Here is a 121,860-nt window from a genome sequence, read left to right as displayed (position 1 = left end):
TCATAACAAGGTACGTGACCAAAAGCCGAGGTTCATTACTAGTTTTAACAACAACTGGTCACAAATTAGAACTATTCTCCAAAGGCACTGGGGTATTCTAACCACTGACCTTTCTACCTCGAGGATAGTGGGCGACCTACCACAACTTACAGCCAGGAGAGCGCCTAATTTTAGGGATCTTTTGACAAACAGCCACTACAAACGACAGACTATTAGGCTATATTCACACTTAGCGGGTTTTACCGCGGAACCGCCGCGATTTTGATGCTGCGGGTCCGCAGCAGTTTCCATAGCGTTTACAGTAACATGTAAACCCTATGGAAACCGCAAACCGCTGTGCACATGCTGCGGGAAAAACCGCGCGGGAACGCAGCGGTTTACAACCCGCAGCATGTCACTTCTTTGTGCAGAATCGCTGCGATTCTGCACCCATAGGAATACATTGAACCGCTTACTTCCCGCATGTGGCTGTGCCCACGTTGCGGGAAGTAAGCGGCTAATGTGCGGTTCCTACCCGGGGTGGAGGAGAGGAGACTCTCCTCCAGGCCCTGGGAACCAGATTTGGGGTTAAAAAATAAAAAATCTGGTTATACTCACCCTCTGATGTCCGGATCTCCTGGGCGCTGCACCCGGCGGTCCGGTTCCAAAGATGCTGTGCGACCAGGACCTGCGGTGACGTCGCGGTCACATGACCGTGACGTCACGAAGGGTCCTTCTCGCACAGCATCTTTGGAACCGGACCGCCGGGTGCAGCGCCGAGGAGATCCGGACATCAGAGGGTGAGTATAACCAATTATTATTATTTTTAACATTACTATTGATGCTGCATATTGCTGCATATGCAGCATCAATAGTATAGGCGGAAACCCGCAGCGGAAACCGCGGAACAAACCGCGATAAATCTGCAGGGAGAACCGCAGTTGTTTTGCCCTGCAGATTTATCAAATCCGCTGCGGGAGAACCCGCAGGGACCCGACGCAAGGTGTGCACATAGCCTTAGGCTTAATCGGGGCATTGATCTTCATGAGTCTTTTGCCTGCGGTAGTTGTAGTGTCTGTTCATACATGTGTCCTACCAGAGACTATTTTGTGAACCCTATCAATCAGAGTAGACATAGGCTGGCTTCATACATTAATTGTAGGTCGACTCTGGTTGTATATGCTCTTATCTGCCCGTGCCAACGTGTTTACGTTGGCCATACCTCGCAAGAATTACGGCATAGAATACAAAAGCACTTCTCTACCATTAATTTGGCACATAAGGATCTCTTGAAGGGCAGAATACTCACTCCAGTGGCATCCCACTTTTTAGAACAACATGGGGGTCAGATCTCATGCACTAAGGTCATTGGGCTGGACAGAGTACGGACTTCTAATAGGGGTGGTAATTATAAACAATTGTTGCTGCGTATGGAGGCTAGATGGATCTTTAATCTTGGTTCCATTGCTCCCGCAGGCCTCAATGAAGAATTGTTATTCACCGGATATCTTGGATAATTAACCTTCCCTTTCGTGGCTCACTATGGATCCGCCTTGTGGACATGAGCCTTCTTCATCTCTTGGGTGATCATGAGAACTTGCCATTTTCTGCCCTCCATTTGGAATTGTATATGCATGTCATCGTCCCGCTGCAGTTTCCATGGACTTCATTGATGCTTTGCTTTCAGTATTGGTGGCTGGCTCACTACTTTTAACTGGCGTTGGAACTCTCCGAAATAAGACTTTGTTCATAGTATTCTCTGATTTTGTCTTGGCTCAAGCACAGAGTTATCTTCGTTATTGTCTATTTCCGTATTATTACCGCTACTATCGGTCTGGACAATAGAGAGTGGGGGGATCGTGTAACTTTTTGCTCTATACACATCACATATTGGCTCAAAGGGGTTGTTGCAATTTTACACAAAGAGAGTTTTCTGGCTCATGGGGGGTGCTGTTTTTCAGCATAGCGCATTATTGGCCGTAATGGTCTTTTTTCTTTGTGCTCCCCACCCACTTTGAATTTCCATTTTATTATGGGTCACGTGGCCATTAGTGTGTTTTGACTGGTTTATAACCATATTAAGTATTTATATTATGTCATGTATTTATGATGTTTATATTTCTATCTAATAAAATTATGTTTAGCTATCATGTAGCACGTTTTACTAGTCAACTCATGCTTTGGTATGAGAGCTCTTTTTGTGTGTGTATGTTTGTGCCCCAGGGGGATGCTTGGTTTTGAGTGATTGGCTGCATGGGTGTGTTTATCTGTATGGGATCCTTGACCTATACCTTTTTTTTTTTTTTTTAAGGTCGTACAGATACCTGTAGAATGCTTATTAAGCTTTTGTGGGATATAAGTTGTCATCTTGTCCCATGCGGCTATATTATTTCTTTTCTACCTTATGTGTTTGCAGTGGAGAGTGTTTTTACTCTTCAGTGCTCATATATATATATTTATATATTGTTATATTTTTATTATCACTCCTACCTTGCATTTACTCTTACTATATCTGCGATGTTTATTTTCTTGCAGATCATTTATACCTCGTAGTATTGCCATTTGTTCTCTATGTGATAAGCTGATATGCTTATGTTACGGCTCTTACTCTTGCCGCAATGATCCTCCCTCCTCCTGTCTATGTCTCTGTGTCCGGCTATGTTTTGAGTTCAGCGGCTGGGCTCTTTGACCTGTGCGCAGGCGCCTTTATTCCCTCATTGGGTCCCTGGGGAGCGTGCGCCAGGTATTGCTGCTCTCTGCGCAGGCGTGCGCTATTTGACGTCAACACCCCGGACCGGTTTGTGGTGCACACCTTCTGTTTCCGGCTGGCTGCTGCCTCTTGTGCCCCTGCGATTTCGCCATATCCCTATGGCGCATGTGTGCGCTTTATGGCTGTGACACTTCGCGCATATTAGCTCTTGGCACCTGTCTCTTCCGGATTGGCTGCTGCGCATCTGACTTGTGGGCATGCTCGCATCTCATAGCCGAGGTTTGTGGTAATTATTACTCCCCAGTGCCGGTCAACTGACTGCTCACACCGGTTTCTAATTAGCTATTGGGCTCTTAGTATTTAAGGCTGTATGACAGCTCAATACACACATCATCCCTGACGAAGCCTGGTTCGCCGGGCGATACGCGTGGGGCTTCACTCCACCAGGTTGTATTTGTTTGGGAGGTTTTTTCCCCTGTCTATTTTTTTTGTGACCCAGCGATATTATCATGTATAGGTGACCCATTAGCCCTTTTTTTTTTTTTTCCTTTGACTCACCGTGGTTCACCATTGTCTGGGACATTCTTTGTGCCTATCATCCATTATTATTATTTTTGTTTGCTTGGCACTGTGTGTGCGTTTTGGCAAACTAATCTTGGCACTGTCCCGCTATTTATATTCATATTTGTATTTATATATACATACTTTGTCGCTATACCCCATGAGCCATTGGGTTAATTTTGGGTCACTTTATTACACTGAGCTATGGTCCGTTTTTCCTGAGTGTCTTTCATGGTGCATATATGTTTTTAATTATGTTTTTATTGTTTGTGGTGTGTTTTCTTTTGAACTGTCAATAAAATCAGCTTGTATTTTACGTTTATTGCTGTTTATTATTGTAGGTGTGCGACTTTTTGCAGTAATGCTTTTCTTCTTTGGATTTTCAGTATAGTTTTTATTACTGTTATCGCACCCTCATGAATGTCTATATATTGTATATGGCTGTGCGCTCAAAAATCTAGTTTTGCTTTATCAATTTTACCAAACGCGGAACGGTATAAACGCCTCCCCCAAAAGAAATTCATGAATAGCTGGTTTTTGGTCATTCTGCCTCACAAAAATCGGAATAAAAAGCGATAAAAAAATGTCACGTGCCCGAAAATGTTACCAATAAAAACGTCAACTTGTCCCACAAAAAACAAGACCTCATATGACTCTGTGGACTCAAATATGGAAAAATGATAGCTCTCAAAATGTGGTAACGCAAAAAATATTTTTTGCAATAAAAAGCGTCTTTCAGTGAGTGACAGCTGCCAATCATAAAAATCCGCTAAAAATCCCGCTATAAAAGTAAATCAAACCCCCCTTCATCACCCACTTAGTTAGGGAAAAATAAAAAAATTAAAAAAATGTATTTATTTTCATTTTCCCATTAGGGTTAGGGTTAGGGCTAGGGTTAAGGTTAGGGCTTGGGTTAGGGCTAGGGTTAGGGTTAGTGTTAGTGTTAGGGCCTGGGTTAGGGCTAGGGTTAGGGTTAGTGTTAGGGCTAGGGTTAGGGTTAGGGCTAGGGTTAGGGCTATGGTTAGGGTTGGGGCTAGGGTTAAGGCTACAGTTAGGGTTGAGGCTAAAGTTAGGGTTAGGGTTGGGGCTAAAGTTAGGGTTAGGGTTAAGGTTAGGGCTTGGGTTAGGGCTAGGGTTAGTGTTAGGGCCTGGGTTAGGGCTAGGGTTAGTGTTAGGGTTAGGGCTAGGGTTAGGGTTAGGGCTAGGGTTAGGGCTATGGTTAGGGTTGGGGCTAGGGTTAAGGCTACAGTTAGGGTTGAGGCTAAAGTTAGGGTTAGGGTTGGGGCTAAAGTTAGGGTTAGGGTTTGGATTACATTTCCAGTTGGGAATAGGGTTGGGATTAGGGTTAAGGGTGTGTCTGGGTTAGAGGTGTGGTTAGGGTTACCGTTGGGATTAGGGTTAGGGGTGTGTTTGGATTAGGGTTTCAGTTATAATTGGGGGGTTTCCACTGTTTAGGCACATCAGGGGCTCTCCAAACGCGACACGGCGTCCGATCTCAATTCCAGCCAATTCTGCGTTGAAAAACGCTCCTTCCCTTCCGAGCTCTCCCGTGTGCCCAAACAGGGGTTTACCCCAACATATGGGGTATCAGCGTACTCAGGACAAATTGGACAACAACTTTTTGGGTCCAATTTCTCCTGTTACCCTTGGGAAAATACAAAACTGGGGGCTAAAAATAATTTTTGTGGGAAAAAAAAGATTTTTTATTTTCACGGCTCTGAGTTATAAAACTGTAGTGAAACACTTGGAGGCTCAAAGTTCTCACAACACATCTAGATAAGTTCCTTGGGGGGGTCTAGTTTCCAATATGGGGTCACTTGTGGGGGGTTTCTACTGTTTAGGTACATTAGGGGCTCTGCAAACGCAATGTGACACCTGCAGACCATTCCATCTAAGTCTGCATTCCAAATGGCGCTCCTTCCCTTCTGAGCCCTCCCATGCGCCCAAACGGTGGTTCCCCCCACATATGGGGTATCAACGTACTCAGAACAAATTGGACAACAACTTTTGGGGTCCAATTTCTTCTGTTACCCTCGGAAAAAATACAAAACTGGGGGCTAAAAAATAATTTTGGGGGGAAAATGTTTTTTTTTATTTTCACGGCTCTGTGTTATAAACTGTAGTGAAACACTTGGGGGTTCAAAGTTCTCACAACACATCTAGATAAGTTCCTTGGGTGGTCTAGTTTCCAATATGGGGTCACTTGTGGGGGGTTTCTACTGTTTAGGTACATTAGGGGCTCTGCAAACGCAATGTGACGCCTGCAGACCAATCCATCTAAGTCTGCATTCCAAATGATGCTCCTTCCCTTCCGAGCTCTGCCATGTGCTCAAACGGTGGTTCCCCCCCCCCCACATATTGGGTATCAGTATACTCAGGACAAATTGGACAACAATAGGGTCCAATTTCTCCTGTTACCCTTGAAAAAATACAAAACTGGGGGTTAAAAAATAATTTTTGTGGAAAAAAATATTTATTTGCACGGCTCTGCGTTATAAACTGTAGTGAAACACTTGGGGGTTCAAAGCTCTCACAACACATCTAGCTGAGTTCCATAGGGGGTCTACTTTCCAAAATGGTGTCACTTATGGGGGTTTCTACTGTTTAGGTACATTAGGGGCTCTGCAAACGCAATGTGACGCCTGCAGACCATTCCATCTAAGTCTGCATTCCAAATGGCACTCCTTCCCTTCCGAGCCCTCCCATGCGCCCAAACGGTGGTTCTCCCCCACATATGGGGTATCAGCGCACTCAGAACAAATTGGACAACAACTTTTGGGGTCCAATTTCTCTTGTTACCCTCGGGAAAGTACAAAACTGGGGGCTAAAAAATAATTATTGTGGGAAATTTTTTTTTTTTTTTTTACGGCGCTGCATTATAAACTTCTTGGTGGGTCAAAGTGCTCTCCACACATCTAGATAAGTTCTTTAGGGGGTCTACTTTCCAAAATGGTGTCACTTGTGGGGGGTTTCAATGTTTAGGCACATCAGTGGCTTTCCAAACGCAACATGGCGTCCCATCTCAATTCCTGTCAATTTTGCATTGAAAAGTCAAACGGCGCTCCTTCCCTTCCGAGCTCTCCCATGCACCCAAACAGTGGTTTACCCCCACATATGTGGTATCGGTGTACTCAGGACAAATTGTACAACAACTTTTGGGGTCCATTTTCTCCTGTTACCCTTGGTAAAATAAAACAAATTGGAGCTTAAGTAAATTTTTTGTGAAAAAAAGTTAAATGTTCATTTTTATTTAAACATTCCAAAAATTCCTGTGAAACACCTGAAGGGTTACTAAACTTCTTGAATGTGGTTTTGAGCACCTTGAGGGGTGCAGTTTTTAGAATGGTGTCACACTTGGGTATTTTCTATCATATAGACCCCTCAAAATGACTTCAAATGAGATGTGGTCCCTAAAAGAAAATGGTGTTGTAAAAATGCTGGTCAATTTTTAACCCTTATAACTCCCTAACAAAAAAAATTTTTGGTTCCAAAATTGTGCTGACGTAAAGTAGACATGTGGGAAATGTTACTTATTAAGTATTTTGTGTGACATATCTCTGTGATTTAATTGCATAAAAATTCAAAGTTGGAAAATTGCAAAATGTTCAAAATTTTCGCCCAATTTCTGTTTTTTTGTACAAATAAACGCAGGTAATATCAAATAAATTTTACCACTATCATGAAGTACAATATGTCACGGGAAAACAGTGTCAGAAACACTGGGATCCGTTGAAGCGTTCCAGAGTTATAACCTCATAAAGGGACAGTGGTCAGAATTGTAAAAATTGGCCTTGTCATTAACGTGCAAACCACCCTTGGGGGTAAAGGGGTTAAACATAAAAAAGTGCTATCACAGCAGACTAACAAATATCTGGTTAGTAACCAAAATTTGCAACAAAAGAACAAATTTCTTAAAGATTTCTTTAAGTTGGTGGAGGTGATGGCGGCAGCTCGGTTTCATGTTCTGGTGGCCTTTCTTGGGCCAATTGTCTTTCACCCTGTGTGGATGATCTCTGGCCCTGCTCAAAATACTGGGCTTGCTCATATTGGCCAGTTGTGGATTGGCCATAAGGGTTTTGACTATGGGCCTCATGAGGATGAAAATATTGCCGTGACACATACCTCCCCCAATATGGCCAAGTAGTCCAAACCCAGGTTGGGACCAGCCTCCAGCTCTGGGTCTGTATAAGTGGCCATATTGGGAAGGTTAATGGTAGGATGACATATGGTAATGTGCTGGCCTTGGTGGGTTTTGGGTGGGAAGGGGTAGAGGTGTAGGCACACGTGGAGGAGGTGCTTCAAATCCCTGTTGAGCATGCACCTGTTGAGTTGTTGGAAGTCGCAGGACGTTACGTGGTGACAGCTGCCAACTCTCAATGTATTCAAACAACTCATACGGGTCATTTGGGGGGTGCATGCATCAATAAGGATTTGAATACACCCTCTCACACGTAGCCTCACCTCACGGGCTAGAGGACGGAGGTACCAGGCCAGGCTCTGCGAATAAGCCTCCTCACCCTCATCCTGAGCAGCGCTGGCCAGATAATTAAGGACCTTAGTGTCCACATTCCTCCTACTTTCCTGAAGCTCTCTCCTTCTGCGGCCACGGCGTGAAGTCACAGCAAGCTGTGGGGAGGTCTCCAGTGGAACAGTAGGGCTGCTACTGTTTCCAGGATCATCCTGGCTTACTGGAACTGGTGCTGCTGTGTGTGGTGGTGCAGCATCTGGCCCAGTTGTTGATGGAGCTTGGGGTGCAGCAGATGTTCCAGGAGGGATGGACCTGGAATGATCCGAAGATGGACCAGCCGCCTCTTCTCCTTCCTCAACCGGATCAACGAGAACCTCTGAGCCGGTCTCCCTCTCAGTGAGGTTGGACTGTGTTCTGTTAGGAAAGTATGAGAACATTACAATAAAATGTAATATATAACCATTAAATACATATGTGTAATGTGTTGTGAGGTTTATACCTACGGTCTGAGATCCATACTGGGATCCAAAAAGGAAAGACGATCATAATAAACGTATTTCCTTCTTTTGGAAGGAGCTGCTGACCCACTCCTGGCCCGCTACTGCCTTTCCCTCCTGTATTGGTCCCTTATGCTGCGCCATCGTCTCATAACATCTTCCACTGCAATGACAGAGAAGAAAATAATGTATAAGGCCCATGTGCACAGTGGTACAACAAGGTGTCAGTGATTTAACATTTTAATGTGTCATAGTAAGCTGCATTTCTTACTAAACATCTTCAGTAATAAAATTAAAAACACAAATAGCACATTACGATATAAGGGGAACCCCATAGAATGTAAATCCGCAAGGGCAGGGTCCTCTCCCCTCTGTACCAGTCTGTCATGGTAATTTAGTTTACTGTAAGTGACATCTATAACTCTGTATGTAACCCCTTCACATGCACAGCACCATGGAAGTAATGGTGCTATATAAATAAATAATAATAAAAATAATAATAATCTGAAAATCTTGTAATTACTGCAGTTTACAATATTAATTGAGAAACATGAGTGTGAAGCGCCCCCATGGGGCCACGGGGTACTTGGTACCGGGTCCTGCGGTTCACAGGGGGATGTCACGGTGGCTGACCCGGTCCGTGGCCCTGGGACGTCCGTGTAAAAGGGAAGTTTGTGTTCGTGACGCCACCTGTGGTATTCGGTCAGGGTGACCGACGCTGCTTTAAGGGGTCCGCTGGGGTGATGTTATGGCAGATAGATGGTATACCTTCCCACAGGTGAAGTATGTCCCCAGGGCTTCCCGGTGTGTAGATGGTGGATGGTGAGAGGCGCAGAGAAGAACGAGGACACAAGGTTGCAGTCTCTTTACCTTTACTGAAGGCTTCAGCATCCACAGTCCAGGGCACCAGATCACAGGGCAGGCAGAGTCCGGCCGGTCTGAAGGCAAATCCAGAGTCCCCTTGTCAAGGTGGAACTCAGCAGCCTTCCCTTGCGCTGCAGTGTTGTAATTCCTTACTGCCTAAGGCTTCACATAAGGTCCTCACAGATGTAATGTCTTTCTCTCTGTCCCCCATATAGGATAGGACAAACCCGTATGACTGGTGACTTGAGGCTGTTTATAGGGACTCTAGCACGCCCCGGCCTCTGAGGGGTACCACTGTGCCTCCTGTGTGTAGGTGCGGACAGGTAACTTGCAATTAGCTGTCCTGCCGGTCTATGAAGTAAAGCAAAAAAGGTCCTTACTCCCTCGGTGTGCTGGCTACCGGGATTCTGCGCCTCAGAAGGAGGCAGCCTGTGCAGGGCTGGTCCCCTTCTGGTATCTTCTCCTTTGCTCTGACTTCCTTGCACGCTCTCTGCAATCTGTTCGGCTGTTTAATGTCTCTTCCCAGGAGCTGTAGCACTTCAGGCTACACGGCTCCTGTGCTTCCTTTCCCTTTATCTCCCTTGCAGGAACTGAACCCTTTCCCTCCAGATCAGGATGTTGTTATAGGGGAGTTCACCTTAAACAGGCTTAGAGCTCCCCCTTCCGGTCTGGAGTGTGAACATGTTGCATGCATTGTGTTACCTGACATAGAGTTCTCCTTCATTGCCTCCAAACGTAACATCACTCTCCCCGTGATGAAAGCAACATTACTGTGACGACCAGGACCCTGGGGCGCCACAAGTGTACTTATTTGCCTCTGGCCCTCACGTGGCCGCTGCTCATAATCAGGGAAAAGGATCCCACAGATGCTCCTCCAAGCAGCCTCTTTTTTGGCCCAGTTTGAGTAATTGGCATCCCGTTGGTCCCAGATTGCTGGCCTCTCTTGGACCAGGATCAGAAGCATATCCACGTTAATTATGGATGCCATGCTGCTTGAGCCTCCGTGGAGGCGTGCGGCAGACTTCCGGGATGTCTGTCTGGCTTTTTCAGCTAATTAGCATGTCTAAGCTTCCTGATTGAGGGCTTGGCACATTTCCTGTCACCTGCAAAACTTTTGCGCATTTCTCGCAAGTCACACGCATGGTCTGTGTGTAATCCGTATTTTTCTCGCCCTCATAGACGGATTTTTTGCGCAATATGCTGACAAACACAGCATGCTGCGATTTTCTACGCCCGTAAAATATGACTGCGAAATATACGGCAGATAGGAGCTGCCCCATAGAGAATCATTGGTCCGTGTGCAATGCGTTGTTTTTGCGCCTCTCATACGTCCGTAAAACTCTCTGGTGTGACCCCGACCTAACAGACATGGCCACGCACAGTGCACTATGCGGCTGTGTCTGCTAGTAATCACGCAGCTGGGGCGACAAACAAGCTAAATTAAAGGTGCAGTGCTGGTCCGGCCGCCTTACTTCTAGCTGCGCGCAGCCATGTCTGTTGAAGTGACAGCGATCAAGCAGCGCTGGCGGCCCTGCACCGCCACATGCCAGAGGAGCTGGACAGGAGACAGTCAGGGACAGGGGAGCGAGGCTTGCTCCCTGCTTCCCCATATTAAAAAATATTTCAAATGTGTTTGTCTGTGTATGTGCCTGTATGACGTGTGTCTGTCAGTGTGTATGACTGTGGATATAATGTGCTATACCTGTGTCAGAGATTCTCCGCACGCTCTGGTTTTGGTGACACAAGTTTCTTTATTTCGTACCAACAAACAAAATTGTGACTTTGAGGTAAGCGACAAAATAAGGACATTTCAACCCCACGGGGAGTTTATCACAATGCCGTTTGGCACTTGGAATGGAAGGGAAGTATTTGAAGGGGAAGAGTTGCAGTCGCTGCTGTGCGGTCTTGGTTTCCTTGCGGCTCCCGCACCTACGTTTATTGGATCTTTGCCATCCAGTAATCTGCTCAGAACTTGCTGAATCTTCTCATATTTTCCCTTTTTTTCTTCCTTGTTCTCACTTTGCCAATCATCAGGTGATCACCTGCAGCCGCCTCAGCGCCTCCCAGCACTTACACACGATCTTATTACTTTCTGTTTCCTTCTCTGCTCCTTCCTGGTAGCTCTTTATACTTTGTCTCACCCACAAAATGGAGATTATGCTCGTCATCCTCCTGACTGTGCCTGCTGTGCTTTCTGGTGAGTGTTTATGGAGAAGTCTTGCAGGTTCCTCTGTGATAACCAGACCCCAGCAATCAGGTGATGGCCACTGAGTCATTATTTTAAGGGTTGTCCTGGGCTGATAACTTTTCTAAGGCCGGAGTCACATACAGCGAGATACGGCCGAGTCTTGCAGGTTAAAAACAAGCTCTGGCACCGGCACTGCGGAGCGGAGCGTGCAGCTCCATGTATTGCTATGCGGCCGCACGCTCCGCAGTGCCGGTGCCAGAGCTTGGTTTTAACCTGCGAGACTCGGCCATATCTCGCTGTGTGTGATCCCGGCCTAACACTCAGTTGTGACCTTGATTCTTAGTAACAGGTGCAGTCAGTAGACGACCCTGCTGTTACACATCGGTCTCAAAAACTACTTATCCCTAATTTGTATTTTCTTCCTAATTGCAAAACTGACATTGTTATAAAAACTGCAGCAAAAAGCAAACAGAACAAAAACTTCCCTGCACATTTGTGTCTGACACCATGAGCACCGTGTAATACCCAATTTTTCTGCTTTGGTGCTAAAGGTAAATAAATCACTCCGTCGGATTGCTTGTAACATAGGGGCAGGGTGCGGCCCGCGACGCCACTTCCCCCGGCCACTGGGCAGCTTCCCGATGACAGGAATGCTTTGACCACCAGCCCTATTTTGCCAGTCACCAATGATCCCTGATGAAGCATTTGTGAAACACACGTCCGGTGATTGGTGTGTGAGCCTCTGTTTACTGCATGCACTTTGCACTTCATGAGATTCAACATGTGAGAATAATTTCACTTTCCGCTCCATCTGTATACTCTGTGTGAGAACGACTCTGTACTTCCACAGGAACTCCTCTGGGGTTTGCTTATATAAGCAGTTAGTGCCTTCTTACTATTGGGGCTCCCTCACTGGCTCAGCCCAACCCACCAATTTGTCCTTGTGTCTGTTCTTTTGGATATTTATACCTGCTTTTTAACCCCTCACCCTCTGCTAGCTTTTACTTTCCTGACCACTGTCACTTTAAATGGTAATAACTTTGGAACTCTTCAACAGATCCCACTGATTGTGAAACTGTTTTTTCGTGAGATATTGTACTTCAGTGTAAGGCCGGGATCATACAAATGCGTGATACGGCCAAGCCTCGCAGGTGGAATCCCTCCTCTGGCGCCAGCACTTGGGAGCAGAGCGTGTAGCTCCACGTGTTGCTGTGCGGCTGCACGCTCCGCTCCGGAGTGCCGGCGCCAGAGGAGGGATTTCATATCTCTCGTATGTGTGAACCCGGCCTTAGTGGTAAATTTAAGATGATATTTCTTGTGTTGATTTGTAAAAGTATCCGAAATTTTGCAAAAATTTTGCAATTTTCAAACTTTTCATGTTTATGAGTTCTGTGTTAGGACTGGCGGAACGCACCAAGAAAGGTGTTATAGATGCGTTCGCAGTCCGGGGTCCACCGTGCAGGTGAGAACCTGCTGCTAGTAAATACAGACAATATGGCGGTACACTAAAGTATATACACGTGGGTTCAACCTCACCCAGCGTGAAGGGAGCAATCCTGTTGAGTCACAGGATCGCGGTACCGCACCTAAAGCGCGAGCGAGTAGTCAGCGTACTTAACCCCAACTGGGATTGAAGTCCGATTAGACCCTCGCTGGCACTACACCGCAACTGGGTGTGAAGGGAACTAAATATAGAAATATAAATGCACAGGAGTGCGAGCAATGCCGCACTGACGGACGCCACCAACCACACTGGCTTGGGTATGGAAAGCGCAAGGCAAGCGCACGGCGCCGTACAGGCGGACACAGCAAGAGGATGCTGTAATGTGTGTATCATGCAGATGATTAGTCGGGCGCTAGATAGCTACCAACATCCGCGAGCAGACAACAACTCTAGGGAGGGATATTTAGGAGCTTTCATCCATCGACATACATTCATCTACACACACACATATAGCATTATGAGACAATACTAGCGCATGGCCGTGCGGTCATGCGCAGTTTATATAGTTGCAGCACAGGAAGTGGCCACAGAACTTTTGCCCTTCCAAGACCTGCCAAGAGGACCAATGGACTGTGCCACAGAGCCTGAGCACATGACCCTCGATCTCCAACGGGAGATCTTGCCCTGGCATGCTCAGTGTGTGCAGATAAGGACTTAGTCCCAGAGAAGTCCGCTCGCTGCAGACCAGTATTGGCTTTAAAGGCAGAAGCTGGAGAAGCAGCAGTAACTCTTCTCACAGAGTCAGACTGAGCGAGATGCTGGGATCGACGTCCCTGCTGAGCAGGCTCCACTGCGGCTGGAGGAGAATGGGAGACCGCAGCGGAGACGGATCGAGATTCCCCCTGTGCAGCAGAGGAAACTCGACTCCTAACATTACCCCCCCTCCTAGGACCCCCCCCTCCTTGGGCCTCGCTACGTTCGAAGGCAGCAATGAGCTGCGGAGCCTGAATGTGCTCAACAGGCTCCCAGGACCTGTCCTCGGGGCCATAACCCTTCCAGTCCACCAAATAAATTTTTTTACCACGCACCACCTTGCACCCCAAAATAGCGTTCACCTCATAATCGTCCGAAGACGAACCCGATGTCCCAGCAGATTACTCGGAGAACCGGGACATATACACGGGTTTCAAGAGGGACACATGAAAGGTGTCGGTGATACCCAGGCGTGGCGGAAGGGCCAAACGATAGACCACAGGATTAACCTGCTCGAGGACCTTGAATGGGCCCAAGTAGCGAGGAGCAAATTTAGTGGACTCAACTCGCAGCCTGATGTTACGGGCGGAGAGCCACACCAAGTCGCCAGGAGCAAAGGTCGGAGCGGGGCGCCGATGAGCATCAGCGGAGGACCTCATTCTCTCCTTAGAGGCCCGAATGGCATCCTGAGTGCGGTCCCGTGTGGTCCCGTGCGGTCCCGTATCCCGTGCCTCCACAGCCCAGTCTGCCACCCTGGAGTCGGCGGAAGACACGGGCATAGGCACAGGTGCCCGTGGATGCTGACCATAGTTGAGGAGGAATGGGGTTTGTCCAGTGGAGTCGGCTACGGCGTTGTTCAGTGCAAACTCTGCCCATGATAGCAAGGATGCCCAGTCATCCTGCCTGGCTGAAACAAAATGTTGCAGGTATGTGACCAAGGTCTGGTTGGCCCTCTCTACCAACCCATTCGTCTCGGGATGATAAGCGGAAGAGAGATTCAACTCAATACTGAGAAGACGACAGAGCTCTCTCCAGAACCGAGACGCAAACTGGGGACCCCGGTCACTGACAATTTTGTCTGGCATACCATGCAGGCGGAAGATATGTCTAATGAACAACGCTGCCAAGGCCCGTGCAGAAGGTAACCGTGGTAGCGGCACCAAATGCACCATTTTTGAGAAATGATCGGTGATGACCCAAATGATGGTACAGCCGCGAGACTTGGGCAAACCCACAACAAAGTCCATCCCGACCATCTCCCAGGGCCTATCTGCCACCGGCAAGGGATAGAGCAAACCAGCTGGCCTTTGACGCGGAGATTTATTTTTAGCGCAGGAGACACACGCCAGAACATAATCCCTGACATCCCGGACCATATGCGGCCACCAGTACGTCCTCGCCAGTAGCTCAGATGTCCTCTTTGTCCCAAAGTGTCCACCCACCCTGGACGAATGAGCCCAAGAGAGAACCTCCGGTCGCAAATTAATGGGCACAAAAGTCTTGCCCGGAGGCACAGACTCTAGCGAAACCGGCACCACGGTTCTCAGGCTCTCAGAAGGGACAATAAGCCGAGGCTCCTCTTCCTCCTCCTCAGTTGACATAAGGGAGCGAGAGAGAGCGTCAGCACGGATATTCTTCTCCCCGGCGAGATAATGAAGAGAAAAGTGGAACCGGGAGAAGAACAGGGACCATCTGGCCTGGCGAGAATTTAACCGCTGGGCTGTCTGCAAATAGACCAAATTTTTGTGGTCCGTGTAAACTTGGAAGGGAAACCGCGCACCTTCCAGAAGGTGTCTCCACTCCGAAAAGGCCAACTTCATTGCTAGCAACTCCCTGTCCCCGATGGAGTAGTTCCTCTCCGCTGGCGTGAAGGTCTTAGAGAAGAAGAAGCATGGATGCTTCCGACCTTGAGCATCCTTTTGGTAGAGGACTGCTCCAGCACCAACGGACGAGGCATCCACCTCCATTAGGAATGGCTTATCTACATCGGGACCATGTAAGATGGGAGCGCTAGCAAAGTGGGACTTAATAGAAGTGAAGGCCTTGGAGACCTCTTCCGACCACAATTTGGGATTCGCTCCCTTCTTGGTGAGGGCTACCAAGGGAGCTAACAGAGTTGAGAAGTATGGAATGAACTGACGGTAATAGTTTATGAACCCCATAAAGCGCTGCACCGCTTTAAGAGAATGGGGCTCTTGCCAGTCCATCACAGCCTGTAGTTTGGCAGGATCCATAGCCAATCCCTGGGCGGAGATGATATAGCCCAGGAAAGGTAAGGACTCCTGCTCGAACACACACTTCTCCAACTTTGCATAAAGAGAGTTTGCCCGTAGGAGATCGAAGACTCTGCCAACATCTCTCCGGTGGGAGTCAATATCTGGAGAAAAGATGAGAATATCATCCAGATAGACTACAACCGAGGTGGAAAGCATATCCCGGAAGATATCGTTGACAAAGTCTTGGAAAACGGCAGGTGCATTACAGAGCCCGAAGGGCATCACCAGATATTCATAGTGCCCATCTCTGGTTTTAAATGCCGTTTTCCACTCGTCCCCCTCACGGATGCGAATCAGGTTATAAGCACCCCGCAGATCTAGTTTAGTAAACACTCTAGCTCCCCGAAGCCTATCGAAAAGCTCAGATATCAACGGCAAAGGGTACTTGTTCTTAACTGTGATAGCATTAAGACCCCTGTAGTCTATGCATGGACGTAGTTCTCCATTCTTCTTCTGCACAAAAAAGAACCCTGCCCCAGCAGGTGACACTGACTTCCTGATGAACCCTCTTGCCAAATTCTCTTGTATGTACTGAGTCATTGCCTCCGTTTCCGGGAGAGATAATGGATAGACTCGACCCCGGGGAGGCTCAGCACCAGGCAAGAGATCAATAGGACAGTCACTGGGGCGATGGGGCGGAAGAGTCTCCGCTGCCTTTTTGGAGAACACGTCTGCATAAGGCCAATATTGCTTGGGGAGAGAGGAGAGATCTGCGGGTACCTCTGTAGTAGTAACCTGAACGCACTCTCGATGACACCTGTTCCCACAAGATTCACCCCATCCCAGAATTCTGCCTGAGGACCACTCGATGTGAGGAGAGTGGTACCGTAACCAAGGTATCCCCAAGAGAACCTCATCAATTCCCTCAGGAATGACGAGTAGAGATATAATCTCATGATGAGGTGGTGACATGGACAGAGTAAAAGGGATAGTTTGATGTGTAATCTGTGTGGGCAGTGTCGACCCATTCACCACTCGTACTGTTACAGGTTGAGATAGCATGACCAGAGGAATTGCGTGACGTTGGGCGAAGGCTGAAGACATAAAATTGCCCTCCGCCCCAGAATCCACGCAGAGTTCTACCGAGTGAGAGGATGAGCCCAATGTTATTGTCCCCTTAAAGGACAATTTGGAGGCAAACGTCGCCGTGTCTAGTGCACCTCCACCAACTACCACTAGACGCTGACGTTTCCTCGACCGCTGGGGACATCTGGAGGCAAGATGTCCAGACTGTTGGCAAAGATGACAAATCTGGAGTGCACGAGCGGTCCGGGACTTAGATCCTGCTCGAGACTCTACCACAGGCTCATGGGGCTCAGGAGCCTGGTCTGGAGATTCCAAAGGTTTGGCGAAGGTGGGAGCCAGCCGAAACCTCTGCCTACACTGGGCTCGCTCTAACCTCCGCTCGCGAAAACGGAGATCAATACGAGTGGATAGAGTTATTAACTCCTCCAGTGTGGCGGGAATCTCCCTAGTGGCCAGGGCGTCCTTAACGTGGTCAGCCAGCCCCCTCCAAAATATTGGAATGAGGGCTTTATCCGACCACTCCAGCTCAGATGCTAAGGTGCGGAAGTGGACGGCAAAATGACTGACCAAGGACGAGCCCTGAGTCAATGCCAACAATTGGAGCGCCGTATCATGGGTGACACGAGGTCCCAAAAAGACCTGTTTCAGAGTGCTCAGAAACAACGGAGCACTCTGCACCACATGATCGCTACGCTCCCATAGCGGCGTAGCCCATTGCAACGCTCTGTCCGACAGAAGAGACACTATAAATCCCACCTTAGCCCGCTCTGTAGGGAAACGAGAGGCCAGAAGCTCGAGATGGATAGAGCACTGACTCACGAAACCCCTACAAGACTTACAGTCACCAGAGAATTTCTCTGGAAGCGGGAGGCGAGTTAGAGTCGGGACAGGAGCGGCAGTGGACAAGGTGGCTGCAGCAACACTGGCAGCCTGAACAGCGACAGCAGTGACATCCACAGCTGAGGTTGAACGCTCAAGAGCCGCCAACCTTCCCTCCAGCTGCTGGATGTACCGCTGTGAACGCTGATCGTCCATCATTTACTAGCCAGACCCTGGCGCTAGTATTATGTTAGGACTGGCGGAACGCACCAAGAAAGGTGTTATAGATGCGTTCGCAGTCCGGGGTCCACCGTGCAGGTGAGAACCTGCTGCTAGTAAATACAGACAATATGGCGGTACACTAAAGTATATACACGTGGGTTCAACCTCACCCAGCATGAAGGGAGCAATCCTGTTGAGTCACAGGATCGCGGTACCGCACCTAAAGCGCGAGCGAGTAGTCAGCGTACTTAACCCCAACTGGGATTGAAGTCCGATTAGACCCTCGCTGGCACTACACCGCAACTGGGTGTGAAGGGAACTAAATATAGAAATATAAATGCACAGGAGTGCGAGCAATGCCGCACTGACGGACGCCACCAACCACACTGGCTTGGGTATGGAAAGCGCAAGGCAAGCGCACGGCGCCGTACAGGCGGACACAGCAAGAGGACGCTGTAATGTGTGTATCGTGCAGATGATTAGTCGGGCGCTAGATAGCTACCAACATCCACGAGCAGACAACAACTCTAGGGAGGGATATTTAGGAGCTTTCATCCATCGACATACATTCATCTACACACACACATATAGCATTATGAGACAATACTAGCGCATGGCCGTGCGGTCATGCGCAGTTTATATAGTTGCAGCACAGGAAGTGGCCACAGAACTTTTGCCCTTCCAAGACCTGCCAAGAGGACCAATGGAATGTGCCACAGAGCCTGAGCACATGACCCTCGATCTCCAACGGGAGATCTTGCCCTGGGCATGCTCAGTGTGTGCAGATAAGGACTTAGTCCCAGAGAAGTCCGCTCGCTGCAGACCAGTGTTGGCTTTAAAGGCAGAAGCTGGAGAAGCAGCAGTAACTCTTCTCACAGAGTCAGACTGAGCGAGATGCTGGGATCGACGTCCCTGCTGAGCAGGCTCCACTGCGGCTGGAGGAGAATGGGAGACCGCAGGGGAGACCGCAGCGGAGACGGATCGAGATTCCCCCTGTGCAGCAGAGGAAGCTCGACTCCTAACATTCTGTCCCATAAAATAGTTGATAAATAATATTTCCGACAGGTCTACTTTACATCAGCGCAATTTTTGAAACATAATTTTTTTTGTCAGAAGGATTAACAGTTTATCAGCAATTTCTTATTTACACAACCATTTTTTTACGGACTACATGACATTTGAAGTGACTTTGAGGGGTCTATATGACATAAAGTAAACAAAAGTGACACCATTCTAAAAACTGCACCCCTCAAACTGCTCAAAACCACATTCAAGAAGTTAATTAACCTTTCAGTTGCTTCACAGGAGCTAAAGCAATGTGGAGGGAAAAACGAAAATTTTACTTTTTCTCAAAAATCAAAAATGTTATTTTAGCCCCAAATTTTGCATTTTCACAAAAGTAACAGGAGAAAATGCACAATGCAATTTGTTGTGTAATTTCTCCTCAGTTCGCAGATACCCCATATTTGGTGGAAAACTATTGTTTGGGCGCACAGCAGAGCTCAGAAGGAAAGGATTGCCATTTGACTTTTTGAACACAAAATTGTCTGAAATCATTAGAGGATGCCATGTCCCATTTGGAAACTAGATCCCGCAAGGAATTCATCTAGATATGTGGTGAGCACCAGGTGCTTCACAGAATTTTATAACATTGAGCAGAAGAAATAAAAAAAATCATATTTTTCCCACAAAAATGTTGTTCTAGGATACATTTCACCATACAATTTGTTGCGTAATATCTCCAGAGTACACTTATACCCCATGTTTGGTGCAAAACTACTGTTTGAGTGCACGGCAGGGCTCAGAAGGGAAGGGGGACCAACTAAATTCTGGAGCTTAATTTTGCCTGGAATAGATTGTGGATGCCATGTCACAATTGATGAGCTCCTTACATGCCAAAATAGAAGAAACCTCAACAAATGACCCCATTTTGGAAACTGCACCTCTTAACCACTTTCTGACCTCGGACGGGATAGTACGTCCGAGGTCAGATCCCCCGCTTTGATGCAGGGCTCCGGCGGTGAGCTTGCATCAAAGCCAGGACATGTCAGCTGTTTTGAACAGCTGACATGTGCCCGCAATAGCGGCGGGTGAAATCGCGCTTCACCCGCCGCTATTAACTAGTTAAATGCCGCTGTCAAACGCTGACAGCGGCATTTAACCGGCGCATGCGGCCAGAATTGAGCACATCGCTGACCCCCGTCACATGATCGGGGGTCAGTGATGCATCAGAATGGTAACCATAGAGGTCCTTGAGACCTCTATGGTTACTGATCCCGGCTAGCTGTGAGCGCCACCCTGTGGTCGGCGCTCATAGCAAGCCTGTTATTAAGCTACATAGCAGCAATCTGATGATCGCTGCTATGTAGCAGAGCTGATCGAGTTGTGCCAGCTTCTAGCCTCCCATGGAGGCTATTGAAGCATGGCAAAAGTAAAAAAAAAAATGTGAAAAAAATAAAAAAAATATAAAAGTTTAACCCCTTCGCGCCAGCCGCCGTACTAGTACTGCGCTGCCGGCACTGCATTAGTGCCAGCAGCAGTACTAGTACGGCGCACCGATCACCGCGGTCTCGCGCTGAGCGCCGCGGTGATCGGGTGCGGGGGTCAGCTGTATATGACAGCTGACACCCCGCAGCAATGCCCACGATCGGCGGTAGCACCGATCGCGGGCATTTAACCCCTCTGATGCCGCTGTCAGTAGTGACAGCGGCATAGAGGGGGATCGCGCAGGGACGGGGGCTCCCTGCGCTCTCCCACCGGAGCAACGCAATGAGATCGCGTTGCTCCGGTGACCCGGAAGGAGTCCCCGGATCCAAGATGGCCGCCGGACTCCTTCCGGGTCATGAAGTGACCTGGCTAGCCGGCGCCTGCTGAGAGCAGGCGCTGGAAAGCCATGTAAACTGCCTGTCAGATCGTTGATCTGATAGTGTGTTATGCACAGTGTCAGATCAACGATCTGATCTAATACAGAGATGTCCCACCCTGGGACAATGTTAGAAAGTAAAAAAAAAAAAAATAGAATGTGTAAAAAAAAATTGTAAAAAATCCCCAAATTAAAAAAAAAAAAAACATTTCCCAATAAATACATTTATTTATGTAAAAAAAAAAAAAAACAATAAATGTACACATATTTGGTATCGCCGCGTCCGTAACGACCCGCTCTATAAAACTATCACACTAGTTAACCCCTTCAGTGAACACCGCAAAAAAAAAAAAAAAAAAACAAGGCAAAAAACAACGCTTTATTATCATACAGGCGAACAAAAAATGGAATAACACGCGATCAAAACGACGGATATAAATAACCATGGTACCGCTGAAAACGTCATCTTGTCCCGCAAAAAAAAAGCCGCCATACAGCATCATCAGCAGAAAAATAAAAAAGTTATAGCTCTCAGAATAATGCGATGCAAAAACAATTATTTTTTTATATAAAATAGTTTTTATTGTGTAAAAGCGCCAAAACATAAAAAAATTACATAAATGAGGTATCGCTGTAATCGTACTGACCCGAAGAATAAAACTGCTTTATCCATTTTACCACACGTGGAACGGTATAAACGCCCCCCCTAAAAGAAATTCAGGAATTGCTGGTTTTTGTTCATTCCGCCTCCCAAAAATCGGAATAAAAAGCGATCAAAAAATGTCATCTGCCCAAAAATGTTACCAATAAAAAACGTCAACTCGTCCTGCAAAAAACAAGACCTCATATGACTCTGTGGGCCAAAATATGGATAAATTATAGCTCTCAAAATGTGGTGATGCAAAAACTATTTTTTGCAATAAAAAGCGTCTTTTAGTGTGTGACAGCTGCCAATCATAAAAATCCGCCAAAAGAACGCTATAAAAGTAAATCAAACCCCCCTTCATCACCCCCTTAGGGAAAAATAATAAAATGTAAAAAAATGTATTTATTTCCATTTTCCCATTAGGGCTAGGGTTAGGGCTAGGGTTAGGGCTAGGGTTAGGGCTAGGGTTAGGGCTAGGGTTAGGGTTAGGGCTAGGGTTAGGGTTGGGGTTAGGGTTTCAGTTATAATTGGGGGTTTCCACTGTTTAGGCACATCAGGGGCTCTCCAAACGCGACATGGCGTCCGATCTCAATTCCAGCCAATTCTGCTTTGAATAAGTAAAACAGGGCTCCTTCCCTTCCGAGTTTTCCTGTGTGCCCAAACAGTGGTTCCCCCCAACATATGGGGTATCAGCGTTCTCAGGACAAGTTGGACAACAACTTTTGGGGTCCAATTTGTCCTGTTACCCTTGGGAAAATAAAAGCATAGGGGATAAAATATCATTTTCGTGGAAAAAATTTTATTTTTTATTTTCACCGCTCTGCGTTATAAACTGTAGTGAAACACTTGTTGGTTCAAAGCTCTCACAACACATCTAGATAAGTTCCTTGGGGGGTCTAGTTTCCAATATGGGGTCACTTGTGGGGGGTTTCTACTGTTTAGGTACATCAGGGGCTCTGCAAATGCAACATGACGCCTGCAGACCAATCCATCTAAGTCTGCATTTCAAATGGCGCTCCTTCCCTTCCGAGCTCTGCCGTGCACCCAAACAGTGGTTCCCCCCAACATATGGGGTATCAGCGTTCTCAGGACAAGTTGGACAACAACTTTTGGGGTCCAATTTGTCCTGTTACCCTTGGGAAAATAAAAACATAGGGGATAAAATATCATTTTCGTGGAAAAAAAAATATTTTTTATTTTCACGGCTCTGCGTTATAAACTGTAGTGAAACACTTGTTGGTTCAAAGCTCTCACAACACATCTAGATAAGTTCCTTGGGGGGTCTAGTTTCCAATATGGGGTCACTTGTGGTGGGTTTCTACTGTTTAGGTACATTAGGGGCTCTGCAAATGCAACATGACACCTGCAGTCCATTCCATCTAAGTCTGCATTTCAAACGGTGCTCCTTCCCTTCCGAGCTCTGCCACGCACTCAAACGGTGGTTCCCCCCCACATGTGGGGTATCAGCGTACTCAGGACAAATTGGACAATAACATTTGTGGTCCACTATCTCCTGTTACCCTTGGGAGAAAAAAAAATTGCGGGCTAAAACATCATTTTGTGGAAAGAAAAAATGATTTTTTAATTTTCACAATGCTACATTCTAAACTTTAGTGAAACAATTGGGGGTTAAAAGTGCTCACCACACATCTAGATAAGTTCCTTAGGGGGTCTTCTTTCCAAAATGGGGTCACTTGTGGGGGGTTTCCACTGTTAAGGCACGTCAGGGGCTCTCCAAATGCGACATGGCGTCCGATCTCAATTCCAGCCAATTTTGCATTGAAAAGTCAAATGGCGCTCCTTCCCTTCCGAGCTCTGCCATGCGCTCAAACAGTGGTTTATCCCCATATATGAAGTATCGACGTACTCAGGACAAATTGCAAAACAACTTTTGGGGTCCAATTTATCCTTTTACCCATGGGAAAATAAAAAATTTGGGGCAAAAAGATCATTTTTTGTGAAAATTAAATATAATTTTTTTTTTACGGCTCTACATTATAAACTTCTGTGAAGCACTTGGAGGTTCAAAGTGCTCACCACACATCTAGATTAGTTCCTTAGGGGGTCTACTTTCCAAAATGGTGTCACTTGTGGGGGTTTCCACTGTTTAGGCACATCAGGGGCTCTCCAATCGTGACATGGGCTCCGATCTCAATTCCAGCAAATCTCGCATTGAAAAGTCAAATGGCGCTCCTTCTCTTCCGAGCTCTGCCATGTGCCCAAACAGTGGTTTACCCCCACATATGGGGTATCAGCGTACTCAGGACAAATTGTACAACGACTTTTGTGGTCCAATTTCTCCTGTTACCCTTGGTAAAATGAAACAAATTGGACCTGAAGTAAAAATTTTGTGAAAAAAAAATTAAATGTTCAATTTTTTTAAACATTCAAAAAATTCCTGTGAAGCACCTGAAGGGTTAATAAACTTTTTGAATGTGGTTTTGAGTACCTTGAGGGGTGCAGTTTTTAGAATGGTGTCACTTTTGGGCATTTTCTGTCATATAGACCCCTCAAAGTCACTTCAAGTGTGAGGTGGTCCGTAAAAAAATGGTTTTGCAAATTTTGTTGCAAAAATGAGAAATCGCTGGTTAACTTTTAACCCTTATAACGTCCTAACAAAAAAAAATTATGTTTCCAAAATTGTGCTGATGTAAAGCAGACATGTGGGAAATGTTGTTTATTAACTATATTATGTGATATAACTCTCTAATTTAAGGGCATAAAAACTAAGAGTTTGAAAATTGCTAAATTTTCATAATTTCCGACAAATTTTTGTTTTTTTCACAAATAAATGCAAGTCGTATCGAAGAAGTTTTACCACTATCATGAAGTACAATATGTCACGAGAAAACAATGTCAGAATCACCAGGATCCGTTGAAGCGTTTCAGAGTTATGACCTCATAAAGTGACAGTGGTCAGAATTGTAAAAATTGGCCCTGTCACTTAGGTGAAAACAGGCTTTGGGGTGAAGGGGTTAAATCACCTCCCTTTTGCCCCATTCAAAATAAATCAATAAAAAAATCAAACCTACACATATTTGGTATCGCCGCGTTCAGAATCACCCGATCTATCAATAAAAAAAAGGATTAACCTGATTGCTAAACAGCGTAGCGATAAAAAAATTAGAAACGCCAGAATTATGTTTTTTGGTCTCCGCGACATTGAATTAAAATGCAATAACAGGCGATCAAAAGAACATATCTGCACCAAAATGGTATCATCAAAAACACCAGCTCGGCGCGCAAAAAATTAGCCCTCACCTGACCCCAGATCACGAAAAATGGAGATGCTACAGGTATCGGAAAATGGCGCAATTTTTTTTTTTTTAGCAAAGTTTGGAATTTTTTTTCACCCCTTAGATAAAAGAGAACCTAGACATGTTTGGTGTCTATGAACTCGTAATGACCTGTAGAATCATAATGGCAGGTCAGTTTTAGCATTTAGTGAACCTAGTAAAAAAGCCAATCAAAAAATCAAAAAACAAGTGTGGGACTGCACTTTTCTTGCAATTTCACTGCACTTGGAATTTGTTTCCCGTTTTCTAGTACACGACATGGTAAAACCAATGATGTAGTTCAAAAGTACAACTTGTTTCGCAAAAAATAAGCCCTCACATGGCCATAGTGACGGAAAAATAAAAAAGTTATGGCTCTGGGAAAGAGGGGAGTGAAAAACGAACATGGAAAAGCGGAAAATCCCAAGGTCATGAAGGGGTTAAAGAATTCATCTAGTGGGGTAGTGAGCTTTTTTAACCCTCAGATGATTCACAGAATTGTATAACATTAGGCTGAGTAAATAGAAAATTACAATTTAATTTTCAAAAGGGAATAAGATAAAATGAATGGTACAATTTGTTGCGCGATTACTCCTGAGTACGCCAATAACCCATATGTGGTCGAAAACCAATTTTTAGGCTCAGTGCAAAGCCCAGAAGGGTAGAAGTGCCGTATTGGAGTTTAGATTTTGATGGAATGGTTTGAGGGTGTCAAGTCACATTGGCAGAGCCATTTTACAGACTATACCCCCCAATGGATTCAAGTAGGGGTGCAGTGAACATATTGACTCCACTTGTGCTTCACAAATTGTTATAACATTTTTAACACTAAAATGTTGTTTTAGGAAAAGTGGACCTCTCAGTTTGTTGTACAAATTCTCCTGATTGCCAAATACCTTACATGTCATTGGGAACTACTTTTCATGCACAGTGCACAGCTCAGAAGGGAAGGAGCGCCATATTATGGTGAAGATTTTACTGTTATGGTTTGTAAGTACCATGACCCACTGGGAGAACCCCTGAGGTGCCAGAACGGGAGAACCCCCCCATTAGTGACCTCATTTTACAAAGTACACCTCTCAATGAATTTATCTAAGGGTGCAGTGATCACATTGACACCACGGGTGTGTCACAGAATTTTATACCATTGGGCAGTGAAGAAAAAATAATTACATTTTTACCAGAAATATAATTTAGACAAAAAATTAACATTTTACCACAGGGAAATGGGTAAAAATGGCACCAAAATGTGTCACTCAATTTCTGCTAAATGTGGAAATGCCCCTTGTGTGGCTGTGCAGTACTGCTTAGCCATACGGAGAGACTTGACAAATAGATAATGAGAATAGTTGGCGGATTCCATGAACAGAGCCAATAAAAGTGCCAGAAAAGCAGAATCCCCCTCAAGTGACCCCATTTTGGAAATGGTACCCCTTTGCGAAGTTATCTACAGGTGTAGTGACGATTTTGACACCATGGGTATTTTCCAGAAACAGGCAGAAGTGCATGTTGCAGAGAGAAAATTGCAAATCTGCTATTGTAGTGCCTGCACATTGTAGTACCCAGTATGTTGTATTGCCTAGTACATTTTGCCCAGCTCGTGCTTCTGGAGACATGCACCTGTAAATTGGCGGGCTCTAACCGCTACAGAAAGCCTCCTATATTTCCGTTAACAGATGATTGACCTCAGTGGGGACTTGCGTTTTTGTAGATTGATTACAAGCTTTTGTTGGGAACATTTTATATAACGTTTTGGATCACAGTTATCCGGCGCTCTACGCTGAGCACTTTCTTTGGGGTTTGCATCTAAATCTCCGAGTGATGTAATTAAGATGAAACCCCCAAGGGATCCATTCACTATAATGAGGCAACTGAGTTACTCTGGATTCAGTTTGGCCTCTGTTCAGTGTTGTCCTTTTCAGAAATGCACAAAACTGGTGGACTGCGATTTAAGCAGGCTTAAAAATACAGATACCCACAGATCATAGGCCAGATGGCATCTGCAGCGCCCCAGGGTCCTGGTCGTTGCAGTAATATCATTCTCCTCTAGGGGGAGTGATGTTACGTTTCAAGGCAATAAAGGAGATCTCTTTACCAGGTAACACCAACATACAACACATTTCATACTCCAGTCCACCAGGGGGAGCTATGCTCCTATTTATTTGGGCACTCTTCACGCATAGGTAAAACTGGTGGCCTGGAGAGGAAGTTAGGCAGTTGCTGTCTGAGCTTGGCTCAGGTAGTTGGTCCCTGACAGGGGTGGGAGCCTGTCAGAGGCCTAGACGGAAGGTGACAGAGCTGCGCCTGCCCTAAGTGCAGCAGTTCCTAAGAAAGGACACGAACAGAGAACTGTATTGTAGAGAGTGAGAAGTCATAGCAAAAGGAGAGGATGCCAGAAGGAGTTCTGCCCTATACAGGCTGCCTCCTTCTGAGGCGCAGGATTCGGTAGCCGGAACACCGAGGGAGCAACAGTCCTTTATGCCTTCCTCCAGAGACCGTCAGGACAGCTAATTTCACATTACTGATCCGCCCACACCCAGGAGGCAAGGTGGCACCCACAAGAGGCCGGGGCATGTTAGAGTCCCTGTAAAAAGCCTCATGCCACCGGTCATACGGGTTGTCCTATCCATCTGGGGGACAGAGAGAGAGAGACATAACATCAATAACATCTACAACATCTGTGAGGACCTTATGAGAAGCTTAGCAGTAAGGTACTACAACACCCAGGCGCTAGAGGAAGGCTACTGATTTCCACCTGGATAAGGGGGACTCTGGATTTGCCTTCGGACCGGCCGGACTCTGCCTGCCCTGTGATCTGGTGCTCTGGACTGTGGATGCTGAAGTCTTCAGTAGAAGGTAAAGAGACTGCAATCTTGTGTCCTCGTTCTTCACTGCGCCTCTCACCCTCCACCATCTACACACTGGGAAGCCCTGGGGATACACTTCACCTGTGGGAAGGTATACCATCTAGCCGCCATAACATCGCCCCAGCGGACCCCTTAGCAGCGTTGGTCACCCTGACCGAATACCACAGGTGGCATCATGAACATATCCCTTTAAAGACTTTTCCCTTTAACACGGACGTCCCAAGGCCAACGGACCGGGTCAGCCACCGTGACATTCCCCCTGAGAACCGAAGTACCCGGTACCGAGTACCCCACTGCCCACGGGGGCGCTCCACGTCCACAGTGCCTCCATCTGCCTCATTATTGGGAATCGCCCACCAGAGCTTCCATCTGAATCACATACTTCAGAGATTTACATGGAAACCCCGGTGTAAGTGCTCAGTGCAGGTCTTTGGGAGGCAGAACGGACAAACCAACAGCAGGTGAACAATTAGTTTTAATTACGGTATTTTTTTACGCCATTCCTTATGCGGTATCAGTGATTAGATGACTTTATTCTTCAGGTCGGTGTGATTACAGCGAAACCAGATTTCTGTCTTTTTTTACATCAGGTTTTATGTTTGGCTGCTGTCACACACTGAAAACATTTTTTCTTTGCAAAAATAATAGTTTGCATCGCCATATTTCAGAGCTATAATTTTTCCATATTTCTGCCATCAGTCATGTGACAACCTTTTTTTTTGTGGGACTAGTTCATGTTTTTATTGGTATAATTTTCTGTCACAACATTTTTTTGATCGCTTTCTATTCTGATTTTTGAGAGGTAGAATGTAAAAAAAACAGCAATCCAGGAATATTTCTTTTTTTGTGGGGGGGGGGGGGGGTTAGGGAGTTAAACAGCCGGGGGTGGTGCAGGCACTGTTCCTGGCAGTGACAACCGGGTCTCTGCTGTCATGTAAGCCAAACACCCTGCGAAGATTGCTCCTGCACAGCTCCTGTGCCCGCGTGATCACCAGGACTTACCCATACATCCAAGGTCATGATCCCCATTCCAAATAGAAAGAAGTCTAGCACTCAACTTAAGCGGCGAAAGATTTGATTTATTTGTAGCACTTGAAACGTTTCAGTCCATAAGGACTTTCATCAGTCACTACAAAGTCATAACAACATAAACAAAATAAAGAGTACAACCAGTACAAAACAACGAAAGTATATACAAATGACAAAAAAAAAAAAATCATATAAACATATGAAGCCGATAACAATGAGGTCATCATAAACAATCATATCAGACTATTATCGTTTATCTTTTTTGTGCACTAAAATACCAAGCAGCCAACACTGGATTGAAAGTGGTTGTTTGATCGGTATTGTTGCACCTGTGTTTTAGCCATCATTAATCGGGTCTGCTGCACCCTGCCAGTGCATTTGTTTTGGAGGCCTGAGCAGGTGGTCATCTCTGCTTCTTTTCTCTTTGACTTTCTGCAATTTTAATGCTATGAAATTTGTGATATTGCAATATTGAATATTACTAAAAACTCATTTGCTAACCCACCCTAGACGTGATCCGTGTCATAGTCTGCTCTTCCTCCTCAGACAGTCACTCTCTGCGATATTACTACACGGGGGTCTCAGCTCCGGGATACGGGATACCCGAGTTCTCCATCGTGGGATATCTGGATAGTGAGCAGACTGAGATCTACAATAGTGACATTGGCAAATCTGTTCCTGTGGCTCCGTGGCTGAAGAAGGAAAGACCCGAGCAATGGCTGAGAAAAACACTGACTTGTAAAGCAAATGAAGATATTTTCAGACATGAAGTGAAGATAGTAATGAAAAGGTTCAATCACACCGGAGGTCAGACACACAATATACTGTGTATTTATATATATATATATATATATAGTAAGCATTCTGCATGTTCACTGCTCATTACACATCGTGACACATTGGGCTATATGTTACCAATAGGATGAGGGCACCCAGTAGATCCATATTACATAGGGGTTGTATTAGTAGACGGTAAATGTATCTTAGGCCGGTTTCACACGTCCAGATAATTCCAGTACCGTACAAAAACGGCACTGGAGTTGTCCGTGTGTCCGTGTGCACACGTGGCACATCAGTGTGGCACACGTGCGGCACACGTGTGCCGCCCGTGTGCCCACTGGGTACCACATGGAGCGTGCCGGAGACAGTGCTGAAGCCCCATTCATATGTTCCCTGCAGCAGCGTTTGCTGCAGGGAAGATATGAATATTAGTGTTTAAAATGCAGATCCAGGTCATCAACCCCCTCCCACCCCCTGTGCGCCCCACCCCCCTCCGCTGTGATTAAAATACTCACCTAGCTTCCGGATCCCTTGCCGCAGCGTCCTCTTCTGGCCGCATCACCTCCTGTATGCGGTCACGTGGGGCCGTTCATTTACAGTACTGAATATGCGGCTCCGCCCCTTTGGGAGGCAGAGCCGCATATTCATGATTGTAATCGGCGGCCCCACGTGACCGCATACAGGAGAAGCTGCGGCCAGAAGAGGACGCTGCGGCGAGGGATCCGGAAGCTAGGTGAGTATTTTAATCACAGCGGGGGGGGGGGGGGGGAGGGACCTGGATCTGCATTTTACACACTAATATTCATATCTTCTCTACAGCAAACGCTGCTGGAGAGAACATATGAATCGCGGCTTCTGCACCAGTGGGGGGGCAGCGCTTACTGTAGCGCTGTCTCCTGCACGACACACGGACTGCACACGGACAATGTCCGTGTGCGGTACGTGTTTTACACGGACCCATTGACTTTAATGGGTCCGTGTAATCTGTGCGCTCCCACGAACACTGACATGTCTCCGTGTTTGGCACACGGAGACACGGTCCGCAAAAAAACAATGACATCTGCACAGATGCATTGATTTTTATGTGTCTACGTGTGTCAGTGGCTCCGGTACGTGAGGAAACTGTCACCTCACGTACCGGAGCCACTGACGTGTGAAACCAGCCTTACGTAGACTTCTCTACTTTATCTACAAAAGTGCTTTTTACAGCCAAGAACAGTTTATTTGCCTAATTGCTTCATCTTTTTTAGCAATCCACACCCAGTGGTGTACATAAAGTCCGATGGGCCCCGGTGTAGAATTTGAATCTGGGCCTCCACCTGCATGTTGATCAGATGTATGGGCCCTTGTAAGATTCTAGACCCTATAAAGACATAAATGTTCGCCCCCATGTAATAATGTCCCCAATCCTGGTATAATATCCCCATCCAAGTATTATGTCCTCATCCTGGTATAATGTTCCCCATTCTGTTATAATGTCTCCCATCCTGGTATAATGTCCTCCATCCTGGTATAATGTCCTCCATCCTGGTATAATATCCCCCATCCTGGTCTAATGTCCTCCTCCATCCTGGTATAATGTTCTCCATCCTAGTATAATGGCCCCCATCCTGGTATAATGTCCTCATCCTGGTATAATGTTCCCCATTCTGTTATAATGTCTCCCATCCTGGTATAATGTCCTCCATTCTGGTATAATGTCCTCCATCCTGGTATAATGTCCCCCACCCTGGTCTAATGTCCTCCTCCATCCTGGTATAATGTTCTCCATCCTAGTATAATGGCCCCCATCCTGGTATAATGTCCTCCATCCTGGTATAATGTCCTCCATCCTGGTACAATGACGCCATTCTAGTATATCGTCCCCCATTCTGCATCCTGGTACATTGTTCCGTTTTCTGCAGACGCGCAGGAGCCGGCAGTGAACTTCTACGTGCTGACACGGACAGCGCATGACATCACTACCGTGCACCACGTGTCACTTGCAGGCCGACGTCAGCTGCCGGCCTCTGATTGGTTGGCGGAGTGTATTGCAGCACAGGAAGCCGACGGGTCTCTGAGTTGCAATACACGTCACCTAAATGTATGTCCGAGGATGCACATCCAGGTGAAATTGTTGTCGGCAGGCTCCCATCCTGCATGGAGCCGCCATTACGTACCTGTCCCATCTCAAGCACAGGGCGAGCGCTGCTTCCTAGGAGATCCTGTGTTGCATCTTCAACATCTGGGAAATTTGCTAATTCTTCCAGGAATCTGGTAGATCTCCTCTATTATTTGAAGAGTTTCCCAGATATTCCTGGAGCGTTGGCAAGTATGATAAACTAGTGCCTCAGAAGTATATACAAGAAATCTGCAATAAAATATTGTGCCGACGTTCATGTAACCCGCCGTCCCAGACGTCTGCTGAGTGATTTGTCCCCCTCTCGTGTGCAGGTTTCCATTTGGCGCAGTTGATGCACAGCTGCGAGCTGAGAGATGACGGCAGCATCATAAGTTATGAGCAGTTCAGGTACGACGGGGAAGAGTTCATGTACTTGGACACAAAGACGGGAACCTTTATCCCGACAATGGCCGAGGCGCAGATCACCACACAGAGGTGGAACAGCCCGGATGTAAGAGCGGGAGAAAGGATCCGAAATTATCTGACCCAGGAATGTATCGACAGGCTGCGGAGATACATTGTGTACGGGGGAGAAGACCTGGAGCGGAGAGGTGATAACACCTAATACACAACCCCAATGCCAAAAAAGTCGAAGCTCTGTATAAAACGTAAAGAAAATAAGAATTCAATGATCCAGAAATCTCTTATTGATATATTTTATTCCATTTTATTTTTTAAAAATACCTAATTTAGAAATTGATGGTAACAATGTATCTCTGTATCTCAAAAAGGTTTTGGGGGGAATGTCTGATATGAAAAGTGTCCAAAGGTTCTCAGTATCTGTTAGTAAAGGAGTAGTAAAAAGACTGAAAGGGAAGCTGCCATCAGATATTACCTAATGCTTAAATTGGGTTTTTGTTACATTTATTTTTTAAGTTGCAATTCTTACAATTAATCCTTAATTCACAATCCTAATTAAAAAACACAAACAAAACAAAATGTAGCAATCTTGTAATCTTTACACTGACCACTAGGTTTTTTTTAGACTCGCACTTCCTGTACTTTCAGGATGACCCATCAGCCGGCTCATTATTATCAGAGGCAGGATTACACTGACTGATAACACCTCTATATACTGCTGATAACACAAAATCCACCCTTCACGATAGATGATATCACAGCTCACCTCCTCCTCCTGTACAATGACTGTTATCACCTATATATACAGCTGATAACACAAAATCCACTCTTCACAATAGGTGATGTCACAGCTCACCTCCTCCTCTTGTACAATGACCGATAACACCTCTATATACAGTGGATAACACAGGATCCACCATTCACAATAGGTGATGTCACAGCTCACCTCCTCCTGTACAATGACTGATAACACCTCTATATACAGCTGATAACACAAAATCCACCCTTCACAATAGATGATATCACAGATCACCTCCTCCTCCTGTACAATGACTGATATCACCTATATATACAGCTGATAACACAAAATCCACTCTTCACAATAGGTGATGTCACAGCTTACCTCCTCCTCCTGTACAATGACCGATAACACCTCTATATACAGTGGATAACACAGGATCCACCATTCACAATAGGTGATGTCACAGCTCACCTCCTCCTGTACAATGACTGATAACACCTCTATATACAGTAGATAACACAGGATCCACCAATCACAATAAGTGATGTAACAGCTCACCTCCTCCTCCTCCTGTACAGTGACTGATAACACCTCTATATACAGTAGATAACACAGGATCCACCATTCACAATAGGTGATGTCACAGCTCACCTCCTCCTCCTGTACAATGACTGATAACACCTCTATATACAGTAGATAACTAGATAACACAGGATCCACCATTCACAATAGGTGATGTCACAGCTCACCTCCTCCTCCTGTACAATGACTGATAACACCTCTATATACAGTAGATAACACAGGATCCACCATTCACAATAGGTGATGTCACAGCTCACCTCCTCCTCCTGTACAATGACTGATAACACCTCTATATACAGTAGATAACACAGGATCCACCATTCACAATAGGTGATGTCACAGCTCACCTCCTCCTCCTGTACAATGACTGATAACACCTCTATTTATATACAGTAGATAACACAGGATCCACCATTCACAATGTTGCAACTCACCTCCTCCTCTTCCCTGCTCAATAAATGATAACACCAGCCATTTTGTGGTGAATATGGATAGGGAGAGGACGCCTCAGCTCACAGCTTAGCTATAAAGATATGGAGAGAAAGCCATAAAACACTGAATAAACTGCACATATAGTGTGTGACAGCAGAGCAGTGGAGAAGATTAGTGTGTGAGGAAAAGGGAATAGAGTCACTCATGTGTTTTAGGGCCGTTGGAGGCTTTGGAGTTTTCACAACAATGGTGGGCTCACCTATCCGCTATCGATCTCTATCCCGGGTCTCTCTCCATCACATCAAGTTGATGCCAAAAAGCAACAAACCTGCTTGTCCCAAAATGAGAATGACCAGAAGGAAATCATCGGAGAACTTTATGCATCCGACACTGTAAAAACCTCAAATTTTTCTCTCATCTTCTTAGTTCGGCCAAGGGCGAAGGTGACACATCAGAAATCAGGAGACGTCACAAAGCTTCACTGCCAGGTGTACGGATTTCACCCCCGACCTGTGGATGTGAAGTGGATGAACGGGGAGGACGAGGTTCACTCCTATGAGACCACAAACGTCCTCCCCAATCCTGACGGCACCTATCAGATCAGGGTCAGCGCGGGAGTGACCCCCAAAGATGGCGACAGCTACTCCTGTTATGTGGATCACAGCAGCCTGGAGGAGCCGCTCCTTGTACAATGGGGTAGGGCTAATAGTGGTTGTTTATGGGTGAATAAGTTGCCAGTAAGAAGCAACAATCGGGAAGATGATTGGCATTTGGTTTATCATTTACATGCTGCAATTATTGTGTGGGTTTTGTACTAACGATCATTAATTTGATCGTTTGTTCTCCATTCCATTTACCTTATTTCCGCAGAACATCCGCTGGTAGCACAAGTGGCTTCGCTGCCAGCAGACGATGCTCAGATATGATCAGTGACAAACAAATCAATTACCGTTTGTTGTTGGATCAGTGGATACCAGGAAAGATCGGGCTCAAAGATTCATAAGACCATTGGACTTGTAAAAGGACAGTGTTCCCTAGAACAAATATATTCAACACAGGAGCCCAAATAATAAAAAGGGCGCACCGAGGAACATAGGGTTAATACCATAGTACTCAGAAGTTAGAGAATACACCAAATTTATGACGGTGTTAGATTTGGCGCATCTTGCATGACTGTAGACCTTTTATAGCGCCAAATCTAATCCTTTGGATAGAGTATAACTTGCAGATCACTGGATGTCCGACCACTGGGATCTCTAAGGATCCCGACATTGGGATGGGGGGCGCCAGCCCTGTCTTGAATGCAGCAGAGGTGATCTCTGTACATGGCTATTTCCGACTGTCCCGTAAACAAGGAGTAGCACAGAGGCCGACCATGCACACATCTGCTACGTTGAAGACAGGGCTGCAGAGCCACAGTATGGGGGTCCCAGCAGTTGGCCCTCCAGTAATCAAAAAATTATACCTTATCCTGTATGCAAGGTTTTTTGCGGAATAATCATTTCATTTTTCCAGGCATACGCCATTTTTAGACTCTTCACAGCTACAATTGCTTTATACATACATGCAAAACTGTGCAGTAACACGCAAGGTGATTTACACCAAAAAGATGGATTAAAATCTGGATCTGCCCAAGAAATCTTACACTGGATTTCTGATACAATATTAGTTAATAGTTTTATCATTTTTAAGGTTACAGGTAGGCAGACGTCCATCCATCAAGTGCAACCTGTAACCTAACAAGAGGCAAAACCCCCATGAGGCCGATGCTAATAGCCCGGTATTAGGAGAAAACTTCCTTTCCGATACCACATGCAGCAATCAGACGACAACATCCATCACAGAATCTAGTGCCCATAACTTGTAGTACTAGATTTATTGTAAGTGACTTGTGGTCACGTGCCCGCCCGCTCCTGGCACCGGCACCATGAAATCCTCATGTGCACATAGCAGTATGCACCCTCACACGGCTGATCAAGGATTGCATACAAGTGAGAAGATGTGCGCTGGACGACATTGTCAATAATGAAGCACATTTTACTAATGGGGATAATCCAGGAATATAACAGCTAAACATAAACGGTGAAATAATACAAGTCGCCTCCTGGTAAAGCCCCTGGATCTAAAGCCAAGGCGAAACTGCACAAACCTCTCGCAGCTCGATCACTGCGATGTGTTCAGAGCATTGTGGGACAATGTGGTGGAGAAAAGTAATAGTAGCAGTTACATGTTAGCATATTATGTCCATGTTTATATTGACTACATGCATCAACCATCTCATCATTCCTTCCTTTCACCTTTCAGAACCTCCACACGTCGTCTTCCCTCGGCCGGTCCTCAGAGCAGGGGTCATCATCGTTTCTGTTCTAACTTCTGTCATTGCTGGAGTCATTATATACAAAAGTAAGTGTCAGCGATAAAGAGCTCAGCGCAACCGGACCACCACAATTCAAGGCGTCACCAATCCTTTATATCTGTTCTTCAAGATCTCTGCTTGCTGTCATACAATAGGTGACTTTATAGCCTCGTTCCAGAGGATAAAAATGTGTCCCAGTCTTATGACGGACGCTCTGGGGCACGGCTCATTCCACTACAGTGAATAATAAAATAAATACATTTACCGTGTATTATATTTATTTTCTTCTGGTTGGTATGTAAAGAAAATTCCATTTTTTCTTTTCTATTTTTATGACATCCCCTGTACATGATTTTTACAATTACAAGTACAGTATCTGTTAAAAAAAAATTATTTACTTGACAGCAAACATCCCCTGAAAAACATCAGGAATATTTTGTACAGAAAACTGCATAACTTTTTTTTTTAATTAAAAACATTCACAGATGTCAGATGCTAGTTTGTTTTAAACAAATTTTAAAGTAAAGAACAATGCAAACAAATGGAAATTTATAGAATGCTGATTGCATAATGTGTTCCCGATATATTTTGAATCTTGTGGGGTATTATTGGTATATGGCGAGTCTTGTGGGGTGTTCCTGGTATACGGCAGGTCTTGTGGGGTGTTACCGGTATACGGCGGGTCTTGTACAGTGTTCCTGGTATAGGGCGGGTCTTGTAGGGTGTTCCTGGTATACGGCAGGTCTTGTGGGGTGTTCCTGGTATACGGCAGGTCTTGTGGGGAGTTTCTGGTATACGGCAGGTCTTGTGTGATGTTCCCAGTATACAGCAGGTCTTGTGGGGTGTTTCCGATATACAGCAGGTCTTGTGGGGTGTTCCCAGTATACGGCAGGTCTTGTGGGGTGTTCCTGGTATATGGTGAGTCTTGTTGGGTGACCCCAGTATACAGCAGGTCTTGTGGGATGTTCCCAGTATACAGCAGGTCTTGTGGGGTGTTCCTGGTATACAGCAGGTCTTGTGGGATGTTCCCAGTATACGGCAGGTCTTGTGGGGTGTTCCTGGTATATGGCAGGTCTTGTAGGGTGTTCCCGGTATATGGCAGGTCTTGTAGGGTGTTCCTAGTATATGGGGAGTCTTGTGGGGTGTTCCTGGTATATTGCGAGTCTGTGGGGTGTTCCTGGTATACGGCAGGTCTTGTGGGGTGTTCCTGGTATATGGCAGGTCTTGTGGGATGTTCCTGGTATATTGCGAGTCTGTGGGGTGTTCCTGGTATACGGCAGGTCTTGTGGGGTGTTCCTAGTATATGGGGAGTCTTGTGGGGCGTTCCTGGTATATGGTAGGTCTTGTGGGGTGTTCCCGGTATATGGCAGGTCTTGTAGGGTGTTCCTAGTATATGGGGAGTCTGTGGGGTGTTCCTGGTATACGGCAGGTCTTGTGGGGAGTTCCTAGTATATGGGGAGTCTTGTGGGGTGTTCCTGGTATACGACAGGTCTTGTGGGGTGTTCCTGGTATACGGCAGGTCTTGTGGGGTGTTCCTGGTATACGGCAGGTCTTGTGGGGTGTTCCCGGTATACGGCAGGTCTTGTGGGGTGTTCCTGGTATATGGCAGGTCTTGTGGGGTGTTCCTAGTATATGGGGAGTCTTGTGGGGTGTTCCCGGTATACGGCAGGTCTTGTGGGGTGTTCCTGGTATATGGCAGGTCTTGTGGGGTGTTCCTAGTATATGGGGAGTCTTGTGGGGTGTTCCTGGTATACGGCAGGTCTTGTGGGGTGTTCCTGGTATACGGCAGGTCTTGTGGGGTGTTCCTAGTATATGGGGAGTCTTGTGGGGTGTTCCTGGTATACGGCAGGTCTTGTGGGGTGTTCCCGGTATACGGCAGGTCTTGTGGGGTGTTCCTGGTATATGGCACGTCTTGTGGGGTATTCCTAGTATATGGGGAGTCTTGTGGGGTGTTCCTGGTATATGGCAGGTCTTGTGGGGTGTTCCCGGTATATGGCAGGTCTTGTAGGGTGTTCCTAGTATATGGGGAGTCTGTGGGGTGTTCCTGGTATACGGCAGGTCTTGTGGGGACTTCCTAGTATATGGGGAGTCTTGTGGGGTGTTCCTGGTATACGACAGGTCTTGTGGGGTGTTCCTGGTATACGGCAGGTCTTGTGGGGTGTTCCTGGTATACGGCAGGTCTTGTGGGGTGTTCCTAGTATATGGGGAGTCTTGTGGGGTGTTCCTGGTATACGGCAGGTCTTGTGGGGTGTTCCCGGTATACGGCAGGTCTTGTGGGGTGTTCCTGGTATATGGCAGGTCTTGTGGGGTGTTCCTAGTATATGGGGAGTCTTGTGGGGTGTTCCTGGTATACGGCAGGTCTTGTGGGGTGTTCCCGGTATACGGCAGGTCTTGTGGGGTGTTCCTGGTATATGGCAGGTCTTGTGGGGTGTTCCTAGTATATGGGGAGTCTTGTTTGGTGTTCCTGGTATATGGCAGGTCTTGTGGGGTGTTCCTGGTATATGGCAGGTCTTGTGGGGTGTTCCTGGTATACGGCAGGTCTTGTGGGGTGTTCCTGGTATATGGCAGGTCTTGTGGGGTGTTCCTAGTATATGGGGAGTCTTGTGGGGTGTTCCTGGTATACGGCAGGTCTTGTGGGGTGTTCCTGGTATACGGCAGGTCTTGTGGGGTGTTCCTGGTATATGGCAGGTCTTGTGGGGTGTTCCTAGTATATGGGGAGTCTTGTGGGGTGTTCCTGGTATACGGCAGGTCTTGTGGGGTGTTCCTGGTATATGGTGAGTCTTTTTGGGTGTCCCCGGTATACGGCAGGTCTTGTGGGGTGTTCCTGGTATATGGTGGGTCTTGTGGGGTGTTCCTGGTATATGGTGGGTCTTGTGGGGTGTTCCTGGTATACGGCAGGTCTTGGGTGTTCCCGGTATACGGCAGGTCTTGTGGGGTGGTCCTGGTATATGGCAGGTCTTGTGGGGTGTTCCTGGTATATGGCAGGTCTTGTGGGGTGTTCCTGGTATACGGCAGGTCTTGTGGGGTGTTCCTGGTATATGGCAGGTCTTGTGGGGTGTTCCTGGTATATGGCGGGTCTTGTGGGGTGTTCCTGGGATATGGCGGGTCTTGTGGGGTGTTCCTGGTATATGGTGAGTCTTTTTGGGTGTCCCCGGTATACGGCAGGTCTTGTGGAGTGGTCCTGGTATATGGTGGGTCTTGTGGGGTGTTCCTGGTATATGGTGGGTCTTGTGGGGTATTCTTGGTATATGGCAGGTCCGGTGAGGTGTCCCCGTTGTGCGGCAGGACACGCAGAGCATTGCTGCTATGATACCTTGTTGATTATTGGCTCACATCCATCTCTGAAAGCTTCTACAATGAGCAGTAGGATAGTATTGTGGATTGATCGAAGAGCATGGCCTGGAGACAATGAATTACAGCTTCAGTCAGAACTATTTTGATTGTACAGTATAATGGGGCCCACATAGAATTAGGCAGGTGGTTATGATGTTACGACTGAAGCCTTTATTAAGATTTCTGATGAATTACTTGACTTCTGTTTTCTAATTCCACCTCATCTGTTTATTTCAGAAAAAAGGGAAAATTACACGGCGGCCATCAGTGAGTATTGTTCTCTGCAGCTCTTTTCTGCATGTATAGCATGCAGTTATTATATACGGTGCATTTATTGCACGTCCAGAACATATTTTCATATTTCTATAATAGTCATGTCACAGTCCGGGTGCAAGTGTCTAAGAAAAGGCCCAGAAACCTACTGAGCCGACCAAAGCTAAATGATATAGTGCAAGCAATGGCTCCATCGCCAACATATAAAATACGTGTTCAGAGGAGATTAAATATTGTAGCTCTCTGGAAACTGGAGGTAGGGATGTCTGGGAGAGCATTTCACATGAATTCTCAGTGACAGCGCCCTCTGTTACTTATCTAAACCAGAGGTCCCCAACTCCAGTCCTCAAGGCCCACCAACAGGTCATGTTTTCAGGATTTCCTTTGCATTGCACAGGTGATGAAATTATTACCTGGGCAAGACTAAGGAAATCCTGAAAACATGACATGTTGGTGGGCCTTGAGGACTGGAGTTGGGGACCCCTGATCTAAACACACAAGTATAGAGTTGTATGCAGTACAAAAGACAGCAGTACAGGACATGTAGTACAGAGAGCAGGAGGTGGAGTATATAGTATAATCACTGTCAAGGGTTTTGGTTCAGGGGGGGCGAAGCTTCTGAGTGGGCCCCTAACCAGGTAACCTTGATTACACCTGGGTGACGCGCCCTAATAGTGGAGGAGAACCTCAGCAGATGACCGCGCTGTTACTGAAGATAATCTCTATATAACGACCAACATGGATATTACCGCCATATGGTCAGTGGTAGATACCAGCCCTACAGAGCATATAAGAGATCACAGCACAGTTATAGAGAGTCTCTTACCGCTGACGATCTTTCTGATAGATTCGTTCATTTTTCCTGTCTTTTCCTTCTGGCCCAGACCGACATGACAACTTCTTCCAGCTACAACTCGTCTGCAGAGAAAACAACAAATACACATTTCACTTCTCATATTCCAGCCATCACCATCTATTCCCAACCTGCACAAACTCCTCATCCTGCTGATACCCCAATACTGAGCCGCTGCTGCCGTATGTGTCCCTATCACTGCCCCTGATACCCCAATTCTGAGCCGCTGCTGCCATATGTTTCCCTATTACTGCACCTGATATCCCAATACTGAGCCTCTGCTGCCGTATGTGTCCCTATTACTGCCCCTGATACCCCAATACTGAGCCGCTGCTGCCGTATGTGTCCCTATTACTGCTCCTGATACCCCAATACTAAGCCGCTGCTGCCGTATGTGTCCCTATTACTGCCCCTGATACCCCAATACTGAGCCGCTGCTGTATGTGTCCCTATCACTGCCCCTGATACCCCAATACTGAGCCACTGCTGCCGTATGTGTCCCTATTACTGCACCTGATACCCCAATACTGAGCCACTGCTGCCGTATGTGTCCCTATCACTGCCCCTGATACCTCAATACTGAGCCACTGCTGCCGTATGTGTCCCTATTACTGCCCCGATACCCCAATACTGAGCCACTGCTGCCGTATGTAACCCTATTACTGCACCTGATACCCCAATACTGAGCCGCCTCTGCCGTATGTGTCCCTATTACTGCACCTGATACCCCAATACTGAGCCTCTGCTGCCGTATGTGTCCCTATTACTGCCCCTGATACCCCAATACTGAGCCACTGCTGCCGTATGTGTCCCTATTACTGCCCCTGATACCCCAATACTGAGCCACTGCTGCCGTATGTAACCCTATTACTGCACCTGATACCCCAATACTGAGCCGCCTCTGCCGTATGTGTCCCTATTACTGCACCTGATACCCCAATACTGAGCCTCTGCTGCCGTATGTGTCCCTATTACTGCCCCTGATACCCCAATACTGAGCCGCTGCTGCCGTATGTGTCCCTATTACTGCCCCTGATACCCCAATACTGAGCCACTGCTGCCGTATGTGTCCCTATTACTGCACCTGATACCCCAATACTGAGCCGCTGCTGCCGTATGTGTCCCTATTACTGCCCCTGATACCCCAATACTGAGCTGCTGCTGCCGTATGTGTCCCTATTACTGCACCTGATACCCCAATACTGAGCCACTGCTGCCGTATGTAACCCTATTACTGCACCTGATACCCCAATACTGAGCCGCCTCTGCCGTATGTGTCCCTATTACTGCACCTGATACCCCAATACTGAGCCTCTGCTGCCGTATGTGTCCCTATTACTGCACCTGATACCCCAATACTGAGCTGCTGCTGCCGTATGTGTCCCTATTACTGCACCTGATACCCCAATACTGAGCCACTGCTGCCGTATGTGTCCCTATTACTGCACCTGATACCCCAATACTGAGCCGCTGCTGCCGTATGTGTCCCTATTACTGCCCCTGATACCCCAATACTGAGCTGCTGCTGCCGTATGTGTCCCTATTACTGCACCTGATACCCCAATACTGAGCCACTGCTGCCGTATGTAACCCTATTACTGCACCTGATACCCCAATACTGAGCCGCCTCTGCCGTATGTGTCCCTATTACTGCCCCTGATACCCCAATACTGAGCCGCCTCTGCCGTATGTGTCCCTATTACTGCCCCTGATACCCCAATACTGAGCCGCTGCTGCCGTATGTGTCCCTATTACTGCACCTGATACCCCAATACTGAGCTGCTGCTGCCGTATGTGTCCCTATTACTGCACCTGATACCCCAATACTGAGCCGCTGCTGCATGTGTCCCTATTACTGCACCTGCTGTGTGGTTCTCTGTGCCCTCTAAATTCTAAAGAAACCCTGAATAGTATAGTAATGCCGGGTGCAAGTGCCCTAGAAAACAGTGCCCATATATTACCCTCTAGAAAGTAATAATGCCCTGTGTGCCCCTTTGACAGTCACAGTAACCTGAGTTCCCCTATAACAATAAGTGCCCACTTTAAATTTAATATTGTCCTGAGTCTGCCCCGTGTGCAGCTCCCCTACACAGTATGATGCTCTCTTATACACAGTATAATGCCCCCTCACTGTATAGTACCACCCACACAGTATACTGACCCCTTAGTAGCCTCCAAACTGTTTGATGGCTCCAACACTGTATGATGGCCCCTTCACTGTAATCCCCACACTGGACGATGGCCCCCTCAGTGTAATCTCCACACTGTATGATGCCCCCCTAGATAGCCTCCTTATAGTATAATGCAACAGATCATCCTAAATGTAGTATAATGCACTCCCCATAAGCCTCCATATAGTATAATGCACCCCCATAGGCCTAATCTGTATTGTATAATGCACCCACATAGGCAGGTTCTATAGCACAAGGCACCACCCATAGGCAGACTCTGGAGTATAAGGCAGCACCCCCATAGGCAGACCCTGTAGTACAAGGCAGGACCCCCATAGGAAGACCCTGTAGTATAAGGCACTACCTCCATAGGCAGACCCTGTAGTATTAGGCACCACCCCCACAGGCAGACCCTGCAGTATAAGACAGCACCCTATAGGCAGACCCTGTAGTATAAGGCAGCAACTCTATAGCCAGACCCTGTAGTATAAGGCAGCACCCCTCAGGCAGACCCTGTAGTATAAGACAGCACCCCTATAGGCAGACCCTGTAGTATAAGGCAGCATCCCACAGGCAAACCCTGTAGGATAAGAGAGCACCCCTATAGGCAGACTCTGTAGTATAAGGCAGCACCCCTATAGGCAGACCCTGTAGTATAAAGCAGCACACCATAGGCAGACCCTGTAGTATAAAGCAGCACCCCTATAGCCAGACCCAGTAGTATAAGGCAGCACCCCATAGGCAGACCCTGTAGTATAAGGCAGCACCCCATAGGCAGATCCTGTAGTATAAGGCAGCACCCCTATAGCCAGACTCTGTAGTATAAGGCAGCACCCCATAGGCAGACTCTGTAGTATAAGGCAGTACCCCTATAGCCAGACCCTGTAGTATAAGGCAGCACCCCATAGGCAGACCCTGTAGTATAAGGCAGCACCCCATAGGCAGACCCTGTAGTATAAGGCAGCACCCCATAGGCAGATCCTGTAGTATAAGGCAGCACCCCTATAGCCAGAATCTGTAGTATAAGGCACACCCCATAGGCAGACTCTGTAGTATAAGGCAGCACCCCTATAGACAGACCCTGTAGTATAAAGCAGCACACCATAGGCAGACCCTGTAGTATAAAGCAGCACCCCTATAGCCAGACCCTGTAGTATAAGGCAGCACCCCATAGGCAGACCCTGTAGTATAAGGCAGCACCCCATAGGCAGATCCTGTAGTATAAGGCAGCACCCCTATAGCCAGACTCTGTAGTATAAGGCAGCACCCCATAGGCAGACTCTGTAGTATAAGGCAGCACCCCTATAGCCAGACTCTGTAGTATAAGGCAGTACCCCTATAGCCAGACCCTGTAGTATAAGGCATTACCCCATAGGCAGACCCTGTAGTATAAGGCAGCACCCCTATAGCCAGACCCCGTAGTATAAGGCAGCACCGCATAGGCAGATCCTGTAGTATAAGGCAGCACCCCTATAGCCAGACTCTGTAGTATAAGGCAGCACCCCATAGGCAAACCCTGTAATATAAGGCAGTCCCGATTAAAAAAAAATACTCACCTCTCTTTTTCCTGGTTCCTCCGCAGCTCCCATCAATGCGATCAGCTGTATTGCCTAATTGCCGATACAGCTGACTTTGTGATGACAGGTGGGGCCCCCCTGGCGGCAGAGCCAATACAGTTACAATAGCGTCGCTCCGGGTGGGCCCCCCCAGAGCGCGGGGCCCTGGGCGACACCCCCCCAGAGCGCGGGGCCCTGGGCGACCTCCCCCTCTGCCCACCCGGTAGCTACGCTACTGATCACTGTACACTGCGTGAGGACGGGGCTCTGTGTGTGTTTGTATAGATGATTACTATATTCCGCCATTTTTTTCATGTCTTCACAGTGTCGGATGCATCGGGGGAGACCAGTTGTGATGTCTCTGAGGAATCCTGATTTATGAGAGCAGATATTATTATTTATTTTCCTCACTTATATGGCGCCATTAATTCCACAGAACTTTATAGATATTCGGGATGAGTCCAAATATGAACAATTATTTATCGTCGGGGTTGGATGATATTACAGACCGGTGCCCCTGGGTCCTGTCCCTTCCACCCGCAGTAACAGCGACTAATGCATCAATCTTATGCCTCATTCAGATGTTCGTTTTTTACGTACATGTTCGGACAGTGATTCTCACAGATATAACACATACACATCATCTGTGGGTCACAGTTCTGCGCTTTCTTGTTTTCCGTGTGTCACATAAGTCTATGGTCTGTTCACACAGAGTCTGCATTTTGTTGTGGTCCGTGTGTCTCATATGTCAGAGGGCTGGGCGCCGGGTCTTTCTGACCTTTCCTGGCACCTGCGCACTGCAGTACTTTGCTCTGCCCTCAACATGGCAGACAAAGTACGCCTGCGCCAGAGCCGCAGCGTGAAGACAAGAAGAGGACGTCATTGTAAGAAGATGGGAGGCCCCGGACCGGACTGTGATGCCCATTGGACCAGAACCTGACCAGGATCGCCCCTGGGTGAGTATAATCTAACCTCTTTTTCTGGCAGGCACAGTACTGATTAAGGAATGTGCCTCTGACTGCGGAGCACAAAGGGTTAAAGCTAGAAGTAAACCCTGTGCAGTGCCCAATTCCCCCCTCCCACTACTCCCCAGGTGAGGCCATAATTTGGACGCCCAACTGACCAACGGGAAGAAAGAGGAAGGCGCGTCCAGCCACACCCTCGGGGGTTAAATTCAGGTGCTGGGTTCAGTGCTTCCCTCTTTCCCCCCGGCTGACAATGGAAGCAGTTGGTAAAACATAAAAATAAAAACAAAATTATAATAATAATTCTTGTTATTATGTCACAGCGGTAGTGTAGAGGGGGTAAAGGTTTGTAACCGCTCATCGGCTTGCTCGCCTGGCGGTCACTGCCGGGGCCTTCAGCGATGAGTCCGTTATGACTTGTAATTGGCCTTCTCTGCTTATCAAATTAATAAACTGTGACCGACCTGTTCAACCCATCCAGGCTTGTCTGTGTTTCATTACAGGATCGGTGGGAAGGGGGGAAGGCACTGTTTACGACACACGTGTCTCTGCAGTCTCATCTTTCAGGATACATCGGGGGCTTATCTACAGCATTACAGAATGCATTACAGAATGCTGGAGATAAGCCCCTGATGCCGGTGGGCTTAGCTCACCTTCGATTTTGGGGGTGACAGGTTCCCTTTAATCATTACTGATATCTACTGTTCTCCGGGAACCTAAGGAATTAACCCTTTAAGATCTCCTAGTTGCCTCTTGCTTTTCAGTTGACCATAGCTTTTTTTTATTACGTTTTTGTAGCTGTGGCTTTTTTCTCTGTAGGACTAGTTGCACTTTTATTGGTAACATGTTAGTCACATATTTGTGAGTTTATTTACATTTCATATTTTGTGGAAAATGCTGAGAAAAGCGAATGATTTTTCCATTTTGTTTTGCACTAGCCAATTACTCAACAAATCTAATAGAACAAGTGGTTCCTCCCAATTCAACACCGAATGCCACTGATGACTACTGCGGTCTCCGAGTTATTTACCCGTCATGATTAGCGTCTTTACTACTTTGTAGAGCCACTTAGCTCTTATAACCTGCTGCAGACATGATGCATAACCAGGCATCACATTCTGGCAGTTTTCATGAGGAAGTTTAGCCCCTTTTTCATTTATAATGACAACCAGGTTACTAACATTCATGGGTTTTGAGCAGCAGCCGCCTACTATACCCTACCAAAACTTATTTTAAAGCCTAGGCTGTGTCGACTGTGAGGTATATTTTCTCCTAGGGTTTCCTGATACTTGATTGAATCATTCTGTAAGTATCCCTGAGCTCCCGCTATGCTTCACTTTAGGCATCTCTGAGCCCCTGCCATGCTTCGCTGTAGGCATTTTTGAGCTGCCATCATGCTTCACTGTAGGCAGGATGTTCTTTTCATGGATATTTCTCCTTTCCTTCGCACAGACATACAGCTGATCCAAAGGCCTAAAAAAATGTCTTGTTTCCTCACTTCGCAGAACACAATAACAATTCTGTGACTGTTTCTGTTTTTTAGCATATAGCAGTAGTGAGGAGACATCTTGGACTTCGGGCATGGAGACTTTCAGCATTAAGTATTCTCCTCACAAACTGAACCCTCAGTGCCGGCCGCCAACAGATCTTGCTGCAGCAGGAATCTGGTGGCATCTGATGACAGGTTCCTCTTTCTGTCACGTGCAGTTTATGTAGCCAATGTTCTTATAACTCTGTATGTCTAGAAACATTCAATGCCTTTGTTTCTTTTTGTATTCTTTTCCTTTTTTGTGCAGACAATGATCTCTTCCCTTAATGTTTTGGACCCCTTTCATGACAACCCAAGAATAATATGACCTAGACTCCATTGCCCATGAGGAACAGGTTAAGACATCTTGGTGAGACATTTGCCAGAAGCTGACGTCTGGCTGTGTATCAGGCTTGCAGCAGGTCATATCAGCCAGAGGGGCTCTACTAAGTAGTAACGACTCTGGTCATGAAGGGCTGAATAATCCTGAGACTACAGTATATTACTAGTTTTCAGCTATTTCTGTTTTTCTTGTTTGACTGGTTTATTGCAAATAGCAGAAAGCTTGTAAATTTTGATAATAAACTGAAGATTGGAGGAGGGGAGTCACTTTTATTGCAGCTGTGTGTATATTATTTGCTGATTTGTCACAGCTATGTAATAAAGCTATTAAATGTAAACCTATGGTGTATGAGCTCTTTTTTTCCTTAGTATAGATGCTACAGGCAAGCAGAAGTTAAAACTTTAATTTTAGGTGTAAGCAGGACATTTGGAGACCTGGCAATCCCCTCACATGTTGTCTAACAGCCGCGAATCATGCAGGCGCAAGGACTCAAACATATTATTCGAGCACGTCCAAGATACTCTGATAACACCTGAGTATGCTCGCTCATCACTAGAAATTGTCTCTAAAAGGCCTGAAGCTAAAGATGACACATTCCCTTTGTATTTTAGGCAAAAAATATATACATATTTTCATCTTTTCCATTTTAAAAATTACAAATAGGAAAATGGGCCAGTGCAAAAGTTTGGGCACCCTGCATGGTTAGTACCTAGTAGCTCCCCCTTTTGCAAGTTTCACAGCATGTTAATGCTTTTGGTAGCCAGGCAAGAGTCTTTCACTTCATGTTTGATGGATTTTCATCCGTTCTTTCTTGGAGAAATCTTCCAGTTCTGTGAGATTCCTGGGTCGTCTTGCATCCTCTGCTATTTTGAGGTCTAGTCACAGATTTTCAATGATGTTCAGATCAGGGGACTGTGAGGGTCATTGTAAAACCTTCAGCTTGCTCCTTTTGAGGCCGTCTATTGTGGATTCTGACATGGGTTTAGGATCATTATCTATTTGTAGAAGTCATCCTCTTCCTCTTTTCATCTTCAGCTTTTTTTTACAGATGGTGTTATGTTTGCATCAAGAATTTGTTGAAATTTCATTGAATCCATTCTTCCCTCTACCTGTGAAATGTTCCCTGTGCCATTGGCTGCAACACAACCCCAAAGCATTATTGGATCCACCCCATGCTTCATGGTTGGTGAGATGTTCTTTTCCTGAAATTCTGTGCCCTTTTTTCTCCACCTTTACCACAACTCCAGACTCTGATGAATCTTCCTGAAGGTCTTTTGTGGTCAAGCGGTCCTGATTTGCCTCTCTAGCGATCCTACAAGCAACTCTCACTGAAATTTTGCTTGGTCTTCCAGACCTTATCTTGACCTCCGCTTTTCCTGGTAACTGCCATTTCTTAATTACATTTTGAACTGAGGAAAGGGCAACTTGAAAACACTTTGCTATCTTCTTTGCTATCTCCTTCTTTTTGGGCCTCCATCATGTTCATTGTGCTCGGCAGCTGCTTATAGGAACCCATGGCTGTTGCTTTTGGCGCAATGTTAGATGAAGCTGGATTTTTATAAAGCTGGGAAATTTACATCACCTGGCCTTTCCTAACTATGATAGAGGAGAAGACATAACCATAACAGGATAATTCAGGTCTGACACCTTGGTCAAAGATATCTGAGCACACAAGTCTCCAAGGGTGCACAAACATTTGCATTGGCCTATTTTGCTTTTTGTGATTTTTAAAATGTCAAAAACGGAAAAACATATTTTTTTTGCCTAAAATACAAAGGAAATGTGTCATCTTTAACTTTAGGCCTTTTAGAGATCATTTCATCTTCAACTTAATTAACTGTTCACAATAAGAGTAATTTTGATCAGGGGTGCCCAAACTTTGACATGCCACCGTATTTAATGATACAAGCACATAAATACTAAACCATGGTGTTTTATATTGAGCCTATATCTTCAGACATAGTGAACCTGTATTGCCAAAAAGGAAGAAGGAAGAAGGCGGGTATATGCAGGCACCTTGATGTGCGTTTCGCTGCACTGGGCTTTGTCAGGTGGCGAATAGCTGCATCTACCCTGGTCTTCACCTTTTCACCGACCTGCATCTGGACTTACAACAACAGGGATTCCTGGGTTACGTCCATGGAGTAGCTGTTGGTGGTGAAATGAGGTGGCAGAGGAAAGTCGATGAAAACTAGATAGGGTTGGTAGAAGACAAAAATCAGGAGTTAGAGGTGAAGTGAGGAGATAGTGGCAGTCAGTACCAGGAGAACAGAGTCACAATATGAAGGCAAATGGAGGGTTAAGTCAGTCTTTGGTTAGCAACAGATATCTAATGTGCTGGGTCTGGTAGCAGGGTAACTCAGACACCTCCAACCTGAGCCAGTATAAACTTATAACTGGCAACTTCCAGCTGTATGCTAGGAGTACCATTAGGGCGTGGTGCTGCTCCATTCACCGCAGAAGGTAATGGATTTCACATACTGAGCTGTTGGACAGCACACACATCCATACTGGGCATCACCACAGTTCCATGCTACAGCAGGATCTCTCAATGGACAGTGCCTGCATCACACAGAACTATTGGCCAAAATATCTCCTCCATCACCAGTGCCACTCGCAGATTGAATATGTAGGCGCCTAGTGACAGAATCAGACGTCGCTGGAGCAAGTTCGAGTACAGATGAGACACTTGCATAAAGGAACAACTTCAGATTTATAGTACATATTCTAAACAAAAATTACCATATAAATAATAAACAGCTTCACGTACAACATCGGCCATTTACAAAGTAGTATAGTATATTTATAGTGACTGCAGACTGTCGAATTGTGACAGCGTGCAATGTGCACACTGTCATGGTTCCTCGGTGTTACTGGTGTAACCGGGCAATCATCTCACCACAAGTGTGGCGCCCCTGAGGGTTCAGTCGCCACAGAGGTACTACACCTCAGCCAGAGGTGTGGTACCCCGCTCTCAGATAAGCAAGGGGGGCATTAACCAGAACCCAGACATTTGCATCCAACACCAAACCTCTCAGGCGCAGGGAGGAACTAGGTAGAGGGTGTGGGTGGAGAGAGTAGGGTCATCATGGAAACAAGAGGGAGGAGGGAGTTAGACAGTCAGACAGTTGGAGCTGGGGACTCGAGCAGTGAGGAGATCGTCCCAGTATCAGAAGACAGAGAGAGAGAAGTTGCAGAGAGAGAGAGAGAGGAAGAAGGGGTCCTAGGGGCACGGGTAGTGAGAGGTCCACCCGTGGGGCCTGCATCCACGCCGGCTACTGTTGGGTGGAGGGACCAGGTCGCAGTGGGGGAACAGGCCCCCAAGACTAGTGGAGAACCACACATACTCGCCAAAAAGGTGGCCAGGTAGCATCAAGGGGACCCAGAGGACATCGCCAGTTAGGATCCGAGGCTGCTGGCTTGGGACACTGTGTGTGCAGGCACGAGGCAGGAGAGGAGGGAGCCAGCGCAGTGAGGTGGCCAGGAAAGGAACATAAGAAGGGGCTTCTGGCAAAGTGTACCCTGAATTACCTGGGAGCTGACTGTACCACGGACTCGGAGGACACAGCACACCTGGCCGGGTGCCATAAAGAACTGTGAGTAAAAGTGTGGAAACTGCACCCTCGGTTTTCTCTGAATTATTACCGCTCCACCTGCCCTGCACCACAAGGCTAACCATCACATTTTACACCATAGCTGCCCTGGGGCCTAGCTCTACCCGTGTAGAGCTGTACCAACTCTGCTGCATCACCATCTGCTTCAGAGGATCTGCACCACAGCGTCGGCTATCCCTGGCCGAACACCACGGGTGGAGTCACAAACAATCCCCTCTCCCTTTAATAACTTTATTTCCATTATTAATATCCCCCTTTTGATTGCGCACCCAGGGTCATGGACCGGGTCACCGCTGCCGTGACCATCCCTTTAAGAACCGTCCGACCCGGTTCCGATTATCCCACGGTCCTAGCGGGCGTCGCACAAGCATGCGATTACCATACTTGCGGTCATGTGCCGACTAGTCTCATCTAACTTGAGAGAAGCCAGATGAGACAAGTTGGCATACACGAGATGATTGCCCGCTCACACCGGGAACACCGGCGAATAGCCGCGCTGTCCTGCCATAATTTGTCAGTCTGAAGTCCTATACAGCAAGACCACCACTTTAAGAATATAAATAATGACATTTTGCATCTAAATAATATCTATAACGTACAGCAGAATATATTGGGGCAATATAAACAAGTAGAAAAAATACATAAATAAATGTAAATTTCTCACATTCTTAACATTGTAACAACCAAAAAACCCAAGAAACCTAACAGAAAAGAACTTGGTTACTGCAAAAAAACTTCCAGGTTCCTTGCTTAGGACATAAAAAATGCTAACCATGTAAATGTAAGCAGCAAATCAGTGTCATCAAGGACGCACATCCAGCTGAAACTAGCAGTGGCACCAGCAGGAACTACTCTGCCCATGGCACGGCCGTGGTCACACCATTTGTTTCTTCCCGATTCGGGGGCCCACCAGGGGATTCTCCGATCTTTTTGTGGGCCAGTCCGAGCCTGTTTGTACATATTTAAAACTGCAATTACATTTATTTGGTGTTAATACATTTTAAAAAAATGTTTTTATAGTTTTTGTCCAGCCCCACCACCACTATCTCCAACCTCAGTCATTTCTTTCTTCTATTCCATGTTAGTACAAGGGGGGATGATATGAAGATGGTGTTGACTTACCGTATTTCCCAAGGGGAACAAAGAATCAGACAAAATTTAACGAAACAGAAAGAAAAAAAAAACATAAATGTCTTCATTCTTTATTATAACATTAGGAAAGCCTTGGACCAAAGACTATTTTTATAAAAGGCTCCTGATCGCACAGGACAAGATTGGACCAAATCGCCAGTTTTCGCATAGAACTACTTTTTCCTGGCTTTAGTTTTCATTTTCTTGAAGATGGTTTTTAATACAATGCTTGTAAAAACAATCATATATGAGTTAGGAGAGCCGTATGATGCAATGTACGGGATTACGGAAGCAGCACCAAATTTGAGAAGTTTATGATCCTACAATGTTGATTATTGGCTCACATCCATCTCTGAAAGCTTCTACAATGAGCAGTAGGATAGTATTGTGGATTGATCGAAGAGCATGGCCTGGAGACAATGAATTACAGCTTCAGTCAGAACTATTTTGATTGTACAGTATAATGGGGCCCACATAGAATTAGGCAGGTGGTTATGATGTTACGACTGAAGCCTTTATTAAGATTTCTGATGAATTACTTGACTTCTGTTTTCTAATTCCACCTCATCTGTTTATTTCAGAAAAAAGGGAAAATTACACGGCGGCCATCAGTGAGTATTGTTCTCTGCAGCTCTTTTCTGCATGTATAGCATGCAGTTATTATATACGGTGCATTTATTGAACGTCCAGAACATATTTTCATATTTCTATAATAGTCATGTCACAGTCCGGGTGCAAGTGTCTAAGAAAAGGCCCAGAAACCTACTGAGCCGACCAAAGCTAAATGATATAGTGCAAGCAATGGCTCCATCGCCAACATATAAAATACGTGTTCAGAGGAGATTAAATATTGTAGCTCTCTGGAAACTGGAGGTAGGGATGTCTGGGAGAGCATTTCACATGAATTCTCAGTGACAGCGCCCTCTGTTACTTATCTAAACCAGAGGTCCCCAACTCCAGTCCTCAAGGCCCACCAACAGGTCATGTTTTCAGGATTTCCTTTGCATTGCACAGGTGATGAAATTATTACCTGGGCAAGACTAAGGAAATCCTGAAAACATGACATGTTGGTGGGCCTTGAGGACTGGAGTTGGGGACCCCTGATCTAAACACACAAGTATAGAGTTGTATGCAGTACAAAAGACAGCAGTACAGGACATGTAGTACAGAGAGCAGGAGGTGGAGTATATAGTATAATCACTGTCAAGGGTTTTGGTTCAGGGGGGGGCGAAGCTTCTGAGTGGGCCCCTAACCAGGTAACCTTGATTACACCTGGGTGACGCGCCCTAATAGTGGAGGAGAACCTCAGCAGATGACCGCGCTGTTACTGAAGATAATCTCTATATAACGACCAACATGGATATTACCGCCATATGGTCAGTGGTAGATACCAGCCCTACAGAACATATAAGAGATCACAGCACAGTTATAGAGAGTCTCTTACCGCTGACGATCTTTCTGATAGATTCGTTCATTTTTCCTGTCTTTTCCTTCTGGCCCAGACCGACATGACAACTTCTTCCAGCTACAACTCGTCTGCAGAGAAAACAACAAATACACATTTCACTTCTCATATTCCAGCCATCACCATCTATTCCCAACCTGCACAAACTCCTCATCCTGCTGATACCCCAATACTGAGCCGCTGCTGCCGTATGTGTCCCTATCACTGCCCCTGATACCCCAATACTGAGCCGCTGCTGCCGTATGTGTCCCTATCACTGCCCCTGATACCCCAATACTGAGCCGCTGCTGCCATATGTTTCCCTATTACTGCACCTGATATCCCAATACTGAGCCTCTGCTGCCGTATGTGTCCCTATTACTGCCCCTGATACCCCAATACTGAGCCGCTGCTGCCGTATGTGTCCCTATTACTGCTCCTGATACCCCAATACTAAGCCGCTGCTGCCGTATGTGTCCCTATTACTGCCCCTGATACCCCAATACTGAGCCGCTGCTGTATGTGTCCCTATCACTGCCCCTGATACCCCAATACTGAGCCACTGCTGCCGTATGTGTCCCTATTACTGCACCTGATACCCCAATACTGAGCCACTGCTGCCGTATGTGTCCCTATCACTGCCCCTGATACCCCAATACTGAGCCACTGCTGCCGTATGTGTCCCTATTACTGCCCCTGATACCCCAATACTGAGCCACTGCTGCCGTATGTGTCCCTATTACTGCCCCTGATACCCCAATACTGAGCCACTGCTGCCGTATGTGTCCCTATTACTGCACCTGATACCCCAATACTGAGCTGCTGCTGCCGTATGTGTCCCTATTACTGCACCTGATACCCCAATACTGAGCCTCTGCTGCTGTATGTGTCCCTATTACTGCACCTGATACCCCAATACTGAGCCGCTGCTGCCGTATGTGTCCCTATTACTGCCCCTGATACCCCAATACTGAGCCGCTGCTGCCGTATGTAACCCTATTACTGCACCTGATACCCCAATACTGAGCCGCCTCTGCCGTATGTGTCCCTATTACTGCACCTGATACCCCAATACTGAGCCTCTGCTGCCGTATGTGTCCCTATTACTGCCCCTGATACCCCAATACTGAGCCACTGCTGCCGTATGTGTCCCTATTACTGCCCCTGATACCCCAATACTGAGCCACTGCTGCCGTATGTAACCCTATTACTGCACCTGATACCCCAATACTGAGCCGCTGCTGCCGTATGTGTCCCTATTACTGCCCCTGATACCCCAATACTGAGCCGCTGCTGCCGTATGTAACCCTATTACTGCACCTGATACCCCAATACTGAGCCGCCTCTGCCGTATGTGTCCCTATTACTGCACCTGATACCCCAATACTGAGCCTCTGCTGCTGTATGTGTCCCTATTACTGCCCCTGATACCCCAATACTGAGCCACTGCTGCCGTATGTGTCCCTATTACTGCCCCTGATACCCCAATACTGAGCCACTGCTGCCGTATGTAACCCTATTACTGCACCTGATACCCCAATACTGAGCCGCCTCTGCCGTATGTGTCCCTATTACTGCACCTGATACCCCAATACTGAGCCTCTGCTGCCGTATGTGTCCCTATTACTGCCCCTGATACCCCAATACTGAGCCGCTGCTGCCGTATGTGTCCCTATTACTGCCCCTGATACCCCAATACTGAGCCACTGCTGCCGTATGTGTCCCTATTACTGCACCTGATACCCCAATACTGAGCCGCTGCTGCCGTATGTGTCCCTATTACTGCCCCTGATACCCCAATACTGAGCTGCTGCTGCCGTATGTGTCCCTATTACTGCACCTGATACCCCAATACTGAGCCACTGCTGCCGTATGTAACCCTATTACTGCACCTGATACCCCAATACTGAGCCGCCTCTGCCGTATGTGTCCCTATTACTGCACCTGATACCCCAATACTGAGCCTCTGCTGCCGTATGTGTCCCTATTACTGCACCTGATACCCCAATACTGAGCTGCTGCTGCCGTATGTGTCCCTATTACTGCACCTGATACCCCAATACTGAGCCACTGCTGCCGTATGTGTCCCTATTACTGCACCTGATACCCCAATACTGAGCCGCTGCTGCCGTATGTGTCCCTATTACTGCCCCTGATACCCCAATACTGAGCTGCTGCTGCCGTATGTGTCCCTATTACTGCACCTGATACCCCAATACTGAGCCACTGCTGCCGTATGTAACCCTATTACTGCACCTGATACCCCAATACTGAGCCGCCTCTGCCGTATGTGTCCCTATTACTGCCCCTGATACCCCAATACTGAGCCGCCTCTGCCGTATGTGTCCCTATTACTGCCCCTGATACCCCAATACTGAGCCGCTGCTGCCGTATGTGTCCCTATTACTGCACCTGATACCCCAATACTGAGCTGCTGCTGCCGTATGTGTCCCTATTACTGCACCTGATACCCCAATACTGAGCCGCTGCTGCATGTGTCCCTATTACTGCACCTGCTGTGTGGTTCTCTGTGCCCTCTAAATTCTAAAGAAACCCTGAATAGTATAGTAATGCCGGGTGCAAGTGCCCTAGAAAACAGTGCCCATATATTACCCTCTAGAAAGTAATAATGCCCTGTGTGCCCCTTTGACAGTCACAGTAACCTGAGTTCCCCTATAACAATAAGTGCCCACTTTAAATTTAATATTGTCCTGAGTCTGCCCCGTGTGCAGCTCCCCTACACAGTATGATGCTCTCTTATACACAGTATAATGCCCCCTCACTGTATAGTACCACCCACACAGTATACTGACCCCTTAGTAGCCTCCAAACTGTTTGATGGCTCCAACACTGTATGATGGCCCCTTCACTGTAATCCCCACACTGGACGATGGCCCCCTCAGTGTAATCTCCACACTGTATGATGCCCCCCTAGATAGCCTCCTTATAGTATAATGCAACAGATCATCCTAAATGTAGTATAATGCACTCCCCATAAGCCTCCATATAGTATAATGCACCCCCATAGGCCTAATCTGTATTGTATAATGCACCCACATAGGCAGGTTCTATAGCACAAGGCACCACCCATAGGCAGACTCTGGAGTATAAGGCAGCACCCCCATAGGCAGACCCTGTAGTACAAGGCAGGACCCCCATAGGAAGACCCTGTAGTATAAGGCACTACCTCCATAGGCAGACCCTGTAGTATTAGGCACCACCCCCACAGGCAGACCCTGCAGTATAAGACAGCACCCTATAGGCAGACCCTGTAGTATAAGGCAGCAACTCTATAGCCAGACCCTGTAGTATAAGGCAGCACCCCTCAGGCAGACCCTGTAGTATAAGACAGCACCCCTATAGGCAGACCCTGTAGTATAAGGCAGCATCCCACAGGCAAACCCTGTAGGATAAGAGAGCACCCCTATAGGCAGACTCTGTAGTATAAGGCAGCACCCCTATAGGCAGACCCTGTAGTATAAAGCAGCACACCATAGGCAGACCCTGTAGTATAAAGCAGCACCCCTATAGCCAGACCCAGTAGTATAAGGCAGCACCCCATAGGCAGACCCTGTAGTATAAGGCAGCACCCCATAGGCAGATCCTGTAGTATAAGGCAGCACCCCTATAGCCAGACTCTGTAGTATAAGGCAGCACCCCATAGGCAGACTCTGTAGTATAAGGCAGTACCCCTATAGCCAGACCCTGTAGTATAAGGCAGCACCCCATAGGCAGACCCTGTAGTATAAGGCAGCACCCCATAGGCAGACCCTGTAGTATAAGGCAGCACCCCATAGGCAGATCCTGTAGTATAAGGCAGCACCCCTATAGCCAGAATCTGTAGTATAAGGCACACCCCATAGGCAGACTCTGTAGTATAAGGCAGCACCCCTATAGACAGACCCTGTAGTATAAAGCAGCACACCATAGGCAGACCCTGTAGTATAAAGCAGCACCCCTATAGCCAGACCCTGTAGTATAAGGCAGCACCCCATAGGCAGACCCTGTAGTATAAGGCAGCACCCCATAGGCAGATCCTGTAGTATAAGGCAGCACCCCTATAGCCAGACTCTGTAGTATAAGGCAGCACCCCATAGGCAGACTCTGTAGTATAAGGCAGCACCCCTATAGCCAGACTCTGTAGTATAAGGCAGTACCCCTATAGCCAGACCCTGTAGTATAAGGCATTACCCCATAGGCAGACCCTGTAGTATAAGGCAGCACCCCTATAGCCAGACCCCGTAGTATAAGGCAGCACCGCATAGGCAGATCCTGTAGTATAAGGCAGCACCCCTATAGCCAGACTCTGTAGTATAAGGCAGCACCCCATAGGCAAACCCTGTAATATAAGGCAGTCCCGATTAAAAAAAAATACTCACCTCTCTTTTTCCTGGTTCCTCCGCAGCTCCCATCAATGCGATCAGCTGTATTGCCTAATTGCCGATACAGCTGACTTTGTGATGACAGGTGGGGCCCCCCTGGCGGCAGAGCCAATACAGTTACAATAGCGTCGCTCCGGGTGGGCCCCCCCAGAGCGCGGGGCCCTGGGCGACACCCCCCCAGAGCGCGGGGCCCTGGGCGACCTCCCCCTCTGCCCACCCGGTAGCTACGCTACTGATCACTGTACACTGCGTGAGGACGGGGCTCTGTGTGTGTTTGTATAGATGATTACTATATTCCGCCATTTTTTTCATGTCTTCACAGTGTCGGATGCATCGGGGGAGACCAGTTGTGATGTCTCTGAGGAATCCTGATTTATGAGAGCAGATATTATTATTTATTTTCCTCACTTATATGGCGCCATTAATTCCACAGAACTTTATAGATATTCGGGATGAGTCCAAATATGAACAATTATTTATCGTCGGGGTTGGATGATATTACAGACCGGTGCCCCTGGGTCCTGTCCCTTCCACCCGCAGTAACAGCGACTAATGCATCAATCTTATGCCTCATTCAGATGTTCGTTTTTTACGTACATGTTCGGACAGTGATTCTCACAGATATAACACATACACATCATCTGTGGGTCACAGTTCTGCGCTTTCTTGTTTTCCGTGTGTCACATAAGTCTATGGTCTGTTCACACAGAGTCTGCATTTTGTTGTGGTCCGTGTGTCTCATATGTCAGAGGGCTGGGCGCCGGGTCTTTCTGACCTTTCCTGGCACCTGCGCACTGCAGTACTTTGCTCTGCCCTCAACATGGCAGACAAAGTACGCCTGCGCCAGAGCCGCAGCGTGAAGACAAGAAGAGGACGTCATTGTAAGAAGATGGGAGGCCCCGGACCGGACTGTGATGCCCATTGGACCAGAACCTGACCAGGATCGCCCCTGGGTGAGTATAATCTAACCTCTTTTTCTGGCAGGCACAGTACTGATTAAGGAATGTGCCTCTGACTGCGGAGCACAAAGGGTTAAAGCTAGAAGTAAACCCTGTGCAGTGCCCAATTCCCCCCTCCCACTACTCCCCAGGTGAGGCCATAATTTGGACGCCCAACTGACCAACGGGAAGAAAGAGGAAGGCGCGTCCAGCCACACCCTCGGGGGTTAAATTCAGGTGCTGGGTTCAGTGCTTCCCTCTTTCCCCCCGGCTGACAATGGAAGCAGTTGGTAAAACATAAAAATAAAAACAAAATTATAATAATAATTCTTGTTATTATGTCACAGCGGTAGTGTAGAGGGGGTAAAGGTTTGTAACCGCTCATCGGCTTGCTCGCCTGGCGGTCACTGCCGGGGCCTTCAGCGATGAGTCCGTTATGACTTGTAATTGGCCTTCTCTGCTTATCAAATTAATAAACTGTGACCGACCTGTTCAACCCATCCAGGCTTGTCTGTGTTTCATTACAGGATCGGTGGGAAGGGGGGAAGGCACTGTTTACGACACACGTGTCTCTGCAGTCTCATCTTTCAGGATACATCGGGGGCTTATCTACAGCATTACAGAATGCATTACAGAATGCTGGAGATAAGCCCCTGATGCCGGTGGGCTTAGCTCACCTTCGATTTTGGGGGTGACAGGTTCCCTTTAATCATTACTGATATCTACTGTTCTCCGGGAACCTAAGGAATTAACCCTTTAAGATCTCCTAGTTGCCTCTTGCTTTTCAGTTGACCATAGCTTTTTTTTATTACGTTTTTGTAGCTGTGGCTTTTTTCTCTGTAGGACTAGTTGCACTTTTATTGGTAACATGTTAGTCACATATTTGTGAGTTTATTTACATTTCATATTTTGTGGAAAATGCTGAGAAAAGCGAATGATTTTTCCATTTTGTTTTGCACTAGCCAATTACTCAACAAATCTAATAGAACAAGTGGTTCCTCCCAATTCAACACCGAATGCCACTGATGACTACTGCGGTCTCCGAGTTATTTACCCGTCATGATTAGCGTCTTTACTACTTTGTAGAGCCACTTAGCTCTTATAACCTGCTGCAGACATGATGCATAACCAGGCATCACATTCTGGCAGTTTTCATGAGGAAGTTTAGCCCCTTTTTCATTTATAATGACAACCAGGTTACTAACATTCATGGGTTTTGAGCAGCAGCCGCCTACTATACCCTACCAAAACTTATTTTAAAGCCTAGGCTGTGTCGACTGTGAGGTATATTTTCTCCTAGGGTTTCCTGATACTTGATTGAATCATTCTGTAAGTATCCCTGAGCTCCCGCTATGCTTCACTTTAGGCATCTCTGAGCCCCTGCCATGCTTCGCTGTAGGCATTTTTGAGCTGCCATCATGCTTCACTGTAGGCAGGATGTTCTTTTCATGGATATTTCTCCTTTCCTTCGCACAGACATACAGCTGATCCAAAGGCCTAAAAAAATGTCTTGTTTCCTCACTTCGCAGAACACAATAACAATTCTGTGACTGTTTCTGTTTTTTAGCATATAGCAGTAGTGAGGAGACATCTTGGACTTCGGGCATGGAGACTTTCAGCATTAAGTATTCTCCTCACAAACTGAACCCTCAGTGCCGGCCGCCAACAGATCTTGCTGCAGCAGGAATCTGGTGGCATCTGATGACAGGTTCCTCTTTCTGTCACGTGCAGTTTATGTAGCCAATGTTCTTATAACTCTGTATGTCTAGAAACATTCAATGCCTTTGTTTCTTTTTGTATTCTTTTCCTTTTTTGTGCAGACAATGATCTCTTCCCTTAATGTTTTGGACCCCTTTCATGACAACCCAAGAATAATATGACCTAGACTCCATTGCCCATGAGGAACAGGTTAAGACATCTTGGTGAGACATTTGCCAGAAGCTGACGTCTGGCTGTGTATCAGGCTTGCAGCAGGTCATATCAGCCAGAGGGGCTCTACTAAGTAGTAACGACTCTGGTCATGAAGGGCTGAATAATCCTGAGACTACAGTATATTACTAGTTTTCAGCTATTTCTGTTTTTCTTGTTTGACTGGTTTATTGCAAATAGCAGAAAGCTTGTAAATTTTGATAATAAACTGAAGATTGGAGGAGGGGAGTCACTTTTATTGCAGCTGTGTGTATATTATTTGCTGATTTGTCACAGCTATGTAATAAAGCTATTAAATGTAAACCTATGGTGTATGAGCTCTTTTTTTCCTTAGTATAGATGCTACAGGCAAGCAGAAGTTAAAACTTTAATTTTAGGTGTAAGCAGGACATTTGGAGACCTGGCAATCCCCTCACATGTTGTCTAACAGCCGCGAATCATGCAGGCGCAAGGACTCAAACATATTATTCGAGCACACCCAAGATACTCTGATAACACCTGAGTATGCTCGCTCATCACTAGAAATTGTCTCTAAAAGGCCTGAAGTTAAAGATGACACATTCCCTTTGTATTTTAGGCAAAAAATATATACATATTTTCATCTTTTCCATTTTAAAAATTACAAATAGGAAAATGGGCCAGTGCAAAAGTTTGGGCACCCTGCATGGTTAGTACCTAGTAGCTCCCCCTTTTGCAAGTTTCACAGCATGTTAATGCTTTTGGTAGCCAGGCAAGAGTCTTTCACTTCATGTTTGATGGATTTTCATCCGTTCTTTCTTGGAGAAATCTTCCAGTTCTGTGAGATTCCTGGGTCGTCTTGCATCCTCTGCTATTTTGAGGTCTAGTCACAGATTTTCAATGATGTTCAGATCAGGGGACTGTGAGGGTCATTGTAAAACCTTCAGCTTGCTCCTTTTGAGGCCGTCTATTGTGGATTCTGACATGGGTTTAGGATCATTATCTATTTGTAGAAGTCATCCTCTTCCTCTTTTCATCTTCAGCTTTTTTTTACAGATGGTGTTATGTTTGCATCAAGAATTTGTTGAAATTTCATTGAATCCATTCTTCCCTCTACCTGTGAAATGTTCCCTGTGCCATTGGCTGCAACACAACCCCAAAGCATTATTGGATCCACCCCATGCTTCATGGTTGGTGAGATGTTCTTTTCCTGAAATTCTGTGCCCTTTTTTCTCCACCTTTACCACAACTCCAGACTCTGATGAATCTTCCTGAAGGTCTTTTGTGGTCAAGCGGTCCTGATTTGCCTCTCTAGCGATCCTACAAGCAACTCTCACTGAAATTTTGCTTGGTCTTCCAGACCTTATCTTGACCTCCGCTTTTCCTGGTAACTGCCATTTCTTAATTACATTTTGAACTGAGGAAAGGGCAACTTGAAAACACTTTGCTATCTTCTTTGCTATCTCCTCCTTTTTGGGCCTCCATCATGTTCATTGTGCTCGGCAGCTGCTTATAGGAACCCATGGCTGTTGCTTTTGGCGCAATGTTAGATGAAGCTGGATTTTTATAAAGCTGGGAAATTTACATCACCTGGCCTTTCCTAACTATGATAGAGGAGAAGACATAACCATAACAGGATAATTCAGGTCTGACACCTTGGTCAAAGATATCTGAGCACACAAGTCTCCAAGGGTGCACAAACATTTGCATTGGCCTATTTTGCTTTTTGTGATTTTTAAAATGTCAAAAACGGAAAAACATATTTTTTTTGCCTAAAATACAAAGGAAATGTGTCATCTTTAACTTTAGGCCTTTTAGAGATCATTTCATCTTCAACTTAATTAACTGTTCACAATAAGAGTAATTTTGATCAGGGGTGCCCAAACTTTGACATGCCACCGTATTTAATGATACAAGCACATAAATACTAAACCATGGTGTTTTATATTGAGCCTATATCTTCAGACATAGTGAACCTGTATTGCCAAAAAGGAAGAAGGAAGAAGGCGGGTATATGCAGGCACCTTGATGTGCGTTTCGCTGCACTGGGCTTTGTCAGGTGGCGAATAGCTGCATCTACCCTGGTCTTCACCTTTTCACCGACCTGCATCTGGACTTACAACAACAGGGATTCCTGGGTTACGTCCATGGAGTAGCTGTTGGTGGTGAAATGAGGTGGCAGAGGAAAGTCGATGAAAACTAGATAGGGTTGGTAGAAGACAAAAATCAGGAGTTAGAGGTGAAGTGAGGAGATAGTGGCAGTCAGTACCAGGAGAACAGAGTCACAATATGAAGGCAAATGGAGGGTTAAGTCAGTCTTTGGTTAGCAACAGATATCTAATGTGCTGGGTCTGGTAGCAGGGTAACTCAGACACCTCCAACCTGAGCCAGTATAAACTTATAACTGGCAACTTCCAGCTGTATGCTAGGAGTACCATTAGGGCGTGGTGCTGCTCCATTCACCGCAGAAGGTAATGGATTTCACATACTGAGCTGTTGGACAGCACACACATCCATACTGGGCATCACCACAGTTCCATGCTACAGCAGGATCTCTCAATGGACAGTGCCTGCATCACACAGAACTATTGGCCAAAATATCTCCTCCATCACCAGTGCCACTCGCAGATTGAATATGTAGGCGTCTAGTGACAGAATCAGACGTCGCTGGAGCAAGTTCGAGTACAGATGAGACACTTGCATAAAGGAACAACTTCAGATTTATAGTACATATTCTAAACAAAAATTACCATATAAATAATAAACAGCTTCACGTACAACATCGGCCATTTACAAAGTAGTATAGTATATTTATAGTGACTGCAGACTGTCGAATTGTGACAGCGTGCAATGTGCACACTGTCATGGTTCCTCGGTGTTACTGGTGTAACCGGGCAATCATCTCACCACAAGTGTGGCGCCCCTGAGGGTTCAGTCGCCACAGAGGTACTACACCTCAGCCAGAGGTGTGGTACCCCGCTCTCAGATAAGCAAGGGGGGCATTAACCAGAACCCAGACATTTGCATCCAACACCAAACCTCTCAGGCGCAGGGAGGAACTAGGTAGAGGGTGTGGGTGGAGAGAGTAGGGTCATCATGGAAACAAGAGGGAGGAGGGAGTTAGACAGTCAGACAGTTGGAGCTGGGGACTCGAGCAGTGAGGAGATCGTCCCAGTATCAGAAGACAGAGAGAGAGAAGTTGCAGAGAGAGAGAGAGAGAGAGAGAGAGGAAGAAGGGGTCCTAGGGGCACGGGTAGTGAGAGGTCCACCCGTGGGGCCTGCATCCACGCCGGCTACTGTTGGGTGGAGGGACCAGGTCGCAGTGGGGGAACAGGCCCCCAAGACTAGTGGAGAACCACACATACTCGCCAAAAAGGTGGCCAGGTAGCATCAAGGGGACCCAGAGGACATCGCCAGTTAGGATCCGAGGCTGCTGGCTTGGGACACTGTGTGTGCAGGCACGAGGCAGGAGAGGAGGGAGCCAGCGCAGTGAGGTGGCCAGGAAAGGAACATAAGAAGGGGCTTCTGGCAAAGTGTACCCTGAATTACCTGGGAGCTGACTGTACCACGGACTCGGAGGACACAGCACACCTGGCCGGGTGCCATAAAGAACTGTGAGTAAAAGTGTGGAAACTGCACCCTCGGTTTTCTCTGAATTATTACCGCTCCACCTGCCCTGCACCACAAGGCTAACCATCACATTTTACACCATAGCTGCCCTGGGGCCTAGCTCTACCTGTGTAGAGCTGTACCAACTCTGCTGCATCACCATCTGCTTCAGAGGATCTGCACCACAGCGTCGGCTATCCCTGGCCGAACACCACGGGTGGAGTCACAAACAATCCCCTCTCCCTTTAATAACTTTATTTCCATTATTAATATCCCCCTTTTGATTGCGCACCCAGGGTCATGGACCGGGTCACCGCTGCCGTGACCATCCCTTTAAGAACCGTCCGACCCGGTTCCGATTATCCCACGGTCCTAGCGGGCGTCGCACAAGCATGCGATTACCATACTTGCGGTCATGTGCCGACTAGTCTCATCTAACTTGAGAGAAGCCAGATGAGACAAGTTGGCATACACGAGATGATTGCCCGCTCACACCGGGAACACCGGCGAATAGCCGCGCTGTCCTGCCATAATTTGTCAGTCTGAAGTCCTATACAGCAAGACCACCACTTTAAGAATATAAATAATGACATTTTGCATCTAAATAATATCTATAACGTACAGCAGAATATATTGGGGCAATATAAACAAGTAGAAAAAATACATAAATAAATGTAAATTTCTCACATTCTTAACATTGTAACAACCAAAAAACCCAAGAAACCTAACAGAAAAGAACTTGGTTACTGCAAAAAAACTTCCAGGTTCCTTGCTTAGGACATAAAAAATGCTAACCATGTAAATGTAAGCAGCAAATCAGTGTCATCAAGGACGCACATCCAGCTGAAACTAGCAGTGGCACCAGCAGGAACTACTCTGCCCATGGCACGGCCGTGGTCACACCATTTGTTTCTTCCCGATTCGGGGGCCCACCAGGGGATTCTCCGATCTTTTTGTGGGCCAGTCCGAGCCTGTTTGTACATATTTAAAACTGCAATTACATTTATTTGGTGTTAATACATTTTAAAAAAATGTTTTTATAGTTTTTGTCCAGCCCCACCACCACTATCTCCAACCTCAGTCATTTCTTTCTTCTATTCCATGTTAGTACAAGGGGGGATGATATGAAGATGGTGTTGACTTACCGTATTTCCCAAGGGGAACAAAGAATCAGACAAAATTTAACGAAACAGAAAGAAAAAAAAAACATAAATGTCTTCATTCTTTATTATAACATTAGGAAAGCCTTGGACCAAAGACTATTTTTATAAAAGGCTCCTGATCGCACAGGACAAGATTGGACCAAATCGCCAGTTTTCGCATAGAACTACTTTTTCCTGGCTTTAGTTTTCATTTTCTTGAAGATGGTTTTTAATACAATGCTTGTAAAAACAATCATATATGAGTTAGGAGAGCCGTATGATGCAATGTACGGGATTACGGAAGCAGCACCAAATTTGAGAAGTTTATGATCCTACAATGTTGCCCCTAATCCACACTATTGTTGACTGTGTTTTGTAAATGGAGTTTTCTTCCGTCCCTTTCTCTGTAATAACCAGGCCACCTCAGTAAATAACCACAGTGGTCAGACCACAAGAAGGACAAGTGTGAATGTGGTCTTATGGCCACACATGCCATGGCTGTATTGTAATTGTTGATTTCACTTCCTAGTTGGAATTGTTCACTTTTCTTTGCTATTAAGAATGGTGACTTCTCCTAACTAATGCCCAATTTAATGACCAGACATCTTTAGCCCCTTAACTTTTCCAGTCCATCCCCACTCTGTTCTTTAACACTATCCTGCTGCTACTCTCGCTATCATACATTTATACAGTCATGGCCAAAAGTATTGACACCCCTGCAATTCTGTCAGATAATACTCATTTTCTTCCTGAAAATGATTGCAAACACAAATTATTTGGTATTATTATCTTCATTTAATTTGTCTTAAATGAAAAAACACAAAAATAATTGCCCTAAAGCCAAATTGGATATAATTCGACACCAAACATAAAAAAGGGGGTGGACAAAAGTATTGGCACTGTTGGAAAAATCATGTGATGCTTCTCTAATTAGTGTAATTAACAGCACCTGTAACTTACCTGTGGCACCTAACAGGTGTTGGCAATAACTAAATCACACTTGCAGCCAGTTGACATGGATTAAAGTTGACTCAACCTCTGTCCTGTGTCCTTGTGTGTACCACATTGAGCATGGAGAAAAGAAAGAAGACCAAAGAACTGTCTGAGGACTTGAGAAACCAAATTGTGAGGAAGCATGAGCAATGTCAAGGCTACAAGTCCATCTCCAAAGACCTGAATGTTCCTGTGTCTACCGTGCGCAGTGTCATCAAGAAGTGTAAAGCCCATGGCACTGTGGCTAACCTCCCTAGATGTGGACAGAAAAGAAAAATTGACAAGAGATTTAAACGCAAGATTGTGCGGATGTTGGATAAAGAACCTCGACTAACATCTAAACAAGTTCAAGCTGCCCTGCAGTCCGAGGGTACAACAATGTCAACCCGTACTATCCGTCGGCGTCTGAATGAAAAGGGACTGTATGGTAGGAGACCCAGGAAGACCCCACTTCTTACCCCGAGACATAAAAAAGCCAGGCTGCAATTTGCCAAAACGTACCTGAAAAAGCCTAAAACGTTTTGGAAGAATGTTCTCTGGTCAGATGAGACAAAAGTAGAGCTTTTTGGGCAAAGGCATCAACATAGAGTTTACAGGAGAAAAAAAAGAGGCATTCAAAGAAAAGAACACGGTCCCTACAGTCAAACATGACGGAGGTTCTCTGATGTTTTGGGGTTGCTTTGCTGCCTCTGGCACTGGACTGCTTGACCGTGTGCATGGTATTATGAAGTCTGAAGACTACCAACACATTTTGCAGCATAATGTAGGGTCCAGTGTGAGAAAGCTGGGTCTCCCTCAGAGGTCATGGGTCTTCCAGCAGTACAATGACCCAAAACACACTTCAAAAAGCACCAGAAAATGGTTTGAGAGAAGCACTGGAGACTTCTAAGGTGGCCAGCAATGAGTCCAGACCTGAATCCCATAGAACACCTGTGGAGAGATCTAAAAATGTCAGTTTGGAGAAGGCACCCTTCAAATATCAGGGACCTGGAGCAGTTTGCCAAAGAAGAATGGTCTAAAATTCCAGCAGAGCATTGTAAGAAACTCATTGATGGTTACCGGAAGCGGTTGGTCGCAGTTATTTTGGCTAAAGGTTGTGCAACCAAGTATTAGGCTGAGGGTGCAAATACTTTTGTCTGGCCCATTTTGGAGTTTTGTGTGAAATGATCAATATTTTGCTTTTTTTCATTCTCTTTTGTGTTTTTTCATTTAAGACAAATTATTATCTGACAGAATTGCAGGGGTGTCAATACTTTTGGCCATGACTGTAACTACGGTACTTATAGTGCTGGCCAATGGCCCATACATGTCTGGTTTTCTTACTACCCAAGGTGAAAATTGAAATGTTGCTTCTTCCCAAAGTATGATATAAACTTGGAGTGAAAGAACACAATTCCACAATTGTTTTTTGGGTTTTGTTTTATGGTGTTCATTGTGCAGTAAAAATGACCTGACAGAATGATGAATGATTCTCCGGGTCAGTACAATGACGGCAATACTAAACTTGCATAGATTTTTTTTTTTTAAATCTTAAATAGAGTAGGGGTTCTATAGTGCTCCAGAGAGGGAGGAGTGGAGCTGGAGTCAAGTGAATGGGTTTTAGGATAGAGAGGTCGATATTAGCTGCAGAGGTCCAAGATTTGGAGATATATCACCAGCAGTGAGGAGAAGCAGGCAAAGGGAGAGAAGGTGGGAGAAAAAGAGAGAGAGGGAGAGGGGGCGGGAGAAGAAGAGAGGGAGAGTGGGTGAAGGAAGAAAGAGAGAGGCGGGAAAAGAAAAGTTGGGATAAGAAAAGAGAGGGAGAGGAGGTGGAAGACGAAGAGAGAGGGAGAGGATGCGGGAGAAGAAGAGAGGGAGAGGAGGCAGGAGAAGAAAAGACGGAGAAGGGGAGGAAGAAGAAAAGAGGGAGCTGTGGTGGGAGAAAAAGAGAGAATGAGAGGAGGCAGGAGAAAGAAGAGGGAGAGAAGGCGGGAGAAGAGAGAGGTAGCAGAGGCGGGATAAAAGAGAGAGGAGGCGGGAGAAAAAGAGAGAGTGAGAGGAGGTGGGAGAAAAAGAGAGAGGGAGAGGTGGGAGAAGAAGAGAGAGGGGGAGGAGGCAGGAGAAGAAGAGAGGGAGAGGAGGCGAGAGAAGAAGAGAGGGAGAGGAGGCAGGAGAAGAAGAGAAAGGGAGAGGAGGCGGGGAGAGGGAGAGAAGGCGGGAGAAGAAGAGAGAGGGAGCGGAGGCGGGAGAAGAAGAGAGAGGGAGAGGAGGCAGGAGAAGAAGAGAGGGAGAGGAGGTGGAGAAAGAGAGAGAGGGAGAGGAGATAGAGGCAGAAGAAAGAGGGGAAGGAGATGGGAGAAGAAGAAAAAGGGGCAGGAGGCTGAAGAAGAAGAGAGAGGGAGTAAGCAACAGAGCAGGGAGCCTGTGGTGGTTCTGTTAACAGTGTCACAATAACTTTGACAGATTTGCCCGATGTTCAGTCTGGCCCTGGTCACTTGGAATCATCAGTATTATAAAGACATGACATGTCTGCAGATGTGAGGGATTCAGGAAAGTACAGTATTATATGCGTGAATATGTACCATATTATCATGCTTTACATTGCAGTTTGGGCACCATGTAGCGCCATAATTTATGTGTCAGCTACATCATCTCACCGTATAGTACTATTATTTGGGCATTGTGTGTCATTCTGTTTGATTGAAGGTCAAATATTGACATGTCCATACTGTGTATAATAAAATGTTTAAAATATTACAAACATTTACACGCAATAGATTATTACACACATTAATCTCATGGTCGGTGTCAGTGTTGCTCTAGATGAGGGGCGGGGAACGTCCGGCCGCGGGCTGTATACGGCCTTCAATATCATCTGGGGCAGCCCGCAGTCACTTTGCCCGTTTTTTTGTCAGCGGGCCCTTTAATTCTTCAGAGGTGCACTCGGACGGCCGCTATGTGGCCCGGCGCCGCCCCCATCGCTCATTCAACTTATCGGCATCATAGACGCCAATACAGGTGAAAGCAGTGATGGAGGAGAGAACATCAGATGCTGCCTCTCGCATCACTCCCCCTCTGCTTGTGACTCATCGTGCGCGCGATGACGTCACTTCATCGTGTGTATACTGTGTATTGGGGCAGCTGCGCCTGCACTATACTGTGTGTTGGTGGGGAGCTGCACTGTACTGTGTGTTTGGGGGGAGCTGTACTATACTGTGTATTGGGGAGCTGTGCCTGTACTATACTGTGTGTTGGGGGAGCTGCACTATACTGTGTGTTGGGGGGAGCTGCACCATACTGTTGTGAATTCTGCTTCTGGGCTCCCTCAGGTGGTTGCAAGTGGTAATGCAGTTGTGCCTGGGCTGCAGTCCTGGACAGGTGTGTCTGCTAATTGCAATTCTGACTGGGGTATTTAGGTTTCCTGGACTCATTAGTCCTTGCCAGTTGTCAATGTTTTTTGGGACTTGATGGATCTCTGGCTTCTCCTGCTTTGCGGCCATTTCAGCAAAGATAAGTGTCTGTTTCTTTTTCTGTGGCACACCGGCTGTGTGCTTGTATTTGATTGTATTCCTGCTCTGTTTGTAGGATTCGCTGGAGTTGCAGATATACGCTCCTACGTCTTTAGTTAGATGTAGGAAGTTTTTGTATATTCTGCTGTGGATATTTTTGAAGGGTTTTAATACTGACCGCACAGAACTCTGTCCTATCCTGTCCTATTTTTGTTAGAGTGGCCTCCTGTGCTAATCCTGTTTTTCTGCCTGTGTATGTTTTTTCCTCTCCGACTCACCGCCAATATTTGTGGGGGGCTGTCTATCCTTTGGGGATCTGCTCTGAGGCAAGATAGTATTCCTATATCCATCTTTAGGGGTATTTAGTCCTCCGGCTGTGACGAGGTGTCTAGGATTGGTTAGGTAAACTCCACGGCTACTTCTAGTGGCGGTGTTAAGTTTAGGATTTGCGGTCAGTATAGTGACCACCTACTCCAGTGAAAGTTTTTCATGCTGCTCCAAGGTTACCGGATCATAACAGTACAACTGGCCCATAATGAGTGAAATGCCTCTCAGAAGAAGGGAAGAAAGGTGTTGAGCCATTTTTTTTTCTTCAGTCTGTTTTCTGTTCTCTTCCCTCTGGGTGGCTGAGGAGCCCTGTGCTAGCATGAATGTTCAGGAAATAGCTTCTCGTGTAGACCAGCTTGCTGCTAGGGTACAGGGTATTTCAGATTATATTGTTCAGACTCCTGCTTTAGAACCGAATATTCCTACTCCTGATTTGTTTTCCGGTGACAGGTCCAAATTTTTGAGTTTTAAAAACAACTGTAAACTGTTTTTTGCTCTAAGACCTCGATCCTCTGGTGATTCCATTCAGCAGGTAAAAATCGTAATCTCCCTGCTGCGTGGCGACCCGCAGGATTGGGCGTTTTCCCTGGAATCTGGGAATCCGGCTTTGCTTAATATTGACTCCTTTTTTCAGGCTTTGGGATTATTATATGATGAACCTAATTCTGTGGATCAAGCTGAGAAGACCTTGTTGGCCCTGTCTCAGGGTCAAGAGGCGGCAGAATTGTATTGTCAGAAATTCAGAAAATGGTCTGTGTTGACTAAATGGAATAATGATGCTTTGGCTGCAATTTTCAGAAGGGGTCTTTCTGAATCCGTTAAAGATGTCATGGTGGGGTTTCCCACACCGTCTGGTCTGAGTGATTCTATGTCTCTGGCCATTCAGATTGACCAGCGCTTGCGGGAGCGCAGAACTGTGCGCGCTGTGGTGTCGTCCTCAGAGCAGATTTCTGAGTCAATGCAGTGTGATAGGATTCTGTCTAGAGCAGAACGACAAGGATTCAGACGTCAAAAGGGGTTATGTTATTATTGTGGCGACGCTTCTCATGTCATTTCAGTCTGTCATAAGCGGACAAAGAAGATCGCTAGTTCATTTACCATCAGTACTGTACAACCTAAATTTCTGTTATCTGTGTCCTTGATCTGCTCATTGTCATCATTTTCTGTCATGGCGTTTGTGGATTCAGGCGCCGCCTTGAACTTAATGGACTTTGGGTTTGCTAGGCGTTGTGGTTTTCATTTGCAGCCTTTGCAGAACCCTATTCCTTTAAGGGGCATTGATGCTACCCCCTTGGCTAAAAATAAGCCCCAGTTTTGGACACAGGTGACCATGCGCATGGCGCCAGCCCATCAGGAAGATTGTCGATTGAAAGCAGAGGGTGGTTATAAATGGTATAGTCTCTAACTGGGTCGCTGTGACCAGTGGGGTACCGCAGGGGTCTGTATTGGGACCTGTTCTCTTCAACATATTCATTAATGATCTGGTAGAAGGTTTACACAGTAAAATATCGATATTTGCAGATGATACAAAACTATGTAAAGCAGTTAATACAAGAGAAGATAGTATTCTGCTACAGATGGATCTGGATAAGTTGGAAACTTGGGCTGAAAGGTGGCAGATGAGGTTTAACAATGATAAATGTAAGGTTATACACATGGGAAGAAGGAATCAATATCACCATTACACACTGAATGGGAAACCACTGGGTAAATCTGACAGGGAGAAGGACTTGGGGATCCTAGTTAATGATAAACTTACCTGGAGCAGCCAGTGCCAGGCAGCAGCTGCCAAGGCAAACAGGATCATGGGGTGCATTAAAAGAGGTCTGGATACACATGATGAGAGCATTATACTGCCTCTGTACAAATCCCTAGTTAGACCGCACATGGAGTACTGTGTCCAGTTTTGGGCACCGGTGCTCAGGAAGGATATAGTGGAACTAGAGAGAGTACAAAGGAGGGCAACAAAATTAATAAAGGGGATGGGAGAACTACAATACCCAGATAGATTAGCGAAATTAGGATTATTTAGTCTAGAAAAGAGACGACTGAGGGGCGATCTAATAACCATGTATAAGTATATAAGGGGACAATACAAATATCTCGCTGAGGATCTGTTTATACCAAGGAAGGTGACAGGCACAAGGGGGCATTCTTTGCGTCTGGAGGAGAGAAGGTTTTTCCACCAACATAGAAGAGGATTCTTTACTGTTAGGGCAGTGAGAATCTGGAATTGCTTGCCTGAGGAGGTGGTGATGGCGAACTCAGTCGAGGGGTTCAAGAGAGGCCTGGATGTCTTCCTGGAGCAGAACAATATTGTATCATACAATTATTAGGTTCTGTAGAAGGACGTAGATCTGGGGATTTATTATGATGGAATATAGGCTGAACTGGATGGACAAATGTCTTTTTTCGGCCTTACTAACTATGTTACTATGTTACTATGATTTCTGGTGTTGCATAATTTGCATGATGCTATCGTGCTGGGTTTTCCGTGGTTGCAGATTCATAATCCTGTGTTGGATTGGAAGTCCATGTCTGTGACTAGTTGGGGTTGTCAGGGGGTTCATAGTGATGTTCCTTTGATGTCAATCTCCTCTTCTTCCTCTTCTGAAATTCCAGAGTTTTTGTCTGATTTTCAGGATGTATTCAATGAGCCCAAGTCCAGTTTCCTTCCACCGCATAAGGACTGCGATTGGGCTATTGACTTGATTCCAGGCTGTAAGTTTCCTAAGGGTCGACTTTTCAACTTGTCTGTGCCTGAATATACCGCCATGCGGAGCTATATTAAGGAGTCTTTGGAGAAAGGGCATATTCGGCCATCTTCTTCACCGTTGGGAGCGGGGTTCTTTTTTGTTGCTAAAAAAGATGGTTCTTTGAGACCCTGTATTGATTATCGCCTCTTGAATAAAATCACGGTCAAGTTTCAATATCCTTTGCCTTTGCTTACCGATTTGTTTGCCAGGATTAAGGGAGCTAGTTGGTTTACTAAGATTGACCTTCGGGGGGCATATAATCTTGTTCGTATTAATCAGGGTGATGAATGGAAAACTGCGTTTAGCACGCCCGAAGGCCATTTTGAATACCTTGTGATGCCATTCGGGCTCACTAATGCTCCATCTGTTTTTCAGTCCTTCATGCATGATATCTTCCGGACTTATATTGATAAGTTCTTGATTGTATATTTGGACGATATTTTGATTTTTTCCGATGATTGGGAGTCTCATGTGGAGCAGGTCAGGATGGTATTTCAGATCCTTTGTGACAATGACTTGTTTATGAAGGGGTCTAAGTGTCTCTTTGGGGTGCAGAAGGTCTCTTTTTTGGGCTTTATTTTTTCTCCCTCATCTATAGAGATGGATCCGGTTAAGGTTCAGGCTATTTATGATTGGATTCAGCCCACATCTGTGAAGAGCCTTCAGAAATTTTTGGGTTTTGCAAATTTTTATCGCCGTTTCATTGCTAATTTTTCCAGCGTGGTTAAACCCTTGACCGATTTGACGAAGAAAGGCGCGGATGTGGCGAATTGGTCCTCTGTGGCTGTCTCTGCCTTTCAGGAGCTTAAACGTCGATTTACTTCTGCTCCGGTGTTGCGCCAACCGGATGTTTCTCTTCCGTTTCAGGTTGAGGTTGACGCTTCTGAGATTGGGGCAGGGGCCGTTTTGTCTCAGAGGGATCCTGTTGGTTCCTTAATGAAACCGTGTGCCTTCTTTTCCCGTAAGTTTTCGCCTGCTGAACGCAATTATGATGTCGGCAATCGGGAGTTGTTGGCTATGAAGTGGGCGTTTGAGGAGTGGCGACAATGGCTTGAGGGAGCTAAGCACCGTATTGTGGTCTTGACTGATCATAAGAATTTGATTTACCTCGAGTCTGCTAAGCGGCTGAATCCTAGACAGGCTCGATGGTCCTTGTTTTTTTCCCGTTTTGATTTTGTGGTCTCGTACCTTCCGGGTTCTAAGAATATTAAGGCTGATGCCCTCTCTAGGAGTTTTTTGCCTGATTCTCCTGAAGTCTTGGAACCGGTCGGTATTTTGAAAGAAGGGGTGGTCCTTTCTGCCATTTCCCCTGATTTACGACGGGTTCTTCAGGAATTTCAAGCTGATAAACCTGACCGCTGTCCTGTGGGGAAATTGTTTGTTCCTGACAGATGGACTAGTAGAGTGATTTCTGAGGTTCACTGTTCCGTGTTGGCTGGTCATCCTGGCATTTTTGGTACCAGGGATTTGGTTGGTAGGTCCTTTTGGTGGCCTTCTTTGTCGCGTGATGTGCGTTCTTTTGTGCAGTCCTGTGGGACTTGTGCGCGGGCCAAGCCTTGTTGTTCCCGTGCTAGTGGGTTGCTTTTGCCATTGCTGGTCCCTGAGAGGCCCTGGACGCATATTTCTATGGATTTTATTTCCGATCTTCCGGTCTCCCAGAGGATGTCGGTTATCTGGGTTGTTTGTGACCGGTTCTCTAAGATGGTTCATTTGGTGCCTTTGCCTAAATTGCCTTCCTCTTCGGATTTGGTTCCACTGTTTTTTCAGCATGTGGTCCGTTTGCATGGTATTCCGGAGAATATTGTGTCCGACAGAGGTTCCCTGTTTGTTTCTAGGTTTTGGCGGGCCTTTTGTGCTAGGCTGGGCATTGATCTGTCTTTTTCTTCTGCGTTCCATCCTCAGACAAATGGTCAGACCGAGCGAACTAATCAGACTTTGGAGACGTATTTGAGATGCTTTGTGTCTGCTGATCAGGATGATTGGGTGGCTTTCTTGCCATTGGCCGAGTTTGCCCTTAATAATCGGGCTAGTTCAGCTACCTTGGTTTCGCCTTTCTTTTGTAATTTTGGTTTTCATCCTCGTTTTTCTTCTGGGCAGCTTGAGCCTTCTGACTGTCCTGGTGTGGATTCTGTAGTGGACAGGTTGCAGCAGATCTGGGCTCATGTGGTGGACAATTTGGTGTTGTCTCAAGAGGAGGCTCAACGTTTTGCTAATCGTCGTCGGTGTGTTGGTTCCCAGCTTCGGGTTGGGGATCTGGTCTGGTTGTCTTCCCGTCATGTTCCTATGAAGGTTTATTCTCCTAAGTTTAAGCCTCGGTTTATCGGTCCTTATAGGATTTCTGAGATTATTAATCCGGTGTCTTTTCGACTGGCGCTTCCGGCCTCTTTTGCTATCCATAATGTCTTCCATAGATCTTTATTGCGGAAATATGTGGAGCCCGTTGTTCCCTCTGTTGATCCTCCGGCCCCTGTGTTGGTTGATGGGGAGTTGGAATATGATGTTGAGAAGATTTTGGATTCCCGTTTTTCTAGGCGGAAGCTTCAGTACCTTGTCAAATGGAAGGGTTATGGCCAGGAGGATAATTCTTGGGTTTTTGCCTCTGATGTCCATGCCGCTGATTTGGTTCGTGCCTTTCATCTGGCTCATCCTGATCGGCCTGGGGGCTCTGGTGAGGGTTCGGTGACCCCTCCTCAAGGGGAGGGTACTGTTGTGAATTCTGCTTCTGGGCTCCCTCAGGTGGTTGCAAGTGGTAATGCAGTTGTGCCTGGGCTGCAGTCCTGGACAGGTGTATCTGCTAATTGCAATTCTGACTGGGGTATTTAGGTTTCCTGGACTCATTAGTCCTTGCCAGTTGTCAATGTTTTTTGGGACTTGATGGATCTCTGTCTGGCTTCTCCTGCTTTGCGGCCATTTCAGCAAAGATAAGTGTCTGGTTTTTTTTTCTGTGGCACACCGGCTGTGTGCTTGTATTTGATTGTATTCCTGCTCTGTTTGTAGGATTCGCTGGAGTTGCAGATATACGCTCCTACGTCTTTAGTTAGATGTAGGAAGTTTTTGTATATTCTGTTGTGGATATTTTTGAAGGGTTTTAATACTGACCGCACAGAGCTCTGTCCTATCCTGTCCTATTTTAGTTAGAGTGGCCTCCTGTGCTAATCCTGTTTTTCTGCCTGTGTATGTTTTTTCCTCTCCGACTCACCGCCAATATTTGTGGGGGGCTGTCTATCCTTTGGGGATCTGCTCTGAGGCAAGATAGTATTCCTATATCCGTCTTTAGGAGTATTTAGTCCTCCGGCTGTGACGAGGTGTCTAGGATTGGTTAGGTAAACTCCACGGCTACTTCTAGTTGCGGTGTTAAGTTTAGGATTTGCGGTCAGTATAGTGACCACCTACTCCAGTGAAAGTTTTTCATACTGCTCCAAGGTTACCGGATCATAACACTTTACTGTGTGTTGGGGGGAGCTGCACTATACTGTGTTGGGGGAGCTGCACTATATTGTGTGTGTGGGGAGCTGCACTATACTGTGTGTGTGGGGAACTGCACTACACTGCGTGCAGAATTATTAGGCAAGTTGTATTTTAGAGGATTATTTTTATTATTGATCAACAACTATGTTCTCAATCAACCCAAAAGACTCAGAAATATCAAAGCTTAATATTTTTGGAAGTTGGAGTGGTTTTTTTAGGTTTGGCTATCTTAGGAGGATATCTGTTTGTGTAGGTAACTATTACTGTGCAGAATTATTAGGCAACTTAATAAAAACCAAATATATTCCCATCTCACTTGTTTATTCTCACCAGGTAAACCAAAATAACTGCACAAAGTTTAGAAATAAACATTTCTGACATGCAAAAACAAAATCCCCCAAAATTAGTGACCAGTACAGCCACCTTTTTTATGATGACATTCAATAGCCTTCCATCCATAGATTCTGTCAGTTGCTTGATCTGTTTGGATCGCCCCCAGACACAGGGCCAAGCATTCTCGGTACCAGGCCTCTCTGCTTCGGTTCTGAGGCTGTCACGTGGCTAGACCCGGTCCGCGACCCTGCTAAGGGGCGTCCAATAAAGGTGGTACAGTCTGTCAGGGGTTAGTGACGCCATCTGTGGTGTTCGGTCAGGGTGATGCTGCTGTGGGGTCCGCTGGGGTGATGGAATGGCAGCTGGATGGTATACCTTCCCACAGATGAAGTACGTCCCCAGGGCTTCCCAGTAAGGTGGATGGTGATGGTGCGAGGTGCAGTCAATAACGAGGACACCAGGTTGCAGTCTCTTTACCTCTTTACTGAAGACTTCAGGATCCTCAATCCAGAGCACGCTTAACAGGGCTATCTGAGACCGGCCGGTCCGATAGGCACATCCAGAGTTTCCTTCGCAGATGGAAATCGTTGCCTACCAATAGCGCATGTGTGTTGTAGTCCTACCCTGCTGAGCATTCGGAATAGTCCTCACAACTGCTGTTCTCGTTCGTTCGTTCTTTACAGCTCTCTCTCTTTCTTTAGTTCCAGATGTTACTAGTTTCTCGTCCCCCAGTATGTTTTGGCTAGGACGCACCCGTATGATGGGAAGGCCTGGAGGTCTTCCGGGACCCTAGAGACGCCCCTCTCCCACTGTAGCCCCCTATGTCTTCTTAGGAAATTTAAGGTAGACAGCCAACCTATAATTAACTGTCCTGTGGAGTTTGAAGTAAGACCTAGAGTCAGTTACTCCCGCGGTGTTCCGGCCACCGTCTACGCGCCTCAGTAGGATGTTGCCGCAGTCTCACGGCATGACTCCTACTGGTACTCCTTTGTGCTTGATCTCGTTTACACTGTTCCACAACATCCTTCCCTTCGTGTCTCTTTCTTAGGATACCGCCGCAAGGAAGTGCAGGTGCGGCTCCGTTACGTTCTGCTCTGTTCGCTAGGCACCTGCCAGGTTCCCACGCCTGACAGGGACCCCCCTGTGTCTTCTCCCTGCAACACCCCCTGCCACGGGATGTTGCCTGAATCCAACCCAGTCAGCTTCTGACTAACTTCCTCCCCAACCCCTAGTTTTACCAGTGTGAGGAGTGGCCCAATAAATAAAGCCTTTTGCTCCCCCTAGTGACCGGAGTGTGAAGTGTAATGTGTTCTGGTGATACCTGGTCAGGAGAACTCTTTTAGTGCCATCAGACGTACCATCACTCCCCTTAGTGGCAGAGTGTCATACTGCAACGACCAGATCTCTGGGGCGCTGCATGTTTACGATCAACATTGCGTGCAGCAGCCACCACAGCCTCCCAGACACTGTTCCGAGAGGTGGACTGTTTTCCCTCCCTGTAGATCTCACATTTTATGAGGGACCATAGGTTCTCTATGGGGTTCAGATCAGGTGAACAAGGGGGCCATGTCATTATTTTTTCTTCTTTGAGACCTTTACTGGCCAGCCACGCTGTGGAGTAGGAGTAGTTGGAGGCATGTGATGGAGCATTGTCCTGCACGAAAATCATGTTTTTATTGAACGATACTGACTTCTTCCTGTACCACTGCCTGAAGAAGTCTTCCAGAAACTGGCAGTAGGTCTGGGAGTTGAGCTTCACTCCATCCTCAACCCGAAAAGCTAACGCAAGTTCATCTTTGATGATACCAGCCCATACCAGTCCCCCACCTCCACCTTGCTGGCGTCTGAGTCGGAGTGGAGCTCTCTGCCCTTTACTGATCCAGCCTCTGGCCCATCCATCTGGCCCATCAAGAGTCACTCTCATTTCATCAGTCCATAAAACCTTTGAAAAGTCAGTCTTAAGATATTTCTTGGCCCAGTCTTGATGTTTTATCTTATGTTTCTTGTTCAAAGGTGGTCGTTTTTCAGCCTTCCTTACCTTGGCCATGTCCCTGAGTATCGCGCACCTTGTGCTTTTTGATACTCCAGTAACGTTGCAGCTCTGAAATATGGCACAACTGGTGGCAAATGGCATCTTGGCAGCTTTACGCTTGATTTTCCTCTATTCATGGGCAATTATTTTGCGACTTTTTTGCCCAACACGCTTCTTGCGACCCTGTTGGCTCTTTGCCATGAAACGGTTGATTGTTCGGTGATCACGCTTCAAACGTTTGACAATTTCAACACTGCTGCATCCTTCTGCAAGACATCTCACAATTTTGGACTTTTCAGAGCCCGTCAAATCTCTCTTCTGACCCATTTTGCAAAACGAAAGGAAGTTGCCTAATAATTAAGCACACCTTATATAGGGTTCTGATGTCATAAGACAACACCCCTCCTCATTACAGAGATGCACATCACATGATTTAATTTGTAGTTGGCTCTTAAGCCTGAACAGCATGGAGTAGGACAACATGTATAAAAGGTATCATGTGATCCAAAAAACAACTTGCCTAATAATTCTGCGCGCAGTGTATACTGTGTGTGTGTTAGGGGGGAGCTGTACTATACTGTGTGTGGGGGAGCTGCACTATACTGTGTGTGGAGGGGAGCTGCACTATGATGTGTGGGGGAGCTGCACTATATTGTGTGTGTGTGGGGAGCTGCACTATACTATGTGTGGGGGAGCTGCACTATACTGTGTGTGGAGGGGAGCTGCACTATACTGTGTGTGGGGGGGAGCCGCACTATGTTGTGTGGGGGGAGCTGCACTAGACTGTGTGTGGGTGAACTCCACTATGCTGTGTTGGGGGAGTTGCACTACACTGTGTGTGGGGGAGCTGCACTATACTGTGTGTGGGGTAGCTGCACTATACTGTGTGCGGAGGGGAGCTGCACTATACTGTGTGGGGGGAGCTGCACTATGTTGTGTGGGGGAGCTGCTCTTTATTGTGTCTGTGAGGGGCTGCACTATACTGTGTGTGGGTGAACTCCACTATACTGTGTTGGGGGAGCTGCGCTATACTGTGTGTGGGGGAGCTGCACTATATTGTGTTGAGGGAGGTGCACTATACTGTGTGAGGGGGAGCTGCACTATACTATGTGTGTGGGGGAGCTGCACTATACTGTGTTGGGGGAGCTGCACTACATTGTGTTGGGGGAGCTGCACTATACTGTGTGTGGGGGAGCTTTACTATACTGTGTGTGTGTGAGGGAGCTGCACTATACTGTGTGTGTGGGCAGCTGCACTATACTGTGTGTGTGGGGGAGCTGCACTATGCTGTGTTGGGGGGGAGCTGCACTGTACTGTGTGTGGGGGGAGCTGCACTATACTGTGTGTGGGTGAAGTCCACTATACTGTGTTGGGGGAGCTGCACTATACTGTGTGTGGGGGAGCAGCAGTATATTGTGTTGGGGAGCTGCACTATACTGTGTGTGAGTGAACTCCACTATACTGTGTTGGGGGAGCTGCACTATACTGTGTGTGGGGGAGCTGCACTATATTGTTGTTGGGGAGGTGCACTATACTGTGTGAGGGGTTGCTGCACTATACTATGTGTGTGGGGGAGCTGCACTATACTGTGTTGGGGGAGCTGCACTATATTGTGTTGGGGAGCTGCACTATACTGTGTGTGGGGGAGCTGTACTATACTGTGTGTGTGGGGGAGCTGCACTATACTGTGTTGGGGGGAGCTGCACTATACTGTGTGTGTGTGGGAGCTGCACTATGCTGTGTTGGGGGGAGCTGCACTGTACTGTGTGGGGGGTTCTGCACTATACTGTGTGTGGGGAGGAGCTGCAAGTTATTTAAATGTTTGGATAAATATAGTTGGCTAATGTTTAAGCTAATAATTTTATACGGCCCCCCGAACGCTATTATAAAATTCCAAATGGCCCTTGGCAGAAAAAAGGTTCCCCACCCCTTCTCTAGATGTTTCATATTTTAAACCATAAACCTCAATGAGAATAAAAACCATCTGTGTTTACTTGAGGTTAATTTGTATGAGTTTTTCCTGCATTTTTACCCCCTCCTTTCACATAAATGAGCACTAGAGGCCTTTTATTTCTCGCATTTTCACTTTTGTTTTCAGTCTGCCAAGCAAATGCTGATCACATTGTTTCCATTGCAGTAAGTCTGACAGCCGCCTATTCAGAGCACCGCTCGCCCCTTTTTGTGCTGCTCGGCTATTTAGTTTTGTACTTTTCCATTTTTAAGATTTCTGTGTTCGTTCTTATACTAAACACAGGATGTATAAGATGTCCGCCTTCTCCCTGATACTTCTGGCCGTTTCTGCAGTGTATTCTGGTGAGTGGGATTTATTATATTATTATTTATTATTCTATGATATTGACTTTGCTTTGTACCCTTTTGCTTTTTTTCACCACTGGTTTCAATGCCGTTTTTGTGCTTTGTGTTCTCTGATCTCTTGGCCAAATATAAAGATATAAGATTTCATAGAAACACAAACTGATTGTCCAGAAGTCCACTGCTGCGTCTCGTAACAGATTGTTCACTGAGGCCTCAAAGCTTCCAGTGATCTGACTGATGTTGTTCTGAAGAAAAGCAAATATTATCTGACACCTAAGTGGTTAGAGGGGACGGAGGGGTCATAATGACTAAGACATCTAAGCAGTCAGGCAGGGAAGGGCATACTGACAGACCTCCTGCATCCCTTCTGGGAGCGTCTAGTAATCCGAGGCTTTAGGCTATGTGCACACGTAGAATGAAGCACTGCGGATTTTTCCGCAGCAGATTTGATAAATCCGCAGTGGAAAACCGCTGCGGTTTTTACTGCGGATTTATTGCGGATTTTACTGCGGATTCCACTGCGGTTTTCCATCTGCAGTTTTCTATTGGAGCAGATGGAAAACTGCTGCGGATTCCGCACAAAGAAGTGACATGCTGCGGAAAATACTTTTTCCGCAGCATGGGCACAGCGTTTTTGGTTTCCCATAGGTTTACATTGTACTGTAAACTCATGGGAAACTGCTGCGGATCCGCAACTGCTGAAACGCTGCGGATCCGCAGCAAAATCCACATCGTGTGCACATAGCCTTAAAGGGGTCATCCACTACTCAGACCACCCCTTCTTAATTACTATGTTCCCTCTTGTAACATAACAACAGCCTATAGTCACCTGCGGCGACGTTCTATATTGGTTCCACCATGGATAAAACAAAAAATATATCAATTGCATAAAAGAAAACACAAAAGTGTTTGGGAACCAGTCTGTTTCCTTCCTTAGGTACAAATAGCAACATATACAGTAATTTATATAGTGGAGGTCACATGAGTCTTGAAATCAGCATAATTAATGAACACGAGGGAATGAAACACTTAAAACTGTCTGAACAATATCCATATAGGAAAAATATAAGCATAAAAAGAACTAACCCAACGAAAACTGACTATTAATACAGTGGGTGCAAAAAGTGTTCTGACCCCTTTAAATGTTTCACTCTTTGTTTCATTGCAGCCATTTGGTAAGTTCAAAAAAGTAAATTTTTTTCTCGTTAACCCCTTTCAGCTAGCTGACGGGTTAGTACGTCAGCTGGCAGTTTTACCCCCTTTGAGGTGAGCTCTGGCGGTGACCCCACCTCAAAGCCGCGACATATCACCTGTTTTCAACAGCTGACATGTGCCCGCAATAGGCGCCAGCGGAACCGCGATCCACCCGCACCCATTAACTAGTTAAATGTCGCTGTCAAATGCTGATAGCGGCATTTAACAAGCGGTGCCGGCCGCAAGGCCGGTAGTACGCGCACTGCTGACCCCGTCACGTGACAGGGGTCATCGGTGCATTGCCATCACAACCAGAGGTCTCCTGAAGACCTCTATGATTGTTGATGATGGATTGCTATGAGTGCCACCCTGTGGTCGCCGCTCATAGCAATGCTGTAATTCAGCTATATAGAGGTGACCTGTGCATCACCTCTATGTAGCAGAGGCGATGGAGTAGTGGATGCTTCTAGCCTCCTATGGAGGCTATTGAAGCATGCAAAAATTAAAAAAAATGTGTTTAAAAATATGTGACACCCCAGGGACCTGGTCATCACAGTGGCATTGCTTTCCTCACTGGGAGAGTGATGTTACGCTTGGAAGCGATGAAAGATCCCTTTTACCAAGTAATCACATACACACAACATGTTCAAACTCCAGGCCAGAAGGGGGAGCTCTGAACCCGGATTAAGGGGAGCTTCCCTATATTCTGTTCTGTCAGTCAGTCTGGCAGAGGACAGAGAAGAGGGCAGTCAGACCTTGAGTGTCAGAAGGACTGAAGGGGCCACATAGGCAGAGTTGCTGCAGCTCCTGGAGAAAGAGAACTAAGAAGGAAAGGACAGTTTGTAGAAAGTGTGCAGGAGAGCAAAGCACAGGAGAGAGACACCAGGGGAGGACAGCTGCGACTGGGCTACCTCCCTGGAGAGCGCATATACCGGTAGCCGGAAGACCGAGGTTGTGTCGGACTCTAGAGGCACAGCAGAAACCGCACGGACAGCTGGATTATAAATCACCTGTCCACCTTAACAGCCAGGAGGCACAGTGGCACATAGAGCCCAGGTCGTGATAGAGACCCTATAAAAAGGCTCGAGCAACCTGTCATACAGGTTTGTGTCCCACCTTTATGGAGGACAGAGAAGAACTGTGAGGACCTTATCAGAAGCCATAGACAGTAAGGGAATACAATATCACCGCACTGATAGGAAGGCTTCTAACTCCACCTGGGGACTCTGGATTTGCTTCCAAGCCGGTCGGACCCTGCCTGTACCTGTGATGTGATGCCCTGGACTGCGGTTGCCTGAAGCTACAGTAAACCAGGTAAAGAAACCTGTATCCTCCATTCTTTACTGCACCATTCACCTTCTCCATCTACACACTGGAGCCCTGGGGACCTACTTTACCTGTGGGAAGTTATACCAATTAGCTGCCATAACATCACCCGAGAGGACCCCCTTAAGTAGCGTTGGTCCCTACTGACCGAATACCACAGGTGGCATCACGAACAAACTTTATTCTTAAAATCCCTTTAAAAACATTCCCTTTCACATGGGCGTCCAGGGCCATGGACTGGGTCGCCGCCACCGTAACATATCCCTTTTGAGCCGACCGGACCCTGTACCGAGTACCCCACGGCATTGCCGTGTTCAGAATCGCCCGATATATCAATAAAAAAAGGATTAACCTGATCGCTAAATGGCGTAGCGAGAAAAAAATCAAAACGCCAAAATTACGTTTTTTTGGTCACAACAACATTGCATTAAAATGCAATAACGGGCGATCAAAACAACGTATCTGAACCAAAATGGCACACAAAAAATAAGCCCTCACTCAACTCGAGATCACAAAAAATTGAGACGCTACGGGTAACGGAAAATTGCGCCATTTTTTTTAGCAAACTTTGGAATTTGTTTTCACCACTTAGATAAAAGAGAACTTAGACATGTTTGGTGTCTATGAACTCATAATGACCTGGAGTATCATAATTGCAGGTCAGTTTTAGCATTTACTGAAACTAGCAAAAAAGTCAATGAAAAAACTAGTGTGGGATTGCACTTTTTTTGCAATTTCAGCACACTTGGAATTTTTTTCCTGTTTTTGAGTACACGACATGATAAAACCAATGGAGTCTTTCAAAAGTATAACTTGTCCCACAAAAAAACAAGCCCTCACATGGCCATATTGATGGAAATACAGAAAAAAAGTTATGACTCTGGAATAAAGTGGAGCGAAAATCGAAAAAAAACCCGAAAAAAGCTCCAGGGGTTAAGGGGTTAATGTACACTCTGCAACCCATTTTGACTGAAAAAAATAGAAATGTAGAAATTTTTGCAAATTTATTAAAAAAGAAAACCTGAAATTTCACATGGTCATATGTATTCAGACCCTTTGCTCAGACATTCATGTTTAAATCACAATCTGATCACTTCCTTGTGATCCTCCTTGAGATGGTTCTACTCCTTCATTGGAGGCCAGCTGTGTGTAATTACACTGATAGGACTTGATTTGGAAAGGCGCACACCTGTCTATATAAGACCTCACAGCTCACAGTGCATGTCAGACCAAATGAGAATCATGAGGCCAAAGGAACTGGCCAAGGAGCTCAGAGACAGAATTGTGGCAAGGCACCGATCTGGCCAAGGTTATAACAGATTTTCCGCAGTACTCAAGGTTCCTAAGAGCACAGTGGCCTCCATAATCATTAAATGGAAGAAGTTTGGGACCACCAGAAGTCTTCCTAGACCTGGCCGTCCAGCCAAACTGAGCAATCGTGGGAGAAGAGCCTTGGTGAGAGAGGTAAAGAAGAACCCCAAGATCACTGTGGCTGAGCTTCAGAGATGCAATAGGGAGATGGATGAAAGTTCCACAAAGTCAACTATTACTGCAGCCCTCCACCAGTAGAGCATTTATGGCAGAGTGGTCCGACCAAAGCCTCTCCTCAATGCAACACATATGAACGCCCACATAGAGTTTGCTAAAAAACACATGAAGGACTCCCAGACTATGAGAAATAAGATTGTCTGGTCTGGTGAGGCAAAGATAGAACGTTTTGGTGATAATTCTAAGCAGTATATGTGGAGAAAACCAGGCACTGCTCATCACCTGCCCAAAACAATCCCAACAGTGAAACGTGGTGGTGACAGCATCATGCTATGGGTTTTTTTTCAGCTGCAGGGACAGGATAACTGGTTGCCATTGAAGGAAACATGAATGCGGCCAAGTAAAGAGATATCCTCCTGGATGAAAATCTCTTCCAGAGTGCTCAAGACCTCAAACTTGGTCGAAGGTTCACCTTCCAACAATACAATGACCATAAGCACACAGCTAAAATAACAAAGGAGTGGCTTCAGAACAACTCTGTGACCATTCTTGACTGACCCAGCCAGAGCCCTGACCTAAACCCAACTGAGCATCTCTGGAGAGACCTGAAAATGGCTGTCCACCAACGTTCACCATCCAACCTGACGGAACTGGAGTGGATCTGCAAGGAAGAATGGAGGAAGATCCCCAAATCCAGGTGTGAAAAACTTGTTGCATCATTCCCAAGAAGACTCATGGCTGTACGAGCTCAAAAGGTTGCTTCTACTCAATATTGAGAAAAGGGTCTGAATATTTACGACCATGTGATAATTCAGTTTTTCTTTTTTAATAAATTTGCAAAAAATTCTACATTTCTGTTTTTTTCAGTCAAGATGGGGTGCAGAGTTTACATTAATGAGAACAAAAATTACCTTTTTTGAATTTACCAAATGGCAGCAATGAAACAAAGGGGTCTGAATACTTTCCGTACCCAGTGTATATGTTGACTTTTGAACTTATGTGTTTCTTTCTGGTTGGTCAAGAAAACAGACTTTTGATTATGTAAGCCTGTAATATTTGACTTGTAAGTTGACAATTTGTTGTAACATATTGCGCTCTTATCCTGGATGACTAGTGATGTTTTCTGACATGCTGATTACACGTTGTTCAGGCCAGCCAGTTTGTTGACTTGGAAAATAGAGGAGGAAAACTATGCAAATAGGTTACATAATCAAACAATTCAAGTTGGTCTTATCAACATTCTTCCTTTTTACTTGTAAATACTGAATGAAGGACACTTGTCAACTATAAAAAGAGGTCATATGTATAATGAGGCAGATATTCTGCCAAGACATCCAGACATCCAAAGGGCCAGAGACAGGACAGCACCCAAGATATCATGTATCCATCATGGGGAACACAGATTTGTCATTCTATAGGATGCCAGCTTAGGGGACCACGGCCTTAGCTGAAAGAATACAGATCTGCTCCTTTGACCATCACTGAACCATGGATACATTTGGAGTAAGCCAGGAATGGTACTGTTCCACGTGTAACCTGGCTGTTTTGTGGTTCAATAAATAAACTATTGCCACACCCTTTTACCCTCACCTAGTATTGTCTGAGTAGCGTTAAAAGGAGAACGGCATTCAGCGTGACGATCCTTGGTTCATGCGGTTGCAGCTAGCGGACCAGGACTCCCGCTGACTCCCCACCCCCGTGTCTCTACAGGCAACCTCCAGGAAAACTGGAGTCTCATACAGGGCAAAGGCATTCTTTACTCTCCCAGAAAGCCCCTGAAAGAACTGACTACCAAGTGTGGGGTTATTCCACCTAGTATCCGTAAACCACCTATGGAACTCAGAGCAATACTCCTTCGCTGGCCTGTCTCCCTGCTGAAGCGAATGTAATTTAGACTTGGCCAGAGAGACGCAGTCAGGGTGATCATAGATATGACTGAGAGCCTTAAAAAATTCCTCAACCATCCGAAGCGACTGAAAGTCAAACAGGAGAAAAAATGGCCAGGCTTGGTTTACAGGCCTCCATGAAAACAACAAACTGATCTCGGCCCCGAGAGATCCAGAAAAGCGATCTTGGGGTCCATCAGGGGTTGCCTGAGAGCCGTGAGCCCTTAACCTGAAGTGTATTGGCACTGCAAAGCAGCAGCACGCAAGTCTGTCACCTCCAAGCTGAGTCGCTGTAGTTGCCCAGCCAGGGCAGCCACTGGATACATATTGGATCCAGTAAGGCCAGTGATAATGTCACAGTACTGTTGCAGGCTTTCTAAGGGACCCTTCCCTATCCCTCATGCTACCCATAGTCTATCCCTGTCCCACAGATTACCCTGGAAGGTGAAAATGACGGGATCACGTGCCTTGCTATGCTCATGACTTACCCTTATCTGTTCTCTCACCCACCCAAGATGATGTGCAGCAGAAGTGTATAGGATTACACTAACCAGACGGACAAGAGAAGACAAACAGGAATAAATGAGAACTGCAATCATACAAAATGTACTCAACAACAGAGTGGAATATAGGGGAAGGTCAGGTAGATGAAACCAAATAGGAAAGGATGAGAATAAACATACAAACAAACTCCACGCAGTACAACTCTCCAAACGCCGAGTTCAAACACCGAACATCTCCTCTAACTCCAAACCAGGCAGAATCAACTATCACTGGCAACTTTCAAATGCCGGTGTCAAGCATATATACTTGAGGAGAGTGTCCAACACAGAAAAAATGAGGCAATTCATGATGGAGAGCTCCAGGAAATCAACTGAACTGATTAACCCTAGCAATGCCATAGCAAAGAACACCTACACTGTTAAAGGGAACCTGTCACCCCCAAAATCGAAGGTGAGCTAAGCCCACTAGCATCAGGGGCTTATCTACAGCATTCTGGAATGCTGTAGATAAGACCCCGATGTATCCTGAAAGATGAGAAAAATAGGTTAGATTATACTCACCCATGGGCGGTCCCGATACGATGAGCGTTGCGGTTCCGGACTGTTATGACCTGGTGGTTTAGGACAAGCATGGACCTGATGATCAAGAGCACCCGGAAAAACCTGATAGCTACAAAAACACAGGACAAGCTCTGGGAAATGGGAACTCTGCTGACCGCAATCCCTGATCCTGTCACACACACTAAAAATAGCCGTGGATTGCTCCTAACGCTCCCTAGGCAACTCTTCACAGCCAAAGAACTAGCTAACCCTAAAGAAAGGAAAATAAAGCCTACCTTGCCTCAGAGAAATTCCCCAAAGGAAAAGGCAGCCCCCCACATATATTGACTGTGAGTAAAGATGAAATCACAAACACAGAGATGAAATAGATTTAGCAAAGAGAGGCCCGACTGACTGAATAGACCGAGTATAGGAAAGATAACTTTGCGGTCAGCACAAAAACCTACAAAAAGCCACGCAGAGAGTGCAGGGAAAAATAAACCTTCCGCACCGACTAACGGTGCGGAGGTGCCTGTTGTGAATTCTGTGGCTGAATTCACTCCTGTGGTCACAAGTGGTACTGCAGCTTCTGAGCTCCCTCCCTCAGGTGTTCCGGGGAGCTCGTTAGCTGCTTCGTTATTTAACTCCACATGATTCTGCTTTCCTTGCTCCTGATCAATGTTCCTGTTTGGATCTGAGCTTCTGGATCTTTCCTGTGGACTGCTGCTCTGCTTGGATAAGTGCATTTTTGCTTTTGTTGCTATATTTTCTGTCCAGCTTGTCTTTTGGTTTTGCTGGTAGCTCTGGGAGGCAAAGGGTGTACCACCGTGCCGTTAGTTCGGCACGGTGTGACTTTTTGCTCCCTTTGCGTGGGTTTTGCTTTAGGGTTTTTTTGTAGACTGCATAGTTCTCTTTACTATCTTCGCTCTGTCTAGAATTTCGGGCCTCACTTTGCTGAATCTATTTCATCCCTACGTTTGTCTTTTCATCTCACTCACAGTCATTACATGTGGGGGGCTGCCCTTTCCTTTGGGGTATTTCTCTGAGGCAAGTCAGGCTTGTGTTTCTATCTTCAGGCAAGTCAGTTTCTCAGGCGGTGCCGAGTTGCATAGGTAGTATTTGAGGCGCAATCCACTGCCATCTTTAGTTGTGTGTAGGATAGGTTCAGGGATTGCAGTCTACAGAGATTCCACGTCTCAGAGCTCGTTCTTATATTTTTGGGTTACTGTCAGATCACTATATGTGCTCTGATCGCTGGTACACTGTTGATCCTCAGTGTCACTGGATTGCGTTCATAACAGTATCAGGAGCCCATACTAATGATTCTCAATAGAGGGAAAAAAAAAAAAAGTAGTTCTGACCTTTTTTTTTTTTTTTGTTGTGTCCAGCCTTTTTTTTTTTTTTTTTTCTTTCCCCTAGACATTTGGGTATTCAGGACACTGGTGTGGACATGGATGTTCAGGGTCTGTGCTCTTCGGTGGATAATCTCGTTATAAATGTACAAAAGATTCAAGATACTATTGATCAGAAATCTATGCTAGAGCCAAGAATTCCGATTCCCGATTTGTTTTTTGGTGATAGAGCTAAGTTTCTGAACTTCAAAAATAATTGTAAGCTATTTTTGGCCTTGAAACCTCATTCTTCTGGTAATCCTGTTCAACAAGTTTTGATAATTATTTCTTTTTTGCGCGGCGACCCGCAGGACTGGGCATTCTCTCTTGCACCAGGAGATTCTGCACTGAGTAGCGTCGATGCGTTTTTTCTGGCGCTCGGATTGCTGTACGATGAGCCTAATTCAGTGGATCTGGCTGAGAAAAATTTGCTGGCTTTGTGCCAGGGTCAGGATGAGATAGAACTATATTGTCAGAAATTTAGAAAGTGGTCAGTACTCACTCAGTGGAATGAATCTGCGCTGGCAGCTTTGTTCAGAAAGGGTCTCTCTGAGGCTCTTAAGGATGTCATGGTGGGTTTTCCTATGCCTGCTGGTTTGAATGAGTCTATGTCTTTGGCCATTCAGATCGGTCGACGCTTGCGCGAGCGTAAATCTGTGCACCATTTGGCGGTATTGCCTGAGACTAAACCTGAGCCTATGCAGTGCGATAGGACTATGACCAGAGTTGAACGACAGGAACACAGACGTCTGAATAGGCTGTGTTTCTACTGTGGTGATTCCACTCATGTTATTTCTGATTGTCCTAAGCGCACTAAGCGGTTCGCTGGGTCTGCTGTCATTGGTACTATACAGTCCAAATTTCTTCTGTCCGTTACCTTGATTTGCGCTTTGTCATCATATTCTGTCATGGCCTTTGTGGATTCAGGCGCTGCCCTGAATCTGATGGATTTGGATTATGCTAAACGTTGTGGGTTTTTCTTGGAGCCTTTGCGGTGTCCTATTCCATTGAGAGGAATTGATGCTACACCTTTGGCCAAGAATAAACCTCAGTACTGGGCCCAGTTGACCATGTGTATGGCTCCTGCTCATCAGGAGGTTATTCGCTTTCTGGTGCTACATAACCTGCATGATGTGGTCGTGTTGGGGTTGCCATGGCTGCAAACTCATAATCCAGTATTGGATTGGAATTCCATGTCGGTATCCAGCTGGGGTTGTCAGGGGGTACATGGTGATGTTCCATTTGTGTCAATTTCATCATCCATCCCTTCTGAGGTCCCAGAGTTCTTGTCTGATTATCAGGATGTATTTGAAGAGCCCAAGTCCGATGCCCTACCTCCGCATAGGGATTGTGATTGTGCTATCAATTTGATTCCTGGAAGTAAATTCCCTAAAGGTCGATTATTTAATTTATCCGTGCCTGAACACGCTGCTATGCGCAGTTATGTGAAGGAATCCCTGGAGAAGGGGCATATTCGCCCATCGTCATCACCAATGGGAGCAGGGTTCTTCTTTGTAGCCAAGAAGGATGGTTCGCTGAGACCGTGTATTGATTACCGCCTTCTTAATAAGATCACTGTTAAATTTCAGTATCCCTTGCCATTGTTATCTGACTTGTTTGCTCGGATTAAGGGGGCTAGTTGGTTCACTAAGATAGATCTTTGTGGTGCGTATAATCTGGTGAGAATCAGACAAGGAGATGAATGGAAAACTGCATTCAATACGCCCGAGGGTCATTTGGAGTATCTAGTGATGCCGTTCGGACTTGCCAATGCTCCATCTGTGTTTCAGTCTTTTATGCATGACATCTTCCGTGAGTATCTGGATAAATTCCTGATTGCTTACTTGGATGACATTTTGATCTTCTCGGATAATTGGGAGTCTCATGTAAAGCAGGTCAGAACAGTTTTTCAGGTCCTGCGTGATAATTCCTTGTTTGTGAAGGGATCAAAGTGTCTCTTTGGTGTGCAGAAAGTTTCATTCTTGGGGTTCATCTTTTCCCCTTCTACCATCGAGATGGACCCGGTTAAGGTCCAAGCCATCCATGATTGGATTCAGCCGACATCTCTGAAAAGTCTGCAAAAGTTCCTGGGCTTTGCTAATTTTTATCGTCGCTTCATCGGTAATTTTTCTAGCATTGCCAAACCATTGACCGATTTGACCAAGAAGGGTGCTGATTTGGTTAATTGGTCTTCTGCTGCTGTGGAAGCTTTTCATGAGTTAAAGCATCGTTTTTGTTCTGCCCCTGTGTTGTCTCAGCCAGATGTTTCTCTTCCGTTCCAGGTCAAGGTTGATGCTTCTGAGATCGGAGCAGGGGCGGTCTTGTCACAGAGAGGTACTGGTTGCTCTGTGATGAGGCCGTGTGCTTTCTTTTCCAGGAAGTTTTCGCCCGCTGAGCGTAATTATGATGTGGGCAACCGAGAGTTGCTGGCCATGAAGTGGGCATTCGAGGAGTGGCGTCATTGGCTTGAGGGAGCTAAGCATCGCGTGGTGGTATTGACTGATCATAAGAACTTAACTTATCTCGAGTCTGCCAAGCGCTTGAATCCTAGACAGGCCCGTTGGTCGTTATTTTTTGCCCGCTTCGACTTTGTGATTTCGTACCTTCCGGGCTCTAAGAATGTGAAGGCGGATGCTCTGTCTAGGAGTTTTGTGCCCGACTCCCCGGGGTTATCTGAGCCGGCAGGTATCCTCAAGGAAGGAGTAATTGTGTCTGCTATCTCCCCTGATTTGCGGAGGGTACTGCAAAAATTTCAGGCGAATAAACCTGATCGTTGTCCAGCGGAGAAACTGTTCGTCCCTGATAGGTGGACTAATAAGGTTATCTCTGAGCTTCATTGTTCGGTGTTGGCTGGTCATCCTGGAATCTTTGGTACCAGAGAGTTAGTGGCTAGATCCTTCTGGTGGCCATCTCTGTCACGGGATGTACGTACTTTTGTGCAGTCCTGTGGGATTTGTGCTAGGGCTAAGCCCTGCTGTTCTCGTGCCAGTGGGTTGCTTTTGCCCTTGCCGGTCCCAAAGAGGCCTTGGACACATATTTCGATGGATTTCATTTCTGACCTTCCCGTTTCTCAAAAGATGTCAGTCATTTGGGTGGTCTGTGATCGCTTTTCTAAAATGGTCCATCTGGTGCCCTTGGTTAAATTGCCTTCCTCCTCTGATTTGGTGCCTTTGTTCTTCCAGCATGTGGTTCGTTTACATGGCATTCCTGAGAATATTGTTTCGGACAGAGGTTCCCAGTTTGTTTCGAGGTTTTGGCGAGCCTTTTGTGGTAGGATGGGTATTGACCTATCTTTTTCCTCGGCTTTCCATCCTCAGACTAATGGCCAGACCGAACGAACCAATCAGACCTTGGAAACATATCTGAGATGTTTTGTTTCTGCAGACCAGGATGATTGGGTGTCCTTTTTGCCATTGGCTGAGTTCGCCCTTAATAATCGGGCCAGCTCGGCTACCTTGGTTTCTCCATTTTTTTGTAATTCTGGGTTCCATCCTCGTTTCTCGTCAGGACAAGTTGAGTCTTCGGACTGTCCTGGTGTGGATTCTGTGGTGGACAGGTTACAGCAGATCTGGACTCAGGTAGTGGACAATTTGACCTTGTCCCAGGAGAAGGCTCAACTTTTCGCTAATCGCAGACGCCGTGTGGGTCCCCGACTTCGTGTTGGGGATCTGGTTTGGTTATCTTCTCGTCATATTCCTATGAAGGTTTCCTCTCCTAAGTTTAAGCCTCGTTTTATTGGTCCGTATAGGATTTCTGAGGTTCTCAATCCTGTGTCTTTTCGTCTGACCCTCCCAGACTCCTTTACTATACATAATGTATTCCATAGGTCATTGTTGCGGAAATACGTGGCACCTATGGTTCCTTCTGTTGAGCCTCCTGCCCCGATTTTGGTGGAGGGGGAATTGGAGTATATTGTGGAGAAGATTTTGGATTCTCGTGTTTCTAGACGGAAACTCCAGTATCTGGTTAAATGGAAGGGTTATGCTCAGGAAGATAATTCCTGGGTTTTTGCCTCCGATGTCCATGCTCCCGATCTTGTTCGTGCCTTTCATGTGGCTCATCCTGGTCGGCCTGGGGGTTCTGGTGAGGGTTCGGTGACCCCTCCTCAAGGGGGGGGTACTGTTGTGAATTCTGTGGCTGAATTCACTCCTGTGGTCACAAGTGGTACTGCAGCTTCTGAGCTCCCTCCCTCAGGTGTTCCGGGGAGCTCGTTAGCTGCTTCGTTATTTAACTCCACATGATTCTGCTTTCCTTGCTCCTGATCAATGTTCCTGTTTGGATCTGAGCTTCTGGATCTTTCCTGTGGACTGCTGCTCTGCTTGGATAAGTGCATTTTTGCTTTTGTTGCTATATTTTCTGTCCAGCTTGTCTTTTGGTTTTGCTGGTAGCTCTGGGAGGCAAAGGGTGTACCACCGTGCCGTTAGTTCGGCACGGTGTGACTTTTTGCTCCCTTTGCGTGGGTTTTGCTTTAGGGTTTTTTTGTAGACTGCATAGTTCTCTTTACTATCTTCGCTCTGTCTAGAATTTCGGGCCTCACTTTGCTGAATCTATTTCATCCCTACGTTTGTCTTTTCATCTCACTCACAGTCATTACATGTGGGGGGCTGCCCTTTCCTTTGGGGTATTTCTCTGAGGCAAGTCAGGCTTGTGTTTCTATCTTCAGGCAAGTCAGTTTCTCAGGCGGTGCCGAGTTGCATAGGTAGTATTTGAGGCGCAATCCACTGCCATCTTTAGTTGTGTGTAGGATAGGTTCAGGGATTGCAGTCTACAGAGATTCCACGTCTCAGAGCTCGTTCTTATATTTTTGGGTTACTGTCAGATCACTATATGTGCTCTGATCGCTGGTACACTGTTGATCCTCAGTGTCACTGGATTGCGTTCATAACAGGTGCCCCTCTGCGTCCCAGAGCTTCCAGCAAGCAAGGTAATATTCACAAAAGCAAGCTGGACAGAAAAAATACAAAACAAGAAAATAGCAAGAGGAACTTAGCTTCTGCTGGAGTAAACAGGTAACCAGAACGATCCAGGAGCGAACAAGACCATAGTACAACATTGACAGCTGGCATCTAGCAAAGATCCAAGTGGAGTTAAATAGAGTAGCCAGCTAACGAATTAAGCTCGTCACCTGTGGAAGGAAACTCAGAAACACCCACAGCCACCAGAGAAAGTCCATGGACAGAATCAGCCGAAGTACCATTCATGACCACAGGAGGGAGCTCGACAACAGAATTCACAACACAGGACCTCCCATCTTCTTACAATGACGTCCTCTTGTATTCACGCTGCTGCTCCGGCGCAGGTGTTCTTTGTCTGCCCTCTTGAGTGCAGAGCAAAGTACTGCATTGCCCAGGCGCCGGACCTTTCTCACCTTTCCTGGCGCCTGCGCACTGCAGTACTTTGCTCTGCCCTCAACAGGGCAGACAAAGTACCATCGGACCGGACCGCAGCGGGAATGCCCGTGGGTGAGTATAATCGAACCTCTTTTTCTCATCTTTCAGGATACATCGGGGACTTATCTACAGCATTCCAGAATGCTGTAGATAAGCCCCTGATGCTGGTGGGCTTAGCTCACCTTCGATTTTGGGGGTGACAGGTTCCCTTTAAGGATGATGGTGAAGCAGTTCTTATCAGTGGAATGTTCGGGTAACTAGACACTGCTGTCTTCAGGCCCCTCTCTGTCATGGTATCCCTGTGACACTCGTGCTCTGATGCTTTTCCAGGGTGGTAAATGGTGCCAGGCAAGTTTTGTTTTTTCTTTGCAAATAGAAACTCAAAGTGTTCAAGTTCACAAGAAATAGTGAATTTCAGGAAATATGACTCAAACTTGATCCTCCGCTGATTGATCCACTCATCTCTAATGAGTGTTGACCAGTAGTGGATGATAATATGATCTGTATTCTGTATGTCTCTTTCAGACAGTCACTCTCTGCGCTATTATTTCTCGGGGGTCTCTGCTCCAGGATATGGACTGCCTGAGTTTTATAAAGTTGGATACGTGGATGATCAGCAGATTGATGTATACAGTAGCGATAATCGGAGAAGTATTCCCGTGGCTCCATGGCTGAAGAAGAATGAGCGACCCGAGCACTGGGACACTATAACAGATATTGCTAAGGAACACGAGACTTTGTTCAAAGATGAAGTGAAGATAGGGATGAAGAGATTCAACCACACCGGAGGTGAGACACCCAATGCCCTATATAATCATTATACTGTAATTGTATGGTACTCAGTAAAATAAGCTATTCTGGACCAGACTTCACTGATAGCACCCATTATTCCAGATCTCTGTTTAGGGACTAGTCCCACAACTTCAGAGTATATGTGTTGTGCACTAGTTTATTCTCTGAATATAATGTGTAGAAAAAAGTCAGGGTATCAGGGAAAGCCGTCTCCACCTCTATATGTGTGTGCGACTATAAACACTACTCCACAGCTCACTTTCGCCCCCACTCAGGCTGCAAACTGTGCACTAAAAGAGGTCTGGATACACATGATGAGAGCATTATACTGCCTCTGTACAAATCCCTAGTTAGACCGCACATGGAGTACTGTGTCCAGTTTTGGGCACCGGTGCTCAGGAAGGATATAATGGAACTAGAGAGAGTACAAAGGAGGGCAACAAAATTAATAAAGGGGATGGGAGAACTACAATACCCAGAGAGATTAGCGAAATTAGGATTATTTAGTCTAGAAAAAAGACGACTGAGGGGCGATCTAATAACCATGTATAAGTATATAAGGGGACAATACAAATATCTCGCTGAGGATCTGTTTACACCAAGGAAGGTGACGGGCACAAGGGGGCATTCTTTGCATCTGGAGGAGAGAAGGTTTTTCCACCAACATAGAAGAGGATTCTTTACTGTTAGGGCAGTGAGAATCTGGAATTGCTGCCTGAGGAGGTGGTGATGGCGAACTCAGTCGAGGGGTTGAAGAGAGGCCTGGATGTCTTCCTGGAGCAGAACAATATTGTGTCATACAGTTATTAGGTTCTGTAGAAGGACGTAGATCTGGGGATTTATTATGATGGAATATAGGCTGAACTGGATGGACAAATGGCTTTTTTCGACCTTACTAACTATGTTACTATGTTACTATGTAAGACACAGCCCGAAATGTCCACAAGCCAGGAAATATTGGTCAATGATATAAACGTTGTACATTTGTTATTTGTAACTTGTTCCTGTCTTGTGCGCAGGTTTCCACCTTGTGCAAGTGATGCACCATTGTGAACTGCGAGATGACGGCAGTGTCATAGGGAAGCAGCAGTACAGATATGACGGGAGAGAGTTCATGTACTTGGATGTAGAGAAGGCAACATATTACCCGGTTATGGCAGAGGCTCAGATCACCACACAAAGGTGGAATAGTGAAGACGTAAAAATGGGGGAAATAGCCAAAAATTATCTGGAGGGGATATGTGTCAAGAATCTGAAGAGATACATTATGTACGGGAGAGAAGATCTGGAACGCAGAGGTAATACTCTTCGATAGGGTAAATATTGTCAACGCTGGTGAAAAAGAAAAACTGGAGGAGTTGCTCATAGCCTTCAATTCTAATCCATATTCTATTTTCATGTGGACCTATAAAAAGCTGAGAGCTGGAGTCTGAACGGTCACAGTGAATAACTTCTCCAATTTATCTTTATTTTAGACTGTTTTTTTTACAAACTTCAGTCCTCACGACCCCAAACAGGTCATGTTCTCAGGATTTCCTTAGTATTGCACAAAAAGAATTACTGATGCCTTGAGAATACTTCCACCACCTGTGCGATACTAAGGAAGTCCTGAGAACATGACCTGTTGGGGTCCGTGAGAACTGGAGTTTGGGAAACACTGCATTAGACTGTTAAACTTTCGTGTGATGTTCCAGGTGTGTTTTGCAAGTTCTTTTCACCCCCCACAAAATACTCATGAAAATTAATTCCCGGTTTCGACTTGGACCTTAATCTCACGAATGTCCTGACCATCTGTAAAAAAATTTGATGCTCACTGAAAAGTAGAATATGACAATGACCATAATTATACCAGCAACAGAAGAAAAAAATTATCAAAAGGAGGAAATCCTGACTGTTATGGTGCAATAAAGAATCCATAGTGGATTTTTGATCGTGAGCTTTGTAATCTGTGATGTAGCAATATAGCCTGGGTCCAGAACAAGTCCACCACCATGAGATCCACATTATTGATTTTCATATTAGCAGTGCTCAGATAATTATACTGTAGATATTCTCAGCAGCACTTGGATTAGATTTCAGAAAGGTTAATTCACAAGTTTATTACTTTAAGATTCATGAAATATTTTCACTGCATTTATGATCCATGAGATCGCACTCTAAGAGGCAACGTAGAAAGCAATTACAGGCATTTCCATGATCTCTCTTCAGGAGCGCCCCGTTCCTCCGCCTTGCAGCTTCATGGTTGCCAGGGGCAAGGTGCTCATGAAGATTGATAGTTTGGGCCAGTGGCATGGTCTCGTGGTTGATCTCAACTGAGCGCTCTCCCATGGAGAAGCAGATAGCTTCTTCATCATAGGAGAAGTGCGGGGGCACTGAGAATGGCCAGATCCCACCATACAGTCAGGTTCAGGCGGAGTTTGGACACTAGAATAGAGTCTGCTACAACCCACGCTCCTGGCCTAAGTAATTGTCCATTTTGAAACCACAGGGTGGACAGTAACCTAAGCAAAGAGCTGTAAACTATAGAAATGCTTCCATTTTTGAGAACAAACAGATTTTTTTTTAAAACGGGTAAATTGCAAAGTTTATTATTTTTACAAATTGAGAAAAAAAACCTGTAAGCAATTAACTCGTCTTTCCCATCCCGCCCAGACCATCATTAAGATTTCTCCCAACCATGTTTCATATGAGTTAGACATTTCTGCTCTTAACTTATAATATACAGAACAGTCTTAGCAGCTTACCACAAATCTTCATCCTCCAGTGTCTAGTAACTAGAACAGTAGCCACAAATCCAAATATGAAAAAGCCATGATGGGATCGCAGGGTGTTAGTGGAGGTTATGGCAACCTGAGGCCAATCAATGGCCGCCTACAGCAGCCTAAACCCAGCAACAAGCAGGATCTAATAGGCCTCTTCTCAGAGTAAAACCCATAGATCTAATGAAATGCAATACAGAAATACTGCAGGAGATTAGACCATGGATCAGACCAGCGAAAGTTCAAATTCATAGTGGGACTAAGTAAAAAAAAAAAAAGAATAAAAATGTAAAAGAAAAAATAAAGTTCAAATAAAAAATAATGGAAAAATCTTTTGCCTCTGAAATCACTGTATTTATGTAAAAACAAAATCTTGCTTATTACCTTTATATATTGAAAATGTCAGAATCCCTAAATAAAACTTGAATTTGGAAAAAAAAAGGGCCAAAAATTGAGCTTTTTTTCATGATACTGACACAAAAATGGAATAAAGTTATAAAAAAAACTGAATGTCACAAAAAATGTTGTCGAGAACTTAATGACCTAAATAGGTGATGAGCATGAGATCGGTAGGGGTCAGACACCTCTCATACCTAAAAATAAACTGAAAATTGTGTTTTGGCAACGACTGTAACAAAACGTTGTAAAGGCAGAACACAGCAGCACGGGGCTTAGTTAGTGGCCGCGGCCCAGGTCTGCACTTTACCTCCTGTTCAGTTTCATGTACTGTAGTACTTGGCAGCGGCCATTGAGCCATGTGCGGTGCTGCTGTGTTTCGCACCAATTATTAAGTCCCGGACAACGTGTTTGACAGTTTATGGGGTGCGTGCCTCCAGAAGCACAAGGTGGGCACCACGTTTGGGGCGTTAAAATGGCATATGTACAATTTTCACTCTGTGTGCTAATTTCTGGAAAATCTTGAAAATAGTCACTGCACCCATAGATGAAGTCCATGAGGGTTGTAATTTCCCTTTTTGGGGATTTCTACTGTTCTGGCACTTTAGGGGCTTTGCAAGTAGTGCCTAAATTTTCTAGGAAATTCTGCATGCCAAAAGCCAAATTGTGCTTATTGTCTTCCGTACCCAAACATTAGTGTATGGCCATAGATACCGTATTACAGCATTTGGGAGAAATAGCGTATTCATTTTGGGGGTACTTTCTGACACCATATGGGATATTACATTTGGGAGAAATTGTGAATCATTATGCGATGTTCATTTTCTCCACTATTGTCCTTTGTTGAAATGAAAAAAATTGAAGCTAAAGTAACAATTCAATGAAAAAAATGTTAATTTTTTATTTTTTTCATTTCACTTTGCACTAATTCCTGTGAAGCACTTGAAGGGTTAACACAGTCCTGAATGCCGTTCTGAACACCCCTCAAAGTCACTTAAAGTGGGAATTTAAAAAAAGTAGGTTTTGTCAATTTTATTGCCCCCCAAAAAATTAAATGGTTTTCTTTTTCTTTCTTAGTTCAGCCGGGGGTAAAGGTGACACACCGGGAATCAGGAAAGGTCACAAAGCTTCACTGCCAGGTGTACGGATTTCACCCCCGAGCTGTGGATGTGAAGTGGATGAAGAACGGGGAGGACGAGGTTCCCCCATTTGAGACTACAAACGTCCTCCCCAATCCTGATGGCACCTACCAGATCAGGGTCAGCGCGGAAGTGACCCCCAAAGATGGCGACAGCTACTCCTGTTATGTGGATCACAGCAGCCTGGAGGAGCCGCTCCTTGTACAATGGGGTAGGGCTAATGGTGGTTTTACATGGGCAGATAATTTGCCAGTAAGAAGTAACGATCATATTGCAGTTATTGTAAGGATTTTGAGCAAACCACAATTTGACCATTCGACACCATGTAGTTTACATTATTATCTGCAGCTTACCCACTCTCTACACGAGGGGATACACTACCGGCGAATGATGCTGATGTTAAATACGTGAATTATCAATTATTGTTGGATCATTGGACACTAGACAAGATTGGGATCGATCAGTCATAGGATCGATTGGGCGATCATCGGTTCTTGTAAAAGGACCTTTGTCCACATAGCACAGTACACGAGCACACAGTGTCCCCGTTGGTACAAATTTATTAAGTCCAGGGAATCCAAATAAGAAAAATAAAAACATAGTTTTTACGATGTAGGACCTGGCAGTTACAAGACGCCGCAAAGTTATCACATTGGTGCAGGCCGCGTATTATATTTGGAGGTTACAGAAGCAAAGAACAAAGAATGGGATCACCGACCAAATCAAAAAGTAAAAATAAACCTTTATTAATGAACGGCTACACGCAAAAAGGACATAAAAACAATTAAATAGGCAGTTAGAAGACTCCAAAAATGATCAACCGAATAGGGTGATCAACCAATAGAATATCAGGTTAAATACCACAAAGTCAAATAGTCAGAAATCATGCAAATAGGAGAGACTGATTAACTGATAAGGCCATCATATGTAAATCCACGCTGGAAAACAAAACATATTGCTAGGGGTAAGTATAAATGAACAATAGAGCAATGGTGTATGTGTGAGTAGGGCAACCTGGGTTAGCAAAAAGTCCATGCCTCTGCCAGGGTAAAGAGTGCCCAACACGTGTCGCCACTAGCGTGTGGCTTCCTCAGGGGCCAATGCCTTTTGTTCCATTCGTGACGTTAGACCTTTTTTAACTAATGACAAATATTTGATGTCTTATTTTAAACCATTGAAAGGTTATTCCCAAAACAATAAAGTCATCTGCTTTGCAACTCCATATGGAATGAAGTTGAGGCTCCATTCATTGACCGTGGGACTGCTGGAGAAGGCGGGGTACAGCACTCGGCTATTTCTGGCTGTCCCATAGATAATTGCGTGGAGGTTGAGCATGTGTAGCGCCGCTCCACTCAAGACAGGCTGCAGAGCTCCAATGCCAGGATCACTGGGGGTTCCAGTAGTCGGACCCTGAGAGATCAGAAATTAATCCTTTATCCCAAAGAGGATGTCATGGGTTCACCGTGACAGAGAGGAGCCAGAAGACCTCAGCGTCTGATTTCTTCTACTCCTGCACTGGAGTAAATGGTGTAAATTTCTTTATTTCTTTCGGCAGTGCAGGTGTTAATCTGCTGTTGCAAGCTCCTGGAGGTTTAGGCTCTCAGCTGTGCACTCTTACCCACTCCCATGTCCTGTATAATCTCGGTCCCGGCTAGCACTCAGTGTCAGAGTAGCTTATGCTGCATGGCTGGAGGTTGTTGTTGTTGGTTGTTATTGGAGAAGGCACTTGGTGGATTTATCTGTGATTGTTACTAGGTTATGAGTGTGTGATAATTCCCTTTCTTGTCCTACTTTGGTTTAACTCCATCCCCCACTCCCTGGTGTTTTCCTCTGTTGTTTATGTGTGAGTATATTTGTATGTTTAGTATTTTTCATTACCCCTGTTCGTATTACCTTGCTAGTCTGGTTGGTGTATTACTGTATACTACTACTCTCCTCTTCCCTGGGTGGGGGAAGGGTACAGACTGAGGGAGGATTGAGAAGCTAAGGCAAGGTATGTGGCCCAGGCATCTTCACCATCAGAAGTAACCTGGAAAACAGGGAGCGATACGGCACCAATAGCGTTAGGGACAGGGAAGGATCCCCTAGTCCTAGGACACCCGACAACAGAGTTGTGACAGAAGATGCATATGGGATTACTTATTTTTGGGAGAATAACCCTTTTTTTTGCTTAAAAACTTATGTATTGCAATAATAATTCTGGAGCATTTTTAGACTTTCCAAAGTTTTGCCCTTTTTCAAGACACTATGGAAAACTGTCTGGTAAGAAGCAAGGTGATTTGCACCAAAATCTAGATTCCTGACGACATTAGTAAATGCAGGCCAGTATGGTGAAGAAGAGTAATATTAGTAGTTTTGTCACCGTATTGTTTCCATGTGTGTATTATATGTATATTAAATGTACTAATGCCTTATTGTAATCTTCATCTCATAATTTTCTGTTTTTACCCTTAAGAACCACCGCATGGCTTCCTCTGGCTTTGGATCTTAAGTCTGGTGATGTTCATCATTCTTGTTCTCGCATCTGTCATTGCTGGAGTCATTCTATCCAAAAGTAAGTATCAAAAATAAAGTTAGCCCATTCTTTAAGAGCCCTGCTTGCTGCCATTCAATTTGAGGCTTTATAGGATAAAAATATGTCAGTCTTCTGAAGGAAACATGAAGAGCTTCATAGGAAAATGTCAATTTAACTATTTATTTCAATACTCTTTTATTGAAGTATATAATGCTATCAAATAATTGCAGATTAAAGTTTCCCATGGGGGCTAAAAAATAAAGCAAATATTAAAAAAAGAAAAGCTAAAAAAAATGAAATAAAAAAAACCCAAAACATTAAAACAAATGATTAAAAAAGATAAAACACATTTGGTACTGGGGTGTCTGTAAAAGTCCAACTGTATATTAAACTCTTTAAAGCAAAAACATAAATGAAACATGAGAAATGCTGTCAATTGGTCTTATCTTTGCACACAAAAAAGCCTTCACACCTTCACACAGCCCTTGACCAGAAGAAAGACACACGGCTGTTTTTTTTTAACAAAGCTCTGATTTTTTTCCCACTAATATATACGCTGCTGAAAAAACATAAAGGGAACATTAAAATACCACATCCTAGATATCACTGAATGACATATTACAGTTTCACATCTATATTCATTACATACTGGAATGCGCTGAGAACAATAAAACATAAAAATGATCAATGTAAATCAAAATTAATATCCCATGGAGGCCTGGATTTGGAATGATGCTCAAAATCAAAGTGGAAAATCAAATTACAGACTGGTGCAACCCTGGAGGTCATTTTGCAGGGCTCTGGCAGTGCCCCTCCTGTTCCTCCTTCCAGAAAGGAGGAGGTAGCGGTCCTGCTGCTGGATTCTTGCCCTCCTACGGCCCCATCCATCTCTGCTGGTGTACTGGCCTGTCTCCTGGTATCTGCTCCAGCCTCTGGACACTACGCTGACAGACACAGCAACCCTTCTTGCCACAGCTCGCATTGATGTGCCATCCTGGATGAGCTGCACTACCTGAGCAACTTCTGTGGCTTGTAGACACTGCGTCATGCTACTGTACTGTAGCTCTAGGGGTGAGAGCAAAGACAAAATGCAAAAGTGACCAAAACAACAGCCAAAAAGGATGAGAATAAAGAAATGGTCTCTGATCACCCCCTGCAGAAACACTCCTTTATAGGGGTTGTCTTGATAATTTCATATCATTTCTATCTGTTGTCTGTTCTATTTGCACAACAGCAGGAGAAATAGATTCACAATCAGTGTTTCTTCATAACTAGACAGGTTGATTTCACAGAAGTGTGATTGACTTGGACTTACAAGTTTTATATATATATATATCATATATACTTGTGTATAAGCCTAGAATTTCAGCACTTTTTTTGTGCAGAAAATGCCCCCCTCGGCTTATACACGAGTCATTGTCCAGAAACCCAGCGGGGGAGGGAAGCGGCGGAGCAGCGGCAGGAGCCGGCGGCTGTGACATCATACTCACCCTCCTTGCGCTGACATCCCTGCATCTCCATTGTCCCGGTGCGGCATCTCTTCCAGTGCTGAGCGGTCATAAGGTACCGCTGATTAAGGTAATGAATATGCAGGCATCTCCATTCCCATAGGCGTGGAGCGCATATTCATTATCTTAATTAGTGGTACCACGTGACTGCTCAGCACAGGAAGAGCTGCAGCATTGGGACAAAGAAGTTGCAGGGACGTGCAGCTTTGGCACGAGGAGGGTGAGTATGATGGGGGAGGATGGGGGGAGCCGAGCCAAGCCATGCATACAAGGATGGGACGGGGCGCCCAGCCATGCATACAACAATGGGACGGGGGAGCCGAGCCATGCATACAAGGATGGGACGGGGGGAGCCGAGCCATGCATACAACAATAAGATGGGGGAGCCCAGCCATGCATACCAGGATGGGATGGGGGAGCCCAGCCATACATACAACGATGGGACGGGGGAGCCGAGCCATGCATACAACAATGGGACGGGGGAGCCCAGCCAGACATACAACAATGAGACGGGGGAGCCCAGCCATACATACAACAATGGGACGGGGGAGTCGAGCCATGCATACAGCAATGGGACGGGGAGCCCGGCCATACATACAACAATGGGACGGGGGTGCCGAGCCATGCATACAACAATGGGACGGGGGAGCCCAGCCATACATACAACAATGGGACGGGGGAGTCGAGTCATGCATACAGCAATGGGATGGGGAGCCCGGCCATACATACAACAATGGGACGGGGGTGCCGAGCCATGCATACAACAATGGGACGGGGGAGCCCAGCCATACATACAACAATGGGACGGGGGAGCCCAGCCATACATACAACAATGGGACGGGGGAGCCCAGCCATACATACAACAATGGGACGGGGGAGCCCAGCCATACATACAACAATGAGACGGGGGAGCCGAGTGATGCATACAACAATGGGACGGGGGAGCCCAGCCATACATACAACAATGGGACAGGGGAGCCCAGCCATACATACAACAATGGGACGGGGGAGCCGAGCCATACATACAACAATGGGACGGGGGAGCCCAGCCATACATACAACAATGGGACGGGGGAGCCCAGCCATACATACAACGATGGGACGGGGGAGCCCAGCCATGCATACAAGGATGGGACAGGGGAGCCCAGCCAGACATACAATGATGGGCCTGGGGAGCCATGCATACAAGGATGGGACGGGGGAGCCATGCATACAACAGGGGAGCCACACAGAGCAGGACAGGACGGGGGAGGTGGACAATGCATACCCGGCTTATACTCGAGTCAATAAGCTTATCCAGTTTTCCGTGGCAAAATTAGGTGCCTCGGCTTATACTCGGGTCGGCTTACACTTGAGTATATACGGTATGTTAAAGATATATCAAATAGAAAAAAAAAGACAAACAAACGAAAAGCATACCACAACATTGGTGAATATCACTACCTAAGAAGGATATATAAATTCTATTAGATATAAAAGTAGGAGGAGGGAGGAGAAGAAGAAGATCATACAAGGAATAAGACAAACAAAGGGAGGACAGGGTGGAGAGGAGTAAGGGGGGTGTGGAAATTTTTAGTCCATATTTTCCCTATTAGTGGCCAATCATGTAATTGCACCTTCCCACCTGCTTAGTTTCTATCTATCTCAGCACTTCTCTGGTCCTATGAAGCTAAGCTGTCAACCAAAGAGGAAGGGGGTGGAGATGGAGGGAAAACAAGCAGGTGTGAATGTGTATGTAAATGATTGGACCCCCCATGAAGCACCTTGAACAGCCATCATGTCCTGACAGAGGCCCTTTAATAAGTCAGAGCAGTTCAATCACTTAGGGTGTTTCTGGTATACGGCAGGTTGTGTGGGACTTTCCCAATATGTAGTAATTAGTTCCTAACAAGAACAACCAGTGAAATGACAACAGCATTATTAACGCCCCAGGCTAACTGAACCGATTCCAGGCCAAATCTGATACCAGAGAAGTACTAATGATTTCAAAAGTTCCAGTTGGCTAAGATAGAAAGGTGTCAGATGACGCAGCATCGCGGCTATGAAAGAAAACTGTAAGATCACATCACTGCTATGATAGAAACCTCATATTTCTATTTGAACTGTGTGTTTAATTCAAGCATAAAGTATTGGTTGACCTTATTTTATTATATTGTATGTAATGTTTTATACTTATCTTTCCCCTGTCCCCTTTGCCTTTATCCCATCAGACCCTTGTTTCACAATACCTTTGTCCTTTACAGTTGTGGCCAAAAGTATTGACACCCCTGCAATTCTGTCAGATAATACTCAGTTTCTTCCTGAAAATGATTGCAAACACAAATTCTTTGTTATTATTATCTTCATTTAATTTGTCTTAAATGAAAACACACAAAAAGAATTGTCCTAAAGCCAAATTGGATATAATTCCACACCAAACATAAAAAAGAGGGTGGACAAAAGTATTGACACTGTTCGAAAAATCATGTGATGCTTCTCTAATTAGTGTAATTAACAGCACCTGTAACTTACCTGTGGCACCTAACAGGTGTTGGCAATAACTAAATCACACTTGCAGCCAGTTGACATGGATTAAAGTTGACTCAACCTCTGTCCTGTGTCCTTGTGTGTACCACATTGAGCATGGAGAAAAGAAAGAAGACCAAAGAACTGTCTGAGGACTTGAGAAACCAAATTGTGAGGAAGCATGAGCAATGTCAAGGCTACAAGTCCATCTCCAAAGACCTGAATGTTCCTGTATCTACCGTGCACAGTGTCATCAAGAAGTGTAAAGCCCATGGCACTGTGGCTAACCTCCCTAGATGTGGACGGAAAAGAAAAATTGACAAGAGATTTCAACGCAAGATTGTGCGGATGTTGGATAAAGAACCTCGACTAACATCCAAACAAGTTCAAGCTGCCCTGGAGTCCGACGGTACAACAGTGTCAACCCGTACTATCCGTCGGCGTCTGAATGAAAAGGGACTGTGTGGTAGGAGACCCAGGAAGATCCCACTTCTTACCCTGAGACATAAAAAAGCCAGGCTGGAGTTTGCCAAAACTTACCTGAGAAAGCCTAAAACGTTTTGGAAGAATGTTCTCTGGTCAGATGAGACAAACGTAGAGCTTTTTGGGCAAAGGCATCAACATAGGATTTACAGGAGAAAAAAAGAGGCATTCAAAGAAAAGAACACGGTCCCTACAGTCAAACATGGCGGAGGTTCCCTGATGTTTTAGGGTTGCTTTGCTGCCTCTGGCACTGGACTGCTTGACCGTGTGCATGGCATTATGAAGTCTGAAGACTACCAACAAATTTTGCAACATAATGTAGGGCCCAGTGTGAGAAAGCTGGGTCTCCCTCAGAGGTCATGGGTCTTCCAGCAGGACAATGACTCAAAACACACTTCAAAAAGCAGTAGAAAATGGTTTGAGAGAAAGCACTGGAGACTTCTAAGGTGGCCAGCAATGAGTCCAGACCTGAATCCCATAGAACACCTGTGGAGAGATCTAAAAATGGCAGTTTGGAGAAGGCAGCCTTCAAATATCAGGGACATGAGCAGTTGGCCAAAGAAGAATGGTCTAAAATTCCAGCAGAGCATTGTAAGAAACTCATTGATGGTTACCAGAAGCGGTTGGTCGCAGTTATTTTGGCTAAAGGTTGTGCAACCAAGTATTAGGCTGAGGGTGCCAATACTTTTGTCTGGCCCATTTTTGGAGTTTTGTGTGAAATGATCAATGTTTTGCTTTCTGCTTCATTCTCTTTTGTGTTTTTTTCATTTAAGACAAATTAAATGAAGATAATAATAGCAAAGAATTTGTGATTGCAATCATTTTCAGGAAAAAAACTGAGTATTATCTGACAGAATTGCAGGGGTGTCAATACTTTTGGCCTCAACTGTAGATACCTATTTTGTAATTTGCCATTTAAAGGGAACCTGTCACCCCCAAAATCGAGGGTGAGCTTAGCCCACCGGCATCAGAGGCTTATCTACAGCATTCTGGAATGCTGTAGATAAGCCCCTGATGTATCCTAAAAGATGAGAAAAAGAGGTTAGAATATACTCACCTGGGCGGGCGGTACGATCCAGTGGGCGTCGCGGTCGGGGGCCTCCCATCTTCATAGGATGACGTCCTCTTCTGGTCTTCATGCTGCAGCTCCGGCGCAGGCGTACTTTATCTCCCTGTTGAGGGCAGAGCAAAGTACTGCAGTACGCAGGCAGCGGGAAAGGTCAGAGAGGCCCAGCGCCTGCGCACTGCAGTACTTTGCTCTGCCCTCAACAGGGAGATAAAGTATACCTGTGCCGGAGCGTGAAGACAAGAAGAGGACGTCATCTGATGAAGATGGGAGGCCCCGGACTGGACCTCGACACCCAACAGACCGGACCGGGACCGCCCCTGGGTGAGTATAATCTAACCTCTTTTTGTTATCTTTCAGGTTACATCGGTGGCTTATCTACAGCATTACAGAATGCTGTAGATAAGTCCCTAATGGCGGTGGGCTTAGCTCACCCTCGATTTTGGGGGTGACAGGTTCCCTTTAATTAATATTTTGTTTGATTATATCCTTCATGTATAATGTTCCGTCTCCCTTAAAACCTAATAAAAATAATTTGATGGAAAGGTGTGAGAACACACAGAGCATTGCAGCATGAAAGGAAAGTATCAGATCACACAGTATCACAGCTATAATAGAACAGTGTCAGATCACACAGCATCACAGCTATGATAGAACAGTGTCAGATCAAATAGCATCACAGCAATAATAGAACAATGTCAGATCACACAGCATCACAGCTATAATAGAACAGTGTCAGATCACACAGCATCACAGCTATAATAGAACAGTGTCAGATCACACAGCATCACAGTTATAATAGAACAGTGTCAGATCACACAGCATCACAGCTATAATAGAACAGTGTCAGATCACACAGCATCACAGCTATAATAGAACAGTATCAGATCACACAGCATAACAGCTATAATAGAACAGTGGCAGATCAAATAGCATTTATTGTTTGAGCTTTACCCCTTTAATTAGCCCATTACCTCTTTAGCATTTGCATTGACCTTTCCAACTAACTACTAAGCCTATGGGGGTACCGTAATTATTTTTCGTACACCAGGCATCTCATGTGTCCTTCTTTTAGAGGCTCCCATTGTTCAATATGTTTTATGAACTATTATCATCAATAAAATACTGTATTTTAATATTATTTCACAGTTCTCTTCTGTTTCCTTTGAGTATATGTATACATCTACAGTTGTGTAAAAAAGTGTCTGTCCCCTTTCTGGTTTCAGATCACCAAACAAATTTAAATATTAGACAAAAATAACACAAATAAACACAAAATGCAGGTTTTAAATGAAGGTCTTTATTATTAAGGGAAAAAGAAATCCAAACCTACAGGGCCCTGTATGAAAAGTGATTGCACCCTAAACCTAATAAATTAAAGATCTGTGATGATTTGTTCCCTTGCTGATTCCACCTCTTGTGCTTATTTCAGAAAAGAAAGAAAAATATAAGGCGGCCAGCAGTGAGTATTGCTCTCTGTCCTCTGCAGCTCTATTCTTCATGTACAGGGTGTAATTACTGTAAAAGCTTCATGTATATTGCACATCCTGAATATATATACATCTTCATATTTCTAAAATAATCACGTCACAATCTGGGTACAATTCACAGGGAGAACACCCGCTACATTCACTAAACCAGCCAAAACTAAATGACAGCAAACAATGGATGCATCACCACAATCTGAGTTTGTAACAATTGGTAACATTTGTGTTTAGAATGGATTATATTACAGTACAGTGCATGTAGTACAGGTAGAGAGCAGTACAGTACATGTAGTACAGGTAGAGAGCAGTACAGGACATGTAGTACAGGTAGAGAGCAGTACAGGACATGTAGTACAGGTAGAGAGCAGTACAGGACATGTAGTACAGGTAGAGAGCAGTGCAGCACATGTAGTATGTCAAGAATCCCCTGACCGCTGCCACCAATTTGTCACGATTCACACCGTGACCATCACCCCTACGTCACGGGTCGGGGTGACTTTAGGCCAACAGACGGCTATCACATGTGCAGGGGGGCTTATCTTAGTTATCCCTCCACTCCACAACGTGATGAAAAAAAACACACACAAGGCTATTGACCTCTTAGTTTACCGCAGGGGCTTATTTTAGGTATCCCACTGCTCTTCAATATACCACGAACTGCAGGGATTTATGTATATCCCGCTTACAGTTTCACTTCACACTTGCAGCTCTCTGGCGCCCCCCTTACTCTCAGGTTAGATGAGGTACTGCACCTGGGGTAATTAGTCGCCAGAAAGGCTGCCTGCTATGTACTGGCTATTGGGCACGCTGCAGCAACGCGATAAACTACTCCCGCTCAGGCAGGAACAATAATTATCAACTCCGCAGTCGCTACAACATCTCCCCAAAAGCCTGCACGGTATCACTGCCACCAGCTTCGATTAAACGGGTCCGAAGCTAACCCAACACAGTAGCGTATTTCCCTTCAGAAGACTTAGGGTACAGTTTTTAGAGCATGGAGAATGAACTAATATTAAATATTATATCCCATAAAAATTAGGCAGTGCTTTATCAAAAATTTTTTATAAAGATGTTACAAATGAGACAATTGCAAATATGTACAAGGGTAATTATAAAATAAACAGGGATTAAATGAGAAAAGATAACACTCACATGTTCAAAGCATGGCAGGCAACCATACGTCCCAGCTCATTGGACGTGCGCAGGGCTTTCCAGAAGAAGCAAGCAAGCAAGCAAGAAGAAGAAGACTGAGCTGGGGATCGTGGCAGACAGTTATAGCTTCAGCCTGTGACATCCCAGAAAGGGGTTGGATCACATCGTCCCTCCTACCTCTTCAGTTAACTCATTTATTCTAATCTATATCTAATTTCAGTAACTCCGCTATAAAACATGTCATAGTCATAACAAACCCATCATTCATCTCGGATTAACGTGAGCATTCTAATGAGATCAAATATGTCCTATCTGGGATACATATTTACAGAGAAATCCCTACTTCTTTACCAGATGGAGTTAGAAGCCCGTGTTTCGAGGGATGGGTAGAAGGAAAATAAGAATATATATTTTCGTGTTCGTAACGTAAACATTGTACATAATATCTTACAAAAAGCAAACAAAGAACTTTCATGGATTTCTGGAAACTTCTAGACAGTTCTAAACAGTTCTCTGCTAGATGAAGATTTGAGTCTAGTCGTAAATACCTTTTGGCCATAAAACTCCCCCCAGTATATTGGCAAAGCAGCTCTTAGCTGAGTGAAAGGGAAGGGGGGCTTGTTAGCCCACAGCCTTGAGCAAGAGAAGCTACTTATGTGATATACATTTTCCTCACATAGTACAGGTAGAGAGCAGTACAGTACATGTAGTACAGGTAGAGAGCAGTACAGTACATGTAGTTGTGAGGACAAGGTATAAAATCGGTAGTAGTTTCTCTGCCTTTTAGCACCATAGCTGAGGGAATTCGGCACCACTGACCCTGGTGCGGAGTACCACATGGTCGCTGTAAAACCCCCCTCTTTTCCCCGTCCTGCATACAACCAATCAGCCCTAGGATAGACACTGGGTAACCTGAAGCTGTGTGTGAGCAGGGTGTGGCCTTACACTGCAGGTGACCAATCATGCAAAGCCACCTGTGGTCCCTCCCTTCTTAGTCAGGAATGTCTTTGTCCTGAGAGTCTCACAACGTAAATATCTTGGAGACCTCAGTGAATATCATTAGTGATGTCCCAAGGCTGGAGTATATAAGCCCTCACACTTAACCCAGCCGGCAGTTGGAGTTTTGTTGCCTGGGGACTTGATCTATACTATGCATTGGGACATCTGCCTGCCGCATGGTTTTGCCTGAAATGAACTGAGAACATGTGAGTGTTACCTTTTCTTATTTACTCCCTGTTTATTTCATAATTACCCTTGTACATATTTGCAATTGTCTCATTTGTAACATCTTTATAAACTATTTTTGATAAAGCACTGCCTAATTATTTTTAATGGGATATACTATTATGTTAGTTCTTCTCCATGCTCTAAAAACCGTACCCTAAGTCTCTTGAAGAGAATTACGCTACTGTTACTGTTGTGTTGGGTTAGCTTCGGACCCGTTTAATCGAAGCTGGTGGCAGTGATACCGATAGTGTGCAGACTGTTGAGCGATGCTGAAGTGACTGCGCGTTGATAATTATTGTTCCTGCCTGAGTGGGAGTAGTTATCGCGTCGCTGCAGCGTGCCCAATAGCCAGTACATAGCAGGCAGCCTTTCTGGCGACTAATTACCCAGGGTGCAGTACCTAATCTGACCTGAGAGTAAGGGGGGCGCCAGAGAGCTGCAAGTGTTAAGTGGAACTGTAAGCGGGATATACATAAATCCCTGCAGTTCGTGGTATATAGAAAAGCAGTGGGGTACCTAGAATAAGCCCCTGCTGTAAACTAAGAGGTCAATAGCCTTGTGTGTGGTTTTTCATCACATCGTGGAGTGGAGGGATAACTAAGATAAGCCCCCCTGCACATGTGATAGCCGTCTGTTGGCCTAAAGTCACCTCAATCTGTGACGTAGGGGTGACGGTCACGGTGTGAATCCTGACCCATTGGTGACAGCGGTCAGGGGAATCGTGACAATTGGTGGCAAGGCGGTGGGATGTCTTAGAGCATTAGTGATTTGGTTTGAGTAATCATTCCTCTCACTAAAAACTTGCAGAAAGTTCTTGCGAGGACTCTGCACAAATAAGTTTGGAGAACGAACTCAGTGCTTTTTAGTTGTGAGACAATTGCGTACTGGTAATTATCCCCTCCCCTTCTCTTCGTTTTTCTATCCTATCTTTTATTTGGCAACCATGGTTGTGCTGGGAGAAACCTTCTATGAGCAGCAGACCAGAGACACCCTTGTCGCCTTATGCAAGTCACAGCACATTGACTTTGCAAGCAAAAACAAAGCCCAACTGGTCGCAGATCTGGTGCAATGGGAAGCCGCTCGAGACCAATCTCAGAGCTCAGAGGCCGCAGAAGCCAGCACAAGCGAACATGGTGCTGCAGCAGAGATCCAACCACTGAATGCTGGCCCTGTTAGCGATCCGGGCGAATTGGACCCCCACCTGCAGGCGGCCTTGAAAGAATTCCCCATTGACGACCATGAGGGACGTCGGCAGCTGATTCAGCAATACCGGCAGGAGGCCCAGCAAGCCGAGAGAGAGGCCTGAGCTGAGAGAGAGGCCCGAGCTGAGCGAGAGGCACAGGCCCAGCGAGCCGAGCGGCAAGCTGAGCGGGAGTACCAGTTGCAGTTAGCCCGACTGCAAATGCAGGGGTTGTCCCAGACCAACCGTGAGCCTAGCAGCGCTCAGACACCGAAGCCCCGGCCTGATCACTTTCCTGTTATGGAGAAGGACGGAGATTTGGACACGTTTCTGCGGGCCTTTGAGAAAGCCTGCAGACAGTACCGGCTGCCTACAGATGAATGGGCCCGATACCTGACACCAGGGCTGAAAGGTAAAGCTCTGGAGGCGTTTGCTGCCCTCCCTCAAGAACAAGATGGTGACTATGAGGCCATCAAAAAGGCTCTGATAGCCAAGTACCAGCTTACACCCGAGGTGTACCGTAGAAAGTTCCGGACCCTCCAACGTGGCCCACACGACAGTTACAGTGATGTGGTGCATGGACTGGGGACCCACTTTGACCAGTGGACCCAAGGACTGTCAGTGACCACCTTTGCACAGCTGCGAGACCTGATGATCAAAGACCAGTTCTTTCATCTTTGCCCAGCTGAGGTGCGACAGTTCGTGATGGACAGAGAACCCAAAGACGTGACGAAAGCAGCACAGATTGCCGATGCCTATGAGGCCAACCGTAGATCGGAAGTGCGGAAGCCAGTCACCACCAGCTGGAGAGGGGGTAAGCCTGCAAACAACGCCAGTACCCCTGCCAGCCAACACACCAGAGGTCCTGGCCCTGTGGCCAACAACACCAGACCTACCACCGAACCTCGCAAGTGTTTCACCTGCAATCAGGCTGGTCATATCAGTACCTCCTGCCCAACCAAGCAGAAGAACACCCAAGCCAAGGCCCCAGGGCCTAATGCAGCAGTTCTTTTGGTGGGTGGTGTGGTTGGGAGGGTGTGTGACAACGTACAGCCCGTCACTGTGGGAGGCCATGTTGCTACAGGCCTCAAAGACACCGGGGCTGAACGAACTCTCATCCAACCCGAACTGGCGGCCCCTGAAGAAATCATTCCGGGGAAAACCCTAACTGTCACTGGGATTGGGGGCATCAGCTGTCCCTTACCGATGGCCCGGGTTTTTATTGATTGGGGTGCTGGGAGCGGGGTGAAGGAAGTGGGGCTGTCTGATAATTTGCCCACTGATGTTTTGTTGGGGACTGATTTGGGGAGGATGTATGCATACTACGTCCCTGACACCCCTCCCCAATCTACTAATGAGGGTAAAGTTAACCCTGATGATGATGATAATGGGAGATCGCATGTGTTACCTGACCATGCTTTATCTTGTAATGATGCATCTATTAACCATTTGTTTCCTAGGATTGATGGTGAAAATGTTGTACCTGTGCCAGCTGAACCTGATAATGATTTTTCTGTGAAGGTTAATGTGTCCATAGGTACAGGCGTGCCCAGCCACGTCGCTCTGCGGAGTGAGACGGCTGAGGAACCCCTAACAGGGGCCAGTGTCGGTGCTACAGGAAATGGGGAGATGCATGGGAACCGTGAGGAAGGTGATGCCATGAAAGTGACCAGTGCCAGTGAGGAAGGTAACTGGCACATAAGTAGCACTGCCCCTGAAGTGTTGGGGGTGGATGGGGAGGTAGAGCCCATAGCAGCGCCGGCTGATGGGACTGTAGAAATCCCCGGGGAGACGGCCTACGTAGCTGCTGTCACCCGCAGTCAGAGTGCCCGGAACGCAGATAACTGTCAGCCTTCCGGACCCTCCTCAGTCATCACTGTGACTGAACCAGAGGTGGACCCAGAGCAGGTCCAAGAGGGTTCCCGTGGGGAAGGGACCCTGACGTCGCTTTTGGCTTTCCCTAGCCAGGAGTTTCAGGCCGCTCTGCACACAGATGCGAGCCTAGAGAGTTTGAGACAACTTGCCGGGACGCCCTTCTCCGAGACTGATAAGGAGAAGGTGTTCTGGGAACAAGGAAGGTTATACCGGGAGACAGTACCCGGAGAATCCCAAAAGGAGTGGTTGAGGGAAAGACAGTTGGTCGTCCCCCAGCAATTCCGGGGTGAGTTGTTGCGGATTGCCCATGAGATCCCGCTAGCTGGACACTTGGGGATCGGCAAAACTAAGGCCCGGCTGTCTCAACACTTCTATTGGCCTAAGATGGGGACAGATGTGTCAAACTACTGCCGCTCCTGTATCACTTGTTAAAGAGTGGGGAAGGCCGGGCCTGCTCTTAAGGCTCCCCTGATCCCTTTGCCAGTGATAGAGGAGCCTTTCCAGAGGATCGCGGTGGACATTGTGGGCCCGCTGGCCGTCCCCAGCAGCTCTGGAAAGCAATACATCCTTACTGTGGTAGACTATGCTACCCGGTACCCAGAGGCAGTAGCTCTGTCGTCAACTAGGGCAGATAAGGTGGCGGATGCCCTGTTGGCCATCTTTTCACGTGTAGGATTTCCCAGGGAAATGCTTACTGATCAAGGGACCCAATTTATGTCTCGCCTAATGGAGGCTCTCTGTAAGAAAATGCAGGTGAAGCACCTGGTATCGAGTGCGTATCACCCACAGACCAATGGCTTGTGTGAACGCTTCAATGGTACCCTCAAACAGATGCTACGCATGCTGGTTGAGACTCAAGGGCGCGACTGGGAGCGGTACCTCCCACACCTGCTGTTCGCTTACCGAGAGGTTCCGCAGGCCTCGACGGGGTTCTCCCCCTTCGAGCTCCTGTACGGCAGGCGAGTCCGGGGACCCCTTGGGTTGGTAAGAGAATCCTGGGAAGAGGAGCCGAACCCTTCTGAAGTGTCCATAGTGGAGTATGTCATGCGCTTCCGTGACAAGATGCAGACCTTGACGCAGTTGGTGCATGACAACATGACGCAGGCTCAGGCTGATCAGAAGCACTGGTACGACCAGAACGCCCGGGAGCGGACCTACCACGTGGGTCAAAAGGTGTGGGTGCTGGTCCCCGTACCAACCGATAAGCTTCAGGCAGCCTGGGAGGGCCCGTACGTCGTCCACCAACAGCTCAACCCGGTCACTTACGTGGTCACGCTTGACCACGCTCGGGGTAGGCGAAAGGCCTTTCACGTCAACATGATGAAGGCTCATCACGAACGTGAACCTTTCGTCCTACCGGTCTGCAGCTTGCCCGAAGACGGTGAGGAAGACACCCTCCTGGACCTGCTGGCCCAAGCCAAGGCCAATGGGTCCATCGAGGATGTGGAGGTAAGCGCCTCGTTAACTGAACCCCAGAGGGTGCAGTTGCAAACCACACTGGAACCTTTCCGGGTCGTGTTCTCCAACCGACCTGGGAGGACTGAGTTAGCAGTCCACGAGGTGGACACCGGGAATCACGCCCCACTACGGCGAACACCCTATCGAATCTCTGACCAGGTGCAGCAGATTATGCGCCAGGAGATTGATGAGATGTTACAGCTGGGGGTGATTCGACGGTCAAAGAGTGCGTGGGCCTCACCTGTAGTTCTCGTGCCAAAGAAGGACCGGACCACCCGGTTCTGCGTGGACTACAGGGGGCTCAACGCCATTACAGCCTCTGACGCGCACCCCATGCCGCGCATCGAGGAGCTGCTTGAGAAGTTAGCTGGCGCAGATTACCTAACAATAATGGATCTGAGTCGAGGATACTGGCAGATTCCCCTGAGCCCCGAGGCGCAGGAGAAGTCCGCCTTTATCACACCCTTTGGACTGTACGAGTCCACGGTCATGCCCTTTGGCATGAAGAATGCCCCTGCCACTTTCCAGCGGATGGTCAACCTCCTGCTTCAGGGACTGGAGACGTACGCCGTGGCGTACTTGGATGACATTGCCATCTTCAGTCCCTCCTGGAAGGAACACCTGCAGCATCTCGAGGAGGTGCTCAGGCGAATTCACCAAGCAGGACTGACTATCAAGCCGGGAAAGTGTCAGATGGGCATGAGGGAGGTTCACTACCTGGGGCACCGGGTAGACGGGAACACCCTGAAGCCAGAGCCGGAGAAAGTGGGCGCGATCGTGAACTGGCCCACTCCCGTGACCAAGAAACAGGTGATGTCCTTCTTGGGCACTGCAGGGTACTATAGGCGCTTCGTAAAGCACTATAGTAGCCTGGCAAAACCTTTGACGGACCTCACCAGGAAGAAGCTACCTCACATTGTCAACTGGACAGATGGCTGTGAGGGGGCCTTCCAGGCATTGAAAACCGCACTGTGCAACGCTCCTGTGTTAAAAACAGTCGACAGCAGTCGACCGTTCTTGGTGCAGACCGACGCCAGTGAGTTTGGCCTTGGTGCTGTACTCAGCCAGGTTGACTCAGAGGACCAAGAGCACCCCGTGTTATACCTGAGCCGGAAACTTTTGCCGAGGGAAGTGGCCTACTCCACCATCGAGAAGGAGTGCCTGGCCATAGTCTGGGCCCTGCAGCGCTTGCAGCCCTACTTGTACGGTCGCCCCTTCACGGTGGTGACCGACCACAACCCTCTGCGCTGGCTGAACGCCATGTGTGGAACCAACGGCAGGTTGCTACGCTGGAGCCTTGCCCTTCAGCAGTTTGACTTCACCATTGAACACAAAACGGGCAAAGAGCATGGGAATGCAGATGGACTCTCCCGCCAGGGTGAACCTACTGAGGTGCTCATGGAGGCATACCGTGGGGTTCTGCCTCCCTAGCGCAGACCAAAAGGGGAAGGTGTGAGGACAAGGTATAAAATCGGTAGTAGTTTCTCTGCCTTTTAGCACCATAGCTGAGGGAATTCGGCACCACTGACCCTGGTGCGGAGTACCACATGGTCGCTGTAAAACCCCCCTCTTTTCCCCGTCCTGCATACAACCAATCAGCCCTAGGATAGACACTGGGTAACCTGAAGCTGTGTGTGAGCAGGGTGTGGCCTTACACTGCAGGTGACCAATCATGCAAAGCCACCTGTGGTCCCTCCCTTCTTAGTCAGGAATGTCTTTGTCCTGAGAGTCTCACAACGTAAATATCTTGGAGACCTCAGTGAATATCATTAGTGATGTCCCAAGGCTGGAGTATATAAGCCCCCACACTTAACCCAGCCGGCAGTTGGAGTTTTGTTGCCTGGGGACTTGATCTATACTATGCATTGGGACATCTGCCTGCCGCATGGTTTTGCCTGAAATGAACTGAGAACATGTGAGTGTTACCTTTTCTTATTTACTCCCTGTTTATTTCATAATTACCCTTGTACATATTTGCAATTGTCTCATTTGTAACATCTTTATAAACTATTTTTGATAAAGCACTGCCTAATTATTTTTAATGGGATATACTATTATATGTTAGTTCTTCTCCATGCTCTAAAAACCGTACCCTAAGTCTCTTGAAGAGAATTACGCTACTGTTACTGTTGTGTTGGGTTAGCTTCGGACCCGTTTAATCGAAGCTGGTGGCAGTGATACCGATAGTGTGCAGACTGTTGAGCGATGCTGAAGTGACTGCGCGTTGATAATTATTGTTCCTGCCTGAGTGGGAGTAGTTATCGCGTCGCTGCAGCGTGCCCAATAGCCAGTACATAGCAGGCAGCCTTTCTGGCGACTAATTACCCAGGGTGCAGTACCTAATCTGACCTGAGAGTAAGGGGGGCGCCAGAGAGCTGCAAGTGTTAAGTGGAACTGTAAGCGGGATATACATAAATCCCTGCAGTTCGTGGTATATAGAAAAGCAGTGGGGTACCTAGAATAAGCCCCTGCTGTAAACTAAGAGGTCAATAGCCTTGTGTGTGGTTTTTCATCACATCGTGGAGTGGAGGGATAACTAAGATAAGCCCCCCTGCACATGTGATAGCCGTCTGTTGGCCTAAAGTCACTTCAATCTGTGACGTAGGGGTGACGGTCACGGTGTGAATCCTGACCCATTGGTGACAGCGGTCAGGGGAATCGTGACAGTAGTACAGGTAGAGATCAGTACAGTACATGTAGTACAGGTAGAGAGCAGTACAGCACATGTAGTACAGGTAGAGAGCAGTACAGTACATGTAGTACAGGTAGAGAGCAGTACAGTACATGTAGCACAGGTAGAGAGCAGTACAGGACATGTAGTACAGGTAGAGAGCAGTACACCACATGTAGTACAGGTAGAGAGCAGTACAGTACATGTAGTACAGGTAGAGAGCAGTACAGTACATGTAGTACAGGTAGAGAGCAGTATAGTGCATGTCGTACAGGTAGAGAGCAGTACAGTACATGTAGTACAGGTAGATAGCAGTACAGTACATGTAGTACAGGTAGAGAGCAGTACAGTACCTGTAGTACAGGTAGAGAGCAGTACAGGACATGTAGTACAGGTAGAGATCAGTAAAGGACATGTAGTACAGGTAGAGAGCAGTACAGCACATGTAGTACAGGTAGAGAGCAGTACAGGACATGTAGTACAGGTAAAGAGCAGTACAGCACATGTAGTACAGGTAGAGAGCAGTACAGTACATGTAGTACAGGTAGAGAGCAGTACAGGACATGTAGTACAGGTAGAGAGCAGTACAGAGCATGTAGTACAGGTAGAGAGCAGTATAGTACATGTAGTACAGGTAGAGAGCAGTACAGAGCATGTAGTACAGGTAGAGAGCAGTACAGTACATGTAGTACAGGTAGAGAGCAGTACAGAGCATGTAGTACAGGTAGAGAGCAGTACAGGACATGTAGTACAGGCAGAGAGCAGTACAGTACATGTAGTACAGGTAGAGAGCAGTACAGAGCATGTAGTACAGGTAGAGAGCAGTACAGGACATGTAGTACAGGTAGAGATCAGTACAGGACATGTAGTACAGGTAGAGAGTAGTACAGCACATGTAGTACAGGTAGAGAGCAGTACAGAGCATGTAGTACAGGTAGAGAGCAGTACAGTACATGTAGTACAGGTAGAGAGCAGTACAGTACATGTAGTACAGGTAGAGAGCAGTACAGCACATGTAGTACAGGTAGAGAGCAGTATAGTACATGTAGTACAGGTAGAGAGCAGTATAGTACATGTAGTACAGGTAGAGAGTAGTACAGCACATGTAGTACAGGTAGAGAGCAGTGCAGAGCATGTAGTACAGGTAGAGAGCAGTACAGAGCATGTAGTACAGGTAGAGAGCAGTACAGAGCATGTAGTACAGGTAGAGAGCAGTACAGAGCATGTAGTACAGGTAGAGAGCAGTACAGAGCATGTAGTACAGGTAGAGAGCAGTACAGAGCATGTAGTACAGGTAGAGAGCAGTACAGAGCATGTAGTACAGGTAGAGAGCAGTACAGAGCATGTAGTACAGGTAGAGAGCAGTACAGAGCATGTAGTACAGGTAGAGAGCAGTACAGTACATGTAGTACAGGTAGAGAGCAGTATAGTACATGTAGTACAGGTAGAGAGTAGTACAGCACATGTAGTACAGGTAGAGAGCAGTATAGTGCATGTAGTACAGGTAGAGAGCAGTACAGGACAAGTAGTACAGGTAGAGAGTAGTACAGCACATGTAGTACAGGTAGAGAGCAGTATAGTACATGTAGTACAGGTAGAGAGCAGTACAGGACAAGTAGTACAGGTAGAGAGCAGTATAGTACATATAGTACAGGTAGAGAGCAGTACAGTACATATAGTACAGGTAGAGAGCAGTACAGTACATATAGTACAGGTAGAGAGCAGTACAGTACATATAGTACAGGTAGGGAGCAGAACAATACATCTAGTCCAAGTAGAGCGCAGGAGGCTTTGTATATAGTGTAATCACTGCACACTGTGTGAGGACGCTGCTCTTTGTATATGTGTTTGTGTACATGATGTAATTCTGCCATTTTTCACATATCTTCACAGTGTCGGACGGATCGGGGGAGACCAGTTATGAAGTCTCTGAGGAATCCTGATTTATAAGACCAGATATTCAGGATGAGTCCAAAATGGGCAGATATTTAACTTAAAAAATGATATTACAGACCGGTGCACATTGGACCTGTCCCCTCCGCCCCAAGTAACTGTGGACAAAGCATCAAACTAATACAAAATCCTAGAGAACAATGACAGCTGAGAGCAATGACAGACTAATATTCATGTGGGCAGTGCTGGGTGAACTCATGGTAGTCACTGGACCTGGACTGGATGCATGAACAATAACTGTGTGAGGATGGTGGACTGTGCTGCTGCTTTCCTGCCCCTGAAGGCACCAGTCGCGCTATGTGTTGTACTGTGAATAGTGTCTTGTGCCCGCTAGCCCGGCTCGGACTGGCCCACAGGAGACAGTGTTATAACCAGCTGCAAATGTGATGCCTAGCTAGACCCCCGATTCTAGCAGCATTCCGGGGCACTCTTAGCCCAGTCCTCATTGGCAACGGCCTCCAGATCACTTATATCTCTTCTGTTTGCTGCAGCCGCCTTCTTCACATTCCAACAATTATTTTCTGTCATGTTTAAGTCAGACAACTGTGACGGCCGCTCCAGTATCTTCCAGGACATCTTCTGAAATCAAGTCTTTGTGGACTGTACTGCGCCTGGGATCATTGGTTTGTTGGAAAATCCAATAATACCCAAAATTCAGCTAAGTTTCTTTTCAGGAGGTATGTCATTTTCTCCTAGAATCTCCTGGTACTTCATCGGAAGCAAGCAGCCTCAAAGCATCACAGAACCATCTCTATGCTTCACCGTAGACATCACCGAGCCACCTCCAAGCTTCTCTGTAGGCAACTCTCCATAATCTCTGCAGGCATTACCAACCTCCCGCCTTGCTTCACTGTAGACATCACCGAGCTCTCGCCATGCTTCACTGTAGGCAGTACCATGCCTTTGCCATGCTTCACTGTAGAGAGCACCAAGCTCCCGCCATGCTCCACTATAGGCATCGCTAACATTTCATCATGCTTCACTGTACGCATAACCGAGTTGCTGCAATGCTTCTCTGTCGGCATCAACGAGCCACCACCATGCTTCTCTGTAGGCATTATCGAGCCCCCACAATGCTTCTCTGTAGGCATCACCAGGCCCCCGCTGTGCTTTAACTGTAGACAGAAACAAGAACTTGCCATGCTTTATGATAGGCATCAGCAAGCTCTTGTCATGCTTCAATGTAGATCACTA

At 46.3% G+C, this 121,860-nt stretch overlaps 2 protein-coding genes and 1 long non-coding RNA gene across 4 annotated transcripts; all 3 read left to right on the top strand.

Moving 5' to 3' along the window:
* The first annotated feature begins 10,944 nt into the window (after window positions 1–10,944).
* On the top strand, window positions 10,945–47,259 carry LOC138661488 (class I histocompatibility antigen, F10 alpha chain-like). 2 transcript variants are annotated; one of them, XM_069746200.1, is made up of 8 exons: window positions 10,945–11,276; window positions 27,319–27,447; window positions 29,034–29,294; window positions 31,701–31,979; window positions 33,971–34,240; window positions 35,849–35,947; window positions 39,471–39,500; window positions 44,412–47,259. In XM_069746200.1, exons 1-8 carry the CDS (start codon window positions 11,228–11,230, stop codon window positions 44,459–44,461), a joined length of 1,167 nt encoding a protein of 388 aa, XP_069602301.1. In that variant the 5' UTR covers window positions 10,945–11,227; the 3' UTR covers window positions 44,462–47,259. The 2 variants fall into 2 exon arrangements, with proteins under 2 accessions (XP_069602301.1, XP_069602302.1); XM_069746201.1 differs by lacking the exon at window positions 27,319–27,447 and having other exon boundaries at window positions 10,970–11,276.
* A 4,988-nt stretch (window positions 47,260–52,247) lies between these two features.
* Window positions 52,248–60,663, top strand: LOC138661487 (uncharacterized). The gene is made up of 2 exons (XR_011317935.1): window positions 52,248–52,278; window positions 57,816–60,663. It is a non-coding gene; the product is annotated as an uncharacterized lncRNA (long non-coding RNA).
* A 19,927-nt stretch (window positions 60,664–80,590) lies between these two features.
* Window positions 80,591–120,817, top strand: LOC138661486 (major histocompatibility complex class I-related gene protein-like). The gene is made up of 7 exons (XM_069746199.1): window positions 80,591–80,779; window positions 95,026–95,289; window positions 96,312–96,590; window positions 99,525–99,797; window positions 102,042–102,140; window positions 109,096–109,125; window positions 120,607–120,817. The coding sequence occupies exons 1-7, from the start codon at window positions 80,722–80,724 to the stop codon at window positions 120,654–120,656; spliced, it is 1,053 nt and encodes a 350-aa protein (XP_069602300.1). The 5' UTR covers window positions 80,591–80,721; the 3' UTR covers window positions 120,657–120,817.
* Window positions 120,818–121,860: the final 1,043 nt, after the last annotated feature.

This window comes from Ranitomeya imitator, chromosome 2 (assembly GCF_032444005.1).
Source record: "Ranitomeya imitator isolate aRanImi1 chromosome 2, aRanImi1.pri, whole genome shotgun sequence".
Lineage (NCBI taxonomy): Eukaryota > Metazoa > Chordata > Amphibia > Anura > Dendrobatidae > Ranitomeya > Ranitomeya imitator.
Note: the sequence above shows the minus strand (reverse complement) of the source record. Positions and strands in the feature narration are given on the sequence as shown.

What these genes read in the sequence shown, in the direction of transcription:
- LOC138661488 (XM_069746200.1), top strand. Translation starts at nt 11,228, where the DNA reads ATGGAGATTATGCTCGTCATCCTCCTGACTGTGCCTGCTGTGCTTTCT. An exon ending in AAGGTTCAATCACACCGGAG is followed by an intron (nt 29,295 to 31,700) that starts GTCAGACACACA and finishes TCTCGTGTGCAG; the next exon opens with GTTTCCATTTGGCGCAGTTG. An exon ending in TGGAGTCATTATATACAAAA is followed by an intron (nt 35,948 to 39,470) that starts GTAAGTGTCAGC and finishes TGTTTATTTCAG; the next exon opens with AAAAAAGGGAAAATTACACG.
- LOC138661486 (XM_069746199.1), top strand. Translation starts at nt 80,722, where the DNA reads ATGTATAAGATGTCCGCCTTCTCCCTGATACTTCTGGCCGTTTCTGCA. An exon ending in GAGATTCAACCACACCGGAG is followed by an intron (nt 95,290 to 96,311) that starts GTGAGACACCCA and finishes TCTTGTGCGCAG; the next exon opens with GTTTCCACCTTGTGCAAGTG. An exon ending in TGGAGTCATTCTATCCAAAA is followed by an intron (nt 102,141 to 109,095) that starts GTAAGTATCAAA and finishes TGCTTATTTCAG; the next exon opens with AAAAGAAAGAAAAATATAAG.